This window comes from Erpetoichthys calabaricus, chromosome 12 (assembly GCF_900747795.2).
Source record: "Erpetoichthys calabaricus chromosome 12, fErpCal1.3, whole genome shotgun sequence".
NCBI classification, from domain to species: domain Eukaryota; kingdom Metazoa; phylum Chordata; class Cladistia; order Polypteriformes; family Polypteridae; genus Erpetoichthys; species Erpetoichthys calabaricus.
Window position 1 is genome coordinate 127625475 of NC_041405.2, and position 115683 is coordinate 127741157.

General features: G+C 39.3%; 1 protein-coding gene across 3 annotated transcripts; it reads right to left on the bottom strand.

Moving 5' to 3' along the window:
- Positions 1-1721: 1721 nt before the first annotated feature.
- On the bottom strand, positions 1722-64723 carry LOC127529922 (disabled homolog 2-like). Of its 3 annotated transcripts, none has more exons than XM_051935212.1 (12): positions 64618-64723; positions 51124-51243; positions 50845-50984; positions 50612-50710; positions 43708-43839; positions 41538-41603; positions 33128-33169; positions 31151-31213; positions 23273-23378; positions 22507-22859; positions 21900-21972; positions 1722-2078 (listed from the first exon to the last, which is right to left on the bottom strand). In XM_051935212.1, exons 2-12 carry the CDS (start codon positions 51206-51208, stop codon positions 2071-2073), a joined length of 1167 nt encoding a protein of 388 aa, XP_051791172.1. In that variant the 5' UTR covers positions 51209-51243; positions 64618-64723; the 3' UTR covers positions 1722-2070. The 3 variants fall into 3 exon arrangements, with proteins under 3 accessions (XP_051791172.1, XP_051791171.1, XP_051791173.1); XM_051935211.1 differs by lacking the exon at positions 64618-64723 and adding an exon at positions 61345-61447; XM_051935213.1 differs by lacking the exons at positions 33128-33169; positions 64618-64723 and adding an exon at positions 61345-61447.
- Positions 64724-115683: the final 50960 nt, after the last annotated feature.

Below are 115683 nucleotides of genomic sequence, written 5' to 3' on the forward strand. Positions count from 1 at the left end.
TATATATATATATATATATATTTTTTTTTTTTTTTAATTTATTTTTATTTTATTAAAATCACACAACTTTTCATACAAATAAATCAATTTTTACAAACATAAAATTAAAAACAATCAACCCCCAACCCTGAGAAAGAGAGCTCAGCCAGCAGAGTAAAACTTAAAGCTAGTAAAAATAAGTAAGTAGATGAATTAATAAGTGAATAAAGATAAATGGAGAAGAAGAATCATCAGTGCTTTAAAAGCTTATTCTAAAATATTGATCAGATCCTGCCAGGTTTTGAAAAAGTTCTGCACAGATCCTCTAAGTGAGAATTTGATTTTTTCCCAGTTTCAAATAGTATAAAACATCAGTTACCCACTGACTTAGAATAGGTGAGTTAGGATTCTTCCAGTTGAGCAAGACAAGTCTAAATGCCAAAAGTGAAGTAAAGGAAATCACAGTTTGTTTGTCCTTCTCCACTTTAAGCCCATCTGGAAGTACACCAAACACATCTGTTAATAATAGGTGAGGAGGGATTGTGAGACCAAGGTCATCTGATTGGCATTTAAAGATTTTGGTCCAGAATGATGTTAATTTGGTGCGGGTCAAGAACATGTGGCCCAGTGAGGCTGGAACTTGATTGCAGCGTTCACAGGTTGGATCTTGCCCTGGAAACATTTTGGACAATTTTAAACGAGACAGATGTGCTCGATATATAATTTTGAGTTGAATAATTATATGCTTTGCGCATATGGAGCACAAGTGGATTCTCTGCATTGCTACCTTTCATTCCTTTTCTGAGATATTGAGTGAGAGATCCTTTTCCTATTGTCCTCTTGGCTCTTTGAAAGAGAGGGAATGTAAAATGGTTTTATATATTACATAAATGCTGTCTGAGTCCTCATATATATATTTTGGTTTATCAGCAACCCTATACAACTGAGAGGTATTTAGGTGTTAAGTGAGAACAGCATTGTGGGATCTGGGACGCCTCCTAAGAGTTATGGCCCTGGGGTTTATGATGGTCTTAATGTGGCTTTGTAGGCAGAGTTGAGCTATTCAGTCACATTAAGCAAAATTTTTTGAAGGGTTGCCCTATTTTGTCAATGTTGCTGATAGACCCTCCCATCACACCTAGTTGTTTTCTTATAGTTTAATCAATTCAGCAGTTCTAATATGAACAAAGGGCCTGTTTCCTCATTGTCTTTAAGCTGGCCTTCACTCTCTACTTTGGGTGTTCCATAGAAAAGAAAGTCTTCCACACTTGTCTCTTCTTACACACAAAACGTTGTGAGCTTGAATGGCATAGTTGCACTGAAGCTGTCACACCAACTCAGATTAAAATTAATTGTAGCCATTTAACTGAACTCAATTCTCCCTTAACTAAACCACAGGAAAAATCCTTTCATTAATCCTGCCTTATCCTGTTCAGCATTGTGATAGCCACAGCCTACCTTGGACACATCAAGTGCCAGTCTATCACATGTATCTTCATGTTGGAACACACTTGGCCAATATAGAGTGTAATATTCATCTCACATGCATGTCTTAGGAATGAAAGAACAGATAAAAACCCAATACAGAAATGGGACAAACATTTATAGTCAACAATGACTGTGCCTCAAACCAGAGCTATTAATTGCTACACTACCATGCCACCCTATTCATAGAATTAATGAAAACAGATACACAGTTACTAACTGTCGCACATGGCAGACCTGAGACATCTACAATCACAAGTCAATTGTGTGCTGCAAAAAGAAAACAAATATAGATAATGGTGCATTCTTCTTTATTATTATTTAAAAGCCTTCACCATCTCTGTATTCTTAAAAAGTTACCACCACAGTAAGGAGAATGTGGGTAATGTGAAGTGATCAATTGCTTGGCTGTTTATTCCAAAGGAATTTTCCATCAGTCATTTATTCCATGACACTGGGAACTGACATCCTCTTCATTTGACCAACACCCTCTTCCCTGGAGGTCCTGCAATGCTTTGTGTCTTCTAATGTTGTTCATTTCAGACAAAAATATCTGGAGCTGCATGGTGGGTCTCATAATGATGTGAAGATTAAAGGAACACACATTCAACAGTCTGAAATGTAAGAAAAAAAAACAGATTAGACATCCTAACATGGCTCTTGAGCCATTGTTCTCCTAATAGGATCAAAATAAAAATGATATGAGAGTCTAAAAGCTGCCATATTCTATTAAAGGTCTTTTAAATTTCCTTAGTGCATCCACAGCACTACGTGTGCACAAACACATTTTAAAATACATGTTGATTGATTGTTCTAATTATTGTATTGTTGTTGTCCCTCACAATTAATACATTATGGCTACTAGGGCGTGACTCAAAGACCTAAACCCTTGACACAACTACATGAATAACAGTCCCAGACTCAAATACCTTCTTTTAATTAAACAAAGCACCTTTTGATGCAGGTTTCATCCTCAGATCCAGCAGTGATGATATCCTCCTCTTTCTACTCCACTTTCCTAGCTGAGCTTTGTTCTCCTCCTCTCCTGACTCCATCTTCCTGGGTGAGGTGGAGGGGCTTCTTTTATGCCAGACCCAGGAGTATTTCTGGTGCCACAACACTGCACTCAGGAACCTCCTTAAAGTGTAAAAGTCCTTTTCCACAAGCTCCACATGGTGTCACCCAAACAAGGCTGCCAATTGAGACTACAACTTCCAAGCAGCCCCGTTGGTGTGCTTCCACCCCCCATCCTTCTATTATGTTATTCTGACCGGGAATGGGAACAGTAACCATTCTCACCAGGATGCCAATCCACCAATTCTCTTTCACCATTATGAGGGCCGCCTGGCCAGGTAACTAATCATCCATCCCATGTGGGATACCAGCTCATTCTTGCCTTCCTTCGCAACATGTTCTTTTACTTAAGTAATAATTCAATTACTTCTGGTCTTTCTGTTTTTAGTTTTATATATATATATATATATATATATATATATATATATATATATATATATATATATATATATACAGTAATCCCTCGCTACTTCGCGGTTCACTTTTCGCGGATTCACGACTTCGCAGGTTTTTAAATACAAGTGATTGCCCGCCTGTCGCGGAAGTTATGTTCCAGACCCATCAGCAACAGGAGAAAATCCGCGATATAGAAAGACCATATAAATAAACTTTTATAGTTTAAGCCTTAAAATACCCATCCCACATGCTTTAAACACATGTAAATTTATAAAACACACTTTGTTAACACATATGATATGTGGATGTCGGGCTAAGGATATGAGTAACATCTCACTATTATAAAACATTTTAACTTCACGCAAGACAAGACAGTGAGACAGGAAAATTGGTGATGTACAGGCTTTTAAATTATTGACACGCAGAGCGACAAGCAGCACAAAGCCAGCACAAAGTCCACTTCTCCTTAGCGTTCATTCAGCTCCCCACCCCCTTGACAATGCGAAGTGGCAGGAGCTACTGCGCCTCCGGGGAGGGGGGTTTGAGCGAACGTACGTTCAGCTCTCACACACCCACAAACACACACACACACTCCTCCTTCCGAACGCGCAGAGCTACAAACAGGCATTTTGGCAGAAGCAGCACAAAGTCCATTTCTGCTCAGCGTGAGTTCAGCTGCCCCCCTTCACAAAGCGAGTGCAGACACATTGACGTCTGATCGCTGCGTGCAGTGTTGGTCTGAGGTGTTTAAGAATGTAGAAAGTGTTTAAGAGCATAGGAAGTGTTTATAAGAGCGTGGGAAAGGTTAACAAGAGAGTGAGAAAGGTTTATAAGAGTGTGGGAAGGGTTTATAAAGCCTTAAAATATGTATAAATAATAAAATAAATATAGGTCGCTACTTCGCGGATTTTCACCTATCGCGGGGGGCTCTGGAACGTAACCCCCGCGATAGGTGAGGGATTACTGTATATATATATATATATTTATATTCTTGCACAATTATCTGTAAAATTATTATGTTTCAGGTGTGTTTTGGTTTTATATTGTTGCTTTGGTCACCTCAAAGCCATTTTATGTTCTACATTTTTTTATGTTAGCCACCATTTTGTGACTGTTTCTGTATAGTTGTAAATGTGTTGTTTATTCTAGCTATACCTGTTGAATCTTCTTATTATTTAAAAATTTTACAAGTTTTGTACAGCTCTTTTGATAATAATATTACATTTTTACAATATGTATTTTGAATGGCTTTCTGTCATTCATGCCATGATTTTTTTCAATGTCGTTTGATGGCTGCAGTCATTGAAGTGGTTGAAATCACCTGACTGGCATCCACACAATGTATGACATTATCCCACAAAGACTATTTAAGATGGTGGTGTGGCAAGCAGTTTCCTAGCTTTTGGATGAATCCCTAAAAGACTACTTGCATGTGTTTGTGTTTATTTTTTGGTTAGGACTCTCTTTCAGCTTTTGCTCTGTCTTCTAGTTTATTTTAGTTTTTGCTTCTCAGGCTTTGTTAAATAGCATTACCAACCTACTGGTAAACTAATCCCTGCTTGAAATTTAGACTGTGTTTTACTTCTTTCAACAATTTCTCTTTTTTTTTCCTGATCTGGTACTTCACCAAAAAATGTTCAGCTTCTGGCTTCCTCCTGGTCATGTGACACAGAGATCATGCGACATATTGAGTTGTCACTGCCTGCCTATGTAAGATGGTGGCACACGGCATATTTTGTCCACCACTTTCGTGTATTAAACAAAAACTCTCTGGAGAAGAAGTGCAATGTTTTTGCTAGGGAATGGATTGTTGAGATACACTTCAGACATTTTGAATTTACCTGTGGCTTTAGGATTTGGCTTTGTTCTTTGGTATGTTTTACTTTTGGTATAAATGTGTCAATCCCGTTTTGTTAAAGACCTCATTTGTGCCATCATCTCCTATTCTCAAGCACTTGTGTTCGTTTAGAGCTAACCAAACATCACCCTGGTTACAGTTTTTTTAATATAATCATTGTCACATGAATGGGGTTGGGCTTTTAGTTTAAAACCTGGGTGGTCTCAGGACCTCTGTTCATGATAGGAACCCACTGAGCACTGTGTGAGCAGTTTAACTCTATGCTGCGGACCACTCATAAATGAACTTCAATCAATGCTTGCAAAAATGTCTAAAGGAAATCTTTTCTGTCATCTCTTCCATTTTCCACATGCCTGTTTCTGTTGATTTTCTGTTTTTTATTGTCACCAGACATAAAGATCTTTATCATTGTATGAAACTGTTTAATATAGCATGCACAACTGAATTGGATCATTTGAAAGATCATTTAGTATGTGGTCTGAAATGCTTGCCCCATGTAAAAATGTATTTTTCAGAGAAAATTGAACTTCTACACTTTTTATACAGTTTTCATTGTTTATCTAATTTTATTACTATGTATTTGCTTTATGAAATGCCATTTTGAATTTTTACAGGTGACTCCTTTTGTCTTTATTGTGAATTGGGCGGCCCGGACACAGACAGGCAGACACGTTTAAAGCCATCACCACACGTTTATTTACACTACCATATTTACAAGAGTCCATCAGTGCACTGCCACACAAACCCCAACAGTCTCCCAAAAGTACAGGCTTGAGTTAGCCACCTCTCTTTCTCTTTGTCTCTCCAGACCTCTCCTTGCCACCGCCTCCTCCTCCTCTCCGACCTCGTCCACCTCCTCACCCGACTCCAGCCCTGAGTGAGGGGAGGAGGCTCCTTAAATTGGCAGGCGGCTGATGACCAGACCCGGCCACCTGCCACACTCTCTTTACTGTTGCCATAGTGGTTTATATGATCTGTCTATGCATGCTTTGTGTCTGACGCTTTTAGTATAAAATATGGTGGGTTCAGTCAGTATCCAAGTATGTGGTTAAACACCTAAACATTACCTGGTGTGCAAATAAAAGCATAGCGTTTATAAACAATTGGGATGATTTTTGGGAAAGGCCTGGATTTTTCAAAAGAGATGGTCTTCATCCTAGCTAAACTGCCTGGCTGACTGATTAGAGCACCATCCAGGCCACAGTCATGGGATTTTAAATCACAGGCTGTTGTTTATCCCATCTGTTACTATCCTGAAGCTGTTAACCCATAATCCCTGTTGTGGGGCATCCAGTAAATTTAGTCTTGATGCAAACCTTAAATTACTTGATATCCAAAAAATAAGGTGTATAATTAGACCAAGAGATAAAACCAGACCCTCCACCAGGGGCATCTGTAATAGAATTTACTTCAAATTAAAACAAAAAGCATGCAGTTTTAAATGCTGCTTATTGAACATTAGCTCTCTTGGCAGTAAAGCTGTTTTGGTAAATGGTATTACATTAAGTTAAAATCTATATTAACTAAATCTGATCTGTATCTTCTCACTTAAACCTGGCTTAGTAAATTAGACACTGTTCCCCTAGCTGAGACATCACCAGATGGCTACTCGTTCCTTCATAAGTCTAGAGATTCTGGTCGAGGAGGAGGCCTTGGAATAATTCATTGTAACAAAATGCAAATCGCTTCTAAAAATTTTGGCGACTTCCTTTGAGGCATTCATTTTAGATATTAAAACAGATTCCAACACAATTATAGTGCTAGTCTTTAGACCACCATAGCCATATTCATTGTTCATGACTGAATTTAGCAATCTTTTATCTGATTTGGCTATAAATTATGATCACGTAGTATTGATGGGGGATTTTAATGTACACATTGATGTGGAAACTGACACTTTTAACAAATGTTTTACTTATTTGTTAAATTCAGTAGGATTTTGTCAGATTGTCAAAGGTCCAACTCATAATCATAACCACACATTAGATTTAATTATAACTTACAAAGTTGAAATTCAAAATTTAAATATTACTCCATTAAATTAAGTTATTTCTGATCACTATGTAATCACATTTGATTTAGTCAGGCCCTTGCCAACGCACTCACAGATTAAAACAAAGAGAGCGCGATATCTAGGTTGTAATTCTGCTTCAAAATTTATAGATACTTTGAGTAAGTCGAGAGTAATTGTGGAAAACCATTTAGATCAGCTAACATCACATTATAATGTGATCTTGAGAGATGCTCTGGACACAGTGGCTCCCCTTAAAACAAAAGTGATCAAAGCACAGAGAAACTCTAACTGGTTTAATGAAAACACTCGAGCTCTTAAATTAGAGTGTCGAAAACTGGAGCACAGAAGGAGAACATCAAAGCTACATATCTTTCAAATTGCATGGACAGAGAGTGTTAAAAAATATAAAAAAGCTCTCTTTAAAGCTCGCTCAGAATACTATTCTACAATAATAGATAGCAATAATAAAAATTCTCAGGTACTGTTTAGAACAGTGGCTAAATTAACAAAAGGGAATTCAGATCTACAGTGCAAAATACCAACAGATATTAGCAGTACAGACTTTATGAACTTCTTCAATGAGAAAATTAAAAATATAAGATCCCAGATCTCAGCATTACAGTACAAACCGCATACTAGCCTTAGCAGATTCTGTCTCACATTGCATTCAGCACTTTAGTAATTTTAATCCTGTAACTGAGCAGGAAGTCTTAACTTTAATTTCTTAAATGAAATCCACTACTTGTTCCCTAGATCCAGTGCCAACAAAACTAGTAAAAAGTGCAATGGATGTTCTTGCAGCGCCTATTCTAAACATTATCAATAGTTCATTATTGCATGGCACAGTACCTGATGCACTAAAAGTGTCAGTCATTAAACCATTACTTAAAAAGTCAGACCTAGACCCACACATACTTAATAACTATAGACCTATTTAAAATTTACCCTTTCTCTCTAAAATACTAGAAAAAAGTAGTTGCCAATCAGCTTCAGTCACTCCTTACGCATATCTTTCATTTAGATCAAATTAAGTTTATCTGATGTTGTCTTTAATTAGTTGTGTTACTGAATTAAAGGAGTGGATGGATGAGAACTACCTATCTTTAAATATTGCTAAAACAGATGTTAATTGTTGGAGGGAATGATGCTTATCACAACAATATTTTGTCATCATTTAGCTCAGTTGGAATCACCATTAATTTTATTGAATCAGCCCGCGCTGTAGGAGTTATCTTTGACACTAGCATGTCATTTAAAGCATTACAAAGTTGTCCAAATCATGTTTCTTTCACCTTAAAAATGTTGGGAAATGAAGGCATTTTCTAAATAAGCAGGATTCTGAGAAATTAATTCATGCATTTATTTCTAGTAGGATTGACTACTGCAATGTTGTGTTCACTGGATGTTCAAACTGTTCTTTATACAGCCTCCAGTTAATCCAAAATGCTGCTGCAAGAATTATTCCAAGAATAGGAAAATATGAACACATCACTTCAGTTCTTAAATCCTTACACTGGCTCCGGGTTAAGTTTAGGGCGGATTTCAAAACCGTCCTTTTTACATATAAAGCATTAAATGGCCAAGGTCCGGCTTACTTGTCTGAACTTATCATGACTTACAAACCAGAGCACAGATTAAGATCTCAAGATGCCGGTCTGCTAATGATTACAAGAATTAGTAAAATAACAGTGAGAGGCTGAGCTTTTAGTTACAGGGCCCCTAAACTGTGGAATGGTCTGCCTAGTACTATAAGAGATGCCCCTTCAGTCTCAGCTTTTAAATCCCGGCTGAAGACTCACTACTTCAGTTTAGCATATCCTGACTAGAGCTGCTGATTAATTGTACAGACTGCATCTCTGTTGTTGGTCATTAGCACTAAAACATAAGTAACATGATAGTTATAATTGGATACTAACCCTCACCTATTCTGTTTCTCTTCTCGGTACTCAAATGTGGCACTTGGTGCCACGGCCCGCCTGCCTAAGGTAAAGTCATCCCTGATGGAGGATTGCAGGGGTAGAGGGGTCCTTTCATCGGATTGGCTGGCTCAGCGCTGACTCAGCTGTGGAATGGCCAAATGGGGGAGGCAGCTTGATGGCTGAGGTCTTCAGAACTCTAAACAAATCCAAATCATATTATGGGATGTCATCTACTGTTAAATTCTGCTCCATATTTGTACATTTTTTATTTTTATACTGTATTGAGGATTTGTTGTGTTCTGTGCATTGTATTGTATTGACCCCCTTCTTTTTGACACCCACTGCATGCCCAACCTACCTGGAAAGGGGTCTCTCTTTGAACTGCCTTTCCCAAGGTTTCTTCCAGTTTTTTCCCTACAAGGGTTTTTTGGGAGTTTATCCTTGTCTTCTTAGAGAGTCAAGGCTGGGGGGCTGTCAAGAGGCAGGGCCTGTTCAAGCCCATTGCGGCACGTCTTGTGTGATTTTGGGCTATACAAAAATAAACTGTATTGTATTGTATTGTACCTTATGGATATTTTGCCGTTTTTGATCTCTGCTTTTTTTGAGTTTGTCTTTTGGTTTTTGTTTCTCTGTTGGTGACTCAGTTGGTTGATTTCCTGTTGCTAACTTTGCTATGTTCATTTTTTACTATTTTTTTTGGAACTTTCCCTCATCTCCTTGTCTATTTTTTGTCAACTGTCCTTTTCAGGAGATTCTGACAATATACTTCGTCATCAGCCCAAATATTTGTGAACTAGGATACACTGACTTAAGACTAAGCATACTTTTCTCCCAGTAGACATGATCACAGGTGCATCCGTCTGCTTTGATGACTTTGTTTTTGTCAGGTTCCACTCTTCATTCATTTTACTTAGTTTTGTTTACTGACTAGTGTTTCCTCTGCTGTTTCCCCTGTTTACAATATCCTACCATTATTCCTGCAGTCACCATAGTATGGATGTGCACCCAGCCTGAGGCAGTGACGCATGAGCTGAGCCAAGCTGAATACAGCACACATAAACTGGCAGGTCACTTCAGGAGCTTCTTTAAAGTAATAGAGCCAGGAAGTCTTGGGTCTACTTTTCTGATGTCATTAGACGTGGTAGATGCTGTCTTCATGATATTTTTTTTCTGCTCTGGCCTTTTGTTTGGGCACACATGTATTTGTGTCTCTGCTGTTTTTTCCACTGTTGTGCTATTTGATTTGAGCCCCTATGTCTAATTATTCTCTAGGGTAATTAGGGTCAGTAGTTTAGACCGTAGACTTTAAACTGTAAGATTGATGGTTGAATGGAACCCTGACTGTGTCACTAAATCTGTCTGTAGTAATGCATCTTGAACATGTAGACTTTTGGATGAAGGTGTTAGCCAAATGCAGAATAGGTAATAATTAGGGTTGGGAATCAAATGCAGTAAAACAAAAAATTAACTAATTAATCGCATAAATGTGTGGAATTAATAACGATTAATCACATCTAACATTAAAACATGCAATCATAAAATAAATACATAAATCATGAAGTAAATACACAATCACAAAATTAATTTTTAAAAGTTTAATATCACAGATTAAACTTAAACAATTACTTGAAACCTAACCTTTTATCAAAATACTATTTGAGCAAATATAACCTGAAAAGCAAGTTGAAAAGAAGGCAATAAGAAAACGAGGCCAATGTATTAATTCTCAAATTGGTATAGCATATGAGACACAGATGTGTAAACAACAACTGTAGACTTTGAATGCACTGTTAAAGACTTACTTGACTTACTTGAAATAAGCATCTCTTAAATGGGCATACATTAAAACTTGTGTTAAAACTCCACAAATGCCATAATAATAATAATTCATTAAATTTATATAGCGCTTTTCTCAGTACTCAAAGCGCTATCCAGGCAGGGAGGAACTGGGAAGCAAACCCACAATCTTCCACAGTCTCCTTACTGCAAAGCAGCAGCACTACCACTACGCCACCTGTGAGGCCATCTTCAATTGTTCATCACCATCAATGACTTGATAATTAAACTCTACACAACTGTTGTACCATGAGACCTGAGAGAGACACGGAGTCCAGACTGGGTCTAGACCTGACAGAGACACACTTCTCATGTGGTCCAGACCTGTCTGAGGAGGATGGGACTACCTGGAGAAGGCAACATAAAAGCAGCTCTGCAATTTCCATTTTGCAGACACAGCACTTAGAGAGCACTTTAGCATTCAGGAGACATGTCTGTGGTTCATCTGGGTGCATGTTTGCCAACGATTTTACTGCCCCTTTGGAAAGTTTAGCACATGTAAAAATGTAATGCTTTTGTGGTTGGTAGAATCGTGGTGTGCCTTTGGGTTTTTGAGTTACAAAAATGTGCCACCACAGAAAAACAGTTGGAAAACACTGCTATACTTACACCTTTGTTCCTGGCGCGCTAAAGAAGTTCTCTGTAGCAGCTATCTCGCTTAAAAACTGATACTGTGTATTGCTGGGATACTTATGTTGCATTCTTTGCATAAATTAGCAAAGATGCTGCAAACTTTAAATATAGGTGGTGATAATCATTATACTTCTATTTCGTAGAATTTTGTCATATTAGGGCAGTCGGCACTGTAAGCTACCTGGCAGACAGGAGAGTTAAATACAGAGGTACTAAAGATTTATTTTAATTTTTTTGCCACTTCAAAAAAAAAAACATATTTTGAGTGTATGTGATATCACACTAATTCGATCTTCTTACAGATACGTGACATGAAAAAAAGAGCATAATTTTTACCTTTGCTACTTCTTAGTATTGCTCCAAGACTACTAAAACCCCCTTCCTCCACCTATTTTGATATGTATAAATCAAGAAAATGAACACTAAATCCACGTACTGACATGTGGCAAGGTGTTGTGAAACATATAATTTAAAACTTTTAAATAAAATATTATTCCCAGAATAAACATGAAAAGCAATAGAAGAGCTGGATTCAGACCTTTAGAGGCCATTAGCACTTAAAAGATTTTGGTGCCCCCATATATATCTAATTCAAAATAATAATAAACCATATAATAAAACTTACTTTTTCTAATTGGAAAGTCAGATCCTCAAAACTAATCTTATGTTTAGCTTCTATACCTCACAGGTATTCAGCCTGCCTTGTTGCATAGTTGCTCTGTTTGGATTTTAAATATACTTAAAAATGAGAAAATGAACACTCAGCTGAGCAATGCTGCACCCTTTGCAGTTTTGCACCATCATAAATCCAGCAATGGACAATTTCTGTGGTGCCCCCCTTCCTTTGATGCCATAAGCACATGCTCATTTTGCTTAATTGTTAATCCAGCCCTCAGCAATACTCACAAACTCCAATGCTAATTCAATGCTTCACGACTGGGCTTCTCTTTCAGGCTAACATAGAAAGCAAGAAAGAGGAAACAGCAAATGTGATGTCCAGGTGGCCCCGCCTCCTGGGGCTCCACTCACAAAGCATAGAAAATGGCAGCATGTTTAAAGACAGAAGACAAATAGTAATGAAATCTAACAAAAAAATAACATGTAAATATGAAAAATAAATTTCAAAACTAAAAAAACAACCATAAAATGGAAAATAAATGCAAGCCAGGAAAAAAAAACACAAAAATATCTTTTTAAATATGCTACAAAACAGATTTATTTTTCTTAAAATGTCCACATGTATTGTCATTGCCTGGTCAATTTTGTACAGCCATGAGTTCTATCTCTGAATATGTAAGGGCTGGAAATGTTTTAGATTTTTCATGCCAAGTTAGGTTTATTGTAATGTGTACTGGGTACGATGGAATTCTTATTTGCATAGCTATTCAGAACAGATGGAAATAACACAATACAAAAAATAAATATCCATAGTATATAAGTATACACATATATACTGTACATACATTTCCAAGTTGTGTGTGAATATATATATACAGTGTATAATATGCATTATATATATATATACTGTATGGAAGTGAAGGTCTGCGATATGCTTTGCATATTTGTAGCTAGAGATCCACAAAGCGAGAAAATGAGTCACGTATCTTAAAATAGTTTTTTATTCCTAAGCATTTGACAACCTACCAGGTGTCATCCTCAGAGGAAAATGATTAAACATACAGAAATCAAGAGCAGTATATAGCAGGTGAAGAGTAGGGGGAATTGTAAGTTGGGGGTGGATTAATAAGGAGGGGTTCAGAAGATGTTGGTCATAAAGTCTTTTTGATTATTTCGATGCCTTATTTTTAAGCCTGCATATGCTGGGTTCAGATCCAAGTATCTGTTAATTTTCATTAGACAGCAACGATTCAGCTAGCTCTCTGGCACTCTTGGTATTGGCTCTGAATTCTACTTTCATAGTGTCCTAGTTAAAGTGTCCGGTGGAACTTATAGGTGTGTAAATCAGAGACCATGGGTCTTTCCTTCTGATGGCATTGCAATGTTCCAGTATACGTGTTGTGAGTGTCAACACACTTACAACACCCTCCCTTATGCTAGAAAGTATAGCACGTGTTCTGTCCAGATTTGGGATCAAGACAGCTCACAAACCGACACTTTATGGACTTTTTCAATGCAGAGAGCAAAAAGTCAACAAACAAATCAGTTTACAGCGTTCCTTGTGATGCATGCCCAGCGATATATGTGGGACAAACATCTAAAACACTCACAATACATGTCAGAAGGAAAGACCCATGGTCTCTGATTTACATACAGTACATATAACATGGCCCCACCCCTTCTGGACTGAGCTCCTACAAGAGCCTTTATACTTTGTGCACCAATTAAGTTCCTGACCGGCTAAGATTTAAGATTTTAGCTAAATGATTGAGTAACTTTCTTTGTTATGTTCATTTCTGTGGCTAGATGACTGCAAATGAAACAGGGCAACCTTTTTACTATTTTCCTGGCTTCCTCCTAATCAGTTCACCGGTCCCCCTATATACATTATTTTTTGATAATTTTGAATTGGGCAAGGTTTTTTTTTATTTTATTAGTTTTTAAAGCACCTTAAAATGAATAAATGAAAACAGAGCAATCAAGGACCAGATCAATGCTACTTCTTATATATGTGTACGTTTCATAATATATCCAATCAAATTCAACACCCCTGCTTTGTGAACAATCAGAATACCACTATACAGTAACCCCGGTATCCTACAAAAAGACGAGCCTCAAAAGGGCGACCTCAATTGGGTGCGGCGAATAAAGGCGCGCGTAAATAAAGGCGAGCTTCAAAAGGGCGACCTCAATTGAGCAAATATTTTAATATTCTTGCTTTCGCCTTTTTATATAAATAAAGGCGAGCTTCAAAAGGGCGACCTCAATTGAGCAAATGTTTTAATATTCTTGCTTTCGCCTTTTTATATAAATAAAGGCGAGCTTCAAACGGGCGACCTCAATTGAGCAAATGTTTTAATATTCTTGCTTTCGCCTTTTTATACGTTCAATCATTGCCTTTATCTAATAAATTTTCTGTAATAATTTTGTTGCGTTTGCCTTTATTTGCTGCGCCCAATTGTGGTCGCCCTTTTGAAGTTCGCCTTTTTGTGCGCGCCCTTATTGAATAGAACCCAGTAACCCCTACATACATCCTGAGGCATCAAAAACCTTCAGTGAGATCCTGCTTGCTTATATCAGTACAGCAATAATGTATTTTTCACAAGTTGTAAAAAATCTTTGGATTGTTATTTGCTTTGGTGGGTTAGGATTCATCCACCTGATTAAGGTAACATGACAAGTGAGCAGTGCAGTGTAAGATTTCACAGGAGATTTACTTTGATGGTGTATTCTGAATTCTGCCATCAGAGAGATTAAGCTAATGGTAAAAGTATATTACAAATAAGAGTTTTCCCAAGATGATTTGAGTATGGGGTATTGCAATAACATACAGTAAGTCCTCATAAGACAGACACTTGATAACGCTGGGTTCTATTCTAGATATATTTTGAATAATCTTAGTTGAAGTATCTGGATGTGATATAGGGACTGCTTAACTATTAGCTAAACAGATGAGCTTGATGGACAGAATGGTTTCCTCTTGTTTGCCTAACTTGGATGCATACATTGTGCAGTTTTTAACTGAATTGCTCTATACTTTCCAGAATTTGTGCATATTGTTGACGACTGAATTCCATTGATTATCAGAAATTCTAATTGAAAGGTTCCATTCCCATGTTGCCTTAGATAGGAGTGCACTCATTCTAGGATCTTTGTTATGTGTGTCAGGTTTTACTGAGATCCTAACCTTTTTATTAATAATCATGTATGCCAAGCTCTCTTTCTCAATGCATTATGATAGAAGGTTCTTCACTTTTTATTTAACACTTCTTTTATCTCCCATTGTAATAACAGGCTTCTTAATAGAGAGTACAGTGATCCCTCGCTATATTGCGCTTCGACTTTCGCAGCTTCACTCTATCGCGGATTTTAAATGTAAGTATATCTAAATATATATCACGGATTTTTCTCTAGTTCGCGGATTTCTGCATACAATGGGTCTTTTAATTTCTGGTACATGCTTCCTCAGTTGGTTTGCCCAGTTGATTTCATACAAGGGACGCTATTGGCAGATGGCTGAGAAGCTTCCCAATCAGAGCATGTATTACGTATTAAATAAAACTCCTCAATGATATATGATATGCTTCCTGCTTGATGCTTCACATACTTGAAAGCCCGAACAGCACGTATTGATTTTTGATTGTTTGCTTTTCTCTCCCTCTCTCTCTCTTGCTCTGACATTCTCTACTCCTGACGGAGGAGGTGTGAGCAGAGGGGCTATTCGCACACTGGCCTGGAGGATATGGACGCTCCTCTAAAAAATGCTGAAAGACTACCTTCACATTGCTCCCTTGCTTACGGCTGCTTTGTCGGGCGGTGCTTCGCATACTTAAAAGCCAAACAGCCCTATTGATTTGTTTTCTTTCTTCTCTCTATCTGTCTGACATTATCTGCTCCTGATGCGCACTCCTTTGAAGAGGAAGATATGTTTGCATTCTTTTAATTGTGAGACGGAACTGTCATCTCTGTCTTGTCATGGAGCACAGATTAAACTTTTGAAAAAGAGACAAATGTTTGTTTGCAGTGTTTAAAAGTCCCTGTCTCCACAAGGGTGTTATTTCATGTCTAGAGGGCTCTAATAATGTTAAAAAAAACGTATTTAGAAGGTCATAAACAGGTTTTCCATGCTCTAACTGTGAAAATATTCGATTTATATATAAAGAATCCTACTTCACGGAAATTCATTTATTGCGGTAGAGTTTGGAACTGATTAACTGTGATAAATGAGGGTCGTCTGTATTATATTCACATATTTTGTCAAACATGAAGCTGTTGAGTGCCCTACGGGGACAGGTTTGAATGAACATCAGGGAAAAGGAAAAAATGGCTGCACTGATTATGCACTAACAGTTCAGTTCTCATGAAAAGTTACAAGTGGCATCACTTTCTGCTCCTTCTAGGACTATGTTTTTTCAATTCTTTCTCCATTACTTTACTAAACAGGGGTTCCCAGGCAGGGACCCCAACTCTTTTCATGTCTGTTTGATTGTTTTACAGCCTACTATTGCCATTACATATCTTCTATCCATTTGCTGAATCCATTGCAAGAATCACATTTCACAAATAAAGCATGCCAGTCCTAGACAGGATGGGATGTTCACGCATGCACACGCTCTCACTCATAGCCTAACATTATTTTTTTGGCATGTGGGATAAAGTCAGATCAAGTCCATGGACAGAATGTGCTAACTGCAAATAAGTAGTGACCAAGCTGTGAATCAAACCCAGGCGCTTATCTGTATAAGACATTGTACAGACCTAACTTCATTATTTGACATTAATTGCAGGCCCATCATCTTTTTAGTGACAGGCATATTTTTCAAATGCTTACCACATTTTCGTCCCCTAAATATTCCCACTCACTCTCATTACTGTATTTGTATTTCATAACAGTTTGGAGTGAAATGGTTAGCCCTTGTTGCTTAACTTCAGGCCACCGCCGCCGCCTGACTTCTACAAGTCCCCAGAGAGCGGTGCTATCCCACAGCCAAGTTCCAGCTGAGATGAGAATAACTTAAAGAGACGTCGCCTCTCGAGTAATCTTACTGCTGAAGCACTTCCTCTTGATTCAGATGACTCAGGCAGTGTACTGTACTGCTTACAGAGCTCTACTTCGCTTCAAAATTCCCCAGTTCGTGTCGTAGCAATGACTCAGTGTGTGACTCTGAAACAGTCACTGAAGCTTCTTCGTATTGTGATTCATCGTGCAAGGTGCTATATGAAATGTTTACTGACTTGCTTTTAAATTTGTATCCTTTGTAGCTTTCCATTTGTTCAAGTACAGTGGATTCAGAAAGCATTCAGATCCCTTCAATGTTTTTCACATTGTGTTATATTGCAACCTTGTGCTTAAATCATTTAAGTTATTTTTTCCAACACTTCAACACATCAAACAACACTTAACACCCCAAAATAAGAAAAATAAAGCAGTATTTTAGAAATGTTTGCAAATTTTAAAAAATAACACAAAACTTAAATATTCCATTGACACAAGTATTGAAATGCTTTACTCAGTACTTGATTGAAGCCCCTTGGCAGCAATAATGGCCTGGAGTCATCTTGGGTTTGATGTGACAAGTTCCACACACCGAAATTAGGGGATTTTCTTCCATTATTTTCTGAAGATCCTCTCACACTGTATCAGGTTGGATGGAGACCATCAGTGGTTAGCTATTTTCAGGTCTCTCAAAGGATTTTCTGGGTTCAAGTCTGATCTCTGACTGGGCAACTCAATGACATTCCCAGAATTGTCTCTGAGTCACTCCTGTGTTGTCTTTGCTTTGTGTTTAGGGTCATTGTCCTTTTAGAAGGTGGCCCATTCTAAGTTCCACAGAGCTCTGGAGCAAGTTTTCATTAAGAATATCTTTGTACTTTGCTTCATTTAGCTTTCCCTTTTTTGCCAGTGCCCTAGGTAATCCTCTGAAAGTTTCCTCAGAGTTCCATTGAGAGAGCCACCTGAGAGAGCCATCGAATTTCCTGAGGATGGTGGAGTGAGTTTTAAGTGAATGTATAACTTTTCATTATAATAACTATTCATTCAAAATCTGTACTAACCCCTACTCTCTCTTCTGTTTCCTTTCCGGTGTCCTGTTGGTGGTGGCGTGCGCCACCACCATCTACCCAAAGCACCATGATGTTCCAACAATGATAGATGGATTAAAAGCCAGAAGTCTGTATGACCATCAGCATCAAGTGACTCCGTGAAAAACCCAAACTACAAAGAGGACTTTTTCATTTATGTTAGGTAGAATGCCCAGAGGGGACTGGGTGGTCTCATGGCCTGGAACCCCTACAGATTTTATTTTTTTCTCCAGCCTTCTGGAGTTTTTTTTTGTTTTTTCTGTCCACCCTGGCCTTCAGACCTTACTCCTTTCTATGTTAACTAATGTTGTCTTATTTTAATTTTGTATTTTGTCTTTTATTTTTCTTTTCTTCATTATGTAAAGCACTTTGAGCTACTTTTTGTATGAAAATGTGCTATATAAATAAATGTTGTTGTTGTTGTTGTTGTTGTTTTCCTGATTGGATTGAAGGCACTTCCAGTTATAAAATTAGTGTTTCCTCTTAGGCGAGTTCTTCTGTCCATCAGAGTTGTCATTTATTGATTTACAGATCTTTGTTTTTGTTTGAATCCATTTCGTGCCTTCTGGACTGAAAGAGTTTGCAGAGGAGCCTCAACTCTGATTTACACCTTTGTTGGCAGATGAAGTCCAGGCAGGCCCTGATACAAGCTGGAGTAATGTCACAGTTTGGAATTTAAGTTGGGATTTTGAGCAATGGGATATCTGCTAAATCTGCTGTCACAAGAGGCCTGCTTTGCCACTAAGGCCTAACAGAATGGGCAATGCTCTCACTGCTTCAATTGGTAGAGTTCTGCAGTGGTTGTCCTTCTAGACACAGGTTCTCTGGAGCAGGTATATCCAACTCCGGTCCTGGAGGACCGCAGTGTCTGCAGATTTTCATTCTAACCCTTTTCTTAATTAGTGACCTGTTTTTACTGCTAATTGACTTCTTTGAATTAATTTTAATTGACTTGCTCTTGAATACTTTGCCCCCTTAATTGTTTCATTTCCCTTAATTAGATGCCAAACAATAATGAGATACAAAATGAGTCTAAACATGGCCAGCAAACTGTGTCCATCATACAATATCTGAAAATAAAGAAAGATGTAGTTCTCAGGAATGTTGATCTGAACAAGTCCCCAAAACATTTTAACACCACTATTAGAAAACTGAAAATTAACAATTTCAACAATGTATGCTATTGCACAGGGAGTACAGCAAAAAACCATGGAATTAAAGGACGCGTTTAATTAGCGGCAAGACTCTGCACTTAATTAAGCAACTGGTTGGAGTGAAATTGGTTGGAGTCTGAGGCCCTGACTTAGTTTGTCTTCTGTTGGCTCACTCATTTCATATTTCATTTCTGTTTGGGTGTCATTTAAGGAAATAAATAAAGCAATCCAGAGGAACGATGAAGAAATTCAGGGGAACAAATCATAAAAAAACAAGCCAATTAAAATGAATTCAAATGAAGTTAATTAGCAGCAAAAACAGGTCACAATTTAAGAAAAGGGTTAGAATGAAAACCTGCAGCCACTGTGGTCCTCCAGGACTGGAGTTGGGGACCCCTACTCTGGAGCTCAGCAAGAGTGACCATTGGGTTTTTGGTCACACTTCTTACCATTACCCAGTTGCTTAGTATGCCCAGAGCTGAGCTCTAAGAAGTGTGGTTGCTCCAAACTTCTTCCATTCCTCTCACCATGCACTGGTGAGTCTGCATTTAGAGTATTGTGTGCAGTTTTGGTTACCACACTACAAAAAAGACAGAGCAACAGTTGGAACCGTGCAGAGGACAGCAACCAAGTGTATCTCAGGACTTAAGGACATGTTGACAGATGCAGAGAATCAAACCTCTTTAGTCTCGAGCAGAGGAGACTGCATGGTAACCTAATTCAGATCTTCAAAAATTCTCAAAGGCATTGATAAAGTAGATTCAGCATAATTCTTTTACCTTAAGGTTGAATCACATACAAGAGCAAATCAGTTGAAATTATAAATAAACAAGCTTGGTGGACTAAATGGAGGCCATTGTGCTCTTGGGAACCTTCAATGGTGCAGGATTTTTTTTGTAGCCTTTCCCACTTTTCTGACTCACCACAATCCCGTCCCTAAGCTCTGCAGGCAATTCTTTCGACCCCATTGCTTGGTTTTTACTCTGATAGGAATTACCAGTTGAGGGACCCTCTGTTGACAGATGTCTCAACGATGATCAGTAGAAGTGGATTCACCTGAGACAGATTGTGTCATAGCTATGGGTCTGGATACTTGTGTCAATGTGATATCTCAGTGTTTTATTTTTCACAAAATTGCAAATGTTTCCAAAATCCTGTTTTTGGTTTTACATTCTGGCATATTGAGTTTTGCTTGATGCGTGAAAAAAAATTATTGTAGCACAAGGCAACAACAAAAAAGTGAAGGGGTCTGAATACTCTCTGAATCTACAGTATGGCTTGTTTTCACACAATACAACTATCTGACAATTCTAAATATTTACACAGAATTTCTTTCTAGTTACAGAATATTTCTTTTGTGTTTCTCTTCTCTTTCCTGCATCCTGTGATGGATAATTTGCAGCCATAATTAATGCTGGAACGTTTAAAGAAAAGTACTGCTGTTTAAATATCGCCAGCATCAAATCTTCTAAGACTTTCCTATGTAGATAATATTGAATTGCTTGTAGATACTTCTCAAATTGCTGTGTGTGGAGGTCTTCTGGCCTTGGCCTCCCTAGATGTTTATTTATTTAGGAGTTCATGGTCATAACATATGTTATCAGTCTAGACATTTATCATTTTATCCAGACTGACAGCCTAGATATTCCTTTATTTTTTTTTTTTACTTTTATAACTTTCATTTTCCTTTTACTAATGTTTTAGAACTTTAGAACAATCTAATTGAGAACAGGCCAAAGTCCTCACCAGTTCTGTCCAGTTAATTCTTCCAAAATAACATCAAGTTGAGATTTGAAGGTCCCTAAAGTCCTACTGTCCATCACTACTTGGTAACTTATTCCATCTGTTTGTGGTTCTCTGTGTGAAGATAAACTTCCTATTGTTTGTGTGAAATTTACTCTTAACAAGTTTCAAACTGTGTCCCTGTGTCCTTGATGAACTCATTTTAAAAATACAGTCTCAATTCACTGTACCAATTTCTTTTATAATTTTAAACACTTCCTTCACATCTCCTTTTACTCTTCTCTTGCTTAAACTGAAAAGTGGTCCACTCATTTAATCTGTCCTCATAACTCATCTCAGCAGTTCAGGAATCACCCTAGTCGCGCTTCTCTGGACATTTTTCAGCACTGCTATGTCCTTTTTGTAGCCTGGAGTCCTCCAGTTCCGGCCTCACCAGTGTGTTATAAAGCTTCAGCATAACCACCTTGGGCTTGTACTCAAAACATCAGCATGCTATATAATCTCACATTCTGTTAGCATTCTTAATGGCTTCAGAACCCTGTCTGGCACTTGATAGTGTCAAGTCCACTACTACTCCTAAATCCTTCTCATAAGGTGTACTTTCTATTTTCAGACCTCCCATTGTGTATTCAAACCTAACATTTGTATTTCCTATGTGAAATATTTTACATTTCCTTACATTAAATTTCTTCTGCCACAAACCTGCCGAATCCTGTGTGCTGTCCAAGTCCCTCTGTAATCATTCAATGGATTCCAGATTTATCTGGCAATCCTCTTAGTTTGGTATCTTTTGCAAATTTAACCAGCTTGTTATTTGTATTCCTATCCAAATCATTTATGTATATTAAAAATTGTAACAGCCCTAGTGCTGACCTCTGTGGCACACCACTCTTAATGTACCAAATTCTGATAGGGTTCCTCACACCATAACCCTCTTCTTCCTGTGTTTGAGCCGATTTTGCACTCATTGGTTATGTGTAGCTCAAAGTGCTCAACAATATGTGAAAATGTGTTATAGAAATAAATAGAGTTGTTGGTATCATTCAGATTTCCAGCCCAATCCCATTCCCCTATGGCCAACTGTTACAAGGCCTTTTTTCAGCTCTTACCGGATGTTAAGTTTTCTTCCTGTTGCCAGGAGCATAAGGCTGCATAAGAGTCACTCTGTAATTCAGTGCCACCCTGCAGACATGAAAGACAAAGTTAGTAACACTCTCAGTTTGTGAATTGACATTTTACTTGCATCTACATGCAAGATGATGCCATTTGTGATTTGATCTAACAGTCATATCATTTTGAGAAAAGTGCATTAAATTTGGAAATTCAAAGATGCATCTCTTCCTGGTGATTTGGTCATTGACTTGAAAACTAAGAGCTTAGGACAGAGACTTTTTCAGAGGGTCAGGTTCCCATATCAAGTCATGATTTGGCTCTTCCAGTGAGGTGTTTACTTGGCTGATGGACAAAGATAAAAACTCTACAATGTATCCCACTGCCAGTCTTTACCCAAACACTGAAGACTATTGTTCCAGTTAGTGCTGTAACTTACTTGCATGAATACTCTCGAAGGGCATATCTAAAGCAATGAGGGACATGAAAGGGATAAAGCTCTCTTATTTGTAATAGTCATACCCACCCCAACTGTTTTGTACAGCTTTGTCAGTCTCACCTTCCATAAAAATTAAACATCCCTTCCAAATATATGTCATTATTTACCATCCAGGTTGGAGAGACCATCCTTGGGAAGTGGGAGCCAGCAGGAACAGAAGTAGTGGAATTTTGCAGTTGTATCCCCCAGGTGGGGGATTGGGGTGAGACAAGAGATGGTTGGCTGTTTGTTGTTCGGAGCCAGGCCTCAAAAGGAACAGTAGCAGGCAAGGGTCCAGATGGAGATAAGGGGCTCTCAGGAGGTGTATTGGTCCACACATCTGGTGTTCCCCAAGAGTCAGATGAAACAGATGACCCAGAGAACCAGTCAGGAGACCCTGGACTGGCAAGAGGTGGAGTCGTCTGACTTATACTTGGAGTGACCAGGTTACAAATAACCCAAGGATCATTCTGAGAAATTCCTGGTAAAAAAGAGAAGGCAAGAAAATTGAATGGATTACTGGAGGGGCAGATGCACTGATTGCTCAATTGGACCAATGAATCCATGACAACTCAGTGGCTTTTCATTAAAAACTCTGTCTAATAGTTTCAGCATTCAGCTCTCTCATTTTGAAGTCCAGGCTGAATACAATAGCTCAAGACAATGAAAACACTACACCTTTCTCCATATTTCTTTAGTTATATTCATTTACCATCAGCATTAGAACAAATTAAGTGCATATTTACATAATATTTTACTTTCCTTTACCCATTGAGTGGTGGACAGTCATAGCATGTCACTGAACAACCTTATCCATATAAATGAATGGCATACAATATACGTCTGGAGATTGTTTCTGACCAATCACTAAGCCAATAACATACTGTACTGTACCTGTCTGGACAATGCCCAGCAACTGATCGAGACTTTGCTGTTCCCCCATGATGAGTGATGGATTTTCATTTAGGAAAAGAGGGGAGAGGTCACTAGTTGGTGATGTCTGAAACAAAAGATTCAGGGAGAAAGTGAGGTGAGTGGCACTTGAATTCATGAAATGTGTTCATTTGTTGATTTTCATTCCATACAGGTAGCCAAGTTAAATTAAACCTGACCACAGTCTAGCTTTTCACACGTGTAGCAATCCATCTTTAGTGCATTACTATTGTCTGCGACCACAGCTGTTTTGTAGCAGTTGGTTAAATGTCTGGTCTGCCAGCATAGTCATTTTATATACAGTAAATGTACTTAGTTTATGGTGTGGCTGTTGCTAAAAACATGCACTGAAATCCAGCAGCATGAGGAAGGTTGCTAATAGTCATATGGTCAGAGTACTGTGAAATTCATACTTGAATGCCTGACCAACAAGCTACACATAACCACACTATATGCTATATATAAACATGACCTGCATGTCTTTAGACTTTGGGACGAAACTGGAAGAAACCCATGCAAACAAGTAGAGAACATGCAAACTCCATGTTGAGACATAAACACAAACTCCATGCTGACTATACTTCCTTAGAAGGCTGGCGTCCTTCAACTTCTGCAATAAGATGCTGCAGATGTTCTATCAGACAGTTGTGGCGAGCGCCCTCTTCTACGCGGCGGTGTGCTGGGGAGGCAGCATTAAGAAGAAAGACGCCTCACGCCTGGACAAACTGGTGAGGAAGGCAGGCTCTATTGTTGGCATGGAGCTGGACAGTTTAACATCTGTGGCAGAGCGACGGGCGCTGAGCAGGCTCCTGTCAATCATGGAGAATCCACTGCATCTACTAAACAGTGTCATCTCCAGACAGAGGAGCAGCTTCAGCGACAGACTGCTGTTACTGTCCTGCTCCACTGACACACTGAGGAGATCGTTCCTCCCCCACACTATGCAACTCTTCATTTCCACCCCGCGGGGTAAACGTTAACATTATACAAAGTTACTGTTTGTTATATTTGCATTTTTATCACTCTTTAATATTGTTTTTTTTATCAGTATGCTGCTGCTGGAGTATGTGAATTTCCCCTTGGGATTAATAAAGTATCTATCTATCTATCTATCTATCTATCTATCTATCTATCTATCTATCTATCTATCTATCTATCTATCTATCTATCTATCTATCTATCTATCTATCTATCTATCTATCTATCCCTCAGACTCCTTGTTATGAGACAGCAGCACTGCCAGTGCACCACCAGGCCACCCTTATATACTCTATGCGTATATGGTTTGGTTTATAAAGCCTTAAATAATCTCACCCCATCTTATATATCGGAATGTCTGACATCTTATATTCCAAATCGTAACCCCAGATCCTCAACTGAGTGTCTCCTTAGAATTCCAAGAGCAAAACTTAAAAGAAGTGGTGAGGCGGCCTTCTGCTGTTATGCACCTAAAATCTGGAATAGCCTGCCAGTAGGAATTCACCAGGCTAATACAGTGGAGCACTTTAAAAAACTGCTGGAAACACATTATTTTAACATGGCCTTTTCATAACTTCACTGTAATTTAATCCTGATACTCTGTATATCCAATTCATTATAATAACTATTCATTCAAAATCTGTATTAACCCCTACTCTCTCTTCTGTTTCCTTTTCCGGTGTCCTTTTGGTGGTGGCTTCACACCATCTACTCAAAGCACCATGATGTTCCAACATTGATGGATGGATTAAAAGCCAGAAGTCTGTATGACCATCAGCATCAAGTGACTCTGTGAGAACCCTAACTACAAAGAGGACTATTTCATTTATGTTAGGTAGAATGCCCAGAGGGGACTGGGCGATCTCATGGCCTGGAACACCTACAGATTTTATTTTTTTTTCTCCAGCCTTCTGGAGTTTTTTTTTTTGTTTTTTCTGTCCACCCTGGCCATCGGACCTTACTCCTTTTCTATGTTAACTAATGTTGTCTTATTTTAATTTTGTATTTTGTCTGTTATTTTTCTTTTCTTCATTATGTAAAGCACTTTGAGCTACTTTTTGTATGAAAATGTGCTATATAAATAAATGTTGTTGTTGTTGTTATATACAGTGCCCTCCACAATGTTTGGCTCAATGACCCATTTTAGTCTTTGATTTACCCTTCTGCTCCGCAGTTTAAAATTACAAATCAAACAATGCAGATGTGATTAACATGCATATTGCAGATTAATTTAAGGGCATTTGCATACATTTTGGTCACACCATGTAGAAATGACAACACTTTTTATGTCCCAAACATTGTGGAGAACACAGTAACACATCTTTATGTTTATATATGCAATATATATTCATGTTGGGGTGGCACGGTGGCGCAGTGGGTAGCGCTGCTGCCTCGCAGTTAGTGGACCCGGGTTCGCTTCCCAGGTCCTCCCTGTGTGGAGTTTCCATGTTCTCCTCATGTCTGCGTGAGTTTCCTCCGGGTACTCCGGTTTCCTCCCACAGTCCAAAGACATGCAGGTTAGGTGCATTGGCGATTCTAAATTGTCCCTAGTGTGTGCTTGGTGTGTGGGTGTGTATGTGTGTGTGCCCTGCGGTGGGCTGGCGCCCTGCCCAAGGTTTGTTTCCTGCCTTGCGCCCTGTGTTGGCTGGGATTGGCTCCAGCAGACCCCCATGACCCTGTAGTTAGGTTGGATAATGGATGGATGGCTATTCATGTTTTCTGTGATCTGTTTGTTCCATACTCTCATAGGTTAGAAGCTGCTTAAAGAGGCAAGTGTAGCGGTGGGTACTGTGCCTCATATACAGAAGTACTGTTGGTCTCCACAGAGGAGAGAATTTAACTTTAGCTCACTTGGCTAAGACAGCTCCACTCTACACTCTGAATCCAATTTCCTGAATTTACATCCAGAAACTATGAATGCCTAGATGAGAGGGGCACCGTCCACACAAATTTCTCTCTGCAAATTTACAGTATGGGAGCTTGTCTGGGATTCATGATCTGAAAGGGGCAATTGTAGTGAGGTTGAATTAGAAAGAATCTGCCGTGAAAAGAAGATGACCTCAAAGTTAGAAGCTCGATTGGTCACTATAGGAGGAAAGGAAGCTACCCTGACTAAGATGGCAGCACTCCGCAATCTGAATCCAGCTACCTAAGCTCGTATCCCAGAGGTTAAGCCATGCTTGGGACAGATGCTTCTAGAAACATATGTGGAGTTCCTAGAGGAACTTTTTAATTTACATGGGAAAAGAAACATCATAACAATAGAAAAAAAAATACACGCGTTATTTGTAAAATCTGCTTTCACCTGATTGGCTGAGTCTAGGATACAGGACTCTAGAAAAACGTATAATATATGGGAAATTCAGTGATAACTGAGAATTGTGCTAATAGGAAGCTACCAATGGACAGATTATTAAGTAACCTCTGATGAACTGCACAGAATTTTTCTTTTTTGCATTCCTTTCGATTGTATTACTTTATCTTCAGAAACTGAACAAGTTAAGTGCATTTTTTGGTATTGTTCTGCTTCCTTTTATCCATTTCTTGGGGGGAAGGTAATAGTATTTAATTGTAGCACTATATCTAAAATAACTTTATTTCCAGAAAGGTACCCCTCTTACTGGATATAACTGTACTGTTACTCTGGTGTTTGTCATTTAAAATCAAACATATCAAGAAGTACCGTATACACTCGCGTTTAAGTTCTCCTGCGAATAAGTCGGGACTTGATTTTACTGTATAATTTCCGGTATTTTATAATGTCGGTCGTATAAGTCGAATGCAGAAAACACACGCTTTTGGTCCAAGAGATTATGCTATGCTAACACCCACCTGAGAGAGTAACCACGGAGCACACTGCCTTTTTTTTTTATGTATTGTGCCTACGTGACCACACAGTAATAAACAAACTATTCCGAAGCAACGTTTGCACTGTTTTGTGTTTTTTGTATTTCACACCCATATACACCTTTACTGTAAGAGCATCCATTATCTACGGTGGAGCACTTGATCAGAGGAAAATATGAAGCCAGTTTTAAATTAAAAGTCATTGAAGTGGTGAAAGAAATTGGTAACTGTGGTGGTGCAACAAAATTCAATGTGTCTGAGAAACTGGTGCGAGATTGGAGGAAGCAAGAAGATGTAAAAAAAAATGTAAGTGTCGTATTTTTGAACAGGCGTATAAGTTGGGGTTTGATTTTATGATCGAGTTTTTTCAGGTTTCAAGACACAACTTGTGCACAAGTATATACGGTAGTCTCTCAGAGCCTGCCATGAAAAACACATATCTTGAGACAACCATGAGTGAATTTGGATTAAAAGAGGTTGGGAGCAATTAGACGGTTTACTGAGTCTGAAATTTCTAAACCAATCCAATGCCTCATGAAGAAGGAACTCAGAAAAGAGGTGGTGATTTAAACAGCAAAAAGTAATGAAGTGCTTGTTAACCACAGACAGCAAGCCTGTGATCATGATGAATAAACCTCTATGACTGTAAAGTCTACTAAAAAGGACTCTGATAAACATATTTATGTGCATCATGTGTGCAAAGAACAGTTTTCTTTATACTAGTTAAAAATAAACAAAGAAAAAAAGCCTGTCAAATCACATTATACTTTAGCATTCAAAGACATCGCTGGACTAGTAGTAAAAGTGAACAATGCACTGCTACCGGCTATATGTGCCGTCTGTCAATACTCCTGCAGTCAACACGACGTTGAAAGAAATGGCAGCCACGTTCGCAAAAAGATGAACTGTAAAATATACAGTTGAACTAAACAGTGTGACTGGCATTCTGTCTAAGTGTTGATTGTGCCTCGTGCCCAGAGGTTGATGAGCTGCTCCACAACTCTGCTGTGGATAAGCAAGTTAAGATAATGGATAGATGGATGGAATAAACAGTGAGCTGTGACACCCCATTAAAAGGAGGTAAAAAGAACTGCCATTATGCAGGTTGTTAAAGAAGAAGCACAGGAAATTTAATTTTTAGTCCTTGGCACACCTGAAACAGCAACTGTGCCTAATGGCACTGACATGACTCCAGTAGAATTAAGTAGGAGTCTGCACAGCACCCAACATATCTTTGCACATCTAAACGAATAATTAAAGTGAGTTAACATTACTGTCTAAATGGAAATGCCAAACATGTCTTTCCTGCATATAGTTACAACGTTTTAACACATACTGTAATATATATATATACTAGCCGACACCCGCCGTAGCATATGGCGGTGTAAGAATAGGAATGGAAAATGGTGAGAAAGGAATTCAGAAATCAAGAAGAAAAAAATACTTCTTGAAAGACACAGTTGTGAATAGGTGTTTTGGTGCAGATGACAGATAATGAAGAGAGTATTTCCAGAATTGTAAATGCAAGGCGGGATGTTGGGGTCGTGTTTGAAGTAAATGACAATGGTAGCATGAAGAATCTCTGAAAGAGCTTGAATTTCAGCTTCACCACCATAAACTCCAGATGTTGCCATATATTGATAGTACTCCTGACTTGTTGTGATAACTCGATTTGCATTGGAAAGAACAACAGGAAAAACATCTCCAAATCTGTCCCAATGTGATGCAACGAAATCTACTGCCTTATGTCGTAGTGAGAGTGCATTGCCTTCATCAACCTTTTGTGTCAAGAAATAACCCACTGATAGGAACAGGCAGTTGCCAGATCCTGGAATAGAGATGACGTTGTACAAAAACCTGTCGACAGAGAAGATACTGTCGTTCATTGTATAACAAAAGCTTAGGAAACAACCATCACAGTATAACAAAAATACGAAGGAGCGAAACCAATGCCAATGGTCGACAGAGTACCTTTCTGTTCCAGGTGCACACATGGCTGAAGTGAAAGGTCACACGGTCAGGCTAGATATATGGCGGGGTATTGACACCAATGGGGTCATGAGAGAGGAGCGGGGAACACAGTAGTCCGAAGGAGGAATAATAATTGAGAAAAGCGGCGTGGGGGTGTATGGGAGGCCTCAGGCAGCGTGGAGAAGGGGTTTGGAAGAGCAGGAATAGGAATCGAGAAATGCCATGTCAGCTGCGTGTGGGTGGGACCGGTTTTGAACAGGAAGCAGGATGAACCAGAAGAGAAATATATATAAGAAAAATACAGGGTGAGTCAAAATTATGTTAACACTAGATGATTTTTATCTCGACCACACCTTTCCAGGTCGATGGATAGGTCGTGGTGGGCCATTGCCATGGCCTCCACGCTCCCCTGATTTGACACTCTGTGATTTCTGGGTATGGGATACAGTGAAGGAGTGCATGTATAGTACATGATGTCAATGACGTGAAGGACAGAATACGGACTGTGGTATCATCTATTCCCCGCAAAATGTGTGTCCGGGCTTTAAATGGTTTTTGTGTGTTGAACAGGATGGCGAACAGGTTGAGACATCCCTGTAAAGCATCTTGCACATATGAAGTATGTTTTGTGAATAAATTGTTTCTGCCATTCAAATGTTAACATAATTTTGACTAACCCTGTACATTATATATATATATATATATATATATATATATATATAAGCATAAAAAAATCATGTGATCATGTGAAGGACATATGACTGGAAGTTCAGCCCATTTGAAAACAGTTCGGTGTGGAACTTGTGTCTGAAAAGACGTTTTTGTAATTAGTGCTTGTTTTTGTTTGTGCTTCTGCATTTCAATTATAGAGGGTCACAGGGTGGTGCCCCAGCTCTTTATCATTGTCTGTCTAATCTCTTACTCTATATATAGATATATATATATAGAGAGAGAGATATACAGTAGATAGATATATATATATATACATATCACAACGTTTATATAAACTCTTTGTGCTGATGTTATGCCACATAACAATTCAATAGTCAAAAAAACAGCAAGATATATAAATTAATCATTAAGCTACAGGTACTAAGCCCTTGAATTCATAACAACAATTTTACCTTTCTATTTGTATCTCACTGTCAAGTCTTCTGTTGAGTTTCTTTTTTTCCCTCCATGTCTTCCATATGTATTTTGTATTTTTGTCTAATGCATGTGTAGAAAGGGGACACTGTAACCCCAAACATTTAAAGTTTGCAGAGACTCGAGGAACTTGGTTGGCAGGCATTTGGTAAGAAACCCTGTGGGCAGAGCTTTTCTGCCTCTATCACTACGAACTTTTTAGCGAGTTCACCCCAGACATGTGTTCTCGTTTGAGAATCATATCTGCCCCCACATGACTAATTAAGAAGCCATGCCCTTCTATTGGCCATGGAGGACTAATGTCTAACTTGTCAACTGTTTTCTTGCTCACTTTGTGCTCCATGATGGTGTGTGCTGTGAAACTTCAATCAATATAGTATTTAAAACAGAATGTCTCTCTGTTTGTTCTCTATACAATCTAAAACCCTCTGACCAATCTGGACCAAATTTTGCATAGTTACTCTCTAGGACTATATGGACAAGACAGGCTACAGTGAACCATGGACACCCCACCTCCTCCGCCTGATTTTATCACCTTGATGCATAAAAAATATTTAACCGATTTCAGCTAAAATTATCAAAACATTTGTACATTTAGTCAATGTAGAGGAAAAACAAAAATATTGCATATTCCAAAACATTTCATTAATTAATTAGCCATATTGTAATAATTTATGTATGTACTTAGTATATAAAAACAAAATGACAAACTGTATGCATTTGTAAACTAAATATCACTTAATTAATTTGAATATGTTATGGTTTTATTTTCATATTTCAACAAATGCTGATGTTCTAGGTATAAGAAGACCGGCAACACTGGGTAGTTTAAGCAGTACTTTCTCAAATAGGGACTAACTTTGTAACACCTGAGCACCCCATTCTCTTGCTTACTACCTTGGAGGTTTGATGGTCTGAAGGAAATGGTTCAGCATCAAAAAGATCCATGGCAGGGGGCACCTATGAAGGAAGAATAGAAAGTCACAGATGAAAACCAGTTCTGTCCAACTTATTATTATCATAATATGTAGCCAAAATCCACAACCTGGGATCTGCTATTAGAAAAGAAGCCATGACATCACGTACTGTATATAAAATATCTTTAACTACAAGGCCCTATTTGGTGCCTCTGAACCTTTCAAAAGCAAAGTGTCAAGCACTTCTTCAATTACAGTTTTACTAGATTTCTTGTCTTAGGCATCCAGCATTTGTCGTAAACAAAACAAGGTGACAACTTGCAAATCATGTTAAGGAATGTGTCTGAGGCATCTGGGTCAAAAGTTCTCCCAGCCTACTCTTACTAATTGTGTGTATTTTTTTCCTTTGCTTTAAATAGTGCCTTTCTTTTGTGTTCATCTCTCCAAGCTGCATTACATATTGTAAAAGATGCCCAGACACAGACAGGCACTGAGACAGCCAGAAGTCCAAACACACGTTTAATTATTCTTCCGTCCTCTGCCTCCCAACTCCGGCTCATCGAATGGAGTGAGGCGGCCCCTTTTATAATGCACCCGGATGTGCTCCAGGTGCTCCCTGGTGACCTTCTTGCAGCACTTCCTGATGTGGCGGAAGTGCTACATGGGCACCTGGAAGCACTCTGGGTGTACCTTCCTCTCTGGTGGGTCGGAGGTATTGTGGTCCAAGGCTCCATAGTCCTTCGGGCGTCCCCTGGCTGTGGCCATGGATCACCACAAGGCTGATCCTTCCAGCTCTATGGCTTCCACACCATTCTGGATGGCTGCCCTTTTGCAACCTGGGGAAGGAAGGAATTGCCCCTCTCCCAGTCCCCTGTTTGTCCAGGCCTCCTGGTGGGGCAAGGTCCCCAGCCATCCATCACAATATACAAATGTACAAATTACTTTCACATGTATACTTTTTTACAGATAAAGGTCACACGGAAATTGAAGTAGCAACCTAAGGTTTAAAGATCAATATCTAAGCCACTAGAAGTGCCTTGACCATAGGAAAGATGCTATAAAAATAAAATCTATTATTATTATTATTATTAGACTGCACAGTGGATCATAGTAATGCTTTCTTATCTCATTTGTACACCCCACTCCAAGCACACTCATAGATAAAGCTTAACTGTGTGGTGTAAATTACATTTCTACACAAAGGGTGGCACACAAATAAGCAGCTCTGCACAGGGATGGAGCCCTGCTATGATTTTAGCAGCAGCCAATACAGCCAGGTGAAGCTTGTGGAAAGCCCCCTGTGCACAGTTGTTGCATTTTTCTGGTTTGATCATGTGTGTACGTTTTGAAGGGAAGACCTGCTGAATCCACGGTGTTATTTTTATTGTGGAGCTCTATGCTCATACAGGCTCCTTCAAGCTGACATGCTACTACTGCTTCTATGAATAATGCACCAAAACCAATCATTCCATCTCTACTCCAGATGTTTTTCAGAAATATTTTAGGTTCAAACTTTGTGGGCTGTTTTTTTGTGGTACGTGTCATTTGGCTGTCAACTTTATCCAATAGATCAGGGTAGAATATCATGTAATTGTTTCCATATATTTGCTGCAGTTTACATAAGCACAAGAAGACTCTAGGAATGAACCAGAATTAAAATTCATTGCTTTAACCCTTACACCATGCTGCCTTCCTACCATTTTAGGGCAACCCTTCTACCTCCAAATAACCCTTCAGTTTCTCACCAATGTTTGGTAGACACACTCTCTTTCCTCTAACCTCTGACAAATGTTCTTCCTCTCTTCTGTCTGCTACCTCAAATCATGAAGTGGGGATATGTCAGCGACTAATCACTTTCATATCATCAACTTTTAATCTGCTTACAATTTAAGTAAGGCTTTCTTTGAATACAGTAAATGTTTGAGTCCTAATTCATAGACACACATACCCTGCTTACCTGTGCAGGAGTAGCAGTGACATTCAGCAGGTGATGTCCATCCTGTAAGGTCACAAGGCAACCTTGTGAATATTGTTTACTCCCATCAGAGATCAGAACCATTATGTCCCCAAATAAGGCATACTATATCCAAAAATTAGGAGCATCTCTACTCCTAACAGATTCCATTTCAGTGATGACACAAATATCAAGAAATCCCACCAATAACAAATTCTGAACCCATCTTTGAATTTGTGATGGCATCATCCATAGAAAGTGTCACTTGTTCGGCTTTGATGTATGTATAAATAGTCAGAATTGGGTATTTGGGCAGATTAGTGGCAGATAATATTTAATGTAAGTAAAAGTAAAGATTGCGTGTTGTACTGCCAGTGCTACAGAGTGATCAGTCTGATTTAAAGAAGGACTTGGAGATGAATGAAAATATTTAAACAGAGCAAAATCAGGAAATGGGAAATCATGAATTCAGTTGCCAAAACTAAAATCCTAAACAAAACTCACAGAGAACAGTTATAGTTCATAATAAAAAACACACACGGCTAATTTGCACCCATACTTTGTTTTTCTTTTATCCACAATCACAAATACTGCAAAGCTGTGATACCAGTATATAACGCATCATGCTAATGACACCAAGATCAGCATCCCCAAAAGCCACGCCCCTAACAACCAGCAATTGTGTTATGGCAACGGAAACACAAAAAAGTGACTTTATAGATTTTTAAAACGTTAATTTTGAATTCGAACATAATTCTGGCTGGTTTGGTAAAATCTGACTATTTTTCCAGTCAAGTGACATTATTGTCTTACCGTATTGATTAATGATTATTCACTGTTTCTCACAGGTTCTGGTGTTGTTACATTGGTTACCTGTGTCCTTTAGAATCGACTTTAAAATATCATTAGTCGTATATAAAGCACTATAAAATCTCCCTCCTTCCTATATTTCAAGTCAAAACCTATGCCAGATGGCTGGGTTGCCCTTGCCCAGCTGGGATGCCTATATGATGGAATGACCAGTGGAGAAAATGGGCCCAGGACTTTATCTCCCTTGGGACTCTAGGAAGTTAGCCCCCCCTGGGTTGCTGCAGTGTTATGGATTCCCACAGGGCTTCATTGGACTTCGCTGTATTCCCATTGGGTTTCATTGATGCTGTCTGGGGCAGCTGCAGAGAAGGTAGAGCCCTTTATGGCAGCAATGCCACTACGTCAGGAATTGCTGCTGGAAGGAGATCAAAGAACATCTGGAACACTTCTGGGTTCTCTATAAAAGGAGCCAGCTACCAAAGAGTTGGAAGGGAGGGGACAACGTTTATTGGAGGAGGACTGGAGGCGACTGAAAGAAAGAGAGAGAAAGGAGAAAGAAGAAAGAAGACAAAATACTGTGATGCTTTGTACTTGATACTTGTGTACTGTGTTGCTGTGATGTGTGAAAGAAAAGCACTTCCCCATGTACAGTATAATAAACATGTGCTGTTCTCCAAAACTTGGGCCTAGTGTCTGCTTGTGTCAGGTTTGGGTGGCTGGTGCACCCCCATCTCATCATAAACCTTAGATCTTCTAATGGTGGTCTGTTTATAATTCCAAGAGCCAAGCTTAAGAAAATGTGGTGATGCAGCTTATTGCTGTTATGCACTGAAACTCTGCAATACTTTAGCGATAGAGGTGCGCCAGGCTAACACCATGGAACTTTTTAAAAAAACTAATATATGCTTTTAGCTCTGTGTTTTGGGTCATTGTCCTGTTGGAGGATCCATGACCAGTGATTAAGGCAGCGCTTTCTGACACTGAGTAGTATGTCTGGACAGTCTTGAGATTTCATTGTTCCCTGCATTGACTCAAGGCGCCCCTTGATAGACACAGCAAAGCAGCTCCGAAACATAACTGAGCTTCCTCCATATTTCACAGTAGGTATGATGTTCTTTTCTTTGAAAGCTTAGTGATCGGTTTTCCTGCCAAGTCAGGACAAAGGGTACCAACAAATTTGTTTATATCTGTATAAGCTACATTTTTACTAAATACATGTTTTTATATAAATCTGTATTGATTTATTTTTTTGTTATGTATTCATTATTATTTTTAACTAATTTAAAATGCTTTTCTTTTTTTTGTACCTATTTCTATAACATCTTGTAAAACCCTTTAAGCTACAGTGAATCCTGCGTATGAAAATGTGCTGTAGAAATAAATGTTGTTGTTGTTCTTTCCATCACCATTCAAGTTAGATTAAAGAGTGAATGCGTGTAAAAGCTTTTAGTATATGCTTTATATACTCTGTTGAGGTTTTGGTTTTACATTTATCTAACAATATTGTATAACAATACTTAGGCTAGGTGGTCTTAGGTGGCTAATAAGAATATAAATTAAGGTTATTAGCACACTAGAACTTGTTTTAATGTAATTCTGTTTAAATAGTGGCTTGGTGTTCTTTATAAGTCAAAGTGAAGACTGTTTGTTTTAGGGTTAGGGTTTTAGAATTCTCCGCTGTCGGTAAGGCTTTATTGTGAATCCCTTATGCAAAGAATAAGGAATGTACAGTATAAGCATTAATGAGGTGTAAGCGTTTTATATAAACCTATAGGTCTCAATCTGATTGACTCTGATGAAAAATGTGTCAGCCTTGATGGGCAACAGGGGAATATTCATGAATGCAAGTTTCAATCACGGATACTATGGACTCATTGATATTGGACATTTTGTTATTTAACAGCATGAAGGTAAGGACTAATTATCTGATCTGCCAATGTTCTGAAAATTTTTGTTAGAATGTTGCAAACCTTTGTATTTAAGTAAAAATGTCGCAATTCTTTGTGCTCAAGTAATTTTTTGTCGGAAAATGCTGCCAGTAGACATGTTCTGTCAGGTAGGCTCATCTGGCGGGTCCACAGCTTCCATTGTGTTGTCAAGTGAGCTCATTTACTGGGGAGACATCAGCAGCGTCAGACAGATTGCGTAGTCCTGGTCGTTTGACGTGACCAAATTACCAAGTAAGGTTTTGTATTTTTTTTCATATAGTTGTTGTTTGAAAGAAATAAACGTACAATAATCAATAGAGTGGGTGTCTTTGTACTTTTTTCTGTGGAACACAAACACATGGCCTATACAGAATTCAAAGCTGGTGTGCTTTTCATTTAAAAATGTTACAATAAAAGTGCATGCTAGTTTGTGATAAGGCCAATCCACACATAGTTTAACTGAAACAGCAAAATTGTTCACAAATTAAAATATTTGACAAACTACAATTAGTTTTTTACTATACTTTTAAGTTTAAATTTGTTTATACAAAATTTAATTGTTAGAAATTATTGTTTAGTTCTAACTGAACTCCATTTTAATTGGTTTGTGCATCATTTAGAACCCTGGGTGCACCAAACTCAGACCATGATTTCCTTATGAGATATTAATTTCATTTTGTATATTTGTCTGTCATAAATTATTGTAATATGTGTTATTTTCTTCAATAATGAATTAAGATCATTTAAAAAGAAGTGGCAACTCAGCACACAAGTTCTGGCAGCAAGACAAAGACAAGCCATTGAAGGTTGAAAGCAGAGCATAAATTGCTGATAGGATGTGTGCCAAGTGAACACAATTTAAAAACAAAATATTTTCAGACAGACAGCAATTATTGGGAAATTTGCTAGCAGAGATGGAATTTGAAAGTGTTGATATGTGGATGGGTGGGTGGTTTGTGTAACTCCACCGCTCAGAGTTATTGACGGACTGCAACTGATTCCAAATGTTACCTCCAGGACCAGACGCACAGCAAAGACCACAATGCACTTAAATCTCCCCTCTGAATGTACAACATTTACTTCCTGTCTATTTTTAAGTTTTCCTCCAGATTCTGCTACGCACTTACTGTAGATAATGTAGAAATCGAACAACCTGCTGTACTTGTGAGACGAGTGAGAATTCCTTAATGCTGGCTGAATTATCCTCAGTGTGCACTTACTTGCTTTGATGGATGCCAGTGTCTCAGACTCTCTCATTACATTAGTTTGACAACTTCCTTCAAGCCCAGCATTTGTGTTCTGACAGAAGAACTCTTTTTTCCCTGTTTTATTCTTTAGTAAATATTACAAAGGCAGCATGATACACTAGATAAGGTTACTAGATCAATTCTCCTTCCCCCCACTTTAGAATTTGCACTGCAGTAAATCACTTAAATGGTCTGTGCTCACCTTTTCGATATACCAGTAAATAGTCGTAGCACCATGTAAATGTAAGCCACCTAAAAGAAAGGTAACAGCTAAATATATTTAAAAAGGAATTCTTCATCTCAAATGAAAGCTCCTTCACACTGAATCATACTTTTGAAATGAAGACAGAACCTTTGACCAATTAATTAGAGGGAGAGGGAGGTCTTTAATTCAAAAGTACGACCCTATGGGAAGCAGCGTCCTACCTGTGGATTTCTTTCAATTTCTGGAGTTACTTATGCATTTTTTTGGTAAAGTATTGTTAAATGTGTTTTGCATGTTGACAGTATACGATTAAATGACTTGTCATGTAGATTGCACAACATAACATGAGATTTTTTCATAGATGATATTATATTGTTTGATATTGTTGAGCATTAGTCTCTATTCCACCCGAAACATTGTTACGTCCTTTTACCACAAAAGCCATGAGTCAAACTTTTTCTAAGCCATCACTACAGATTACATATAAGCAACATATAAAAAAAAAAATACCGTTTTTGGGCAGATTATTCCTTTAGCAATTATTTTGTGCTAAATCTATGATAGTAATAGTAATGATCTATATGGAGCATTTTCCTACGTCCCCCATAACTGCAAATTAGTTGAATGGGCAAATCTAAATGGGACCATTGCAAGTGTGAGAGTGGCTGTGTGTATGAGTGGGTCATACAGTATGTTAGACTTCTGTCCCATCCAGGGTTGGTTTCTGCTTGTTCCGCTGGAATAGACAGAAGTCACCTCAAGCCCAGGTTAAAGATATTGTCTAATACTTCTATATTATAAAGTCAGCATTTTGTGGAAGGACTGACTGTGAAAGGTGGAATATTAATAAAAATAAAGACTACGGATAATTTAATTACAGACTGTCATTTATAAGCCTACTTTAGAAGTACTTGATTAATGAATCACGATGAGCAGATCTGCAGTCACCATATGTGTCCACCAGAGGGCAACATCATTTGGAGATTTACCCGGAGACCTGACGCATGAGCTCAGTATGAAACTAAACAGTAATTACTTTTTAACAATATAGGTCATGCTTTTATGGAATGATTTTTCCCATATATAATAATAGTTTACAATTTCACAAATATGCTGTCTTCATTTAGATTATGGCTGTATTTGTGCATCATAAAAGTCTTGATGACAACAAGCTCAGCCCAATAAAGCTGGTCAATCCAATCTACCTAATTTCTTCAAATTAACTTCAAGTTGTCTTTTGAATGTCCCTAAAGTCCTACTGTCTAACACACTACTTGGTAACTTATTCCATGCGTCTATTGTTCTCTGTGTGAAGAAAATCTTCCTAATGTTTGTATGGAATTTACCCTTAAGAAGTTTCTAACTGTGACCCTGTGTTCTTGTTGATCTCATTTTAAAGTAACAGTCTCAATCCACTGTAGTAATTCCTTTAATAAATTAAAAAAATTCAATCATGTCACCTCTAAATTTCCACTTTCTTAAGCTGAAAAGGTTTAACTCCTTCAATCTTTCCTCCCCCTGCAGTCCTGGAATCAGCCTAGTTGCTCTTCTCTGAACGTCTTCGAGTGCTGTTATGTCTGTTTTGTAAACTGGACATAGTACTCTAGATGAGGCCTCACCAGTACATTATAAAGCTTGAGCATAACCTCCATGAATTTGTACTCCACACATTGTACTATATAACCTAACATTCTGTTTGCCTTCTTAATGGCTTCTGAACACCGTCTGGAAGTTGATAGTGACAAGTCCACTATGACTCCTAAATCCTCCTCATAAGGTGTACTTTTAATTTTCAGACTTCCCATTCTGTATTCAAACCTCACATTTTTACTTCCTACGTGTAATAATTTACATTTACTTACATTACATTTCATCTGCTCAAGCCTGTATGCTGTTCAAGCCCCTCTGTAATCATTTGACTGATTCTAGATTTGCTGCACTTCCACCTAGCTTGATATTTCAGATAATTAAGGGTGAAACTCTGAATTGTTTGCTGTGTATTAAAGCCCTGTAGATTTCATTGCATTTCCTTTTTTGATTTCTTGCCCTATCCTAGGCATTCATTTGTACATTTCATTATTTAAAGATCTTTATGAAAGTTTTAAGTTTTCAAAAAGGTATATTCTCTAAAAAAGCATTTCAGTTTGCCAGAAAACTGGAGAAATTAAATAATGTATTGGTTTGGCAGGGACAGCCATTAGTACTGGAGAAAAACCCCAAGTGGATGGAGATACTAGAGGCCAAATGTTATCTTACTAGGCTCACCCGCCTTTTAAGGCGTCCGACTTTTATCCTCAGTTTGTGTGCACTCCATGTGTACATCAGGCATGTAAGTGTAGGGAATGAGAACATCAAAGTGCCCATTCATAACATTTCCCGAAAACCTAAGTTTTTTTATCCCCTCGAGTGCCTGTCCAAACTTGGAGTGTAGGACTCCATAATGATATACTTGAAACTCATAGGGGAACAACTCTCCCGCTGCCATTAGCTCAGAAATGGTACCATAAGTTTGAGACTTTGACATTTCAGTGAGATACTGAAGCTTATTTGTATAAGAGATTCCTGACGGCATCATTGTAAATGGCTGAAACCTTGACCAATTACTTAAAACATGTCGTACAATGTCAGCCCGAATCTGTACCGCTAAAGACGGAGTTTCATGCACTAAATAAGCTATAGATGAGAATAAGCAAGCACCATCTCCCCTCATATTTACTACGCGGTGAGGCATTTGTACTCCATCAACATTAATTATTTCCAGAGACATAATTTTGTCTATTTTTCCAGCGCATCGCGCACAAAAGCAAGGGAATGATGGGAGCAGCAGAACTCTGCTCACATCGTGTCGCTTCGTACCGCAAGTAGTAAGTCTGTGATAAGCGGAATACCGCTATGCTTTGCACTCACAGGACGGAAGGACAATCCTGACCGCTTTTACACATGTACACATTTATATTTCCAATGTACAAAAAATTTGGATGGTTGTTTAAATAAAATACTACTTCTGGTTGAGTAATTTTTCTCAAATTTCATATCTGTTTGCTTTTTATCATTATAAATATCTATACAAAATTTGAACCATCTGTCCGTAATTATAACCAAAATTTACTTGAAAATTTCAATTAAAGTAATACCACTTCCAGTTGCTGGAAGTGACCAAAAAAGTTGATAGGATTCCTTATTTTTTATATAAAGCAGATGTACAAAATCTCATTGACTGAGGTCAATGCATTTTCAATTATTTGTATTTACACACAGACACTCAGACAGACATAATTTCAAAAATGGTATTTTTGGACTCAGGAAGGTCTAAAACACCAAGATTCATCAAAATCTTGAGGTTGAATTTTTTTCACGATTCCTATACTTTTTCTTTACTGTGTATACGAAAAAGTAAAAAGTAGTTAAGCTGAAGACTTTTGCAAGGCCAACAGCACAATGTTAGTGCAAAGCATTTCTGCCAACAACTTTTATTTTCCTTTCTTCTCAATTCATGTAACCTCCACATAATTAGTGCTGCCTATTTGTAGATAGTGACAGTGGGGGTCAGGGGCAGATTACAGGCAAAAGGAGGGTTCAGAATGTGGAGTCTAAACCACACCTGACATGCCTCAAGCCAGGCTTCTCAATCCCAACAACTGTCCTGTCAGTCAGTGACACTGATGTTCTGGACATTGACCAGAATATCAAGAATGAAATGATGCCAGCAGTCCATAGAGGACTCCCAATACCTATTTGTGGTATGTAGCATTAGTGTCTCAACATCATAACAGCCTATTAAACAGTCTGTCATGGTGCTGTCCCTCGCTATGGACATGACAATCTTTCTATAAGCATTGTCAATGCATGTATCAAGATCCATCAGGCTGAGCCCATGTTCTCACAAAGGTTAGCCATTCTACTTGCACATTGCTGTTCATGATACTGACAAGCTTATTGATCCATTCTTTTCTGTTATCACATTCTTACAGCATGATTGACATAAGGCCCTAAGGTGGTGGTCATGACCCTAAGAGATATGCAAATGGGATTATTTGCAAACCTATCCATGCAGATCTTCCGTATAGGCTAAATGCAAATTATAATGCTGTTTCTGGGTGCAACTATCAGATCTGATTTACTGGGAAGAGGAGAGTATAGATAGCACACTAAAATAAATAAAGTAGGAGGTGAAAGTGTCATATGCAAGATCTGGTTACCAAGACAAGGGGTAGGACTCTCACCTGCTCTGGTGTAGTGCACTTCTGCATCTGGGTCACATCCTGGAGGTCTATGATTACTGACTCTGCCTGTAAGAGGAAAAATAAAACTGAAGTATGCCTCCCCAAAATAAGCATTGCAGTCAATAAAGACAAGATCTTGAATATTCAGTTAAAGAGGTCACTCCTGTACACCTACATTTGTTAACACTTCAGCCAGAGGTTCAAAATCAATAAAAGTCATGTCTGAATGAGGTTATGGGTGACTGGTGTGGGTGTGACTAGGTAGGGGTGACAATGTGAACTGATGGAAAATAAATAAATAATATAAATTATATAAATATAAAAAGATTAAATAATAATTAAAAATAAATATTTAATTTCAGTGGGTGATCTTGTCATTGCACCAGGCATGTCATATTTAGCAACTGTGTGTCAACCTTCCAGAACAGTTTTTGTGATGGCCAATAGTATCCTGCCCTGCAGAGTCAGCGATGTATGAAGGGTTAATAGGAATGGTGAGTTCACTCCCAGTATCAACCATTTTTGTTTTTTGTTTTCTTTTCTGTTGTGGTATATGAAAAACGAGACATCAGACAGACGAGGTTCTCTTCTGTTACTGAGATCCAAAGCACCCTCGCTCCTTATTCCTTATCACTGCATTATACATATTGTACTTCCAGATGAGTATTCATTGGTTGTCAGCTCTCATGCACACACAGCCTCAAGACCAAATGATCACAGACGTGTGTCACTGTGCAGGTCCCATTACACAACTGGATACAACATAATGTGACATGTGTTTAGACGGCCCAGCACACTCTGCTGTAGAATGGTGAGGAGGTGGTGGGCGTCCAGTTGGCTGAGGTCTCCAGAACCGTCACAGTATCTGACATGGTCTGTTCTAACTGACTATGGAGCCACCAGAGGTTTATGTTCTTCAAGGATGTTGTTGGTTGTAGTGTTTGTTTTTCTCTTCTCCATTGTCAGTTGGCCATCATTCAGAACTGAATTAATGGACATATAGAGCAGAACACCAATTATCTTAAACAGTTCAAGCTACTGTGTCTTTATGTACTCTATAATTGTAACTTTATGTAATATGCAATTGTATTTTACCTAGCAAACTTGTTACTGCAATTCATGTCTGCACTTCATAAACAGCACTATACAAAAATAAACAAAATCAATCTGAATTAAATATAAAATGCACAAGGCATAAACACCAAGAACAAATAAACTGTAAATATACAGTACATAGTCAACATAAGACAATCTAAAATGAATAAACGGACGGCACGGTGGTGCAGTGGTAGCGCTGCTGCCTCACATTTAGGAGACCCACGTTCGCTTCCCGGGGTTCTCCCTGCGTGGAGTTTGCATGTTCTCCCCATGTCTGCGTGGGTTTTCTCCGGGTGTTCCGGTTTCCTCCCACAGTCCAAAGACATGCAGGTTAGGTGGATTGGCGATTCTAAATTGTCCCTAGTGTGTGTTTGGTGTGTGGGAGTGTGTGTGCCCTGCAGTAGGCTGGCACCTTGCCCAGGGTTTGTTTCCTGCCTTGCACCCTTTGTTGGCTGGGATTGGCTCCAGCAGACCCCCGTGACCCTGTAGTTAGCATATAGAGGGTTGGATAATGGATGGATGGATGGATGGATGGAAAATTAATAAACAAAACAACACTCACAAAGAAAAAACGTATGAAAAGAAACCAAAGACATAGCTAATGAATAAATATGGCCAAATAAGTTGTGTACTAGTAGGGTGTTGTACTGTGTTAGTCTTTACGGATGCAATGAGAAATCAAGCAATATAACACCTTATATTGGCTAGCTGAACAGATTACAATATGCCAGATTTTGAACCTGAAGAAGGGGCCTGAGATTCCTTGAACGCTTGCATATTGTAACCTGTTCAGTTAGCCAATAAAAGGTGTCATTTTGCTTGACTTCTCATTGCATCCAAATAAGTGCTTAAAAACAATGCAGTGCTGTTAGCAAGGATGTCAATAGGGCGACCGAGTTTGTGTGTGAACTGCAGTCATACTGGCAATACGTGAGCCTATAAGTGGGACTCAATAATGATGTCATTGACATCGTGATTATGTGTCATGAGGATAAGATCAGGGATCAGTAAAACTGTCTGTGAGGGGGTCAGCAAAGTATTCACATTGGAGAGTATCATTAGGAAGTCTTACCACATTAGCTGTTTTGATAAACATAAGTTTGTAGCCTTTTGGGTGAGAGAATACATAAGCAAAGGCACGTGGGTCACTGCGGTCCTTCATCACATATGTGACTTGCTGTATATGGTGCTCATGTTCCACGTGCTGTTGGACAAGAACATACAGATACTGTATATGAACAGGTACATGCGCAGACCCAATAAACTCAGCATGCATGAAACAGCACCTATTAATAGTTTAAGCAAGGAAGGAATAAAAGTATTCTCCTGAAAAGAAAATGATCTCAGGTATAGTGACATCATGACAGTTAGATGTGTGCACATGGATTTCTTTAATGTGTCTACTTTTCCTATCTGCTTACTATATTTGTGCAGCGGTGGTGGTGTTGATGCCTCAAGGGATCCAAAGGGCATTGGTAGAACTGACATGTGAACCCTAATGAGTGACGAACATTTCTGTATGAGTATGAGACTGGGAATGGTCCAAGGCTACCAGGCAGTCAAGAGGTCGGCCAGCTGCCTGCACTGAACCTCCAAGTGCGCTCACGGTCCTTGGCTATCAGATGATCTGCTTCTCAAAGTTTCCTGTTGTTGCCCTGCATCATCATATTCTCTGGCAGAAGCCCAATAATATTTTAACACTAAAGTGCAATCCACTCTAAAACGCCCTGCTCTCTACAAAGGCATATACACTTGGTCATTTCTTCCTAGTATTTAATGAGTTAATAATATAAGAAAAAAAAATAATGGGAAAGACCACTTAGCCTAACATTTACTGTACTTACATAATATATCCAAAAAATGTCAAGTAAAAATTTGAACACCCCATGGAGCTTTATTTATCCTCCTAAAATGATCCCTATATTTACAGTTCACTCCATTAATAATAATATTTGTGTGAAATGTACTTTTTGCCAACTTCCATCATGAGACTGTTCGTCTTTGCTGAAGAACTTATTTCAAAATAATAGCTGGCATCCTTTCTTCTTATCTTACTCATCTGTCCATTCTCTGAAACCATTTATTCCATTTCAGTGCTGCAGGTACAGGCAAGGTGGCAGGAATCAGCACAGGACTGGACACTTAACGCTGAAATTTGACCAGAGTTAAAATCGTAGCACTGGTGTGTGCACTGGAGTTTTGTTTTCTGATGTTTCATTTATAATCACATAAAAAACATTATAATGAGAACAAGTAATTCAGATCAACACAACTCAGCAATCCCTATTCACATTATGATTTGAATGCTCACAAAGTTCCTCTATTCGCCATCCTACTTGGTAATATATTCTACTTCATTTTGGTTTTCCATGTGAAGAAAAGCCTTCTAACGTGTGCGAAATCTGAAGAACTCATTTCAAAGTAACAGCCTTGATCTACTGTTCTTGTTCCTTTTTAAAAAACCTTCAATTATGATCTATCTTAATCTCTGTTTACTCAGACTGAAAACGTTCAAATCCTTTAATCTTTCCTCATAATTCATACTTCGTAGTCCCACAGTCAACCTTGTCACTCACTTGACATCCTCCTCTGTCTTTTAGAGATCAAAATTGCTCAAAATATTTCAGACTTTATAACTGAGAGCACTGTTTTATTTCTAGATCAAGCATTATGTTACAACATGAACAATGTCCACTTTCTATTCTATCAGTGAATGAGAACGTGGTCATCAACAAATGCAAGAGAATAAGACACCAAGAAATGTAAACATTGTCAAAAAACATGTGAAGTATCAAAATTGGATGACCAATACATTGAAACTCAGACTATCACTAAACTAAATCATTGTCAACAAAATCAGGAGGTATACATGAAAGCCAGTAATTAAATTTTAAAAATCCCACAAGAAGGTTCTAGGGAGTGAGAGAAAAAAATGGTAATATCTAGCATGTTAAATATTTTATAGGTTGTCTTATTTGTAAAATTGTCATTATAATTTTATTTTACTTTGGCCAGTCCATTGCTCAGATAAGAGTTTTGCATGCAGGTAGCCCCTAGTTGAAATTCCAAAGCAGGAACTTAATGCACAGCCAGGCTCGGTGGATAAAGGTGGCTGGGGAACTAACAGGCTGGCAGATGGACTGAAGAGTTGAAGGCTTTGCATCAATTTAACTGTAAATTGCTGCACTTTTTAAATGGTAACCTTGTATGAACTCCAAATATCAGAAATTACAGTGGAACCTCGGTTCACGAACGTCTCGGTACACATACAAATCGGTTTATGACCAAAAAGTTTGCCAAACTTTTGCCTCGGTTCACAACCACACATTCGGTATACGAACAAGCCAGGTTCCCTTTCAGTTTGTACATGTTCAGTCACTCCCTGTGCATTTCCTGTGCAGCGAGCAAGAGAGAGAGAGCGAGAGTGCGAGACACACACACACACACACACACATACACAGAGGCAGCAGACACACAGACAGCGAGAGAGAGAGCCGCGCACACACACACAGGCAGCGAGAGAGAGTCCCGCAAACACACAGGCAGCACCAGAGAGAGACAGACCCGCACACACACAGGCAGCGCAAGAGAGAGACAGACGTGCACACACACAGGAGCGTGAGAGAGAGGCGCGCACACACACAGGAGCATGCTACAGAGACACACACACAGGCGCTCCAGGCTCGCTATAGAGAGAGAGAGAGAGGGAGGGACGCATAAGGTAGAGAAGGCTTGTTTTTGTTTACAGCGATCGGTTCGTAGCCTGCATTGTTGCAATGTTACTTTTCTTGGTGGTTTATTAAATTACGGATTTTTCAAATGTTCATTTTTTTCCCCTGTGCTTAAAACTCATTAAAAAAAAAGTGTTTTTAGAGAGCGGTTCCTAGCACTATAGCGTGAACTATTGCAGTGTTAGTTTTCTCTGTTGTTCAAGGTTTTCTCAGTGTTATTCAATGTTTTAACATTTAGTTTACTATTATGCTGTGCATTCTATGGTATAATTAACTATATTTGTGCTTAAAAATTAAAAATATATATATATATATTTACATACAGTTTGTACGGTCTGGAATGGATTAATTGTATTTACATACAATCCTATGGGGGAAATTGCTTCGGTTCACGACCAAATCGGTTTACGACCAGAGTTTTGGAATGAATTATGGTCGTGAACCGAGGTTCCACTGTAGGGACAATTTATATTCTATGAGCTCTTTCTGGGAAGAAAGGCTAGACCAGGAAGGAGAGGAGTAGGAGTAAAGCATGGACTTAAATGAAGGCTGAATCTGCCTAAGCTGAGCCATCGGAAACTACACATTCCAAGGACCATTGGGATTGGAAAAATGGTGGTCTCTATCTCTCTCTCTCTTTCTTCACCTCTCTGTTGCTTCATTCATGCAGAAGGCCACTCTATCCAAGGGCCATGCCGCACGACATTGGCACGAGAGTCCAATCAAAATACTAAGACAGTCAGTCACCAGGTAGTCTAAGGAAAACTAACTGATTATTATCTGGGTTGTATTGATATTATTTTGCCAACACAAGCATTTCTACTCTTATATTTTGGGCATATTATCTATAATAAATGAATAAATGTGAAACATTTTCTCCTGTCTGCTCTGACATTCTAATTGCCTGGGGTTACAGATGCATAGGAAAGAAGGAGTAACTGATGTACAATAACAGTCAATCCTGACATTGACCAGACTGGGAAGAATCAACATACAAGGGGTATAGATGGGATTTGGGGCACCTTGTTAAGGTCTGTGTAGTAAAGATCCTGAAAGAGACAATAGGGTCACTCTAGGACCCTACTACAACAAAACAGAAAGTATCCACCTTTATACCATCAAAGCAATCACACCGCACATCACACATTTTCGGCTCTTCCAGTATGGCAACACAGTAACAGTCACAAATAAATGATTTACAGGATTGGGGTGCCCCAAAAAAAAGAAATGATATTGAAAACAAAAATAAAAGAAAATATATTAACTTGTTTAAAACTAAACTGAAAGTAAAAATAAATAATGGATTTGGATTCTAGATTAATCAAAATCACAAAATGGCAGCAACAAGGAACATAAAAACTTTTAGACAGATTGCAATCGTAACACTTTCCTCATGTTATTTATGCTTCCAGTGCTGTGTTTTGGTCAACTTTTTCATGTTCACTGAAATGGTTACTCTCATGTGAAGGACAGTGGTACAGTAATCCCTCACCTATCGCGGGGGTTACGTTCCAGAGCCCCCCGCGATAGGTGAAAATCCGCGAAGTAGCGACCTATATTTATTTTATTATTTATACATATTTTAAGGCTTTATAAACCCTTCCCACCCTCTTATAAACCTTTCTCACTCTCTTGTTAACCTTTCCCACGCTCTTATAAACACTTCCTATGCTCTTAAACACTTTCTACATTCTTAAACACCTCAGACCAACACTGCACGCAGCGATCAGATGTCAATGTGTCTGCACTCGCTTTGTGAAGGGGGGCAGCTGAACTCACTCTGAGCAGAAATGGACTTTGTGCTGCTTCTGCCAAAATGCCTGCTTGTCGCTCTGCGCGAGGAGTGTGTGTGTGTGTGTGTGTGTGTGTGTGGGCGTGTGAAAGCTGAACGCACCTTCGCTCAAAACCCCCCTCCCCGGAAGCGCAGTACGCTCCTGCCACTTCGCATTGTCAAGGGGGTGGGGAGCTGAATGAACGCTAAGGAGAAGTGGACTTTGTGCTGGCTTTGTGCTGCTTGTCGCTCTGCGTGTCAATAATTTAAAAGCCTGTACATCACCAATTTTCCTGTCTCACTGTCTTGTCTTGCGTGAAGTTAAAATGTTTTATAATAGTGAGATGTTACTCATATCCTTAGCCCGACATCCACATATCATATGTGTTAACAAAGTGTGTTTTATAAGTTTACATGTGTTTAAAGCATGTGGGATGGGTATTTTAAGGCTTAAACTATAAAAATGTTTATTTATATGGTCTTTCTATATCGCGGATTTTCTCCTGTTGCTGATGGGTCTGGAACATAACTTCCGCGATAGGCGGGCAATCACTTGTATTTAAAAACCCGCGAAGTTGTGAATCTGCGAAAAGTGAACCGCGAAGTAGCGAGGGATTACTGTACTGTGATTTTAGGTGCTTTTGCATAAAATGTGAAAAGCACCTACTGCAGTCACTATGTCTGTCTGTTGCCTGCCTGTCCTCATAAAACAAATCAGCTCTATTATAATCTGAGAGTCCTGAAACAATAAAGAGTTCCATAAACATTTCCAAAAATGCCTACTAGAGCGGGCTATCACCATCAAACCCTGGCTAGTAATACCGGTAAAAGCAGTATCTTCATAAAAATTACAGATGTATTCTCTGTAACAAAAGCAGTCTTCATAGAGCAAAAAAAAAGGCATAAAGGATTTGCCAGCATAGGCAATCCAAGGTGAACAGTCTCAATTCAGTAATGCAAGGGGTGGTGAAAAATCCAGAGAACTCACAAAAAAAGTCACAGAAACTCACCACTCCCTACCACATTTGAAATGAATAGCCAGGAACTGCAGAAGACCCTCTGAATTTATAGGAAGGTGGGCAGTTCCTGGTTGTGATTGGCAGGTGGCCCTGCCTCTTGGGGGAACCACCTACAAAATATATGGAACAAAGAAAATGATAAACAAAAGTAACATTAATGTACCTCACAATTGAACAAAATAGAAAAGAAAAAATTGCACCCCAGCCAGGGCTGAGATACAGTATAGCAGACTCACAGCAGACCAATTTTGTTGAAATTGGACACACTTATTATTCCAGGCAATTTGCTGGAAAAGTTCAGTTCTATCTTAAATAGAACATGCTGTACAAATTTTTGAAAATTCAAAATCTCCCATTGAAAAGCATCAGTGAATTTTCAAACTTGTTTCTTTGAAAACAGAGAAACATTCTGCGTATCTTCAAATACGGACAAGTCTAGTGTTTAAATTTGACCTTAATAGTGATTACTTCAACGTACTGTGTATATTTTGTAGATATTTCCATTTTTCTCATCTGGCATCCATTCCTAATGCATTTTAGTCAAACCTCAGGAGAGGTACACGTACACAAGCCGCTTGTACGCCAGCTCACTTCTCCTGCTGCTTGAAATTCTCCAGGGTAGACAGTCATTTAGTACATCACCTATCTGAAGACCCTGGCATTGCTTCAACTGACTGAGGCTCATCTTACTGGAAAGAATGGGAACATCCAAGGAAGTCAACCCACAGCTGTATGACAACATTATTCCTGTTATTTTATTTTTTTCTGTGTCTTATTAAAAATTGCTACTGTCAATCCAGTCCCACACACATTTAATTCATTGCTTTTATTCATATTCAGTGCTAGGACGTTTACTGGATTCTTTTCAAGGTCTCAATTATGCTGTCATTTATTTTATATTTAAACTTTCCCTGGACGCTATTTCAATATCTTTCATTATTTAGAATTGAATTCTTGTTTGTTTTGTAATGTGCCTTGCAATGGCATTCATTTTGAAAGGAGAATGGCAAAGGTTCAGACGTCAGTTAAATTTACTGTCAATACTCTAAACTCCAAATCATTGAAAACTTCAAGAAACAAATGATAAAAGAATATTTAAAATGTCCCATGAGTGAAACAGCTTTCCTGTGCTGATGTTATAAATTGAAGCTGGAGTGGTTGTTCTGGCATATGAGTGATATGAGTGTTTCTTACTAGCAGTTCCTAGCATTTATAATTCATTTGAATGATGAGTTTTATAAAAAATGTGATGCTCCCTCTCATTTACTCTAGAGGAACACATAGCCCCCCATACCATATGAATGGGTAGCAATGCATAGTACCCATTTCTTCTTTGGCCCTGGTGGAGTCATGGTACCTTAGTCCCTTTTATTTATACCCATAAGTTAAAAGTCCAAGATTTCTTAGTCTGGTTTGTCATTGCATTATGATTTTCTGTAATTTTGTTCCTCATACCCCTGTCCTCTCGTCAATGATGCGCACTCCTGATGTGGACACTCTCAGCCAGATCCTCTGCTTGTGGCGGCCCTTTGATTGAGCTGTTGCTGCCCATCCCTGCGGGAGAACCATAACATTTTAGCTGACTAGCATGAGAAGAAAACATTACTGTGGACATTCCAGTGTGTTTGTATAGGCTGTACTAAAAAGAGAAAGATGAAAGATAACAAACTGGCCAACTGGCCTATAACCTTTAGCTTCATCATGGAGTTGCGACACATTTTGTCTCCTTGCCCGCTGGGGACATCATCAATTCCAATCAGCTTCGCTTTGTAGCGTACACCTTCCCCCTGAAAACGGGACTTCAGATATTGTGGTGTTTTCTCAAAGACTAAGGAAGAAAAGTAACAAGGTGGAAGTTAGTAAAACAGGGAAACTAGTAATGGAAGCATGAAGAATGTTTTAGCATCTGTCAGTCTTACAAATCTCTCGTTCTTATTTTTTTCAATGACATTTCAGATCATAATTACCTTTTTTATTCATTCTTCTTATCCTTGTGGGTACCTGAGTCTGGAGTGGCACCACTAAAGGCAGCTGAACCGGTTTCACTGCCATTGACGTTGATCTTTAGAGAAAACAGTACTAGAAAACTAGAAAACAAATGACAAGAAATAGAGAAGATGTCAGTGGAACAATGCTACTCTAGGTGAACTTCATGTCAAGAGAAGATGTTGCGACAACACTTGGCTATAATGGGTAAAAGTGTACAACGCCACAGAGTCTATAGAGCAGACAGTATGGAGGAGTGGCTAAGGCACTTGACCTTTCACCACAAGCTTTTTAGTCCAATTCCTGTCTGTGTGACCATGAAAACGTCACAATTACAGAAAACTGTATGCTGTAATTGTTCACTGAAGGCAGTAATGCAGTTCAATCAATGTTCATGATGTCACACTTACTATGTATTCAATATTGTATGATTTAAAAGTAAAAATATCACACTGACATACATATTTGACAAAGTTTCAGAAAAATTTCTGCAGTAATGAAAGTACCCAATAGCCTAGTGGTCTCCATAATTCTTAAATGGATAAGTTTGGAACAACCACAACTCATCCTAGAACTGTCTAACTGGCTGAACTGAACCATAGGGAGAGAAGGGCCATGGTAAGAGGGGTGGCCAAGGTCCCAATCGTCACTCTATCTGAGCCCCAGAGAATTTGTGGGAAGATGAGAGGAACTTTCAGAAGCATAAACACCACTGCAAACACTCCAACAATCTGGGCTTTATAGCAGGGTAGCCAGAAAACACATGAAATCCTGCTTGGAGTTTGCATAAAGTCACCTAATAGACTCACAAAAAGTGAGAAACAAGATTCTCTGGTCTGGTGAAACCAAAACTGAACTGTTAGGCCTCAAGTCTAAGGGTCACATCTGGATGAAACCAACTACTGCTTACCAAGCGTGCATCACCGTTCCAGTGGTGAAGCATAGTGGTGAACAGCATCATCTGGTGGGGTTGTTTTTCGGCAACACGAGCTGGGAGGCTAGACAGGGTTAAGGGAAAACTGAACAAAGTGCATAGATGTCCTTAATGAAAACCTGCTCCAGAGCACCGTAAACTTCAGGCTAAGCCAAAAGTTTACCTTCCAAAAAGGACAATAACCTTAACCATAAGGCAAAGACAACACAGGAGTGGCTTGGGGTCTACTCTGTGAATGTCAGTGAGTTGCCCACCCAGACTTAAGCCTAATCAAATATCTCTGGAGAGACCTAGTTGTTCATTGATGTTCTCCATTCAAACAGAAAGATCTTGTGCAGAACTGCAGAGAATATATCCCTTGTATTCTTTGAGGGGAACCTCAAGAAGTAGGTCCACCCTGATGTTACTGTGTTATGTTTACCAAGAAAAGGAAGGAAAACTACATTAATAGAGGTAACCAGGAGAAGAAACATAAAAAATACCAGAGAGAAGTTCCATCTAATACACTAACCCAGAAATTAATGTCAAAGCCAGGAAAAAGGGTCTAAAATGCTGAATAAGAACATGAAAAGCAGCACACAGAGATTTCTTTTGAATTATCCGCAAACTCGGATGACTGGGAAGTGCACAGTTATGGTGATATGACAGTTCTGCACACCTCTGAGTGATATTACAGAGCAAACGCCATAATAATTATTGCTCAAGAAAAAACAAGTTGCTGTTGAAAAAAGACGTGAGAAACATATAAATATAGTAATAAATTATCTCTAATCAAGTTAATGATGCCAACATTTGTTCTGCAACCTCCAAAACCCATTTTCAGATATCTAGTGTGATAAACAGAACTCCAATTGATAACTAATTCATTTAAAAGGAACACAGATCACAGCACACTGATGCTGGGACCACCCTCTATCTTTATACTTTAACGTAAGAGAGGGTCCCAGCGGTGGGTGCATTATTGATAATTGTTAAGATAGCATCGAGTGAACACACTTCAGATTTATTATTTTGTGAATTCTCTTGCTTCATTTTTCAGTTCTGATTCGTTCTTTCAGGCATACCCTTTTACAGTTTAATTTTGTGCTTTTTCCTCTTTCTGCCATTTTTGTGTTCCTTTTGCTTATCCAAATAAACTTTTCATTTGGCCTTGTCATTCAAGCTAGAGGTTCAATGGCTAATCCTCTGCTTTGATAGACATTTTTGAGAATTGTGAATATTTAAAGTATTTTTAACTTTTAAAGCCATTGCCGTATTTTAGATCAAAGATATGGTTCCCTGAGGTGAAGCTTATTTTGGAAGGCCGATTCATCCTGGTCTGGCCTGTTTGTTTATACATGTTTTTTTCTACTTATTATTATTTTTTATTGCTTACTTTCTCTATTTATATGTTCTATTTTATACACTCTTGTTTTTTTGCTTTCACTATGACAGTAGTTCTCAAACTGTGGGGCAGGAAAATATGAAAAATACATCTATTGAAACCAAAACAAAATAACTTAAAATACATTCTGATACTAGAAAAATAAATATAGAGTTAGATAAATGTCGATAAAAGTTAAGTAGGTATAATAAAATATGCATCTATGATATATCATTAATTAAAAAAGAACAAATTGGTATTAGTGGGCTTCTTTCAAAAAAACGTTAGGGGGGCGGAATTAAAACTGTTATGAAAACTCGGGTCGCAAAGACTTAAAGGTTAAGAAACGCTGCACTATGATGTTAACCCTGTCTGTATAAAAATAATTTCTTCAGTTCCTCCAATGCCCATGAAGCTTTTGTTTCTAGACATTTCTAGCAAAAGGGGGTGAATCTCCTAATTAAACACTGATTGGTTTATTGTACCAAAAAATATTATTTTAAAAATTATAAAACTCTTTACCACAACTTGGAACTTGAAAAATATTGCAGCACACTGGAACACCACAACCTTTGACCTGCTCAATCCCCAGACTTATGAACTGCAGCCCTTCATGACCTTCTACCCTCCAAACTTCTGCATGTTCTGACAGCACATGGAGAACATACTGGCCTGAGCACTGAAAGCACCTCAGGTAACAAAGAAAGAGAGAAAGAGTGAGAGTGTGAGTGTTATGATTAGTTAGTCAGTCAGTCATTCTCTAACCCGAAATATCCTAACACAGGGTCATGGGGTCTGCTGGAGCCAATTCCAGCCAACATGGGGTGCAAGGCAGAAACAAACCCCGGGCAGGGCGCCAGCCCACCCCAGTGTTATGATTAGACTCTTCTTTAATTTTATGTGCACTTTTCTAAAGTGATCTTGGCCTTTTTGGTTTTTCAGACATCAGGGTATCCATTTCTGCAGTCTGTCTTACTTGAATAATTTAGAAAAAAATCTTCATTTTTTATACTATCTTTCAATACCATTTTGTTTGGATTTCATGTCATGCTTTACTTAGGAAATGTTTCCCACAATTCACTGGGACAGTGTGAAATGACATCATTGATTCTATTTACAAGTAAGGGTCACCCTTTTTAGTTTAAATTTATTTGAGACTGGAAAAAAACCATTGATGTTTGTTTCTTTGTATTTTCTGGCTTGAAAAGACATCTTTCTTTTTCATTTCGGTTTTGCCCTTTTTGTTTTGACGAAAGATAGGATTGCCTTCTGATTAATGAACTTTGCACATCTCTGACTTTGTTTTTTCTTTTAGTCCTTTTTAAAAAAAATGTTTTGTCTGGATTAGGCAGAACAGAAATTCCAATGGGATTTTCCTGGTAGAACCTGACATTGAATTTGTGATGACTGGTTATTTAATACAAACTCATATTCAAATTATTATTTATGTTATGTTGTTGTCATTTTGAATCCACTGTGGATTGAGACAATACACTAAGCAGACCCTTTCCACAGTACATCTCTGAAAAGTAAATCTGGTCCATTGATGGAGCTAATCGTTCCTGTGATATACACAGTCTTTTTAACATGATCTTGTAAGTCAATTTAGATAAAGGTATCAGTCAAAATGTAATTTATTAGGGGTACTTGGTAGAAAACTACAAGACCCTGGCATCAAATAAAATAAGATTATGTGAAAAAGCTCTGCATTAGAACTAAGATTATGAATAAAAACTATTTAAACATTTAACCAATTTGAAGATGTAAACTCCTTAAAAAATAAAGAAAAATCAGTTAGAACATGAGCCCCAACAACATATTTCCAATCCTTTCCAATCCTCCCACTTCTGTATCTTCTGTCCAATCAAAGTGCACTTTGTGGAGTGTAATGGAGAGTAAAATCTAGCATACAGGTTGATAATTTTTTTTTTGTAAAAATGACTTAATCAAGTATGTCTGAGCCATACCTTTATTTTAAAAATAATAATCTTTAAGAGGAATCTGGATAAGCCAGTTGTTGCTTGGGCACATTTATAGCCCTACTACATCAGATAAGAGTTCCTGTTAAGTGCTTCTCCAGGGTGTGTAATTTGTGGTAGAAGGGCTGAAGGCTCTGCATTGATCTCGAGATAACCGATTGCACATGTGTGTTTTGCTATAACCTGCACTCCTACTGGATGCAAAGCTGCTGTCTTGATACTCTATCTGTGACATCACAGAGCCACCGGAAGTGGGAGAAGTTTTAGAGCATGGGCTCCCTTTCCTCTTCCAGGAAAATAGCCTTAGGGAATACATTTTGCTGAGATGAAAGGCTAGACATGGGATGGAGGCTAAGTCTGCTTGAGCTGGCAAAGCACACCCACTGTTCCAAGAGGCGAGTCAAGGATGATATGACTGGACTTAAACTAAGGGCTAAGGCAGACGCAAAATGTCTCTGCTGCTGCTGCAGGCAGGCAGCCATGCTGTCTGAATCTACTATTCCATCCAAGGATCATACTGGGCCATGTCAGACGAGAGATCAATCAAAACACTGAGACAGAGAGACACCTGCTAGGCTAAGTATGCAAGGTCAACTGCTTATTAATCAGGTTATATTATTTTGCCAACACTCATCTTTACTTTGCTTATATTTTGTATACAATTGGAGATCATAAGTTAATCTATGTATGAATAAAATGTTTAAGTTTCTCTCCTGCCTGTATTGGCATTCTATCTAATTGCCTGGAGTTACAAATGTAAAATGAAGGGGGGAAATGCTGAACTACAGCAGCAGTAAGCCATGACAGTAGTAAGAGTATGGGATTTGGGGTAATCATTTAGATCTATATAGTAAAGAGTGTAAAGGGTGGAAGAAGGGTCATCCTAAAAGCCTACCTCGACAAAACACAGAGAAAACAAGATTATAATACAGCATTGACAAGGAAGCTATAAATCAAATGTGCACAAATAAATCAAATCAAGCTTTACATCAAAGTGACAAACCCTGGTAAAATGGGTTATAGAAAGCTTTCTTGTAGATCCTCCTCATTTTACACACTCCAATGATGCACATACTGAGGATGTATAAATACAGTATGTCTTCACACTGGTGCCGTATATGTAAAAGCATGAGAACAACAGTGAGGTTGCAGTCAAGCAGTATAAAGCAAAGTAGAGAGACAGCTTGAAACTGAGATACTGGAGTGTGTAATATGGCACAAGATGGAACACAATATGACAAGTTTGATAAGCAATGGTTATCATTAGATAGATAGATAGATAGATAGATAGATAGATAGATAGATAGATAGATAGATAGATAGATAGATAGATAGATAGATAGATAGATAGATAGATAGATAGATAGATAGATAGATAGAGTGTATGAAAGTGGTTAATGTACACCCTTACTGCATTGGCCACTATAAGCATTGATAAGTGTAATTGGAACACATATGTAGTCTGGTGGTGTTCAGAACAGTATGTTGTTCGCCCTTTTAGTTTTTGTAAAAAAAACATTATGTGACATTTTTCAAATGTTTCTTCTGTTACTGAAAGAATTGTTCTCTCTTTTTTTCTTACTGTGACAGTGAGTTGGTGGTTCTCCAACTGTAAGCATCCAATGATTTTCAGGCTGTTCTAGTCCTTTAACTTTCTTTTATAGAGTAATCTGACTCTAGGCTGCCATGTTCTGGTTACCTAACATGGAATAAATAACTAGCAGAGCCAATCTGTCATGCTAGCAAACATTCCAGCTACACAGTGTTGATTCACGTGACCTTCCAGTGCTCAGCAGAATACACAAAAATATGCTGAAAATAAAATCTGCCAATTTTCAGATGTTGTAATTAGACATTAATTGTAATTTGTACTAAACACTAATTTTTTTTAATTTTAACATCTCTAATCAGAACATGTTGAACAAAATGCCAAGATGCTGAAGTCATGTGTCTCAGCAGAAACGGGATACAGTACCGAGAATCGAGGTTGTGGGGGTGAGCATGAAGAATTTTGGGATTTTAGTTAGATGACATTCTATACACACAAAAAACACACATCAGGCCCATTCATGGTGCTGTCAGTATGTTAAGTAGCCATATTACCTTGAGAACAAAGACTGACTTCACAGTAATACTAATAGTCCCAAATGACAAAGAGAGATACCGAACTGTGCAGGATGGCCAATCATCTCCATGAATGATTTTGTTTGCCTTGTATGTGTCCTGACCAGAAGAGAGCTGGGTGACATTAATATTTCAAATTTGTTGGGCCTGAGTTGAGCCAGTGCCAAACCTGGATTTCATACAGCCACATTTAGAAGTTGGTGAGCATAAATGGAAACTGACTGCCTTTCCTCAGATGCCCAAGGAAATAAAGGTTTTGCAGTTCCATGAAAAACTTTGGACACCCCTACCTAAATGACATATTTTGATGATATTTGAAGTAAAACCCAGTAAATACTAATGACTACACACAAATTAATACAATGACATGTTCTGAAAATGCTAATATATAGTGAAAAATTACTTGATAAACCCAAAAAATGTAAAGAAAAATTAAAAGGTGAATATGGCATTGGCAGAAGATGATGTAGCCTTTCAATTGTAATTTCTCAGAACTTGTTACATGAGTCAGTTGATGACAATCCCAGAGCCTAAAAAAGTCTTTGATTTTTGTAAAATTCAACAACCATGGGCTCTTCTAACAAACTGAATGAGAATCTAAAGGTTAAACTAGCCAATCCCTTCAAAGCAGGGAAAGCCTGTAACAAAAATCAAAGCACTCCTAGCTAGCAATTTCCGCAGTCTGAAATGTCATTAAGAAATGGCAATAAAGGGGAACCATTCAGGTCAATGCAAGTTCTGGAAGACCATGAAAACTGACAGTGCAGCTCATATACTGTGCAGAACCCCCCATATGACTGTAATGAACCTACAGGCTGGTTTAGCTAAGAAAAGATGGTGCACTGCCTTAATATGAGGTGTTACTTACATGGACATGGTCTTCATAGAAGAGCCTTCAAAAGGAAACCTTACCTGTGGCCTCATCATTAAAATGATATCCTAACTGTGTAAAGCAACAGCTGTATAAGCCAGAGTCATTTTGGGACAAAGTGCTGTGGACAGGTAAAGTTAATGGTAAGCTATTTGGCCCGTCTGTAAATACATGGGTGGATCTATTATGCTTTGGGGTTGTGTGGCCACTAGTGGCACAGGTAACATTATATGAGTGCTGGGAAAAATGAATTAGACTAAATATCAACATCAATTGGAGAACATCAAACAGTCAGTCATGAAACTGAAGCTGAAAAAAAAATGCCTTCTACAACAAGACCATAATCCAAAACACACTTCAGAATCTACTATGAAGTAACCAAGAAACACAAGATGAAGCTTTTGGAATTGCATTCATAGCCCCCACATTTTTACATCATTGAAAAACAGTGGATTGATCTTAAACTTGCTGCTTACACGAGACACCTCAAGAATATTTCACAGCTGAAAATGTAATGCAAAGAACAATTGGAAACAATTTCCAAAACAAGAATTCAAAGAGTGCCATGGCAAAGAGTTTTCAGTTTTTAACTTTTAATAAATTTGCAAATCTTTCTGAAACATGTTTTCACTTTGAAATTGTGGGTTGTCAGACATGTGCGAGTGGGAGACAGCTAAAGGGCCTGAGTAAATGTAATACTACACCAGACCAGGGGGTGGCAGAGTGTGTTGACTGTCTCTCTCAGTTCCTTGCAGACCATTCTCGGGAAATCTTGCTAGGTCCCGGCACCTCTGATGACTCAGTCTTGTGAACATCTCTGTTCAATAATTTCAAACTTTTGCAGCCAGGATATAATATATGGGTGGCTGCCCCAAACCTTTATAATGTCTGGAGAGTCTTTATTCTCACAGTGACATAGTCGGAAGTGACTTCATCAGAGGTGCCGGGACCTGGCGAGATTTCCCGGGAATGGTCTGCAAGGAACTGAGAGAGACAGTCAGCACACTCTGCCACCCCCTGGTCTGGAGTAGTATTACACTCAGGCCCTTTATCTGTCTCCTACTCACATGTGTGTGACAGGATTATGGAATGCAGATTGATGGACAAAAAAGGAAAATTTATAAAATTAAAATTAAATCTACAACACAATAAAGAGTGTATAAAGTAAAGGAGTCTGAATACTTTTTGAATTTACTGTAGTGTCAGCTGCAAAACAGTGGAATCAGATTGGTGTGCAGTGTGTCAGTATCACAGTGGAATAGTGAGATTTAACAACTTCTGTCTGTCCATCTCCCAAACCTGCCTTATCCACTTGAGTGTCACTGGGTTCTCGAGCCTATTGAGGCATGCACAGACCCTGAATGGAGCACCACTCTATCACCAAACAAGGACAAGTGCCTAGTCTGGAGTCCTTCATTGGTTAGTCTGGTTTTCACAAGGATTAGACTATACTCGTTAAAATTAAAGATTTCTCTGATGTTATCATTTGAACTACATGGAGTAAAACTTCCAATTTAAGAAAATCTAATACTGCACAGCAATATGATGGATGTAACAAGATTGAACATAAGGTAAGGCAGATGAATATTATCGAATTATGGAATCTAGAAAACTTATGCTGTAAAAAACTAAGGATGTGAATAGGATCTGAGCCTTGGATGATGGATCTGTGAGGCAGACGTGCTAAAGACTGTGCTAACCAACATTAAACTATGCACAGCAAAATTACAAGATACAGACTCTAATCTTTGAGGATCTGACTATACAGAACTAATCGTGCAGAAAATCGCAAAGATTCAAACCTCGCACTTGTACGTGAAATGCTGAATTAAGATAACAGAAGGCTAAGAGCTGCTTATATCAGACTCAAAGAAAATTGAAAGGATCCTCAAATTCCAGTAAGCAGGGTACAGGGTCAAAGAATATCAACCAAACAGACACAAATAGCAGGTTTGGAAGGTCAGATTTGAACCCAAATAGGCTGAACCACCTAGTATTGTGGACAGTTTAAAGATATCAAATGTCTCCTGATTTCAGTGCAAATGGGTTGTCATTTCAGAGGAGCATTTTCATATTGTTTCTTCAATATCTGCTAGCTTTCACTTCTTAAACTCATTTCTCAATAAGAGATTCTGTTACAAAGATAGACAATCAAAAGTCCCTAAAAAAAGAAAACCAACTGGATGCCAATGAGCAAGTACAAGGCCCTGATCTGAGAAGTTCATAAGACCCTCTTGGGCTTCTTCTTTATAAATTCTTTGTTTCTTAATTCTGGTCCATGCTACTGTCACTGACATGTGCAGGGGATTTTCATTTGAAATTTAGGATAAATCTAGGACTAGTATGTTCAACAAATAAGCTATGTGAGCAGACTTCCTTTCCCAAATACAGAAACAGGCTTACCCTGCCAAATACCATTAACATTAGTTTATTAAGGCATTTCTAGGAATAAGATGTCTAATAATAAGCTATATTTTTAAGACTGGCATCCAATTGAACTCTTCAACTTTGTATTCTCCTCCACTTCCTTCAGTGCCCCAGAGAATGAGTGTCAGTTGAAAACCACCGGTGCAAAGGAGGACTGATGAGGGTATTAAGCTTCTAGGTAAATGAAGACTAACAAAAGTGTCATTCATCACATATCATTTTCAGTAATGGACAAATGTATTTAAAGATTTTTCTTGCGAAGAAGATGGAAGTTTTAAGGTAAGGTAGTTATTTAGATATGGAATGCAGAAGTTTTAAGGTAAGGTTGTTATACTAACTAATCATGGCCGGAGAGTGGCCACATGTTACATCTTGATTAGGACATGCAAGTTAAGAATTTCAATGTACTCTGTACACAACAGTAATGATCCAATAAACCTACTGATGTCCATGACACATTGACAGTGTTGTCTCCCCCTATTAGCACAACAACACCACCCTTACCTGTCATCTGGGTTGTCCCAAAGCTGGCCCTCTTCCTTGATATGCACCTTCTTAACTTCTCTATAAGATATCCAAGTTTGTGTCTTCTGACAGTCAGCAGCTACACCACTGAACTTTGAGAGAGAGCTGCCGCATCAAAGGTTACTTGATCTTGGTAAAACATTAACAGTTCAACAAAACTGGAGATGATGAGGAGAATCATAGTGAGATCATGGCACTTTGCTTCTTTTATTAGAGGTTGTTTTTTTGTTTATAAGCTGTTTAATGACTGCAGGTCTGATAAGGTGAGGATCAGTACAAGACTTTAAACCAGCTGTATGATAAAGAGAATACGCAGCAGAGGATGGCTGGTGATAGGACTCTAACATGCTGAGCTCTGACAATGAGCACATCTAAGGAGGCAAATCTATAGGATGATCAAATTCCCTGTGTTTAAACTTGAACACATCAGTCACCATTGATGTAAATCTGTATAAATTAAAAGATGTCCAAGAAATAAATTCTTAGGGGTATAGGTGCAAAGAATGTATATCAGACAGGATCAGAGTTCAAGGTATAACGATTCACCACACAGATCTTAGACACGAGTTTCCAAGTAGGAAAAGTAGACGAGTCCCAAGATCTGCTAAGATCAGAACCCTAAAGACTAAGGACAATGAGCTCCAAGGGTCCAGGCATTAAGAATGCTGATAGTAAGAAGTCAAACTGCCAGATGGAAAAATCCTTATTATAACAGACTCAAAGGGAAAGGGGTAAAAATATTCTGGGCAACAATACAGTGAGACTCCAAGGAGTTAAACCGGACAGACTAGTGGTTTCTGATGTGGCTAGGATCTTATTAGGCTAAAGCATTACACTCTCAAATGTGCTTAATCCAGCTCAGTGTCACAGAAGACCAAAATCTGATCTGGCAGAAATGTATTTTTTTTTATTAAAAGTTTATTGTTTTATAGTGCCTGTGGTGGGCTGGCACCCTGCCCAGGGTTTGTTTCCTGCCTTGCGCCCTGTGCTGGCTGGGATTGGCTCCAGCAGACCCCCGTGACCCTGTAGTTAGGATATAGCGGGTTGGATAATGGATGGATGGATGTTTTATAGTGCTCTTCGACAAACTATGACAATTTCACAATAGATAGAGTAAAGCAAAAACTCCAGTCAGCAGTATCCCAATGGGGGTCCATGCTCAGTTTTAACAGACACAATTGACACAGTCAGACACAGTAGTTCTGGAGACCTTGGCCAACTGCCTGCTCCTCCTGGGCATTCTGCAGTAAAGCTGTTGCTAGGCCGTCTAATATGGTGGAAGAATATTTTTATTCTTTGATTCCAGAGTCTCAAATATCAAAGATGGCTTTCACATGTGCAGGAAAACAGCTTGGCAGTTAAGGAGTGGAAAATGCTTGCAAACAGAGATGTAATTTAAATAAAATATCCAGAGGTGCTTGTCAAAAGTTGTATTGCACTGAACATGTCTTAGAAAAGGAATAAATAGTAAATATGTTTAGTAAACCAACTACACTTTGTTAATGTTAACAATCTCTGTCAACTGACACGTTAAATTGACTTTTTAAACAACTTTACCATCATTGAACTATCCATCCATCCATTTTCCAACCCGCTGAATCCGAACACAGGGTCACGGGGGTCTGCTGGAGCCAATCGCAGCCAACACAGGGCACAAGGCAGGAAACAATCCCGGGCTGGGTGCCAACCCACCGCAGGACACACACAAACACACCCACACACCAAGCACACACTAAGGCCAATTTAGAATCGCCAATCCACCTAACCTGCATGTCTTTGGACTGTGGGAGGAAACCGGAGCGCCCAAAGGAAACCCACGCAGACACGGGGAGAACATGCAAACTCCACGCAGGGAGGACCCGGGAAGCGAACCCAGGTCCCCAGGTCTCCCAACTGCAAGGCAGCAGCGCTACCCACTGCGCCACCGTACCGACCTCATTGAACTACATAATATTTAAACTAATAAATAATAACAATAAAATAAATAATAGTGCAACTTCCAGTAATAATACTATTACTCCAAGACTTCAAGCCCAGGTGCATTACACAGTATTCACCAAATAAAAATAAAATAAAATAAAACAAGTGCAACTTGGTGATGACATCTTTACCAACTGAACCATCATTAAGGCAAACTGCATTAATATGGACCTTGCTTCAGGCTAAACTATATACATGAATAATAAAACTGCAATTTGGGGAGGAGTGGTGGCTCTGAGGCTAAGGATCTGCGCTGGTATCCCGAAGGTTGCTGGTTCGAATCCCCGTCACTGCCAAAAGAGATCCTACTCTGCTGGGCCCTTGAGCAAGGCCCTTAACCTGTAATTGCTCTAGGGGGCGCTGTACAATGGCTGACCCTGCACTCTGACCCCAAGGGGTATGCAAAAAAACTAACAAACACTGTTGTAAGTCGCTCTGGATAAGAGCGTCTGCTAAATGATGTAAAATGTAAATGCAATTTGCATTTATAATGCTATTTGTGGTATAGCCCTACGGAATCGTATTAGGGCCACGGTGAAGAAAAAAAAATACGGACACAGGGAAGAAAAAAAAAACTATATGTGGAGAATAAAGTCGACATGTTGACTTTATTCTCGACATTTCCACTTTAATCTCGACGATTATGTCAAGATTAAAGTCGACATTTCCACTTTATTCTCATAGTTTATTTTGTAATTAAAGTAGAACATCGTAAACTGAACTTCATCTTAAAATGAATATTTAATTTACTAGATTTTCTCAAACCCCGTCATAAGTTACGTAGCACATTAAATGCTTTGTGTTGTGTTCCCCGACCCAGTTGTTAATCACTACGTGCTTCTTAAACTGACTACAGTTATTATTCAGGATATCAAATTTAGGCAGGATCAGGCCTCAGGTTACAGGATGTAATATGTATAGTTCTCATTAGTATTTTGGTTAAGTTGCAAGCTTCCAATTCCAGACATAGAATCTTGTACAGTTAAGGTATAATTTGCCGGCCACCTGATATATGGGATTCCAAGTAGTACCACTTCCACTTCATTAATACCAATACTACTTTCTTAATTAAAAATGTCCACCAGAGACTACACTTTGAAGTGACTGAAACGAGTTAGCCTTCCATCTCCCATTCTCACTATGTTTTACGGTCACACCGTTGAGATTGACCAGCTGCATCACGGTTCTGGTGCTATAACTACAGCTTTTCTGATTGCAGGGGATTGCAGAGAACAGTAAGGTTAGTGGAGAATATTATTAGGATGACTGTACCTTCTGTGGAAAACATGTTCTTCAAAAGCTGTTTCTGCAAGGCCTGCTGTATTGTGAAGGACCTTTCTCAACCTTTTCATGGATTCTTCATTCTTCTGGAAAAAAATACTGCAGCATCAGAGCCAGATCCTGCAGATTGTGTCATAGCTTTTTCCCCCAGGCAGTCAGACTCCTCAATACAATGTACCCCTCCACGATCGTCCTCCCTACCTTACAATCCTATATCGTAATCTCTCTCTACACTTTAAGAGCAAGTCACTTTATGTTTCTTGTTAAGACATCAGTCAGCACATTGATTTTTGAGACTTGCATTTAATGGGTTTCTGTTCAATTGTGACAGGTAATTGTATTTTACTTTGCATATTTAAACAGTATGTTGAATGGTTTTGTCTGTTTGTGTGCACTGTCTTGTCTTTTTTGCATTATGCATTATAAAAGACAGGGGGCACCACTGAGCCCCAATACCCAAACACAATGCATTAAATAGTCCCAGATGTAAAATAAAGGTTTCTATTTTAACAAAATACCTCTTTTCCAACCAATCCACAGACCTTCAATAAACAGCCCTCCTCTTCCTCCTGCAAGTGAGCTTTGCCTTCTGCCTACCAACTTTGACTCACCGGAGGAGGCTGGACGACTCGCTTTTATATCTGACCCAGGAGTACTTCTGGTGGTGAGGCATAGCCTGACAGAAGCATTTCCAGGACAGACCGAAGCCTCCTGAAACAGGGAGTCCTTCTCCCTGCAGCACATCCTGGTGGCTCATAATGGCCCCGAAAGGATTGTCCCTCAAGACTACAACTCCCACACATCCTTCTGGGCATCCTTGCTGGGTCCATGCCAGCGGAACACTGCCACTTATTATACTGGGGGAGGTACTGCTCTTGATATTCCATCTTCCACCTACTGTCCATTAATCTATCCCTTTGTATTGGATGTTGAAAGAGCCCATCACGGTCAGGTTATGCCTCCTTCCATACGTTGTGAAATGATTAGTTTCTCAAAGAGGTAAATTTGTCAGAACCTGGCCTGCTCTAAGTAATTCCCTAGGCTACTGATTCACAGTCACTGTCCAAGAGAACAGAGGTACACAGTGTTAAAATGTCTGTCTCTCAGATTCCTGACAATGAAGCTACAATATCCTAAGCTCTAGTAGAATCTCTCAAGCAGGTAAACTTCATTTCTGATACAGTCAAAATGGACTATTCATTAAAATTTGGAGCATTTGTGGTGAATGAAGTACATTCAGAGGATTGCCATATCTAAAAAATGAAAATGAAAACCTCTAACAGTAAAAGTTAAAGGCCCAGAGGTCAGACAGAAAGTGCATCCAAGGAGGAAGGATTCAGTACAGTGAAAAATCCACTGATTCCACAGAGGACAACTCAAGCATTGCAGTACCTGATGAGGTAAAATCTGTGACAGGATGAAAATCTGAGAATGCAAAAAGGCAAAATGCTGACCCTGGACAGGATAAGACTTCAAGTGAACCATCCACAGAAACCTTAAATCAGAAAAGATCAGGTTAAAGTAAACTAAATCTAGCAGATCAAAAAGTCTGTTGCAGTCAGACTGCATGGCGCGTTAGCCTGATCGCATTCCAGGTTGTAAAATTGAGAAAGTTATGCAATCTTGAGAGTAAAGTATCATGATAGCAAAACACAAACCAGTGACACAAGACTTTAATGAGGTGAAACTGCTGGATACTATGCATCAATAAATTCAAATCCATAGGGTTAAAGCAGTAGGCCACTAAGATCACAAGACTACAAGTGACGCAACTTCAAAATGCTTTTAGCATACCGGACAGAATCCAACTTCTAGACTCAGAATCTGCTGACACTGAAGCTTGTTTGCCAGAAATAAGAACACAAAGATCATTTTTATAACTTTATTGTACAGACATTTATTTTTATATGTGGTTTACTGTTTTCTGCTGTTAAAGAGGAGATATTAAGCATGCTTTTTGTTAATGGGAGAAATGTTTCCAACAATCTGTTAGCTGCTATTTTTAGAGGAGGTTGGAAGTGGTATATTGACAGCATTATTTGATGAATGCCCTGCAATGAACTGGCACCCCATTCAACTCTGCTACCTGCCTTTTGCCCAATGATTCCAGGATAGGTTCCAGCCCTCTGTGACCCATTTGACAATGTTATGCTACTTGATGTTATGTTTCAATGTTTTACAGCTTAGGAAGGCTGTCCTTTGAGTCTACCCCCTGTAGACATCTCATACTGATGATTAAAAAAGATCAAATGTCCTCTCATGTACAATAAATGTTATCTATCCATCAATGACTTGTTTAAAGCAGTAACAGGACCAATGTGTCTATCTATTGCTAGAAAAAGAATACCTCAGGACCTAAAAATCTGTCTGTGTAATTTCAGGATTGTTCATTATATCCTGGGCTAGTTGCAGACAACTCCTTCTTCTCTATATCTAGTGCATCTGTCTATCTGTGGATAGTCAGAAATAAATAAAAGGTCTAACTCTACCTAGTTGGAGATCTATCTCATAGTGATGTTTCTATCTATCTATCTATCTATCTATCTATCTATCTATCTATCTATCTATCTATCTATCTATCTATCTATCTATCTATCTATCTATCTATCTATCTATCTATCTATCTATCTATCTATCTATCTATCTATCTATCTGTATCAGATATGGACTACTGGCCCTTTACTCCAGATGGCGGGTCTGTGTCAAATGCAGGATCAGTTACTGAATTGTGATGCTGAGAAACCTGATTGAAAATCGATGTGTCAAGGGTGCATTTGCAAGTGATATGCAGTACATAAGTGTAAGAGAGTGATTTTTCAGTTCAGACCTGAACTAAATGAATACTTCATTAGGCTTGATACCATTTAGTGTTGAAGTGAAAGATGGTATTTATAAACCTTGTGAATCCTAACCACAATAAGAGAGATAAATGAATCCCAGCACTTAAAGCCCTCATAAGGCTATAAGGCTATATGCTGTCCTTTAAAATGTTATGGAAACTATTATTAGAGTCAAATTAAAATACTATTTGTATAAAAATAACAGAGTAAATACCAGCCAGCATGCATTCATGACAGAAAGATCTTGTTAAACCAATCTATTAGAACTGTTCGATCAAGTACTGGAGTATTTGAGCACTTCAAGTAGTGAGAAAAACAATATATGTAGAGAATTATTATTATTTCTTAAACAAAAGTAAAGCATTCAACATCTTAGATACTGGACAGCACCAAAGTTTAGTTTCAAATCTAGAAGCCAGAGGTTGTGCCGTAACATAAAACTGAAATTAAATTTAGGTATTTGACCATTTCTGTTAATTGAGAATTTGTTTTTTGTGCTTTTTCATTATTACATACATATTGTTACTATTTCTATTGAAGAATTGCAATAGCAAACATTTTTAAAAATTGATTATCAATCTCTCTTGCCTTATGTGTACCCTCAGTGTTTATCCTATGCCTTTCCTCTATATCCCTGTGTATCTCCATTTCTCTTGCCTGGCACATCTTCTCTCAATTGTGTTCATGTAAATCCTGCTTCTCAGACTGTCATTGAGAGGTGCCTTGTTCATTTCCTGTCCACTTTTTGACTATCAGCCCAGTCTGAGGTCCAGAGCATTCTGAAGCAGGTTTTCATTAAGGATTGCTCTGTAAAATGCCCCATTCAATCTAGTCTATATATGCTAGGGGGCTTTGCTTCCTGCTCACTTCACTTCACCAGTTTTTAAAATAAATAATCGCCGCACTTACGGCTTAGCGAGGGGGCATGGTGGTGTGTGACCGAGCGGTTCCTGGGGAATTCGTAATATGGGAGAACCTCACTTAAGTGCACAGGTGAGGAGTCGTCCGCATCCGTAATTGTTCCCGGGAGCTGCTGATTGCCACAGTTGATCCACGTCCCCGTAATATGTAGAAGCGTGAGGCGACTAGTAGAGGAAAAAAAAAGGAACAGGAAAGAAATGGACGGAGGTAAACGGAAGAAGAAGTCTGGAGGCGTTGAAAGCCAGTGCAGAAGCAAGCCAGAGAGCAAGTTTGCTGGTAAATGCAGGCAGCTGGAATGGAGAGCCCCTCACGAGTAGTGTGTGGCCGACACTAGAAGAGGGGCAGTTGGAAGTGGTCGCTCCAGCTGAATGGTTTCTAGGAGCTGGAGTGACCGGCAGTATGGATGACTACCTGTGGAAGGCAACAGTAGTCAAGGAGATTTTGGAGGGTGAGCCTCAGCGTGAGTGACCTGGCCATTGGGGAACCCAAGTTTCGGTCCGGTAAGGTAGCTGTACAGAGACAGGGGATGGAAGGCAACCTGACAAGGTCAGGTGCACCTGCTGATAGGGTGACTCCCCTGTTGCAGGGCACGTATGGGAGAAGCGGGGAGCTGCCAGTTGAACAGAGAAGGCATCGGTTTTTAAAAAAGGACAGCTTCCAACCATTGTTTTAACTTCGTTGTTATTTAAAGAATTTTTCTATTGGATTTTAACCTACACTCCACTTTATGGATATTTATTTAAGGAATTGAGATGCACTGCACTATTTGGACACTGTTTTGTTGGTTTTAAAATAAAAGCACTTGGCACTTTTACACCATCCCCTTGTTTTATTGTTGTGCCTCACTGCCAAGCTCATCAGTGACATTACCGATGGTGGCGGGTTCAAGGGATCCCAAAAGAAAGATGGGAGCGTGGAGCAAACACGCATCATCACAGGTGCTTGTTAATCAGTTTCAGCTGCTTTGGTGTTGCACTGGTGGGGCACTAGAGGGGCAACAATGAGACAACCCCCAAAACAGGAATGGCTTAACAGGTGGAGGCCACTGACATTTTTCCCTCCTCATCTTTTCTGACTGTTTTGTCCCTAGTTTTGTATTTGGCTACAGTCAGTGTCACTACTGGTAACATGCGGTGATACCTGGACCCTACAGAGCTTGCACAGGTAGTCCAGTTTCTCCAGGATGGCACATTAATATGTGCCATTGCCAGAAGGTTTGCTGTGTCTCCCAGCACAGTCTCAAGGGCATGCAGGAAATTCCTGGAGACAGGCAGTTACTCTAGAAAAGCTGGACAGGGCCGTAGAAGGTCCTTAACCCATCAGCAGGACCAGTATCTGCTCCTTTGGGTGAGGAGGAACAGGATGAGCACTGCCAGAGCCCTACAAAATGACCTCCAGCAGGCCACTGGTGTGAATGTCTCTGACCAAACAATCAGAAACAGACTTCATGAGGGTGGCCTGAGGGCCCGACGTCCTCTAGTGGGCCCTGTGCTCACTGCCCAGCACTGTGGAGCTCAATTGGCATTTGCCATAGAATACCAGAATTGGCAGGTCCACCACTGGCGCCATGTGCTTTTCACAGATGACAGCAGGTTCACCCTGAGCACATGTGACAGATGTAAAAGGGTCTGGAGAAGCCGTGGAGAACATTATGCTGCCTGTAACATTGTTCAGCGTGCCTGGTTTGGTGGTGGGTCAGTGATGGTCTGGGGAGGCATATCCATGGAGGGACGCACATTCTTCTACAGGCTAGACAACGGCATCTTGACTGCCATTAGATATTGGAATGAAATCCTTGTACCCATTGTCAGATGCTAGTGGTGAGAGTATGCAGGCAGTTCCTGGAGGATGAAGGAATTGATACCATTGACTGGCTCCCATGCTCGCCTGACCTAAATCCAATAGAACACCTCTGGAACATTATGTTTCGGTCCATCCGACACCGCCAGGTTGCACCTCAGACTGTCCAGGAGCTTAGTGATGCCCTGGTCCCTTCCCCAACATTGTCAGGCAAGCATACAAGCATGTGAGGGCAATACAAAATACTGAGTATGATTTGGAGTTGTTGCAATAAAATTTCGTCAAAATGGACTAGCCTGCCACATCATTTTTTCACTTTGATTTTTGGGGTGTATATCAACAGAACCCCTGACAACATTTTGAACAGGTCTGAATAAGATTTTGAAACAATGTATGCAATTACCTCATAGAATAAGCTTGATGGTATGAATGATCTTTCATTTCACATATTTCTTATATGTTCTTGATTTGTTATTAAAAAGACAAGCAGTGCTCTTTTGCTGCTTGCTATTTCCACATATAGGTGATACATTTCCTCTAAGATCTAATATCCAATTGGTTGTACTGCAAGTTTCAGGCTGCAGGTGGAGTTTCAGATTGTTTCTTGAAGATCCAAAGAGACAGGGCAGTTTTCTCCTCTAATTGTAAAATGTGATGAGCAACAAATGAAATGAGCAATGCAATCATAACTATGCATTTTCCACAGCCTAATTAACTGATTGATTATCTGTGTGAGTGTACTGATGACTAATTAAAAGAACAAATGTCCTCCCATGTAGAGTAAAGGTTAGTCTATCTACCTATGATTAGTCAAAGGCAGTAAGAGGACAAATGTATCTATCGATTTTTAGTAAGAGAAAGTACAGGATCTAAAAATGTATCAGTCTATTTAATTTCAAAAATGCAAATTGTATCCACGGCTAGTTACTGACAACTACTGTACTTTTCTAAATCTAATGCATATGTTTCTTTGTAGATAGACATAAATAAATTATATCTGTGCTTAGTTAGTTATAAGCCACTACAAGATCGATCTATCTATCTATCTATCTATCTATCTATCTATCTATCTATCTATCTATCTATCTATCTATCTATCTATCTATCTATCTATCTATCTATCTATCTATCTATCTATCTAAGAATATAGTCATACTGTATATATTACTATTATTTGTCTTCTGCTTTGCCTTCTTAAAATTGAGTTTCAAGGGGCGGGGCCATCTGATGATGTTGTGGGGGGTGTGGCCCCAGCTGTATAAAAGGAGAAATGGCAGTTGTGCTGTAACTGTAGCTTTGGCATTTCTTCTTTTTGACTCCTGGTTTTGATTTATGTGTCTTCTTTGGGTTTCATGGGTTTGAACCCTGCTTCAATTATAAGGTGCTGTTATTGGTTTACTGCTTGCTGGATTTGTTTGCATTAAATTCTTGCCTTTATGGCAAAAACTATTTTTGCTCTTTTTTCTAGATTGCCTTTTTGTGTTTCTGTATGTAATAAATCTCTCTATTATAAAAGAAAATCTTGAGAGGAGACTTTTTCCAAGAGATTTTCTCAAGTCCCTCCCTCCGCTCAACCATTTACAACCACACCCATGGCCCACTCACCTCCCATTCGTGTGAATGCTTTTGATAGACACAGTTCATGTGCTCTCAGTGCTTATAAATTTTTACATTTTCCTCACTTTAAGTTCCTGATAAAAGAAGACGTATTATGTCAAAACGTTATTAATGAATTTCAACAGAAGAAATGAGTACACAGGCAATCCTAGCACCGAGAAACAATGAAGTCAAACGAATGAACACGAAAATTGTCGATTGGTTACACAGCAATAACATGTAAAATTTTAACAGGCGACAAGAAAGGTAATGTAGTAAATCGTCCGTGGATAACATTAGACACTAAAGGAGATCTTGATATGCCATTCGTATTAAAAAGTTTACACTTTCCCATTAGAATAGCTTTTGCTATGACAATTAACAAATCATAAGGAAAAACATTTGAAAAAATCAGTTTATTTATTAGAGAGAAAGAAACGATACTCACTCACGAGCAGTTATACGTTGCGTTGTCACGATAATAATAATTCATTACATTTATATAGTGCTTTTCTCAGTACTCAAAGCGCTATCCACACAGGGAGGAACCGGGAAGCGAACCTACAATCTTCCACAGTCTCCTTACTGGAAAAGCAGCAGCACTACCACTGCGCCACCTGTAAGTCCAAACATGGGATCAAAATTTAAACTGATATTGACGAAAAGTTAATTCAGTTTTAATGAAGTTTTACAGTAAAAGTGTAAGTTTAAAAAGTATTTGCATGTTAATTTCAAAGCCAAAAAGTATAACGCAACGAATACCTCTAACACAACGTGAAACATAATTTTCTTTCAATTTATTACATTTTACTATTTTTTACTATGCTTAATTACTCGCTTAAATGTCAAATAGTTAGTTCTATTATGCATATGTAACAATTCCCATGAAGATAACAATCTGTTTTAATTGTACATCTGCTTCCCCAGACACGAGCGGCAGTTCCGTGAAGTGGCTAGTACATAGCGCCCGCCCAGGGGTTGGCGAGCGAAGCAAGCAGGGGCAATGTCCCCTAGTGTTTAAAATATTCAAGGAACGTCGTTTGTATTTGTTGCCAAGTGGGTTTTAATTTTTATCTGCACTCCTTTTTCATATTGGTAGGTTCATTTTGAGCTTGAAAGTGTGCCTTTGAGTCTGAGGCTAGGCAGCTTGGGGACGAGGCCTTTGCAGTAAACTTAGATAAGAATTTAGGAGAAGTTTAGCCTTTTATATTGATTTTTTTGAAAGCCTGCTCCCCTTTTGTGCTTCATGATAATCTCTAATTTTTAATTAGCAGAGGTGCTGTAATTAATCATCATAAGGCTGGAGTGATCCATGTTAGAGGTCTGTGTGTGTTTTTATTTAAAAATAGAGGACTCTGGCTCAGGTGGGGAGTAGAGGTGTGAATTGTGACCGGATGACTCCAGGGTGTTGCTGTGGCTGCTCTTACATTCACGTGCAGATGATGTCAGCCCAGCCAGATTCCTCATTAGCATTATGGGGATTATAATTAAGGTATCTATACCTGCACTTGCCAGTGGACGTCTCCTCTCACTGAGGAGACCTTAAAGGGTGAGCAGAGGAGATGTCAATTTAAAGGGAGAGGCCGAGGCTCATAAATGGTTCTTAATGGACCGATCCTGAACGGATTTTAAATATGAATTTTAACTGTACTTGGATTATTTATGGGCATGAATTTTATTAAAGAATATTTTTTTATTATTAAGAACTGCACTTGTGCACTTTTGTTTGATTGAATGAACATTAAAAAGCACTTTGTACATTTTGTACCTACTTCTGCTGTTATGTGTTCACATTACCCAGTCCATCTTGGTTTCTGCCTATTGATGTCCCGGATTGAGGTGAAGGGAGGTGAAGTCAGCTGCAGGCTCCCTGGGCATCACAAAGGGCCTTTGTAGTGCCTGTGCTTGCTTCTGTGGGTTGCTGTGCTTTACTTTTCAAACCTGCTTTCAAAACTGCCATGCTGATGTCTTTTTAATAATAAGCTAAATCCTTGACAGCCATCTGCCTTGACTGATTCCTAGCACCTTAGCCAATCTGGTGCTTCAAATATGCTTATCCTTGCTTAAACAAATAACAAAATATTCTACATGTTATAAATAAGGAATTAACTATAACCACATGACCCTTTTATTCTCTCATTTTTTGTGACAGTGCGTCATTGGCGCAATATAATGTGGAATATCTGATTGGCAGTTGAGGGCCCGTTGTATTTAGTATGGCACCCGGATTTTACACATGTGCTGATCTGTATGATTTATCGGGGTTCAGAGGACACCCGATTTGTCAATTTATTTTATTGGGCTGTTATGTGACATGAAGAAATACATCCTGTGAGTCTTTACAAAAATTAATTTTAAAAAGATGTAATGCACAGTTTGCTTTTAAGTAGAAGGAATTCCAAGTGAAAATGTATAAAATAAGAGGATGTTACATCAGTGGTTCTCAAACTGTGGGGTGGACCCCCCCTAGGGGGGCGCGAAGTAACAAAAAGGGGGGCGCGAAGATGTGAAAAAAAGAAAACAAGAATCGAAAATATGAAAAATACATCTATTGAAACCAAAACTAATTAACTTAAACTACATTCTGATACTAGAAAAATAAATATAGAGTTAGGCAAATGTCGATAAAAGTTAAGTAGGTATAATAAAATATGCATCTATGATATATCAATAATTAAAAAAGAGCAAATTGGTGTTAGTGGGCTCCTTTCTAAAAAAGCTTAGGGGGGCGCGATTAAAACTGTTATGAAAACTCGGGTCGCAAATACTTAAAGGTTGAGAAACGCTGTGTTACATGATTTGACAGTGCACTGGGTCTTTATACCCTGCATATTGTATACCGTAAATTACCAGTTATATCCTTCTATTTACACTTTGATTCCTGACTGCTCATTAATTAGCTAGTAATAGCTACACATGCACTATGGGGGGGCGCAGTCTTGCTTACCTAAATCAGCCTCTTCAGTTGTGAGCCGAGTGCTCTGATCTTCTCCAGTTCCCTGAGGCTCAGTATGCCCATCTCAGAAGAACGCCATAAATACATTAAAACTGTTTTCCTACAGCTGTTTTAAAATAGAATGGAAATCTAATAAGATTATTATGATTATAGAGAAATCAAATAAAAATGTAATATTTGTTTGGATTGAAGATGCATATACAGTATGAAGAATATCAAGATTTATTTTAAACATAAAAAGCACACTGGAGATTTGCAGACAAGTTTCAGTGAAGGCCATGCAGTTTAATGGAGCATTCATCCACTAAAAAGTGTAAGCATTAGCTTTATGAAATACTAAAAGGCTTTTAAACAATAGCAAAACAAAGAAGAAACTTCATATGTTGTAATATCTAAGATTTTATTTCTTTTTTATTACAATTAGGTGAACTATGCACAGCGATATTTTTATATGTAAGGAAATATTATTTAAATAAATAACATATATATGGCAATTGCAAAATATTACAAATCTTTAAAATGTAATGTAAATATATATATTGTTAAAAGATATTTTTTTATTACATACACTAAGTAGCCACTTATTATCTTCAACTGACACTAGGAGAATGTGGGGGTAAACTGCCAACTATGGGCGCAGAACAATCCTGTGACGCTGGGTGCCTTGAGATGTGGGGCATTACACTGCTGGAAGTGTCTGTTTGAGTAAGGGCAGCCCTGCGTCCATAAAGAGGTGCACATGGTCAAAGGAGCAGCAAGTTCTGTCCCCACCATCTATGTGCTGCAGCTAAAATCAAAATTCACCACGCCAGCTGACAATTCTGCAATCTTCAGTCATCCAGGTTTGTTCATTGCTTGATTGCTCTGTGTATATACTGTATACCCTAAAAGGCATGAAGACAGGAATGCTCAAACAGGCTCCGCATGGACTGAGCAAAAATGTGCAAACTTTTCACATGTAATCCAAAAGAGATGCACTCAGGACTGCACTAAATCGTGGTACACTCTGGCAGCAATAATAAAAGCCAACACGCAATGCACATGGTATTTTCACTTCTTTTGTACACTGAGTTCCTGAGCTGCTCCCACACACTTTAGCTATACAGACTACAAACAAACTCCAACACCTTCATTTTTCAAATTAGACAATGGAACTTTCAGGAAAGTCCAGCATTATGCAACCTAGGTGATTCATATTTTACTTGTCTAACTTAAGCAACAGGACTTTGGTGCAGTTTGTGAATGTTAAAAGTCCAAACATAACAGCAGTATAGTCTTTTTTCACTTCTCAGAATTACATATTATTTATATTTCATGCTATAACATAATAAAAAAGCTGCCCTGAATTACTCGATCACATGGTGTAGTATTTTTTAAAAAAACACCATTTAATATTACAGGTGTTTGCAGGACATACTCAAACACTGAAAGATATAAAGGAGATATATGACAGCACAATGTCAACTTTAAGAGGACACAGAGAGTGAAAGATTGCAGTTATCTCAGGCTAGCCATACACAGACTGATCTTTTAAACTGATAAAAAATGATAAATCATGCAATTGTCTCTACCCGGCCATAAAATACTGTACAGTACTAGTCTGATTTTAAAATTGGCCATAATTACAAAGGGAGATAGTAACATGACCACATAAAATAGATAATGTACTATATTATGTGAAATGAAAGTTAGATTGGAAATGCACTCCATTAGATAGATAGATAGATAGATAGATAGATAGATAGATAGATAGATAGATAGATAGATAGATAGATAGATAGATAGATAGATAGATAGATAGATAGATAGATAGATAGATAGATAGATAGATAGACTTTCTTTGTCCCCAAGTGGAAACTTTATGGCAGCTCAAGAAAAACAAAGCATATCTATATAAATATTATAACAGGAAAACAACAAACCCCAAGCACACATAAGAACTTCTGTCTTGAATGAGAGAGTTGCTGCTGTCAATCACAGACTTGTTGGTGTCAATATCATCAGTAAGATGTGGACAGATGTGCTCCGTGCTGTAACAGGTTTACATTCAATGGCACTGACAGTTGAACAGAACAGATTTCAAGTCCACAAGTCCAACATGCTAATTGAAGTTTGTTCATTCTGGTGTCCCCCTGGTTAGGTCAACAGCATTCTAGGGTCAAAATGATTACTTTATATTTGTACAGAGTGCATTCTGTTTCTGAGTTAATAAGCATTTATCAGAATGATTTAACTTATCTCCTAGGCAGCAATATGGACAAATTCAATGATATAATACAAAACTGAAAAACAATTAAAAAACAATACCATATTAATAGAAGTTGTAATATACACTTACTGGGCAATTTATTAGGAAATCTTGTACATCTACTTATTCATACAATTATTTATTCAGCAATTCACATGGTAGAAGCAGAATGATTGATGTCACACAATTATAGGTCAGGAGCTTTAATGTTCATATTAAGCACCAGAGTGGGGACAAAATGTGGTCTCAGTGATTTTGATTCATAACATGATTGTTGGTGCCAGATGGGCTGGTTTGAGAATTTCTCTAACATAACAGTCTCTGGAGTTTACTCAGAATGGTGCACAAAATCAAAAAACATTCACTGAGTGCCAGTCTGCGGTGGGCTGGTGCCCTGCCCGGGATTTGTTCCTGCCTTGCGTCCTGTGCTGGCTGGGATTAGCTCCAGCAGAAACCCATGACCCTGTGTTAGGATATAGCGGGTTGGATGATGACTGACTGACTGACTGACTGAGTGTCAGTTCTGCACATGGAAAAACCTTGTTAATTAGATGTCAGAGGTGACAAGACAGACTGCTTTGAGCTGAAAGAAAATCTACTCAGAGAACCATTCTGCATGACTGTGGTGAGAAGAAAAACATTTCAAAATGCATAACACATTGAACCTCGAGGCAGATGGACTACAATAGGAGGAGACCATGTCAGTTTCAATTAATGTTAGCCAAGAACAGAAAGATGAGGCTGCAGTAGGCACAAACTTACAACAACTGGATAGATAAGGACTGGGAAAACATTGCCTGGTCTGAAGAATCTCAATTCTGCTGAGGCACACAGATGGTTAGGTTTGGCCCCATCAGCATGAATTCATTCACTCAACCTGCCTTTTTAGCACTCCAGAATGATGGTAATGTAACAGTGTGAGGAATGTTTTCTTGGTACACTTTGAGCCCATTAATACCAATCAGCCATCACTTGAATACCAAGGCCTATTGGAGTATTGTTGGTGCATCACTCCATGGCCATAATTGGTCCATCTTCTAATGGTTACTTCCAGAGTGACAATGCAGCATGTCACAAAGTAAAAGTTGTTTCAAACTGGTGTCATGAACATGACAATGAGCTCAGTGTTCTTCAGTGGTCTTCCCAGTCACTGGATCTGAATCCAGCAGAACACCTTCAGGATGTGGCAGATTTGCAGTATGAATGTGCAGCTGACAAATCTGCAGAAAATTTGTGATGCACTCATGTGAACATGGACCAGAAGGAATGTTTCCAACATCTTGTGGATTCCATGCTGTGAAGAACTGAGGCTGTTTTGAGAGCATAAGGAAATCCTAGCCAGTAATAACAAGGTATTCGTGATAAAAATGCAATGGAAATAATAACAACATATGAAAATATATATTTAAATACAATAAATAAACACGAAATAAACTTCAGTCAGGGAAGCTGCCCTGGCTGTACCATAAGACACATGAAAAAATGGCAATACAATCGACAGCCTTAAAGACATTTTAAATTTGTCTTAATTTGGCATCCTCTGTTCTGCATTAGGACAAAGAAAAAATAAAGTAAAATAAATTAAATAGTACAAAGACAAAACCAACATGGCTTCTGAAAACCATTGGCTGAGTTACAGAAGCACATAAAACTGAAAATGAACACTGGGAAAAAAACAGGGGTGGTGCATGGAAAGGCTTTGCAGCATTTGGTAAAAGCACTTTGGAGAAATTCACAAAAAGAGTATTTTTATAATGAGTTCATGTTGTGGTTCAATGACAGTTTTTATATTTGAGTAAAACTTGGCCTCTTCTTCTGCTAAAGACTCTGTATTTAGGTTTTTCTGGCAATCTGAAAGTGGTGGCCTCCTGAGTCAGAGTGCATCCAAGATAAAAAAAGTTTCTCAATAATTTAGAGAGGATTTGGGAAAGTGCACTGCACGGAAATGTAATCTTCTGCTCTGCTCCCACAGACGTCTGATGCATTCAGGCTTGGAGATAAAGTTGACGTGAAGAGGTAGGCCAGCAATTCGAGCTCAGGTCTTCAGCACCTGCATGCTTTTCTTCTGGGTGGCGGTTTTGTAACACTCAGCAAAGCAGTTTAGCTTCAGAGGATTGTCAGACCTGAGAGCTGCGATTTAGCATCAATGATTGCCACTCCATATCATCTTTAGTGTGGCGTGTAATGAAGTTGTGAAATGAAAGGACAATGAAGCCAATACAGAGTCACACAAATTGATTCAGGCCTGAAAAGACAACTTCAAGTCAAGTCACATCAATTTTATTTATAGAACACTAATGGGTTTTGCCCAAACATAGCAGTACACCTCGTTGTGAAGCGGGAGCTGAACGCACCCCAGTGAGATACGATGGAAACAAATAACAATTGTTTTTTAACCTCCTCTTTGCTCGATCAGCTACTAGCTTGCTGCTGCCGTGCTGCGTGATCTGCATTTTGTGCGGCACTTCAAAAATTTAAAAGCCTGAATAGCAGCTGTCCTTCCTCAAACACTATTCGATCTCTTTTCGCTGTTCCGTTATTTCACCAAGTAATATTTTCTGTTCGCTTGTGCTAACGCGATCTTTACTCTCATTTTTTTGAGACTTTCGAATTTTCCTACTTCCATTATCTCTAACCTGCTCTGCATGTGTATCATGGGACTTGCTTCTAAAGGTTGCAAGTATGACGTGACTTGACCATCTCATGGGACGTGAAAGTGTTTCTCTGTCTCTCTTCAAAAAGTCTCGTCTCGTCCCAAGTTTTTTTTTTTTATAATAGAGAGACATGTAAAACAACAGTTTCCATAAATACACCAATAAATAATTACACTAAAATAAATAAGTAAACATTACTGTGGTGGTTCTGTGGTAGCTCTGAGAGTAGGGATCTGCGCCAGTTCAAATTCCGCAAATGCCAGAAGTGACTCTACTCCACTACCCCAGAGGACCATTGAGCAAGGCCCTTAACCTGCAATTGATTAGTCCTGGGTATGACATTAAACTTGAGGGTTGGTGGCAGGAGTGGCACTCCAGCCACTGTAAGAAACCTCACAGTGTTCCAGTGTGGCACTGAGGTGTTACCTTCTGCACTCGGGTCCCAATCCAGGTGGTTCATCGTATGGTGGGTGCGGTAATGCACTATCAGTGTATGCTCCCATCCTCATCCTCCTCCTCTCTCTCTCTCTCTCATGCAAGTTTAAAAAGCTAAGGCTAAAAAGATTTTCAGAATGAATTTAAATGTGACCAAAGCTAGTGCTAATGTAAGAAGGATAGGCTACTCCAAAGCTTAGGGACAGCTAATGCAAAGGCACGGCCCCCTCTGAGCTTAAGTGTAGACCTCAGCATGACCAGTAACCTCTGGTCAGAGGACCTAAATGATCACAAATGGAGAGTAGAGGTGCAAGAGCGTCAGTAAGATAAGAGGGGGCTAACCCATTCAGAGACTTAAAAACAAACAATAACATTTTAAACTCAGTCCTGTAGTGACCAGGAAGCCAGTGTAGAGAAGCTAAAGTTGGTGTGATGTGGTTATGTTTTTCTGTGCCTGACAGACGCCTGGCCATAGCATCCTGGACTAGTTGAAGATGAACAAGGGAGAAGAGACAAAAAGCATGAATTAGTTTTTGAAAAAAATCTGCCGAAAGAAAACCTTGACTTTAGTTAATATCCTGAGCTAATAGAAACATTCTTTAACAATGGATTTAATTTGTTTGTCGGATTTGAGGTGAATTATCAAGAATCACAAGATTTTTTGAAAATGCTTTACAGTAGTTTGTGAGAGGGCCAAGATTACTTGCAGGGGCAAAAATGCTTCATAATGTCACTGCCAAGAATACAAAGAAAATGTGAATATGAAAAAGGGGGCAATATGGTGGCCAAGAGGCTGAGGGTATTGTTCATACATACAAACATACAGTATATATATATATAACATCCAACATCAGTCTGTCTGTCCGATTTTCATGAGAGAATCACTTAATGGATTTAGATTGGGTTTTTTTTCTATAATTTGCTTGAACATTCCAGTTGATTTTGCGACTTTGTGATCATTGTGTTATGTATCATAGTTCATTTGCAGTACCTATTTATTTGCATGAATCTGAGAGGCACGCAGCAGGCCAATGGGGCGGGGGGGGGGAGAGCCCCTCCTCACTCACGCACCAGCCTCGAGGTGTGTACCTTACCTCCGCTTAGCTAGCGAATGAGAGAACTACTTAACGGATTTAGATCGGGTTGATTTTGCGACTTCTCTCATCATGGTAAGTATCATAGTTCGCTTCATCCATCCATCCATTTTCCAACCCGCTGAATCCGAACACAGGGTCACGGGGGTCTGCTGGAGCCAATCCCAGCCTAGTTCGCTTGCAGGAGCGATATATTTGCGCTAAACCAAGACAGAGGCTGCAGGCCGAGGGGAGTGGGAAGCGTGACGTCAGGAGTGGGGAGTCGGGCAGGGTCCTCCTCACTGTTCTGTTTCACTACTATGCGGACGGAGCCTCAGGGGATGACTAGTATTGTATATTTTCAAATTCACTTGAACTGATTTAGAGTCATAGGGGTTTCAAAGCCTATCCTGGCAGTATTGGGCACAATGAAGGAAACAACTCATAAGTCCAACAAATGGACCACTCATATAAACACCCCAGTTTAGAGCTTCCAATTAACCTAACCGGTGCAACTTTAGGTATGTTGGGAGAATTTCAGATGCAAACACAAGAAGAACATACAAACTCCATATGGACAACAATCAGCTATGGGAGTTGAAGGTGGGATACATGAGGCAGCAGTGCCACCACTGCATTTTTAATTATTCCTATGAATGGATAGAAACAAGTTGAGCACAAACTCTCATTTCAGCACTGTAACAGAGAATAATATCTAGTATACAGAGTAATATTTTTTGTTACTGTCTAACAGTATCAATTTTTTTCAGTCCTTGCTCAGGGACATTTGTGACTTTCCAAAAAAGATGAGACCTTTTGTTAGGGGAAGAGCTGACCAGTTGTTCAGGGACACTTTACATTCAATAAGCCAGACCCCACCAAGATAAAAGCATGGAGGATGAGAGACAGTTTCTACATTTAGGAGCCTGTCAAATGTGATTTATACAGGGCCACTAAGGAGGAAAGCTGTATAAAGTCAAATGATGAGCTGCCTAAAAAAAGAGAAGACCAAATGATGACCTGAAGAGAGCTGATCAGAGATGCGCTGGCCTGTGACAATCGACAGTTTATGCCTCGCCTGAACCCACACATGTAGCACTACTAGGTTGTATGGTTTGCAAGGCCACATTATCATTCTGAAAGGTGAACATCACACAAGTCTGATGTCATGTGCTTTCTGGAGCAGGTTGTCTTCAAGAACCTGTCTATATTTGCCTGCATTCATCCTTCTCTCTGTCCCTCAGTCTACCTGTCCCTGCAACTGAACAGCAACATCTTTTCATGATGCTGCCACCACCGTGCTACACAGTAGGGAAGGTATTAGGCAGGTGATGAGCAGTGCCTGGTCTTTGTGACAATAGTTGAAATGTCTTGAACCAATCTTTAATTGGTAATTTAATTGGTAATTAATGGGTGTAGGAGTAAGGCCAGCTTCAGCTTGGATTCAGCTTGGATATTTGATATCTAATTTTCCATTTAGGCCAGAGAGTCAAGCACATGTAATTATTTAACAGTGAAATGAGTAAAAGGACCATCAATCCAAACCCAGCAGCATTAAATGAAATTGCCACTGCTTGTTTTCTATTTTCCATACTACAGTTCATTAGGAACTGCACCAAACAGTTTTAACTCAGTTCAGTTACAGGAGGCACGTTGAGATGCTGGCTAGCAGCTTGGGCTCAGAAGCTCGTTGATGGATTTATTGTAAGTGGGAAAAGAAGAAAGGCAGGGGCCAAGGCACAAATGCACATTCATAAATGGTTAGCTTAACAAAATGAAAAATGATAACATTGAACCTGAGAATGATTGAATGCTTTGGAATGGAGATTAAAAAACAGGCATTACATATCAAGAGTAACAATAAAAGTTCAATTTGGCTGATTTTCTAAACCATTTTTTATAGGCCATTCTGATCCTCTATTTGGCAATCTTATTGCTTCCTTTGCAAGTGAACAGCAATAACCTTCCCAGCATGAGCAGCAAGGGAAGACAGCTTTGCCCTCCAGTGATTTCTCTGTTTGGGTAGCATTGCAGTTTACTGCTGTACTGCGGAAATTAATTGTTTATTTTTACGGGAGTGCCATATGAGTGATTGTTGATTTTATTATGCAGTCCGGGAGAACACTGTGCAAAACATTAATATCCTTACAAAGACACTGCTGATATCTACATTCAAGGTGTGGACAAAATAATAGAAACACCTAACAATATATTAATATAAAGGACCTAATAAGGGGTAAGGACACCGCTTGCCTTCAGAACAGCTTAACCCTTCCGTGGTATGCAGTCATCTAAGAACTGAACTGTATGTACTGGGATATTGCTCCATTGTTCATGAAGAAAAGCCCCCCAGGTCTCTGAGACATGAAAGAAGGAGATATCTGTTTCATGGTCCTGAACCTCCCATAAATTTTCAATCAGTTTTGTATCAGGTAATTTGGGGGAGGCATGGACAGATGTTCACCATTATGGAATAGAAGAAAATAATGAAGGAACAGTGTTTGCATTATAAGGGGGCACCTGGTCCTGGTCCATTACACGGCCTTGCAGAGTAGTTAGTAGACCTAATGATCCCCACAAGATGGCTGTGCATACCGTCACAAATCAACTAGTGTGTTAGTGCTATTCTGTTGGCTGAACAACAAAACTGGTGGTGGTATGGCAAAACTGTCCGCTGGTGATATGGAATAAACAATAAATTAGGTAACAAGAAGGCTGTTACTAGGGATATGCACATCATAAACGAATCACTTCAAACACAGACTAGCAATCTACAAGCATAATTTTCATCACCTTGTACTTCTGACCAGTATCATGCAGAACGGGAACTGACTGTGGAACCTGAATACTTAAAGACTGCTGCAGTTCCACTCTGATCCATTTCTTCTAAATGTCGACTCCCTTTCTAGTTCATGTTGATCAAGGCCTAGCCACATTGGCCCCTGCACACTCCTGCTTACTGCTGGGAATGAAAATCCTCTATGTATGAATAATGAGCTTGTTCTGTTGTAGCGCTGCCATATAAAGATAACATGTTTTCTGCTGTCGATCAGGTGTTGTGGGGATCATTCTTATATCCGGAGATTGACAGCGGTGCCTCAGAAGTGGAACTTCCAGTTTCATTTATTTCTTTCGGGGAGTGATTTGTATGAAGCGCACCGTTTTAAAAGAAGGGGGGTGGGGGGGGTTGAGAGACAATCAGAGAAGAAAAACAGATCAGCTACTACACGGGCCATGTAACGAAGTCCAGGAGCTCCTACAATCCTGTCAGAAGGTGGAAGTGATTATATTGATCAAGGAATTGAACGTTCTGCTATTTCCTACGGACTTGGGTGAGCTATATCAAAGGACTCATTGTATTGTATCAAGGCGCAAGACTAACTGTATGTCTTTTATGGCAAAGATTTGATTGCAGTGAGGATTGTTAGAACTCCTCGTTTCGCCTGCCGGCATCAGGGTGGCAGTACTGTGGACAACTGTGGACCTATTTACAATCTCTGGAAGGGGAACTGGGGGAAGGAATATTTTTATTGTATATATATGTATATATTTGTGGCGCTACAATATAAGGGTTATTTAGGGTTGGGGGGTTCATATGTAAGGGATTGTATTCTTTTTAATGTTATGTAATACTGTATATTCTTTATGTGATGATAGAGATTGTCTATTAGTTTTTTGTGGGCTATAAATCCATTGGCATTAGGGGACTGAACCCTGTAGAATAAGGGGTATACAGGCAATTTATTGAGGTGTGATATTGGCCTATCCTTTTATAATCTGCCGTCACCTAGGGCAGATCGCAGTAGTGATCGTCTCGTGTCAGCATGCGGGACTAATTGTTACACTTTATTCTTAAAACCTAACCATACTGAGGACTTCACTTTCTCATTTTTATGGGCCTTGCCCTAATTCCAACATGAACATTGTTAGTATTACCAATTGCTGTCACACTCTTCATCATCACTGAGGTGATGCCCTTGTAGGCAAGGCACTAACACCTCTGTGCGGCTCCAATTTATGAATTTATTATCAAATCCCTCATTCTCTTTCTTGAATCCCTCTGATTTAAAGGATGTGCTCCATCTCCTTGCTGGACAGGCTGCAACCACTCAAGTGTCTACCTATGTCCAGCATTTGAAGCACTTGCAGGTCCCTGCCATCTCCCTAAGGCCTGTGAAAGGTTTCTTTACTCAGCTGCAATACTGTCTCAAACATTTAGTAATGGGTTGTATGTGATTTATAACATTGTATCATGTTTTTAAAATGTATTTTCAGGGACTCCCTATCAGTTTGATTTTTTAGATTTTCACAGGGTCCAAGAGGTTAAATAGGGAGCCCTAGATCAATTCACCAACCTTCACAAGCTGAAGGTATTCTCCAAAAATCTTTCCGAATGTACAGTAGAATATAAGGTGTCTTTGTCATTGGCCTGGAATATACAATCAATAAGAAAATTATTAGGAACACCTGTTCAGCTGCTTATTCATGCAATTATTTAATTAGCCAATTATTTGCCAGCACCACAATGGATAAACCCTTATAGGTACAGGTCATGAGCCTCAGTTAATGCTCCCATTAAACATCTGAATGGGGAACAAATGTGATCAGTTATGTTGACCATGGCATGACTGTTAGTGCCTGATGGGCTGGTTTGAGTGTTTCTGGAACTGCTAAACTCATGGAATTTTCACACACAAGAGTCTCTAGAGTTTACTCAGAATGGTGCAAAACAAAACAAAACATCCATTGAGCAATAGTTCTGTGTACAGAAATGCCTTGTTGATGAGAGAGGTCAGAGATGAATGGCCAGGCTGGTTTTAGATGACAGAAAGGCCACGGTAACTCAGATAACCACTCTGAACAAGTGTGGTGAACAGAAAAGTACCTCAGATCTTTAAACAGATGGACTACAGTTCCACTCCTGCCAGCCAAAACCAGAAAGCTGAGGCCGCAGTAGTCAAAGAGTCACTAAAACTGCACAACTGATGACTGGAAAAAGCAGCCTGGTCAAATGAATCTCAGTTTCTGTTGATGCATACAAATGGTAAGGTCAGAATTTGGCACCAACATCATGAATCCATGTACCCAACCTGCCTTGTGTTAACAGTCCAGGCTTGTTGCGGTGGTGTATTGGTGTGAGGAATGTTTTCTCGGTACAGTTTTGACCTGTAAATACAAATCAATTATCACTTGAATAACACAACCTATTTTAAGTATTGTTGATGTCCAAGTATATTTCTTCATGGCCACAATTTACTCATCTTCTAATGGCTATTCATGACACGATTGTGCACTATGTCAAAAAGCAAAAGTCATCTCAAACTGCTGTCATGAACAGGACAATGAATTCAATGATCTTCAGTGGGCCTTCCCAGTCAATGCATCAGAATCCAGCAGAAGACCTTTAGGATGTGACAAAGCAGGCAATTCACAGCAAGAATGTGCAGCTGACAAATGTACAGATATTGTGCGATGCATTCATGTCAACATGGACCAGAATCTCAAAGGAATGTTCCCAACATCTTATGAAATCCATGCCATGAAGAATTGAGCCTGTTTTGAGTTCAAAAGGAGGTCATTCCCAGTATTAGTACAGTTTCCTAATAATTTGCTCAGTGAGTGTATGTGGTTTCTGAATGGCCGCCATCAATAAATCCCAGGTCTGTGAAGTTCACCACATCAGTGTTTGACAAGACTGGGTCACAGAGGTGCTAATTCACTTGTGTTGTGCTTCCAGGAGGCTGTAATTGTGTGGCAGTTAGCAGCTATCCTGTGAAGTTTCTGTCTCGTTCTGATAGTCAGCTTCAACTTGTGACCACAGTTTGTTTTCGTCGGTATAGTTTCTCTGTGACTGGAATATACCAACTTTATCTTATAAACTGTTCACCTTTACTCATTGTGAAATGAATAGCCTCGACACACACAAAAAGGTTTGGGGCAGCCACCCATATATTGTCCCTGGCTGCAAAAGGGCTTTGAAATAGCACTCATGTGTACTGTTTTGAGTCCTGAACTGAACTGATCATGTTAGGAGAAGATGGTGGCTTTAAAAACCGAAAAGTGGAAGTGATGTCATTTGGCCGGAACCGAAAGTGACGTGAGTCTGGGCGCGGATACCAGATGTGACATTAGTCTGGGCGCCGGAAGTGATGTTGAATCAGCCAGGTTTTCCCGTTTTTGGCCTTTAGAGATAACAGAGGTAGGTTTAGCCTGGCCTGGCGGTTAATTACCTCCACTTGGTCTATTCAGCTCCATCCTAGTCGCATGTGTGTGACAACGTGTAACAGTTTTGTAGACTTTGTGACATCACTCTTTGGGACTCTCTTGGCTGCCTGCCATGTCAATGTGCTTATTGTCAGACCATCCTTTATAGCTGGCACACACTGCTAACTGGAAATCCACCTAATAGGATTCACCTTTGTAGATTGGATTTAGTTACTTCAAAGTTTAATTCCATTTTCAAGTGGAGTTTGTTATTTTGTCCATCCCTGTGAGTAAATATTTATCTGTAAGAATGAAGGCTAAGCCAAACAACTTGAAAATGTCAAACTAGAGTGAGAAATCCTCATGGCTTTTTACATTCCTGTGTATTTACTTTTCATTTTCATCTTCATATTGCTCGCTCTTAATGTCGCTGTCACTTTCTCTGTACCTTGTGAACAGTGTGGTGGGTCAGATGACAAATGGCCATGGCTTAGAAAGTTCAGCCAAGTTGAAGTCGGCTGAGTTAGGGCACATTGAAGAAAGAGGACTTGTGAAAGAAGTGAAGCTCAATCAATAGATCTTAATCTTCTAGAGGATTTAGTTTCTGTAGAATTTTTAAAATGTACAACGACATTTACAAAAACATTGGGATGCTGTGTAAAATTTTTATGTAAAAGCAGGCCCTGGAAACCCTAAAGGTTTTTTGATTTTAATTCATTTTAACTGAGGTTTTTTTTATTTGTTCTGTCCACCCTGGCCAGCTGACCTTATCATCACACCATCATTTAGAGACTTAAAAAAAACAAACTAAATTTTAGGACACTGTTTCTCTCAATTTATATGTATATCTTATGTAAGTTTATTTTTGTATACTATTAATGCATTATTTTTCTTATCTAATTTTAATTTGTTTTTCTTTGCAAGTATCTACTTCTTTAAAATCTTGTAAAGCACCCTGAGCTACATCTTCAGAAATAAATGTATGATTGTAGAGTCTGCTGCAAATACAATGTAGACAGAATGCGATGATTTGGTGGTATGTAATACTGAAGCACCTCAGGGAACTGTCCTGTCTGCCTTCCCGTTTACCCTCCACACATCAGACTTCCAGCACGATACCAGCGATTGACATTGACAGAAATTTTCAGATCATTTAAGAATTTTCCATCATAGGTTGCATTAATAATGGAGATGAGTTAGAGTACAGGAAGGTTGTGGAGGACTTCATCTTGTGGAGCAGGATCAACAACCTGCAACTCAGCATCAACAAGAAAAAAGAGCTGGTGGTGGACTTAGAGCATACCAAGAAGCCTCTGAGACCAGTCACCATTCAGGGGGAGGACATGGAAGTGGTGCAGAGCAACAAGTACCTGGGGGTTCACATGAACAACAAACTGGACTGGTTTGACAACACAGTGGTGCTATCAAGAATGGGGCAGAGCAGACTGGCCCTGACTGGTAAAGGAGACTCAGGTCTTTTGATGTGTGCATCAAGCTACTGGAAATATTCTACCAGTCCATAGTAGCCAGTGTGGGTTTCTACATTGCAGTCTCCTGGGGAAGCAACCTGAGCTGAAAAGAAGCACAATACCTGAACAAAAGTATCAGGAAAGCCTCCACCATCGTGGAGTGAACCCTGGACACACTGGAAGCTGTTGTGGTAAAGCGGATGATGGCAAAATTGGACCCATCATGAAAAATCCCCTCCACCCCCTCTAGGAGGCACTGTCTTGGAGTACTTTTAGCCACAGGCTCATTCCACCATCGTGTAAGAAGCGCGTCTGGGGGTCTTTTCCTCTTACTGCTATGAGGCAATTCAATGCTTCCACCCAATGTACTCATTAAGTTTATTTAAATTTTTATTAATTCATTTACCTATCGATCGATCAGTTGATTGATTGTCCATATTATCTGTTCTGTGAGTCTGTATTCTGTTTATATTTTTAACTGAAACTCTATATTTAATTGAAAATAGTAGAAAAATAACACAGCAAATGTTGAAACTCAGAAATTTTATTTTTTTAAATATATGCTCATTTTGAATATGATGTCAGAAATATGTTTCAAAAGAGTTTCCCACTGTGTTGCATCGCAGACCAGTTGCTATAATTTTGAAAGTGAAATGTTGCCCCATTCTTGCCTGATATAAAATATTAGCTGCTCAACAGTTTGGGGTCTTCTTTGTCATATTCTTTCTTTCATAATGTGCTAAATGTTTTCAGTGGATGACAGATCTGGATTGCAGGCAGGTCAGTTAGCACCTGGACTCTTTAACTATGGAGCATGCTGTTGTAATACATATGGTTTGGCATTGTCTTGCTGAAATGAGCAAGGCCTTCCCTGAAAAGGGTGTCATCTTGATGGCAATGGATACTGCTTCAAAACCTGTATATAACGTTCAGCATTAATGGTGTCTTCTCTGATGTGCAAGCTACTCATTACCATGAGCACTAATGCAGAGCCATGTCATCACAGATGCTGGCTTTTAATCTGTGAGCTGATAACAAGCTGTAATGGTCCCTCTCCTCTTTACTCTTTAACACTAGAATCCCTGACGCCTACGAAAAAACTCGTAATCCTGGCCCACCTAAAATGCCTTCGTACCTCTCCATTCAGCAACTTTCGTTTTGTAAATGTGTCGATCAGCACAAGCAGCAAACAGCCTGCTGTCCCCCCCACCCCCCCTCCACTGCAGAAAGGGCAAAAAGTTCTCCCAGCTCAAGCCTTGTTCATCTGGGTGTGAGGTACCTGGAGCTGTATAGGGTAAATAATATGCCATTATTTGGAACACATGCATTTCATGTGTGTTCTGTGTCTACAAAGATCTATGTAAGTCTAGGATGACAGGGAATGCCAGAAATGTTGAACACATACCTAAAAGAGAATCCTTTTTCATGTTTTAGTACTAACAACAAAATTTTGACATGAACTGTGTAATGTGTGAAGACTGAAGTCCAAATATCAAATAAACACTTTCACGAAAGGTACAAGTATAACAAAACAAGTGCACTTTTATTCACGAATATAACTGAAGAAAAAGAAATTGGGTTAGTGTACATCATTGGACTACCAGCTTTGGTAGTACAGCGGTAAAAACTGCTGACTTATAATCAACAGGTCGTGGGTTTGATCCTGGCTGCTTCCCAGAATTAACATTTTGAATAGTGAGCTGCTTGTATTGTTACTATTATACAATAAAAACATATATTTGATTTGAGTCTGTAACAGCTGGTGTAAATGTATGGCACTTAGATTTTTTTTTTTTCAGTTTTATTCTCTCAGTTGCGTTCACGCTCACCTAGATCTGACCCTGCTGTTTTCAAATAAAGATGTGCTATAGCAAAGGTGAATTCAGATGAGGATGAGGGTTCTACATCGAAGAAAGAGAACAGAAGCCCTCCCGCAAGAAACATCCAATCACATATAAGAACAACGCAGCTGCACCAGGCCTAAAAGTGAAAGATGGCACCGTTTGGATACAGGACGAGGTCCGGTGCCATCATCAGTCTGCCCCACACTAGTCCTTCAACGAAGCAGCACGGCTTACAGAGCTCGCCAAGGTATCGTGCAAAGTCCTGTTTGTGATTATGTTTTGTGATGGTCTTTATATAAAAACATTTATATGTTACTTGTATAAAAGCCAGATCGAATGTTATTTACCTTGATTTATTTACATATCTTCCTATGGCATAAAGTCACAAGTAGACTGAAGGGCTTCCTCTGTTTGATCGACACGGGCATGCTGATAAAGTACATGTGTGCTGAAGTGACTTTAGCTGCAGGTGGAAGCTCCACGCAACTGTTGTTACCGTTCCGCCTTTGTCCAGAAATGGTTTCATAAGCTTTATGACCTTAGTCTCGGAAAGACTTTCTCCCTTAGGCCGACTGGGGTCTTTTCCTGAATACGATCAAACACAGTTGCATAGGGTCCGACAGGAGCTTTGAGGATGCAGCATCCTTGATTTTCGAAAAGAATTTCAGATTTTGATTCATCAGACCAGTGGACAGTTTTCCACTTCTCCTCAATCCATTGTAAGTGAGTTTGGACCCAGAGAATGTGGCAGTGTTTCTAGATCATGCTTATGTATGGTCTTTTCTTTGCATGGCAGAGTTTCATTTGCGGATGCAGTGATGAACTGTATTCACAGATGATGAGTTTCAGAAGTGTTCCTGAGCCAAGGCAATGATTTCTGCTACAGAATCGTGTCTGAGGGTTTGGGCAAAGGTTTACCATTTAATAACGGCATAGCTAAAGAGAAAGACAAATGTGGAGAGGACAGATACAATAACCTGAAAACATGTCGAATCATCTTATTTAAACTGTTTAGGTCTAGATTACTGAAGAATTACTCATGATGTGAATTCAAGAAAGAAAGAAAGCTGACCGTAAAGTAAAATCCTGTTACTCTCCTCTATCAGTGAGTGTCATACCAAAATAAATAATTATATTGGAACTACGAAGAAGATCTTGACAGTGGTGAAATGCACATTTTCATAATAAGTTGTATTATCATACAGCTGAAGAGAATAATGGTGTCATCTGACTCAGCCATATGTTCATAGCTCAGTGTGAGAAAGCAGAAGACAAAGAAAAGCCTTTTCAAAAATGTGTGTTGACTGAATTTCATGTGCTCAAAGCAACCAATTCAAGCTTCTGCTGCTGCTGCCAGAGTTCTGACATGAATCAAGTGCAGTGAGTGTCCATAACATCTGTGTTAGCTGCCTGTATGGTAATGAATTATTACACTTATTCTGATTTACAATACATAGATTACCGGCCATCATCCAATGTTGGCTATCTCACACTTACAAAGATCTGTTTGTTTGCCCTTGGTGACTATATATTTGTGAGTGATACTTTCTGGAACATTCATCCTTGGTTAGTTTATGACTTCTTTAAGAGTTATATGTTGTTTATCTTAAAATGTATCCTTGTTTGCTGTTGTGAAGTGCTTATTGACTAATTCTTTTCTATGTAAGGCACAGTATAAAATAAGATTAATTCATTAAGAGATGAAATAACTATAAAGGAGGCAATCCACATGGCTGACCTTCAAGCTTGAATTTAACAAGCTTGAATGTTTGGGCCGCATGAGCGCTAGCAGAGTCTGATGATGGGTCAGGCACTTTAATAATGGGAATGCAGAAAACACCAGTCAGTCTTGCACTGGTCAGCAGTGGACTGGTTCAATGAGCTAATTAGAGCTAATCCAAGTGGGAGACAAACTAAGCCACAATCTTGTCCATGAAACAGTGAAATGATCTAGCTGGTATCATGCCCACTGACTACCACCTGTTAGAGTTCATTAAAGATCACTTGCAATGCCATCTTTTTAGGACTAATGAAGCTGTCCAGGCAGCTGTGCTTTGCTCTTTATGCATGACTAGAAAGGAGTTCAAATACAAGGGGATCTTCAGACTTAAGTGGAATAATTGTACCTTCCTGCTTTTAAACATTAATATGCTCATTATCCTACTATTATCCCATCAATCAAATGTGATGTGTGTAATCTGCCCTCAGAGGTGAAATCATGGATCAGTGGCTGTACTTTGATGCCCATTTCTGCAATGTACATTTTTAGATGGGGTTGTGCAGTCCAAGATAAGGCAGCACATCTCATTCATCCAACTACAATCTGGACCCACTTGCAGAATTGTACTGAGTCAAAGTCCTTTCTTAGCAGCATGAGGAGCAAGTCACCAGACAGGGTAGCAGTCCACCCCAGAGTATGCTGAAGCAAATGCTCAAACTCACTCACACCAAAGCAATGAACCTAACATACATCTTGGACATTTAGGAAGGAACTGGAATGCCGGAACACAGGAGGAACATAATAATAATAATAATAATTCATTACATTTATATAGCGCTTGCAGTCTCCATAAGGACAATGTGTTAAGCTGATGTCAAACTGCATGACTTCTAGTCAGAGGTTATGTCAAACTTGAAGAATAAAGTTGGTGATCTTGTTGCTTCAGTATGTCAGATTACATGACGAGGAGTCACAATGAATGACAAGTTACACTGCTTGGCGACTTTCATGCATACTTTTGCATTTCTAAAATATTGTGAGCTTGCCTGCAGTCGTTGCTGATATTCTTCATTAAGATGTTTACACATGATGACAGGACAGCAAAAAGGCAAACTAATAAGCAACAATAAAAGAATAAAGAAGACAAAATGTCATGGATTCCTAAAGCAGACTCTTTGGAATGGTGTTTTTCAACTCTATCCATTGCCTCCTTTGTAGATTCAAATTCAGACTTTGTGCTATCTGCTCTGATTCTGGCTCTGTGTTTTAGGATTGCCTTACATCCAACAGGCATCCATTGTTTGGTTCATCAGTCACTCTAAATTCTCACATGTCTGTCACCCCATCCATGATTGGTTCCTGCCTTAGGCCTGATGTTGCAGGTTAAACTATACCAGGGGTCTGTTAAAGCATGCTCCTTGTGGAATCTCCTTTCATGAGGCCTGGTATATTCTGCTCACTCCTTGACAGATCACTGTTTATGGAAACTCTTAATGTTCCTAAACTCTTCTTGAAGCTTTAATGGCATTTAAAGGAGATGTAAAGTAAACAATGCGCTCATTGTTTAGGATATTCGATGTGCTTCCTCCTACAGTTTATTTAAGTTGCTGAGTGCTCCATGTCTTAGTAGTTTATCCTTTTGTATAAAGAAGCGCTCAACAACCCAGCTTCCAAAAATGGCCCACCACTCTAGAGAACTGAAATTGACAAAGCAGACAAAATTCTACCATTAATTTCCTTACTTTGATGAGAATGATGGCCTGCTTCAGCCAATGTGACCACCTGAGTGACCCCCTGCAGGTCACTTCACCTGATAGTTCTATACTGTGCCTGAAGTTTATCTGTATAATAATAATAATAATTCATTACATTTATATAGCGCTTTTCTCAGTACTCAAAGCGCTATCCACACAGGGAAGAACCGGGAAGCGAACCCACAATCTTCCACAGTCTCCTTACTGCAAAGCAGCAGCACTACCACTGCGCCAGAAAGGCACTATATAAAATGAAAACAAAAAAAAAACAAAGTTGGCATATTGACAAATGAAGGCTCTGGGTGCCAATTTAGCATCGTTCTGAGCAAAAGTACTCACTCCTATTTACAACTGTAATGTTTTAACCATAAAATAACAAATTATACAACATCTATATACAAAAAATCATATATGACATTAAACTCATGGTCAAAATGTACCAATGATTCAATTATTAATATAAACTAATCATAACAATATAAGGTCAATTAAAATGATATTCATCAGAAATGCTTAGAAAACGCTTTGACATCACTTCAGTTTTTACTGTCTGGAGCCTTCTGGCTCACCGGTATAAGAAAATCTACACATATGATATATTGTTTGACTTGTCTTGACGTCTAGTTATGCAAGGTGTCACACTTTTCAGAGTTCTCCTCTATTTTAGGCCCTCTAAACCCATAAACCCTCATTTTTAGTTTTAATATTTTGTGCAGGAAATTACACCCTTGTGATAAAGAGCAAACCAATAAGTGTCTTTAGCAAAAATGATCAGACGGGCTTGAAGTTGTGCATGCCACATCAAGTGAGCCCAGGCGTTCACCCCCAAAGGGATATGAGGGGTCAAAATTACTCTTTTTCACAAAACTTTGAAAAAATGGGGATCGGAAATATAAGCACGTGGAGTATCATTTTTTTGGTATTTCGAGGTTGCTGATCACAATTATGATAATATTTTTGATATGTCATTATTTACTGGTGGTCCATGCCTACTAAGAGCCATTTCTAGAACATTAAAAATGACAAATTTCAAACTGGTTTATCATTTTAGGCTATATCAAGGTCACTGATTACAAATAGGATGTTATTTTTGATCCATTACTAGGAATCTAGCACTTTATGACAACGGACATGCGTAGACCACAAAATCCTTAACAGTAACCCAGTAATGGGTTTACATGGCCATATAATCTTATTATTCATGGAGAAATCTACCTCTGTTAATTAGGTTTCTCAGAGGCCAATGACCCGATTTCTCTAATGGGAATAAGAGTCTACAAGGCATTTAATAAATCAGGTTTTTTGAATAATCAGATTATTGAAGTGCATGTAAACATGCTATCTGATGGGGGCACTGAGGTTTCTAAAACTGTCCACCTTCTTCATCCGAGGGCTGTTAATACTGAGGGGGTGGTAGTACCTCTGCTGTTTTCTCCCAAAGTTCACAATTGACTAACACTACACTTCATGCATTTAAGCCTGATCACTGACTGTTCTTAGACATCAGGCCCACCACCGCTGTGTCATCAATAAACTTTGATGTTAGAGCCATCAGAGTGGGAGTGTATAGAGAAGAGGGAGTATGAAAATATCGAAAGTACTGATATTCTCACATTCATGACTTCAAATTCTGCTGATCTGATGCTGCTCAAGGAAGACAAAATACAGTATATTTCTAAATTAAAGGCCAATGGGGCAAAATATGTAATGTAAATCCCCAGGAATTTAACTTATTAAAAAGCTTCTAACAAACCTCTAACATTTCTTCTTAACCAGTTTTCTTTTTGCTTTTCATGTTTTTTTTTCATATGCTCAATATAATTTCTTATCTAGATAAGTACTCTCATTTGAGTATGTGAAGTTGTCCTACTGTTTCTGCACCATGGTGCTGGCTCTATTAACCCTATAGTGTTCTGGGGCATGAAAATGAGAGCTCCTTATTCTCAGCAATAAAATGAGGATTGCCTTTTCTTTTTTAATTGATCACTAGTACTACCTTAAAGATATCCACAGTGATAAATAAAAAGGAAAGCAGATTAGTATAAGGAATAAATGAAGAACACAACCATTTGCAGATCATAGTCCTGAACTGTACTAAATTTGAAAAAGCAACCAAGGGAGTCTACGTGTGTGCTTTCCATACTAAGGAAAAGAAGCCAACAGTATGAGGCCCATGTTTCAAAAAAGAACAAAAGAGTGCTGGTGTGGAAAGAATTAATATGTAGAAAATCATTTTTTCAGTTGTTTGCCGGCCTTGCACTGTTTAGCAATCACAAGACCATGTAATGGTTAGTGCTTCTGATGGACAGCCCCAGAGTCTTTTATGTGTAGCCCAGTGCAGTGTCCTGGAGCAGAAATTTTCAAGTTTAAATTGTATATGATTGTATTTTATTTTTTGCTCAAACAAACAAGATGAGCATAATTTTATTAGGGCAATTAACATTAAAACATCTTCTCTTCCTGAATTGTACCAGTAATCAATCACTTTAAAACATCTGTGTAAATGAAGCAGAAGACCAGGATGATGTCTCAGGCCATATTCATTATTTTATAACTTGGGAAATGGACAGGCATAAAAATATCTAAAACTTTGTTGATTATTTTATAGCTTGGGAAACAGGGATGCAACAGATCAAAAACTCTGGGCAAACTCATGCGTCATACTGTACAGACATTTGTAATATCACATGTCCCGAAGACCCATATGGAATTTTAATTTAAATATGGCTTGTCCAACAGACCAAAAAAACAGCGACAATAAAAAGGATAGAGCAAAGGCGATGTCAGAAGAGGAGACCAACACACTTGTGACTGTTTCACCTGAACATCAGCGGAAGCGTTTAATAAATAACACCAATTGCTAGAGCACAAACCTTGGCAGTTTCCTCAAGCTTTTTCTAAAGACTATATCCATACTCTTACTATTAATATTATTGTCAATATATCTTGTTCTATTTGGTATTATTATTAATTAATAAATATCACTTTGTTTTTTATATTTTCTATACTTTGTTCTTGAATCTAGAGTGATTGAAATAATAAATTGAAAGTTAAGACGCCTGTATGAGGAGTTAGCCACATTACTATACAGATATCAAGGCTAAGAGAAAGAAAAGCAACTGCGGAAAAAGCAGAACATATTGTTTGGTTATTCAGTGGCATAACCAAAAAGGTTGCGCTTTAAATTGTATCACAATGACACCTGTATATTCTCAGTGCTGGTGACAGTAAGTTCTCAAGTAGAGGCTCCTATGGAATATTGTGAGATATATTAAGACTCCATTGTCTGTGTAAGGGTAGTTATGTAAGTAAAGACTACTATAGAATATTGTGAGCCGTATTCTCCATTGTCTATTTAAGGATATCTATGTGTGAATGTGACGAGGTTTTAGCAGAATATTGCAGGGTGACTGACTATTAGGCTCTCATCTCTCATACTATCCCTGTGTGTATGTGTATCTGTATGTGTGTTAATCTTAAGGTGGAAGAGCAGACCAACCTAGTAATGGACTTGGGAAGTCCCGCAGAACCCATGATAATACATTCACATGTTCAGTGCGTGTTGTTGTGGCTTGTATTTTTTACTTTAAAATTGTTTGATTCTGAAATTGAGGTGCTGTTTTTTCAATTTAAGAAGTTTATAGCTGATTTATAATTTTACAGGCAGTATTTGGTTGAGAGGCTGACTGTGTAAATCTACATTGCTGTATTTTGTCTGATAATGATGATATCAGAGGGTATCATATTGATCCAATGCCAAGTGAGATAGAATAGGAACTAGCATGCCATTGTTTGGTTGGCATGAACTTGCATGTCTCATTAGTTATTATCAAAATAGGGACATTGTTAATTAGGTAAGTTAAATCTTAATGTTAGAGAAGTCTAAATATAAAAAGAAGAAGTTTGGTATTGTAATGCCAAAATATTCATTTAAAAAGCATTAGTGTGTCATAGTATTTTTGCTTACATTATCACTTCTATGCATAGTGATAAAGACTGTTTTTTTATATTTCTTTCTACAAAAGCAACAAAGTGATGTGAACAAAATAGAAAAAAACAATGATAAAGTTTTGGGGAATCCTCCCTATATATTATTACCACCAATAACAATGACAGGGTAGTAATAAAAGACTGTGTCACATAGACTGAATGGGTGAGTGGAGGGATGACTCTTTATATTTTCTTGGCAGGAAGAAGCGGGATAGGAAGGGCTGTGAGGTCAGCAAGAGGGTGTGGTCTGGTACCAGAAGTAGGTGGAGCTTTAACTGGTCTTCTCTTTTGAAGGTCTAGGAAAGAGGGAGAAAAGGCATTAGTGCTATTCATCAACCCCTGTCTCTGTAGCTTTCCCTCAGCTAAGCCCTTAGACTGCCACCCATGCACACGTGTGTGACAGTGTATAATAATAAACACTGTAAAATAGTCTTATGTGTTGCCCTTTCTTGCCACCCTTCACTACTTGCCACTGACAGCATTTGTTCTATTATAAGATCACAGCCTCTTGGCACTTTTGGGCCACCTAAAGCTGATGTTACATTACACAATTACTACTTGGAAGGAATGTCAAACTTGATGATTGCGTTGCCAATCTTGTCACTTGAGTATGTCAATTTTACCTGGGGATGTCATATTATGTAATTGCGTGACAACTTTCCAGCCCAGTTTGACACTTCCAACAAATTGTCTGTTTGTCCGTTTTTTCGGCAGCCAATAATTTGTTCCCTGATGGACTTGATGCCTGTGAAAGGGTTCACAGGTATGGCAAGTTCAGCTGCAATCTCTGACCTCTTTTTTCTTTTTTCCATTATGGTACATAAAACACGAGACATCAGACAGAAGAGCTTCTTTTCTGTTTGCAAGGTTCAAAACACCTGCATTCCTTATTCCTCATTGCTGCATCCTATGCATTGGACTTCCACAGGAGCATTCATTAGCTGTCAGCTTTCATGAACACAGAGCCCACCTATGACTAAATCTGTTCACGGGAACACGCTGTGACTGCCATCAGCTCGCTAACATTATGTAACTGAAAACCACTGGAAAAGTAATTTAATGTGGCCTGGTCTTCATTTTCCCTGTAATTTGTATTGCAATTTAAAAAGATGCACCGGTAATCTAATGGGGTCTCATACATATTTCTTTGAACTGTCACCTGTTAGTCTCCATTATCTCTCACTGAGGACTTGTAGGGTGCCTGTGCCCTGTGCCTTGTTTTTAACCTCCATAGTCACTTAATTTATTGGAATTAGTTATTTATTTAATGAAGACTTGCTTGCACCTTTTTGAACATTGTTTTCCATTTGATTGTAATAAAATTCTTGTCTCAATCCTCTCTTCACAGTTCTCCTTTTTCTCTGATATTGTCTTTGTCAACACTGCCATGTATGTGAAAATTTTTGATATGCACATGGCAGGATGGAGGAGAGCCGCACACAGTCTTCACCCCGGAGTGTGTCTGCTTGTGATGAGAGATCCATGGCGCTGTGCAGTTTTTAAATTAATAATCATGCCCTGTATAGTCCGGACTGTTCCGGTCGCTGGTAGGTGAGCAGTCTGGTTTTACGCCTAAGAAGTCTACCATCGACTGCATCCTGGCACTGAGGGTTCTCATGGAGTGCAAACGCAAATATCGGCAGAGTTTCTTTGCAGCCTTTGTCGATTTTCGTAAACCATTCAACTCAGTTGATCGAGCTGCCCTGTGGGACATCCTGAGGTTTCGCGGGATCCCCTCAAGGTTGCTGGATATCATGGCCGGCCTGTACACTTGTACTGTGAGTGCTGTGCAGAGTGGAGGCAGAACCTTTGTGTTTTTCCCAGTTGATTCTGAGGTTTGTCAGGGGTGTGTTCTTGCTCCTACTCTGTTCAATGCTTGTATGGATTGGGTGTTGGGCAAGGTCGTGGGGTCCAGAGGCTGGGGGGCATCTGTTGGTGAAGAAAGATTTACGGATCTTGACTTTGCTGACGATGCTGTGATCTTTGTGTAGTCAATGGAGGCTCTGATTGGGGCAGTCAAGAGACTGAGTGAGGAGTCTGAGTGTTGGGCTTGCGAGTGTCCTGGATAAAAAAACAAGATCCAGGCCTTTAATGACCTCTTGGGCACAGCCATCAGTAGTGTGTCTGTCTGCAGAGAGAGTGTCGGCCTTGTTGAGAGGTTTACTTACTTTGGCAGTGACATTCATGTCTCTGGTGATTCTTCCTATGAAGTTAGTAGACGGATTGGGAGAGCATGGGGGGTCATGAGGTCGCTGAAAAGGGGTGTGTGGTGACTCCTGATATCTATGCAAAAGGACGAAGGTCCAAGTCTTTAGAGTCCTGGTGCTTCCTACCTTGCTATATGGTTGTGAGACATGGATGCTATCTAGTGACCTGAGGTGAAGACTGGACTCCTTTGGTACTGTGTCTCTCCAGAAAATCCTTGGGTACCGTTGGTTTGACTTTGTGTCGAATGCGTGTTTGCTCATTGAGTCCCAAATGAGGCACATTACCTGCATTGTGAGGGAGCGTCAGTTATGGCACTACAGCCATGTGGCGCGTTTCCCCGAGGGTGATCCAGCTCGTAAGATCCTCATTGTTGGGGACCCGAGTGGCTAGACCAGACCAAAGGGTCGCCCACGTAACACCTGGCTGCGGTGTCGCTTCCGGAGGGTGGGACTGGACTGCGTGTCTGCCTGGGGGGTTGCAAACTGGGATCCCGAGTTGTTTCGTCGTGTAGTGGGTACGGCAACGCACTGTACCTGTGCATGCTCCCCAACTTGACTTGACTTGACTTGTATATTCCAGGCTCCAATTGGGTGCAGGTGTGCACAAGTGCGCTTCGCTTCAGGGTTGATTGGGGTGATTGGCTGATCGCTCATAAACGTGCAAATACAAACAGATCAGTCAGGTGCCTCGTTCACACCTCAGAGTGGGAAAAGCACCACACCTGCACCCAATCAAGTGAGATAAAAAGGAGCCTGCATGGCAGAGGGGTACAGAAAGACAGAAAAAAATAGGAGAGGCAGAAGGGAATGGATGTTAAAGAAAAGGAGAATTGGGCAGGAACTGATAGAGCCAGTGCAAGACGAAGAGGAAGCAAGCAGACAGGAAAGTGAGTTGTGGGGAAGGAGAGTGTGGCTGGCACTCAGGAGGAGGCTGTGGGTTTCTCCTGTTGACCACCCTATAGAACAGGAGCAACCATGTGATTAGTGAAGGATCCTGCAGACGTCATGGGTCTGGTGGACCCATGTAGGAGCAGACTTGGAGCGTCGCCCCGTGAAACATCAAGGGATTGGTGGCAGGGACACGATTAATTGTTATCTGTGCCTGTTGGTTGATGTTTCCTTATGATGTGAGATCCAAAGAGGGATTTTAGAGAGGAAGCACCGTGGCTCGAAATGTGTTTTTTGAGAATGTGGTTTTACTACCCATGATTTTTAACTTCATTTTAAAGGCATATTTATTGACTATTTTTAACCTCCAAAGTCAGTTCATTTTATGGAATTATTTATTTATTTAATGAAGACTTGCTTGCACTGCACTTTTTGAACACTGTTTTTCATTTGATTGTAATAAAAGCACTTAACACTTTTTGCACCAAACCATTGCTGAATGAGTTTATCCTCATTTGCGCAGCTCATCTCAGTTTATGACTATCAATGGCTGTGGGATGAAGAGGCTCCCGGACAAGACAAGCGGTAGTGGAGCCAACACGGACCGTCACACTGCTCATGTGACATCATTTTTGTCGTGTGTTTCTTGTGACACTTTCATGTGTAGCAACATAAATCAGTGTTAACACGTTACTTTAACTCTGTTACATTTCTGAGAAAATTTGTAATTTATGAATTAGTTTTGGCAATGCCACATTTTACATTTATCCGAGTACAAAATAATAACAACATTTATTTCTAAAGCAAATTTTCATACAAATGACGTAGCTCAAAGTGCTTTCCAAGATGTCAAAGGAGTAACTACATGCAGAAAACTCAAATTAGATAAGAAAAATAATACATAAATAGTATACAAAAATGGTGGACAGAAAAAAAATGTAAAAATCTCCAGTTAAGCTGGAGAAAATGAAAAATCTGTATTTGTTCCGGTCCAGTTTCTATAAGGCTTAGAGGATTCAATGCAGTGGGTCTCCTGGCAGTTTGGGGTATCCGCTTTCATTCAAACATTCAAATATCATACTGTAGGTGGCTGCACAGGACTTTGATCAGGTGGCACAGAACACCACAGAAGAACTGGAAAAGAAAACAGAAAAAAGTAAAGATTAATAAAGACTGCAGATTTATTGAGAGTATGATAATGCTATGCATATCTAGTTTATTAAGCGTAGAACTAAATTCCAAATTAAAAAGGAGTGTTTTAAAAATGAATGTTTTAACAGTATTATAGCCTGGTGTGTCTCTATTGGTAAAATATTCCAGATTTTTGATTAATAACGACATAAGCCACCTCACCACTTCATTTATGTTGGAATAATAAGAAGACCACAATTAGAAGATTTAAGGTTACTAGTTGGGATGTAGTGGGATCCAAATAATATTAATGTTTACTCCTTTACATTTCTGTCCCTCTCATTATCGTCACATGTGAATTGGATGGATGGATGGATATTTTTATTTCTTCAAGTATCTTCTACCAGTAAGAACTAGCATCAACCCCTTGCCAATAACGAACTATTCTGTGAATAGCATTGGTCATTTTCAGTTAACAGTCAGACCTTTCCTGTATACTGACAGCCAATAGTGAAGCCTCATCATTTCCAATCACTTATTTTTTAATTTCATTGGCTGTCATTGTCTGTCAGTCACAGATGACTCGCTAGAAATTAGCAGGTTGGAAGATCGATTAGCCGCCTAAAATATGCTACTCATTCTTCTGGAAGATCCAGCATAATTATTTAAAACATTAGAGGAATGGAGAAATTGTTGAGTAGCTTAAGTACACGTCCATCCATCCATCCATTTTCCAACCCGCTGAATCCGAACACAGGGTCACGGGGGTCTGCTGGAGCCAATCCCAGCCAACACAGGGCACAAGGCAGGAACCAATCCCAGGCAGGGTGCCAACCCACCGCATAAGTACACGTCTCTAATCCCTAATTCTTTCATTAAAAAAAAAACAGTCATGTAATGTGCAGTCATTTCTGTACACCAAAAAAGGCAGAAATTCCCCTTTCTCAAATTTCTGCATCTTTTCCAGTATGTATATCAGCTCCGATATAAGAAAACACATGGCTGTCAGTGCTTTACTCCAGGAAGACAGCAAACTTTGACAGAAACCATACAGGCAGAGACCATAAGAAAACTGACAAGCCAGAGGAGATCATTCAGTTCATCAAGCTCAATTGATTAGCTAATGGCTCAGATGTGCCACTCAGTTTCTCATTTCGACACTCTGCTTGTTTTCTGAACAGCATTTCATTGTCAACAATAGACATGGAACTGCATAAAACTAAATATGCTTATGTCTCGATGCATGCTCAATAATCCAGGTAAGGAAATCCTAGAAATTTGATTCTGTTCATCTGGACAAAGTTTTTAAGTGGGAGAAATATTTCGAGACTTATCCAAGTCTCTTCCTCAGTCTCAATTGACTGCAGGTTTCCCCAACCTTATAAACAGTACCTTTGCTTAATCACAGAGACTAGCACCATTGACAAAGGGCCAGTTGATCAGTGATATGCAAATTGTCCACTGATTAGTAGATGTGTGAACCATTCATAGAGGGTTGAGGAATGGCTGCAATCACAGCATTGTAAGATGGCGACAGATGTACCCTTAGGCCCCCTCCTCAACCCTCTATGAATGGTTCACACATCTACTAATCAGTGGACAATTTGCATATCACTGATCAACTGGCCCTTTGTCAATGGTGCTAGTCTCTGTGATTAAGCAAAGGTACTGTTTATAAGGTTGGGGAAACCTGCAGTCAATTGAGACTGAGGAAGAGACTTGGATAAGTCTCGAAATATTTCTCCCACTTAAAAACTTTGTCCAGATGAACAGAATCAAATTTCTAGGATAAATATGCATATAATAAGCCATTGTTAGCTTCTATTGGATTCTGATGGCCTAAGTTAATAATCATTAGCAGTAACAGCATCTCTAGCTATAAAATTAGAGGTAAAAAGTAACTGAATTTCTTAGTGTGTGGATGAGTGCAGCGTAGCTCACTATCATTTATTAAAGCTGCCATTCGGAGTGGGCCGTGTTAAACACAATGTTTGTTCATTCTGAAATGCAGAAGGTTGTGTTTTAGCTGGAAACAGCTGTGTCCTTTGAAAAGATTTATAAACAGTTTTTAAAAGGTTGATTTGTTTACAGTGCATAAAGCAATACTTAAAATTGATTCATTTGGTATTTGGTCACTCTTTTTAGCTATTACAGTTAGTAGTAGGTTTAATTTATTGAAGAGTAGCTATGGATGTTTTTTAAAGAGTTGAAAATCTTAATATTATTATTACATTAAGAGCGTGGTATGAAATGTTGGAGTCCTAAAAGCTTTAAAATCAAATAAATGTTAAAAGCATGGCATGGTGTTACAAATTCCCCAGTGCCCAATGAGTTTGTGGAAACATAGGCTACAATACAAACTGAGGAGAAAATCATCGTCAGGGTGTTACCTTCTATTTCAGCCTGCCTGCACTTCCTCTGCCATCCATGCTCTTAACTAACTGGAGCTTCAGTGCAGATCGGGGCAGGGGCAGGGGCAGGGCGGCATTAATATTTTCATTTAGGTTAACTCTGCTCTGAAATGAAGATAAGAAAATAAACTTATCAGCTTGCAAATTGTGGATTTATTTTTAAAAAAAATCTAAGAGAATAGTGAAAACATCCAAATTAGGGTTAGGCTTAGGGTTAGGGTTTTTAGATTTAGTGCACCTGAAACAAGTGTGTGGATGGCTTTGGCCCTCCTGTGTAGAAGTGTGTGTGTGTGTGTGTGTGTGTGTGTGTGTGTGTGTGTGTCACAGAAAATGTCTGCTCTGCATGACGCTTGTCAGAAGTATAACGTAATGAAGTCTACATTTGCAGAATGGGTGTGATGCAATTCGTCTATTTAACATATTCATATTCTAATTGATTACATTCCATATTCTGTAGATAACACCAGACAATGAAGACTTTGTTTGCTTCCTGAACACATCTGGGTCTATCTTATGGATTTTGGCCTGCTGATCACAAAACTCACCTTTAAAATGGCGTCTCACATACTGTTTCATTGCAGTGTCCTATTATTGTGATTTTCTCTCATATTCCTAGTATGCATAATGTCACACATGTGTGCACTGGGGGTAGCTTAAAGGCTCAGATAAGATTTCAAGAAGGTGCTGTTGACTAACATCTTATCTCTTCCTCCCTCTGCAGACCAGAAGATTGATGACATTACCACCCTTGACATCACTTCCAGTGTCCGTTTGCCAGGACCCGTCTCTTCCTGCCGGAAGTCTTTATCAACAGAAGCTCCACCATCTTGACATTTTCTATTTTGACACTCGCGTCTGCAACAGCATTTTCTTTTCTTTTTAACGCATTTATAACCTGTGTTTTGTTTGAATTAAATGGGTTTTGCCTTCAGGCGTCCCAACACTTCACAGTATCTGTGTTCTTTTTTACAATATACAGTGGAACAATTGCAACTGAAACATCTGTGGTGATCGAAAAGCAGTGGCCCTGTTACCAGGAATGCAGCTCAGATATAACAAGTCCTGCAAATGTGACAGCTGAGCTAGAGATTCTCATTAGGTTAAAAAGAACTGGCCACTCCATACGAAAAGTGTGGCACATGATTCTCATGTCAACCCACAAGAATATTTTTGCCTCCACTTCCCATAAAACTTTCCTGAAAGCGTTGAACAAAGAAGGTGAAGGATTTCGATATTTGAAACAGATGTTTCCACGAATAACTGATGCCAAGATTGAGAAAGGCATTTCTGTTGGTTCATAAGTCAGACACATCATCAATGGCAGGTAGTTTGAAGATCTACTAGTGGGGCTGAAGAAAATCACATGGAAGGCATTTGAGGATGTTGTTGAGAATTTTCTTAGCAACTACAGAACAGGAAAGTATGTCGAGCTGGTTGACACCATACTTCAAGCATACAAAAACCATGAAGTGTTCCATATGTTGCTAACGAATCATTTTCAACATTCACACTAGGACTTCTTCCGTGGTGCAGGGAAGGCTCAGATAAGACAAACATGGTGAAAGGTTTCACCACAACACTGCAACAACAGACAAGCATCAGGCTGAGTTGAGTCCATCATTGCTGAAAGAATATTGTTGGCCACTGACATGAGAAGCATCAGCTGCTGAGTACTTACAAAATCAGCAGCAGCACATTTTATCTAAATCCAATGTGTCGACATCATTAAATGATATAAACACACTAGATTAAATACAAGATAATTTCCAGTGTGATTTGCTGTTCCATAGTACCAGAGTAAGATTTCAATGTTCAGGAATCAACTTGAGCTCTAAAGATACCTCTTGATTACCACAGGGTGTATTCCTCAGAGAAAAGCTTAGCAGAAACATAAGCAATTTGAGTGTTTTGGACTTGATCCTCATTTACTTTTACACAAAATAAATTTGTGCACATCTCTTGAGTTGAGTAATGTTCTCTTGATCCTAACAGTCCTTTTTACTTGAGTACAGCTTTGAGCTCCTCTGTTCACTTCCAGGAGAAAGAAGAAGGAGTGAAAGCCATTTTAAAGGAATTTTTGATCCAAAAACTAATTTTTTAATTGTCACTTACTTTGTATTTTAAGTAATGACACAAAAAATGTAACTTCATATGTTTTTGGGGAACAGACGTAACAAAATTTCTGACACAATAAACTTCTATGAGGATTTACGCAGATCAAACGACAAATACAATGTCCATGGAAAAAAAATCTCAGTGTACTCAGGTACCATAATCTTTATGTCAGATATATCAAATATACATAACATACTGCTAATGTAACCATTTGGGGGAATCTCGGACTCCCAAACATCAGACACGACATTGCTGTAACAAGCCGGGTTCAAATAAGACTTTATTGCACAATTACCTTTTTGCAGGCTCTTCTTCCACAATATACAGTAAATACAGTCACACTTTATGCCAGCGCCTCTACTCGTCTCTAGTGAGCATTGACCACCTCCTCCTGACTCTAACTCCCCCTCCCCATCCGGTGAAGATGGAGCAGTCCTCTTAAATTTATACCTGGGAGTACTTCTAGTGCAGCAAGGCTACTACTTAGAATCTTTTCAGGTGGAACCACTTTGCAACAGGGTGAGTCTGCTCCCAGCAAGTCACCTAGCAACAAGTGAGGACCCCAGCAGGGCTGCCCAACCAAACTGCAACTCCCATATAGCCCTGCAAGTGTCTAAACAGGAAACACCCATCATATTGGAGGAACACATGAACTCAGAAAACGTCTGTCCTTACAACATAATGGCCCCCAACCAGAAAGGTAACACTAACTAACCCAGTCAGGATGCCCGTCCACCCATATCCTTCCTATTAAAAGTCCTCCAAGCCAGGTAAGGAAACATCCATCCTGGCCAGGATGACAGCCAATCCTTGTCGTCTGTAACTCTAAGTGAACAACTTCCAGAAAATCCTTTGATAAACGTCTTGGGGAGAGCACTCATTCAAGAACTGCCTTTTGAATTGGAGACCCACCTTGACCCTGATTCGTTAGTCAGGAGTCCTGCTCAGTAATAGCTCACTCATTGGCTACAATTGCAATTCACCAGGGCTGGATTAACCATTAAGCAAAATAAGTGCATGCTTAGGGCATCAAGGGAACACAAAACTTTTCCGCTGCCAGCTTTACCATGGATAATATGGTGCCTAAACTGCAAATGGTGCAGGTGAAGCAGGCTCCACAAAACTGGGTTCCTACATTAAATGAAACAATTACATACATACTTTATGTATACAATCATAAAAATAATCATACAATAGTAATAACAGAGGTTAATGATATATATTAATCTTGGGAATACAACAAAATTAGAATCTGGTAACTGCCACATGGTCCACCGAGACTCACATGATCGTTCTTGTCTTGGTCATGTTGGCTGTCCCATCCACAGAGCAGCTCATATATATAGGGCTCCAAAATCTTTTAAGTGCTTATAGCCTCTGAAGGTCTTGATCTGGCCCTGCACTTCATGTCATATCAAGATTGCAGAGAGTGGTGTAAAAAAGATGAACAATTAAGAAAGAAAAGCAAGTGAAAATATGATCTTGTGTAAAATAAGCCTTGTATCTGTAAATATCTGAGGTGTTTCAACAAACATGAGGTCAATTCAATGGTGTAATTTCACAAACTGCCATTGAAAAACCTAGAAATACAGCTCCTCTGTGACTTAATGACTCACAAATGACGAGAGTGATAAGCCTTCAATTCAAAAGCTCAGTCCCCTTTGAATGTGCTCCCCAGCCGTTCATGAGGGGATTTTCCAGAAGTGCTTTCTTTATTCAGCCAATATTTCAGCCAAAATACATGTGTTTGGGGCATTGTGAGCATATGACTGGATATCTCACATGTGGATTATGACGCACAAGTAAAAGGACTTTTTTTTTCAAAATACATTTTCATATCATTTGCTGTTTTAGTCCCCATTGAAGTCTGTTGTATCATAAACTTTGTTATCCCTGTTCTTGATAAAAATGTGATTAAAAATATTTCTCAACAATTACTACAAGTAACACAGGGTAAGTAATAGACAAATATTCTTCATTTTTGGGTGGAATTTTATTTTAATAATTTAAAAGATAGAATGTTTGTGCTTTTGATTTAATTATTAAATTAAAAATGACGATTTGATCAGCCTGACCACAATTCATTACAATAGTCAAAAAAATAATCAAAAGTCAATAAAAGGACTTCCCTAAACTGGATAAAGCAACTAGACTGTTAGATCTGATAGGAGCAGTTTCAGTTTTCCAAGTAATGCAACAAAATTGTGTATTTTAAGAAAAGGTGACTCGACTCACTAAACCTACAAAATCCCATAATCTGACAGGGTCAAGCTTTCCAAAATACTGTAAACTAACTGAAGAGACACCACCAAGAAACACTGTAAGACATGGAGACCTGACAGCATGACACTGCACAGAATGCAATTTGAAGGTCCTGAGAGCTGAGGACAAACAGACTCTGAGGAGGTAAAATATTTGGAGAGATGCTTTACAGAAGCAAATCCCCTCTCTCCCTGTAACCTGAGCTCTTCATCAAAATGCTAGCGTGTTTCTCTAATGGGTACAGCATGAGTCTCTTGATTTTTTTTTTTATTCTTGTTTTAAGAGCACCAGCACTGCTCATAATGTAGGCGGCTCCCCCCTAAGTGCTTTAATGCAAGTCTGAAAGTGATGTTTAATAACCAAGCTCGATCCATGACTGAGCTCTTACAGACGTCACTGCAAATGGTTACAGACTATCCCTTATTCTGCACAGCTCTAGCTGAGAAGCCATTGTGGTGACACTTTAAAACAGAGGCTGTCTAGAGCGCAATACTCGGTTAATAATATCTAACAAGATCTTAAAAAAAGATGTGTGTTGCATAAAATTAAGAGAGCAGTACATGTCCTATTGGAAGCCCTTAAAGCCCCTGTTCCAAAGTATCATGGTTTATTCAATACAATACAATTACTAATACCTCCTGAGTCCCCCTGAGCTACTTTTAAAAGATGGCAGAGTAGACATGACAGAGGCAGGTGGACTTTAATTTCATACCATCTATACACATTCCTTGGTAAGTTATACAGTGGTACAAAAGTGCATTACCCAGGACCACAGTGAAATATTTAGACAATAAATATAAAAATATAACAATACAGGGGTGGGGTAATTTTACATAAGGGAATGCAGAAAAAGGAACAACACCTGTACAAATCAAAATCATATTGACAAACAGCAATCTGAAGAAATAGATGTACAATGGACAAGAAAAGTAAAGTAATGCAGAACAGCAGCAATTTTCTTCTTGTATAACCCAAAATCCCACAAGGAATGCCTCAATGGGCTTTGACAGGCCATGCTTTTTGACAGCTCCACACGAGCCTTGACTTTCTAAGAAGACAAGAAAAAAATCTCCCAAAAAAACCTTGTCGGAAATAAAGGAAGAAATCTTGGGAAGAGCAATTCAGAGAAAGACCCCCCCCCCCCCCCGGTAGTTTGGATGTGCAACGGGTGTCAAAAAATGGGATAAATACAACACACAAAACAGAACGCAAGTAATCCTCTTCTCAAAGCGAGATGGCCGTCTCAGAAATATAAAATAGCAGTACAACCTACTTTGCTCTTACACAGTGCTCCTCATCAAGTGTGGGCACAGAGCGCTGTGACGACTCTCAAGACAAAATGCAAGAATAGATTACACCACTCACTAAATACAGAACTATCACATATGGAAATACAGATTTGTAAAAATTCATCAAAAACAAAGTAGAAACAAATTTACATAAATGAAAAACAATAATAGCTGTGGGGCGGCACGGTGGCGCAGTGGGTAGCGCTGCTGCCTCGCAGTTGGGAGACCTGGGGACCTGGGTTCGCTTCCCAGGTCCTCCCTGCGTGGAGTTTGCATGTTCTCCCCGTGTCTGCGTGGGTTTCCTCCGGGCGCTCCGGTTTCCTCCCACAGTCCAAAGACATGCAGGTTAGGTGGATTGGCGATTCTAAATTGGCCCTAGCGTGTGCTTGGTGTGTGGGTGTGTTTGTGTGTGTCCTGCGGTGGGTTGGCACCCTGCCCGGGATTGGTTCCTGCCTTGTGCCCTGTGTTGGCTGGGATTGGCTCCAGCAGACCCCCGTGACCCTGTGTTCGGATTCAGCGGGTTGGAAAATGGATGGATGGATAATAGCTGTCCATCAGTTACAGCCAGATTACAAAGAAGGAGTCAGACAAGCCAGACACAGTAAGAGTCCTGGAGATCTCGGCCAACAAGCCGCCTCTCCCATTGACCACTCCACAACTGAGTCAGTGCTGGGCAAGCCAATCTGATGAAAGGACCCTTCTACCCTGTGATTCCAGTGGTCTTTTATCTGAGAAAATATTTCCATAGGCAGGCAAACAACTTGGCAGTAGAGCAGGGACATGAGGATACCAAGAAGACAACCAGAATAGGTGAGTGTTAATAACAAGTTCTAAATATCATATTAGTTATACTTTAGTACTAATGACTAACAACAGAGATGCAATATGCACAGCTAATCAGCAGCTCTAGTCAGAGTATGCTAAACTGAAGTAGTGAGTCTTTAGCCTGGATTTAAAATCTGACACTGAAGGGGTAGAACAGAACAGCAAATAGATGTAAGCCTAGGATAAGTTTGCTCTCGCAGGAACAGGGGGTAACATTTTGTTTATGACCCTAACTGCATGTGTGGAGAAGCTGTTACTCAGTCTGGCAGTATTGGTTCACAGATTTCAAAACCTTCTGCTGAATGGAAGAAGGGAAAAGAGATTGTGGGAGGAGTGGGACAAACCCCCTACAATGCTAGAAACCTTATGGTTGCAGTGCTTTGTGGACATGTCCATGGTGAAAGGGAGTCCACAGTGCACACTTTCCATTATATGAACTTGTGGTCAGATGCGGTACAGTTCCCATACCAGACAGTGATGCAATTGGTCAGGACACTTTTGATAGTGCCCCATAGAATCCATATTACTAACCGAGAATGCTAAACCGGATGATGGACGCAGGCACATCCGGCCATGGGCCGTAGCTGCAAAAAGACGTACTGCGCAGGCGCAAGAAAGGGCGGACGGGATACACACCAAGAGGGGGATTTAACAAGCCCCTGGAACACAAAAAAAAAGAACACAAAACCGCCCCACACACCCTACAAGCAACGGACGGGACACACACAAAGAGGGGGATTCAACAAGCCCCTGGAACACAAAACGAAAGAAGACGCTCGCTCAACAACAATCCTCACCCACACACCCCCCCCCCCAATCAATAAGAAGTGACACCCAAAGCCACATATCTAAAGGAAACGTCCATATTAAACATACGTCATCTCAAAACCTTCACACTAGGCAGCATAGGTGGATCTCATTAAAATAAAGCACTATTAACCGTTCAACTGGACAAAAGGCTCCATATTAACAGTGAGTGCGATCCTACTAAATACTTATCCATATTTCGCACGCTGAGGAACAAACAAGTCATGCATACACGGTCACGGGTACAAAACTATTCGGATCGGATAACGGAACAAAACACACGAACACGAATGAAACAAAAAGAATACACGGCGGCGCATACAATGCGCTTCGGAAAATACGTGAGAAAAAATGTCTCGGATCAAAAAACGCAAAGCTCAAGTAACCCCGTTACAGAGACGTGCCCAAATGAACAGACACATTGAACGTAGATGCATACAGCGCGCGTCTCAAAGTGCTGCATCGAAACAAACACGATTTCAAAAGAAAGAGCTCGCGTCTCAGACATACAAAAAAGGGAGCAAAGCAACGCGCATATGACCGGCCAGAAAACAAGCAAGCAGGACTCAAAAAGCAGAAAGCTCAACTGACCGACATACAAAAACGGACAAGGCACGATACAAACAATGCACGACGTAGAGTGAAACGGACTTTGCGCAAAGCGGAGGCGGATCAATTAAAACTCAAAAATAGCGCGTCACAAATAATGGACATGCAACAACGCGGCACTCAAACACCACAAGCAAAACATGCCCGTCGCAGACATCAACACCAGACGTCTGCTAAACTCTTACGCCAGTTGGCTGACAACGCTTTCAATAATGAGTCCACTATTGAGGAAAATTCATTGGGATTAATGAATGTCATTTGCAATCATTGTCATTCACTTAACTTCACAGAAGAAACAACTGGCAATACAAATAATGAATTTACACGTTGTTGTCAAAAGGGGCAGATTAGACTGCCTCCTTTACATTCATATCCGGAATATCTACAGAAGCTTCTAACTAAGGATGTGCCTGAAAGTAAAAACTTTATGAACTACATTAGATCCTACAATAGTTCATTTGCTTTTGCATCTACCAGAGAACATAACAGGACACCAAAAGGCAATGGCCCATACTGCTTTCGCATATGTGGTTAACACAACGCACTATATTATGTCCAAAAAATATTAATGTTAATCACATTATTAACCAGGTCATTTCATTACTTCCTGGAGAGACACGGCTCTTTCTAAGCTCTGACAAAGTTGACTCTGATGACGACAATGAACATCTGAATTTCCCATTAGAATATTTGAACACTATTAACCCGGATGGATGACCACAACACAACCTTACCCTTAAAAACGGAACAATAATCATGCTATTAAGAAACCTTAACACTAAACAGGGTTTATGCAATGGCACACGGTTAGTCGTCAACACCATAACACACGATGTTATTCAAGCAACAGTTCTTTCAGATTCACATGCTAACAATACTGTTCTCATTCTTGGAATTGACCTTACGAGTTCTGACCTAGAATTACCTTTTACATTGAAACACCGACAGTTCCCCATTAAACCTGCATTTGCCATGACCAGCAAAAAATCACAAGAACAAACCATGGACAAGGTTGGCATCTACCTCTCTGAACCCGTTTTTGGACATGCACAACTTTATTTTGCCTTCTCATGTGTTCGACGTTCATCTCACAATAAAGTTAAAATTAAAAATGATCCATGCCAAGGAAGACTCATTCAAAGACAAGACACCATCTTTACTACTAATGTTGTATACAGACAAATATTCCAATAAAACATTACTCTATGCCAAACACTCTATTTTGTATTTATATAGGCATCATCCAAACCTGCACACTATTCTATATCTAATTCATACATCTCACTCTTTGTCATGCCCCAACGCCAGGGGTTGGCGAGCGAAGCGAGCAGGGGGCGGAGCCCCCTAGTGTGGTGAGAATATGGCATGGAAAGCTTGCAGTCTTCAGCCAGGGCAGAAAGAAGAGTTACTGCTATGCTTTCTTGGACAAGGATGAGATAGTGATAAACCACCTCAGGCCCTCCACCAGGTGCACACTGAGGAATTTGGTGTTTTTCACTCTCTACCACAGAACTCTTGTTATAAGTGGAGAAGGGCAGAGCTGTTCTTCCCAAAGACCACAATAATCTGTTTAGTTTTATAAACATTGAGAGACAGGTTCTTGCTCTTGCACCAGTCTACCAAATTCTCCACTTCCATTCTGTACTTTGCCACATCATCATTGCTGATGAAACCCACTAGCATTGAGTCATAAGAAAACTTGATGATACTTGAGCTGCGATCTGCGCCACCACCATCTGATCAAAGCTCCATGATATCCCATGATGTCTCTACATTGATGGATTAAAGGCCAGAAGTCCACATGACCGTCATCATCAAGTCCTTCCATGAGAACCCTGAATACAATGAGGACAGACTGAGGTCATTTATGTTAGGTAGAATGCCTAGAGGGGGCTGGGTGGTCTCGTGGCCTCAGAACCCCTGCAGATTTTATTTTTTCTCCAGCCGTCTGGAGTTTTTTTTGTTTTTTCTGTCCTCCCTGGCCATCGGACCTTACTCTTATTCTATGTTAATTAGTGTTCTCTTATTGTAATTCTTACTTTGTCTTTTTTATTCTCTTTCTTCATCATGTAAAGCACTTTGAGCTACATTATTTGTATGAAAATGTGCTATATAAATAAAAGTTGTTGTTGTTGTTGTTACGTCACTGTAAGGCATAAGTTAGTATGGTGAAAATAGATGGGCTGTGCATGCATTCCTGGGGGGACTCCAGTGCTCAGCATAAAAATGCTGGAGTTGCTATTGCTGATGGGGACTGTCTTTGATCTGTCATCCAGGAAGGTCAATACTTGAATCCCTTGGTCTGTTCTATAAGCCTTTTGCTTAACCACATTCACAGCATTGGCAGTCTGTAAGTAAAACATGGCATGTATAGAAAAACTGTTACCTTGAACAAGTCTTCTTGTTCTTGGAAAGCACAAGGCACACCGCAAATGGTGGATATCTGAATTCATAGGATGACAACTCTGATGGATGAGGAATGGGGCTGCTGACACATTGTTCCAGGATTCCTTCCTGTGTGGACTGTACATGTTCTCTATATGTCCATGTGGCTTTATCCTGTGTCCCCCAGCTGCACACAGTACATAACTATCTACAACAAAGTGGGCTATTGTTATATTTATACTAGCTGAAGTATGCGGTGTTGGTGGGTATCCACCTTAATAAATGGATAGGCATCTGTGTGTCTCTGTGTATGGCTGGTTGCTATGATTGTGTTATTCCAACAGATGACACATCACAAACATTAGTAGTAATAAAATGCATTGCATTTGTCATTTCAACAGATGGTGCATCACAAAAAAACTGTAATAATGCATTTTATTATTAGTAATGCATATTATTTATTTTTATGCTTAAACTACATAACGCATAACTAAGATAGCATAGTTCTGGACACCCCGGTACAAGAAAGACATAGCAGCAGTTGAAGCTGTGCAGAGGAAAACAACCAAGTGCATCCCAGAATTTAAGGACATGTCCTACTATATCAGACTCAGAGAATTAAAC

Coding starts and splice junctions, on each gene's coding strand:
- LOC127529922 (XM_051935212.1), bottom strand. CDS start 51,208: ATGGCAGTGAAACCGGTTCAGCTGCCTTTAGTGGTGCCACTCCAGACT. Junction 50,985..51,123: donor AAGAAGAATGAATAAAAAAG/GTAATTATGATC, acceptor TTTCTTCCTTAG/TCTTTGAGAAAACACCACAA. Junction 41,604..43,707: donor TTATCAAAACAGCTAATGTG/GTAAGACTTCCT, acceptor TTCCTCTTACAG/GCAGAGTCAGTAATCATAGA.